The sequence below is a fragment of the Leptodactylus fuscus genome, unplaced genomic scaffold, assembly GCF_031893055.1.
Source record: "Leptodactylus fuscus isolate aLepFus1 unplaced genomic scaffold, aLepFus1.hap2 HAP2_SCAFFOLD_177, whole genome shotgun sequence".
In the NCBI taxonomy this organism is placed as follows: domain Eukaryota; kingdom Metazoa; phylum Chordata; class Amphibia; order Anura; family Leptodactylidae; genus Leptodactylus; species Leptodactylus fuscus.
In genome coordinates, this window is record NW_027440199.1 from 52,418 (window position 1) to 169,931 (window position 117,514).

The window sequence follows — 117,514 nt, forward strand, 5'->3', positions numbered from 1 at the left end:
ATGACACTGTCAGGGCTCCTAGGACTATATATATATATCTATAATACATAGTGTATGACACTGTCAGGGCTCCTAGGACTATATATATCTATAATATACTGTATAGTATATGACACTGTCAGGGCTCCTAGGACTATATATTTCTATCCTACTAATATTATAAGGGCTCGTTCACATGGTGTAACGTGCCGCGTGATGTGGCACGTGTACGCCGCGGGACCCTTTGCGTGCCGTACACGCTCCCATTGATTTCAATGGGAGCGGGGATCGTATGCGCCACGCCAGTTTGCAGCCGTGCATTTATTCACGGCCGCAAACTAGCGCGGCGCATACGATCCCCGCTCTCATTGAAATCAATGGGAGCGTGTACGGCACGCAAAGGGTCCCGCGGCGTACACGTGCCACATCACGCGGCACGTTACACCGTGTGAACGAGCCCTAAATGTGAAAGTATGTGCATTTGGATGTTTAGATGTTTGGATGTTTGTTCCTCAATCACGCAATAACCGCTCAACCGATTTGGCTCAAATTTTCAACAAATATAGTTCCTTTGGCAGGATTGAACAATCGGCTACTTTTCGTCACAATCGCAGACATACGTTTTTGCCAGGACCCCCACAAAACCACAACTCATACCACCAGCTCTGCAATCCCACACACTTGTTAGCATAGCATACCACAAACTCCCTATTGCCTTCTCGGGCCTAGCTCCTAACCCCAGGCAGGGGAGGAGGTCGAGGCCGGGGTTGCGGGGGTATTTGCAAAGGGGTCGAGGGGGGGGGGAAGGGGGGTTGGAAAAGAGACGCAATGACACCTAGACGGGCGAACGGATTTGGCTGAAATTGCGCACATACATACCTTGGGTCCCAGATTGAACGATAGGCTACATGGAATTCCCTTACACCACCACAATTCACTCCCGTGACTGATGCTTTTCACTTTTGAATTCGCTGCAGGACCTGGGACGCTGTAGGACCTGGGATGACGTCATCCCAGCCCCATCAGCAGCTCACCTGGATGGGTGCGGCTTCTCTATGTGGGCAGAGCAATCGGCCAGCGTCCACAAGAACATGGCGGCTCTCAAAGGTCCAGAGCATCCTGAACCAGCGCCTGTACTCTGGGGCAGCGAGAAGTGCGTACACTGCCCCACCTGTGTGGGCTTACCACAGGACCGCAGTGCTCTGCCGTGGCCGGAGACGGGGTCACCTGTGCCGCGGTCTGGAACACCGGTTCGGCCTGCTGTCCCGTGGCGGCTGCGGTCTCTGGACTCTGCATGTCCGTCGGGGATGTCGCCGATGTCTGCTCAGGGCTATCTACAGTGTCATTCGGCCACAGGAGAAGGGTTATGACAACAGGCGAGTTAGGGGACTTTGAGAAGGGAGAGGGGTGGGGTGTTGGGAGTGAGGAGGTTGCCAGTCCAGTGGGGGACGCGGTAATAGGGGGGCCTGGGCAGGTAAACGGGGACAGGGCCGCCACAGCGACCACAGATGGAATGGGGGCACATGGCTTGCCGCGGGAGGGGAGCCCTCATAACCCAGGGTTTGGTGAGGCCATGGGCACAGGTTGGTGGGGGGAAAGGTGACACAGGGTCTGGCGGGGAAGGGGTCACTGGGTATGTAAGACAGGGAAGGGGGCATGGGGTGGTGGGAAAAGGGGACACGGGGATTATTATTATTATTGTTTATTTATATAGCACCATTAATTCCATGGTGCTTTACATTTGGGGGTTACATACAATTCACAAAATATACAGGTACATATCATACTAACAGTGATCGGCTGGCACAGTGGGGTAGAGGGCCCTGCCCGCGAGGGCTTACAATCTATGAGCTTTTGCGGGCCGTATACGCTCCCATTGTTTTCAATGGGAGTCGGTACCGTATACACGTCGCTATTTTGCAGCCGCTGCAAAATAGCGCCGCATATACGGTACCGGCTCCCATTGAAAACAAAAGCTCCCGCGCCATCTACGTACCACATTACGTGCCAAAATACTAATGTGAACCCGGCCTAAGGCTGAACAGCTGAAGTTAAAGTGAAATGAGATATATGTCTATACAAACCGTACACTGTGCTGACACTCGCTTTTGTGCATTTTCAGATATTGTCTAATGTTTGATAATGACCATGTCCTAGGTTGGATTAGAGATGAGAAAACCTCTCAAGACCTGCTTCATTTTGGGTTCCGATGGCTGAGGTTCCTGTTTCGTTAATGGCCGAACAAGTTTAGATAGTGTATAATAGAGGAAGGCTGAAGAAAAGAAAATATATAGGATGGCACTGCTGGATATATGGATACGAGTCCTTGATAAATCGGAAGTGGATATGAGGAAACAACTTTATATATTAAGAGCCGTGGGGGTGCTCAGCAACCGGAAAAAAGCTTATCAGCAATGGAAAAAGTATAGAAAAAATGGAAGGGCACTCACCCACACTGAGGCGCATCTTCATAAAAGACTCCTTTTATTGAGGTAATACATCTTTAAGAACAATTCGTGCAGGGAGGGAAGAACAGCATAAAGTGGCAGGAAGGCAACAGCCGTTTCGCGCAGCTATGTGCGCTTTCTCAAGCCTCAAATGCCTATTGTATAATAGAGGAAGGCCCAGGAGAGGAGTAAGAAAAAATAAAAAACAATTATACTCGCCTTCCTTCTCTTCTTCTAGGCCTCCTTGCATCATCCATGGCTCTTTCCTGGTCCTCTTCCAGTCTTCTGGGTGATATCATGCATCCAGAGTCACTGCTAATGGCGGTGTTTGGACCTTAGTGGTCACATGCGCTGTGTTGAGTTATGAAGAGGCCCATAAGAGGCCTAATGATTATGACGATGACTATGAAGTCTTCCTTCTTTCTTCTTCCGTTCCTTAGCTGCTATGGACTCCTAGTATATCTTCTCTTCTCAGCATATATGTGTCTACGTCTGTATTATATTACTGTGTATTATCCTATATCTGTATTACTAGGCTGCTGTAACATACTGAAATTTTCCCACTGTGGGACTAGTAAAGGATTATCTTATCTTATCTTGTAAGAGGTGAGGGAAAGTGAGTATAATAGTTATTTTTTTACACTTGCCCTTCCCCTGTTATACTCTGGGGTCTAAAAAAAAATCCCATAATATAATCATTTCACTTCTGATTTAAAGGTGGCAAACCAGAAAATTTTGGAACATTTGGGTTAGACTCGGTCTGTTCTGAATCAGTTCACCCATCTCTAGGTTAGATGTGGCCTGATTGCAAAAGCAATCATGGGAAGAAGGAATAGAACGGTCTGGCTCACTTGGTGCCACTGCCAATTCCATTTTACTTAATGAACTGATGACGCCATTTCATGTGAGTACTGAGAAGCGTAATTCCTATATATGTGCCTGCACGCCCATGACTAATTATCTACTTGCAGATCTTCGATTTGTCATTTGAGAATGTACAAAAAAATTCCCATACAGCAGGTGACCGCATGTAGTCGCAACTGCTATAACCAACAGCAGTGGAAATGTTTCTGCCAGTGTCACCACCACTCGAACTACTCCAGGTAGGCCTTCCGGATGTTGAGGTTGCACGTTGGGTGAAATTCTTACTATTGCCGCTGCCACCAACCTTTTTCTACAATGTCATCCTGAACTAGCTTCCATATCTTATATGTAATAATAAAATAATTATTGAATTCAGTAAAGTCATCATTTATTCATCATCTTTTCCACTTTTTGTGACTAATCATGGCAATGGGATTCCTTTATGCCCTCACAATTCTTAACAGATTTTCCCCTAGTTCCCCTACTAGCATTACCACCAGAAGTGGTACTACCTCCACCAACACCCATGCCTTTCACCCCTACTCCAAAAAACCCTGGCAGTTCTCATTCAATTCATCAAAAAGACCAAAAACAGGAAGACTTGGTCTAGGGGAATTTTTCTCTCAGCAGATGTCACATGATTAGGGTTGATCCAATCTTGAAATTTCAGGATCATTTTTAAAATTCGATTTCCTATCATTTTCCATTCGAACCCGATCCCAATGCAAGTCAATGGGATTTTTTTTAATAATCAAAGATCGGATTTTAAAAACAATCCTATTCACTGCACAGCATGGAGTCCAAAAATTGTTCGGACTCCATGTTTCAATTTTTGGACTTCACGCTGTGTAGTGATTAAAAAAACCAAATCCCCTGGCTACTTAGTCCCCCCCTAGTGTCCACTTACCTGCACAGATCGCTGCTGCTCCCCGTTCTTCTCGGTCCGATCCTGTCAGGATACGGAGTCGCCGTGGTCTCCTTGCTGCACGGCGACTCCCCGGGAGACGTGTTAAGAGTTCTATTGGTTGTGCTTAGGTGATTAAGGGTTAATCTTTTCCTTGCTCTCAGTTCTCCATGCCATTAGCCATCACAGGTGTTGTGGGTTGTTTTCTCTGCTGCTATTTAAACCCCACCCAGGCATGGATCCTTGCCAGCCATTCACTTAGTGTTTCCTGGTCTCCTCCAGATATCCAGTCTTTGTGTCTTTCTGTCTGTTTATTGGTTACTGTATACCCGGCTTGTATTTGACTATTCCTTGTCTTCTGATTTGGTACTTTATTCTGATCTCCTGGCTTGACCTCTTGCTCGTCCGACCCGCCTTCTCTTCTGTGTTTTTGCTGGGACTTGTTGTCCTCCCTTGTTCTATGCTATTTTGTCTTTGGTTTTGCATTGCATTTTACACTGTGCTTTCTGCCAAGGTGTCACCCGTGTTACTAAAGCCCCTAGCACTTTCAGGGCCTCCTCTTCCCTGACCCTAGCCACCTGGACAGTAGCGTAGGAGTCGTGGCAGGCGCACTTCAATTAGGAAGTGCATTGGTCTGCCTCATCTCAGATCTACAGCATAGTTATAGCTGCAGGGCCTACGACCCCTTTTGTCATTAGTTGCACAGTGTTGCTTTCCCAGCTGTGTCACTCTGCACTGCCTGACCCTGACTCCAATCCTTACAGGTCCTCTCTCATTGACATGCCTTCAGAACGCCATGTGCGCCCCCACCTCCCTAGGCTAGTGTTAGAGATGATGGGAGTAGGCGGGGCTTGTAGTGGCTTAGGAGAGTGTGGGCGGGGAGACGTGAGTGCATCACTCACGTCTCCCCTCCCAGTACCTGCCCACACTCTCCTAAGCCACAAGCCCCGCCTTCTCCCATCATCTCTAACAGAAGAGGAGCAAGAAGAACAGAACCGGCAGCGATAGCACTTCTGTGCAGGTAAGTTGAGCGAGGTTTGCGAGTATATAGATACTATCTACTTTTCTGCTTTGTCCCTGCTTTACTGTATACTCAGCATTCCTACATCTCAGATGTAGCAGAGTTGAGTATACGGTAAAACAGGGACGAAGCAGAAGAGTGGCAGGCTGTGGTAAATCCATAGGAATGAGTGTATGCAGCCGGCATGCAGGGGTTTAAGCGGCCAGACGCCGGCAAAGTCTACGCGCCGGCCGCTTCCATTCATTTCTATGGGTGCGTGCTATTCAAAACGGGAGATTTGAATAGTACTCGCTCATCTGGTACTATAGCTGATCGGAGTCCGTACATTTCCGATCCCAATTGCTCAACCCTACACATAACTACTAAAGAATGGGATCCTTGTCAGTGAAGAAGTCATCATTGAATGTATAGAAAGACAACATGGTAAATTATGTGTTGAGAAGAAACACCTAACTCAACTTTTGTAATTCACTGCTTTCAAAAACATCTTTACTCTCAGGACTCTCAAGACCAGAAGTAGTGCTGTTGCCATCCACATTCTTATTGCTAGTACTTGCACACATGTTTCTTTCTCACACACTGCCTAATAACAATTTTGACACTGAGTATTTTTTCCTTCACTATTTACAAGAAAAATAGCAAAGCATTCAAAGGGTCATCTAGTCATTGAGTATTAATAAACTAGAATGCCATCAGTCAGCTGATAATTAGAGGCATTTGTATGTATATTAGGTAACCAGAGATTTTTTTAGGGTTAGCAGGCAGCATCACACTATTAATTGGCTGAGAAGTAACCCTTAAATGACAGATCTTATTTTGTAAATTAGCACAGGTTGCACTACTGTATATATGAGCAATAATAATAATAATAAAAAAATACTTAAGAAAAAAATATTTTTCCAGATTAACACTGTCACACTGTGTACTGGGGGAGCAAAGCAAGAAAAAACATTATATAATAAGAGAGTTTTTTTTCTTACATTAGCACAGGCTGTTAGATCGTATACTTGGAGAACCACAAAAAGTTGCAGAGATATTTTTTAAAATTGCACAGGTTGCAATATTGTATATATTTAACAAAAGATTTTTCATTAGCAAGTCTGACTGTATGTAAAGAGTCTGTTATAACACTCAGTATACCGAAGCGCAGATCTGCTCCCTCTCTCCTGTCTACGATTTCTATTACTAATCTGCCTGTAAATCCTTAAATGTGACTAAATTCTCCTATTCCTAACTATTGTTTGTATGGTTTCAGGCACTGAGTGTATATGATATCAGACCTGCTCTGTACGATGCAACAAGCGGCTGACAGCTGACGTCAGAATGTCACAAAGTGACTCACAGACTTGCGTCTCTTCTATATTACTCAATACAGGGGGTAGTGGCCAGTTCTTCCATCTAAGACAAATCAGTAAAACTGTACAAATGGGAATATTTGGTTTCACCCCGGTTTGTGACAAATCGGTTTGGCGAATTGTAGTTTTGGCATATTTGGTTATTCCTGACTATGTTTCTTGCACTGCTTACCTGATGCTGACCCTTGGTATCAGTCCTGTTCCTGTAATTACATTCCACTGCTGAACCACACAGGGTGCTTGGCACGCCACTGGCACAGGCTTAGTCCAAAGCAGGTAATCGTATTTTGTCTAAAAGTAACAGAAGAAAATAATAATTATTAGAGATAAGCAAACAGGAAAATATTCAATGTTCGTTGTTCGTTCCGAATAGCATCTCAATATTCGACTATTGGAAGGAATCTGGAACCCCATTATAGTGTATGGGAGAAAATGCTTCGTTTCAGGGGATCCCACCATTCACCTCAGGAGAGTCACCAAGTCCACTATGAGACCCCAGGAAATGATGCAACACCTCTGCAATGTAACTGGGCCAGAAGGGGGCGCATGTCTGGGGGCATCTAACACCCCAAAGCCCCTCTATTACCCCACTATCACAGCCTAACAACTACACACTATACACACTCACTACAACCTCTATCAAAGGGGGGAAAATACCTGGAAACCTTCTTTACTCCCCAAATGGAGGGACACAAACCCCAATGTAAGCTCAACAAACAGTAACAAGCCCCCCTTTATATCACGTTGCCCATGACAACCATAGATGGAATAGACAATGGGAAATCCTTCAGTCCCCCCCTGACCTGTCATTGTGGATGTGTGTGATGTGGGGAGACCTTCCAAAATTCCCTTTTCTAGCCCTTAACACGAGCCCTTCCAAATGAAGTTCCAGGCCCTTAAGCTGAGCTCCAGCAGAGATTGGGGCCCTTCTGGTGACTTCAGCCTCTACCTGCAGAGTTTTAGGCCCTTTAACTTAGTTCAGCCTTGTACCAGCAGAGATTTGTTGGCCCTTTGGGTGAGTTGAGCCTTTAAAAAGCAGTCTTTTTTGCCCTTGGCATGAGTAGAGCCTTTAGAAAGCAGTGTTTTTGGCCCTTGGAGTGAGTGGAGCCTTTCAACTACAGTGCTTTTGGCCCTTGGAGTGGGTACAGCCTGGCTGGGGTTGTAGGAGGAGGAGTATGAGGAGGAAGAGTAAATTGTTTGCTGACTGAATCTCTCCAGTACTTGGGCTCTGGAGTGGATACCCTGCTGGTTATCCACGTCCTCACCCATGTCCCCTGCTGCTGCTGGCAGCCCCTCTCCAGTACCTGGACTGTGGAGTGGATATACAGCTGAGTATCCAGAACCTAGCCCACATTCCCTGCTCATGATGATGAAGGACATTCGTGGCATCCCCTCTCCAGTACCTGCTGGGTATGCACGTCCTCGCCCACGTCCCCTGCTGCTACGCTGTATGATTTGCTAGCTAGCGATTATTGAGCTCTGAGCTGTTGTTATTCAGAATTCCTGCCTCACCACAGCCCTGTATCGCACTGACAGTCTGACACCGTACTCTCCCTATCACTCCAAAACTGAAATGACACGAATAGGGCGGCGGCCGTTCTTATGAATTGGGAGGTCACATATTTTCGGCGGCCAATGGGTCTTTTCAATTTTTTTCACTGCCTCTGTTGTCGTAGTTCCTGTCTCACCTCCTCTGCACAGTTATTGGTGGAAAAAACGCGCCAGGGAAGGTGGGAGGGGACACAAATTTTTACTGCGTATGCGGCTTTGTATTCGATTGTGAACGAATACATGTCTAATAATTATCCTAAAACTTAACCTTTATTAATAAAGAAAACATTGTCCCTATTGCTAAAAGAAATATGGATTGTACAATTTAGCAAGTCCTCCAGTCTAAAGGCACAGAACTCTGTTACACTGGACAAGTGCCATCAGCCTCCTACAAAGACCACACGTCCTCACGTCACCAGTTCACTCTGCTGTAGGATAAATAACTAATGGTCTTCCAACATAAAATGACAATAAACTGATACATTGACAACATGTTGATTATCTGCGCAGGAACCAGGTAGTTCATTTATTAAGTCTGTTACTTATTTTAAATTTGGTTCTCCAGCGTCAAAAAATGATCTGTAAATTTAGCTAAATCCTCGTTGCTCCCTTGTGCAGTCTTTGCTTGGCTTTGTTTTACTTGCTGCTCCTTGTACCTGTTAGGAGTGGAGCCAGGACCTCTATAGTTGTGCTGTGAGGTTGCCGCTCCTTTTCTAACAAATGCCGGTTTTAGTGCTTAATTGTTTTGTTTTTATCCCAAACCTATATCTGTGCACTTTTGCTGCTTTAGCACCTCTGGCTATTCAGTTCTCTGAATTTGCAGCTCGTGTGTTTGGTGTCTGTTTACTTGCTCCCGCTTCCTGAGTTTGTTTTTCCAGAATCTAGACCCCCCTACACACAATGGTAAAAGCAGCGCTGAACAACCGGCGCCCTCCAAACCAACTCAAAACTATCCTTCAAAGGTTTTCACCAGAGATCCTGATGGTGGAGATGGACTGAGTGGCTTCTTTTGGCCAGAGCAGCAGTAGCCCAGTAGCGTAAATATGATAAAGTGCCCTCCATCCCCTTTCCTGGAGTCACTGGAGCCTGTACAGGGAAAGTTTAAAGTAACAGATAAAGAGATAACTAAAATCTAGAATGACAGTTCTGTGTCAGCACATAGCCAGGTTTTAGGAATTACTATACTATTTTATCCGGACTGTCTGGTGACCGCCGTATATCTCTCCCCCTTCCTCCTCACCCTCCCCTCTCCATGGGCAGAATTGGGTCTGGGATAGAATCAATTAGATAAGAAGTTAAGACAGAAATAATAGTTAAACACCACGGCACTTTCTTTAGTAAAAGATATCGCCATGTTTGTTCCTTCACCGGCAATATTCATTAATGAAAACAAGTTTCTTTTGGGTTAGGGCTAGTTCACACGTGAACTGCCCGCGCGGGTTTTGACACAGAGAGAGACGCGGCGAGCCGCGTCTCTCTCTTGTCAAAACCCGCTCGCCGCGACCATCGCTGTCGCGGCTTAACCCTCTGCTGTCGGCTCAAATGAATGAGCCGACATAGGAGGGAGCTGCGGGGGGCGGAAGCCGCGCGACTGAGACAGCGCGGCTTCCGCCTGAAGAAAGGACATGTCCTTTCTTTTCTCCGCTAGCAGCAGCTCGCCGCTAGCGGAGAACAGAAGCCCGGCGGTCTCCATAGACCACCATTATAAGGGGAGGTTTTGGACGCGAATTCCGCTGTCAAAAACCTCCCCTTATACTCACGTGTGAACTAGCCCTTAGAGTTGAGATCATAGATCGGTTTATTATAGAATTAGGGTTAGAGATCTAAGGCCATAGCAAACATTTCTGCAACAATTGTTCCACATTTAAAGGGAAGCATGATTTTGATTCTTGCCTTGTTAACCCCTTTACACAACAGTAAATTTTTGATTTTCATTTTTGACGCCTTTCAAGTGCCACAACGTTTATATTTTTTCCATTCAATGAGCCATATGAGGGTTTGATGTTTGTGGGACAAATTGTAATTCATAATGTGATGGATCACGCCTCGCCAATACCACTTTGGCACAAAAACCGCGATCACCTTATCTATACCATCCAATCTCAAAGCCAGAGAGAGGACCGGGCCTTATAGGATAATACGAGAAGAGCCTTCTAAAGTTTTATTAACCCAAGATGGTCGATACCAGTCAGCCAGAATATATACATAAAGATATACGCTGGAGGTTACAAGCTTATACGGTTACAGAATGTATGTTATAGTGCAGTAAGATAAAAAGAATAAAAGATTAGAAACAGGGATATAATACCAGATTCGGTCTCCGGAATTCCACTCATGAAATCCAGGGCACATAGCTTTAGAGTCCTTTTAAGTAGTCCACAGATGGAAAGGGGTTGATGACCCCATTACCAGAATAGTCCAGGGTGCATGGTATTTCCCTAGGCATTAGTCAATAGTCCAAGGGAGCAGTTTCCACAGCATCGCAGCACCTAGTGACACATGCCAGCAGACCAGGAAGAACAAAGAACACCAGGGCCCTGGCATGGGTGACAATATATCTACCCTCAGCCCCCTTCCAAAATCAGGTCAGCAAGGTGGGCAACTCAGCCTCCTCACCTTATACCAGAATAACTATAAACAGCCATAACTCTTTGCCAGGTGAACCCACTCTTTGGCTAGGGGCATGATGGGGTTCCTCACGAAGTCCCCATCAGGGAGAGACCAAGGACAATTCCCCAATTCCCTATGGGTAACGAGTTCAGTGCTGGAACCCCTCCTAGGCCTCTGATCGGGTAGTGCTTGGGCTCGAAACGTGCGGCCTGGTCCTGTGCACAGGAGGAAGTTATTGTCATGACTGTATCATATTTTCCTGTGACAATAACTTCATAAATCCCATAACTGATTGAAGTTTCTGTGGAGTCAGGCAGTCTACTACAAGGTGTTAGGAGAACTCTCAGTGCACTGAGCCAAGATGGCCCCCTGTTAGGGATAAGGGATGATCAAAGCCACTTCCAATTGAGTAATTAGGCTCGGGCATGTGGACACTATCTCTCACATCCTGCTAATCAGTTAGAGGGAGTCCATCTGAGGCAAAGGGCAATTACAGACCAGATACAGTTGAGGGTCAATTAACACAATACATAGATGGTTATACATATAGCTGAGAATCATGATTGGGGTCCGATTCATCACATATAGTAAGACCATTTAATATTCCATCAAAACTGTATTGAGAAGCTGGGGAAAAAAATCTGAATGGGGGAACGGGAGAAAAAACTGCATTTGTGCGACTTTCTTACAAGCTTTGTTCTCATGGCATTCACAGCCCACGTGACAATTCACCTGGATTTTGTGGGTCGCTATGTTTTCAGGGATACCAAGTTTTAATTATTTTTTTAAGTTATAACTAGAGATGAGCGAACACCGTTCGATCGAGTAGCTATTCGATCGAATATCAGGACGTTCGAGGTGTTTAATTCCAATCGAATACCAGGCTACATACGCAGTAAAAATTTGTGTCCCTTCCCACCTTCCCTGGTGCTTTTTTTGCACCAATAAGTGAGCTGGAGAGGTGGGACAGGAACTACGACAACGGAGGCAGTTAAAAAAAATGAAAAAACCCTTTGGCTGTCGAAAACATGTGACCTCCCATTTATAAGAATGGCCGCCGGGATATTCGCCGTTTATGTGGTCAGAGATAGGGAGAGAGAAATGGCTGCAGAGGGCTAGATAGCAATTAGCTTGTAGTAGACAGGGAAAAACCGAACAAAAACAACTGCTCTTTTCAGAGCTATATACTAAAGGGAGAGGCGTATAGAGTTCTTGCTATATACTGTCAAACTTTTTTTGGGGGGTGTCCGCACACCAAATTGCAGGCATCCCCAGCAGTTACTTGTTGCTCATACACCTGTCAAACAGCTTTTATTAGGGGTGAATAGACCATAAAAAGAGAATTAGTATACATCCAAAATGTGCAAGGCTAGTGCACAGGGATGAGGACAGGGGCGTAGAAGTGCAGATGTGGAGCAAGGTTGCGCTCAACCAACAGTGTCTACTGCGCCTACAGCTCTGCGGCAGCAAGCATTACACTTCTCCACAGTCCCTGGCTTGATGGCCATATTAAGTAGGGTGCAGGGTACAACCGTAACTAGGCCGAGCACCAGGAAGAGGTGTTACAATGGCTGGCGGACAATGCTTCCAGCACATTCTCCACCAGCCAGTCAGCCTCTACCTCAACTCCTCCTCCTACCCAACAGTCTGCTCCTCCTTCCTCACAACATGCCCAATCTTCCCAGTAAACTAATCCCACCTTTCCCGCCTCCCAGGAGCTGTTTTCGGCTCCATTCACTGTCTCTCTCTCTGTCCCACCACGTCCTGAATCACCAGAGGTAACAGATGAGTTCCCTGATGCACAAACACTGGAGCATCCGTTATCTCCTGTTGTTGTTGTTGACCAGCAATTGGCCCTCAGTGACGACGATGATGAGACACAGTTGCCATCAGGGCAGCCTGTTGCCGTTGGTGCGCAAGAGAAGGAGGAGGAGCCGTCTGAGGATTTGGAAGTGGAGGTGATGGGCGATGAGGCCACTGACTCAACTTGTACAGGGCGGATGTCAAGCAGGGAGAGCAGTGGAGATGTGGAGGGAAGTGCAGCACCAAAGAGGGTGGCTAGAGGCAGAGGCATGTCCAGAGGCAGAGGACAGCTGCTTCACCGAAGCCAGGCCACAGCCAGCAGGGCCCAATATGTCCCCTCTTGTAGCCAGCCTAGAAAAACTCCCCCATCGAGGCCATGGTCTTCGGTGGTGTGGAATTTTTTTTATGTATGTGCTGCGGACAAATATAGTGCCGTTTTGCAACTGCAAACTGAGTAGGGGCTCTGAAAAGAGCAACCTCACAACCACTAGCATGCGCCGTCATTTGGAAGGCAAGCACTGGGCTCAGTGGCAGAGAGCAAACGCAGGACAATCGTCGTCCGGCGTTGCCGCCACTGCCTCTCTCACTGTTGCCAGTGCTGGCGCTGCAGTCCAGACCATCAGCCAGGAAACCTCCACATCTGCCTCCACCACTTTGGGGACTTCTCCCTCATCCTCCCCTTTTACTGCCTCAGCTCCTTCTCCTGCCTTACGTCCTTCTCCTGACTTAGCTCCTTCTCCTGCCTCAGCTCCTTCTCCTGCCTTAGCTCCTTCTCCTGTACCATCATGTGCCTCCTCAAAACAACCCACCATTTCCCAGAATTTTGAGTGCAGGCAAAAATACAGTGCTACCCAACCCCATGCACAAGCCTTAAACGCGCACATCTCCAAACTGCTGGCCCAGGAAATGTTGCCGTTCCGGCTTGTGGAAACTTAGGCCTTCCGTGACCTGATGGCAAGTGCGGCACCTCGCTATGCCGTCCCTAGCCGTCACTACTTCTCCCGCTGTGCCGTCCCCGCCTTGCACCAGCACGTGTCACGCAACATCTGGCGGGCCCTAAGTTCCGCGATTTGCACAAAGGTCCACTTGACCACCGATGCGTGGACAAGTGCATGCGGACAGGGACTGACGGCATTTCACATTTCTAATTTCACTGACAGCACACTGGGTGAATGTAGTTGAGGCTGGTTCGGTAGGTCTACCTCATTTCCCCGCCCAACATTCCTGGCAGGGGCTCTGAACCACCACCCTCCTCCTCCTCCACCTTCTCTGCTATCACATCGACCCCAGCTACCAGCTGGAAACGCTGCAGCACTGGTGTGGGGAGACGTCAGCAGGCCGTGCTGAAGCTCATAAACTTGGGGGACAGACAGCACACTGCCTCCGAGGTCAGGGATGCCCTCATCAATGAGACGGCATCATAGTTTTCGCGGCTGCACCTGGGCCCAGGCATGGTCGTGTGTGATAACAGCCGCAACCTGGTAGCGGCTCTGGAGCTTGCCAACCTCTGACACGTTCCATGCCTGGCCCACGTGTTTAATTTAGTGGTGCAATGGTTTTTGAAAACATATCCCAATTTAGCCGAGCTACTGGTGAAAGTGTAGCGCTTGTGTGCCCGCTTTCGCAAGTCCACAGTAGCCGCTGCTAGCCTCCGAAGCCTCCAGCAATGCCTCCATCTACCAGAACACCGGCTGATGTGCGACATCCCCACACGCTGGAACTCGACGTACCACATGTTGAGTAGAGTGTGTGAGCAGAAGAGACCCTTGATGGAGTAACATCTCCAAAACCCAAGGGTTCCTCAGAGTCAGCTCCCACAGTTTCTGCCCCATGAGTGGCCATGGATGGCAGACTTATGTGAGATCTTGCGTGTCTTTGAGGAGTCCACCATGAGGGTCAGTTGTGATGACGCAATTGTGAGCGTAACAATCCTGCTCCTGTGTGTGATGCGAGAATCCCTCATCGCAATCAGGGATAACGCATTGTACACTGAGGAGTCGGGCATAGGAGCAGAAACATCCCAGCAGGATAGTCAGGGAACACTCCTGTCCGCTTCACAGCGTATACTGAGGGAGGAAGACGAAGTGGCAGATCTCATTGTCACACAGGAGAGGAAAAAGGGGACCAAAGGTCCATTGAGGGAGAACCGCGCACACTGGTATGTTTAGGGAGATGGTAAACCAGTGTTAGTAGTACTAAGGAATAGCCAAGCTAAGCTAGTTGTGTTAGTACAGGAGGAGTAGCTGGAGGGATGGTTGGGTGTAGTGCAGAGCTCTTTCATCTGTCCGGAGTAGCCGGGCTAACCGCACGGCCAGCTCTGCTATATCTTGCTATAGAAATGCATTGACCAGCGTTGATTGGCCAGTCTATGGCATTCGGCCAATCAACGCTGGTTCTGCCTGAGGAGGTGGAGTCTAAAATTGGACCAGAATGGAAACTGCTGTGGAACAATTTTAGACTCTGCCTCCTCAGGCAGAACCAGCATTGATTGGCCGAATCCCGTAGACTGGCCAATCAACGCTGGTCAATGCATTCCTATGTGAAAAAGTCCGCTCCGGCATATCGCAAGCTGACAGGGATCCCGACATAATAAAGGTACTTGATGTCCCCAGACATGCGCCCCCTGCTGTCCCAGTTACATTGCAGAGGTGTTGGCATCATTTCCTGGGGTGTCATAGTGGACTTGGTGACTCTCCTGAGTCAAATGGTGGGATCCCCTGAAACGAAGCATTTTCTCCCATAGACTATAATGGGGTTCGATATTCGATCGAATAGTCGAATATTGAGCGGCTAATCGAAACGAATATCGAACATTTTACTGTTCGCTCATCTCTAATTATTATTATTAACTCCTTGGTGCTTTACATTTGAGATTCTTTATCTATGTAAAAAATAGAGACACTCACAACAAACCGTACAAAAACAGCAGCCAAATAAATAGGAGCTGAGAAAGAAGGATCAATCAGCATATTACAGTGGGAGATCACACAACGACAGACCGATAGAGAACATGTACAGACCATGCATAGAACATGTACAGAACATGCATAGGACATGTACAGAATACAGGCATAACCAGAGGGAGAGAAGAAGAAGGAAGGAAAGGAGAGAACCAATTGAAGAAGGTATTAAAAGGTAGGAAAGGGCCGGGCGCAGAGGCAGAGGATCCATGGTGTCCAGGCAGTAATGAAGGACATCCTCCACCTTACAGATCCAATGTAGATAGATAGATAGGAGAAAGATAGATAGATAGATAGATAGATAGATAGATAGATAGATAGATGATAGATACAGTGGCGTAACTACCACCATAGCAGCGGTAGCAGCTGCCACAGGGCCCGGGACATTAGGGGCCCGGTGACAGCTGCTACCGCTGCTATCATTATACTCGGAGGTCTTTTCGGACCCCCGAGTATAATGATCGGGGCCCCCTGTTGGTGGAATACTTTCCACCAACAGGGGGCCCCGAAGCTGCAGCAGCGGCTGAGACACAGGAGCTGCAGCTCGGGCTCCTCTCAGCGCTGCAGGACGCTCCCTCCCCCTCTCTCCCTCTCCCCCTCCCTTTCTCTGCTGTCCTCTGCCCACCAATGAGAGGAGGAGGCGGGGCTTATCCCTGCCGTCCTGCACAGAAGAGAAGAGGAAGAAGCTGCTCCAGGAAAATGAAACTGAAGCTACACAGGTACGTACTGGGGTTACTTATTACTATCAGGCATATGGGGGGATTACTTGTGTTTTAGTAACTCCATGTGCCTCATAGTAATAGCAGTTAACCCCATCATCTCCCTCATATTAACCCCTGTGTGCCTCACCATAAGAGTTACTGATATGTGAGACATATGGGGGTAATAATAATGAAGATACTTTATTATTACCTCCATGTCTCTCACATATCAGTAACTCTTATGTGAGGTACACAGGGGTTAATTGAGGGACATGATGGGGTTAACTGCTATTAATATGAGGCACATGGAGTTACTAAATTGTAATGCACAGGACCAGATTTTTTTTATCCACAATTTGTCCTGGTATAGCGGTCAGCGGTGACATGACAGTATTTAGTCCTGTAGTGGCCACTAAGGGATATAATACTGTGTGCAGGGGCCACTATTGGTCATAATACTGTGTGCAGGGGCCACTAAGGGACATAATACTGTGTGCAGGGGCCACTATGGGACATAATAGAGCGCGCAGGAATGCATAGGAGGGACTCGGTCGAGATCTTTGGTATCGGGGGGGCCCCATGTCAAAAGTTCGCCACGGGGCCCCGCCATTCCTAGTTACGCCACTGGATAGATAGATAGATAGATAGATAGATAGATAGATAGATAGATAGATAGGAGATAGATAGATAGATAGATAGATAGGAGATAGATAGATAGATAGATAGATAGATAGATAGATAGAAGATAGATAGATAGATAGATAGATAGATAGGAGATAGATAGATAGGAGATAGATAGATAGATAGATAGATAGATAGATAGATAGGAGATAGATAGATAGATAGATAGATAGATAGTAGATAGATAGATAGGAGATAGATAGATAGATAGATAGATAGATAGATAGATAGATAGATTAGATAGATAGGAGATAGATAGATAGATAGATAGATAGGAGATAGATAGATAGATAGATAAGAGATAGATAGATAGATAGATAGATAGGAGATAGATAGATAGATAGATAGATAGATAGATAGATAGGAGATAGATAGATAGATAGATGGATAGATAGATAAGAGATAGATAGATAGATAGATAGGAGATAGATAGATAGATAGATAGATAGATAAGAGATAGATAGATAGATAGATAGATAGATAGATAGGAGATAGATAGATAGATAGATAGATAGATAAGAGATAGATAGATAGATAGATGATAGATAGATAGATAGATAGATAGATAGATAGATAGGAGATAGATAGATAGATAGATAGATAGATAGATAGATAGATAGGAGATAGATAGATAGATAGATAGATAGATGATAGATAGATAGATAGAATCTCACCTCTCATACAGCAGAATCCAGGTCAGCCCTGCAGGATTTCCTCAGCCTTCTGCGCTCAGAGCATCAGTGAAAGTCTCTGATTTATAAGGTGTCGGGGTGGGGTCTTAGGTGTGTCTCAGCTGGGTGACAACAATCTTCCACCACTGTCTTGTTCCTTCTAGTCCTGTTGGGACATTTCTGCAGGAGATAATTGTTGCTGCCTGACACAAGCTCATTTCATGGAGTTATTGCTCTTCTCATCATTGCTTTACAGTCAGATTAAAGTCTGCATTGTCCATAATTACCTCTCGCACTTTATGAGGCAATTTAAATGTTTCTTTCATTTCCAGCAATGCTACTAAATTGAGGGGTGATGAGGGGGCGGGTGTTTTATGGTGGAGGAACCACCACCCACTGTTTCCCATATGTCCTCAGTCCATGTTCTGCACAAAACAGTCCTGGTTACTAACAGACTAAGGGTTGGTTCACATCACACCGCATGGGGACCCCCATCCCAAAGGAATATCAAACAAAATTGCAAGCGCTGTGCAGTGAAATGATTCATGCGGGCAGCGTTATAGTCTATGGGGTCCATGTGCTTTCACTGCACAATTGTGTTTGGTATTCCGTACAGGACGGTCCCCATGTGAACGAAGGGTAAAGCTGCAGTGTAGGAACATGGCCCCAAACCTGGAAGTAGTCTTAGGCCGGGTTTACGCAGAGTATTGTGGCTCGTCATTTGGTACGTACACGCCGCGGGATCATTTGCGGGCCATATACGCTCCCATTGTTTTCAATGGGAGCCGGTACCGTACACGCGGCACTATTTTGCGGCCATGATTTTGCGGCGGCTGCAAAATAGCGCCGCGTATACGGTACCGGCTCCCATTGAAAACAATGGGAGCGTATACGGCCCGCAAAAGATCCCGCGGCGTGTACATACCAAATGACGAGCCACAATACTCTGTGTGAACTCGGCCTTAGGGTGCCTTCACACGGCATAGCGCGCCGCTCCTTTAGACACTTATTCACGTATCCAAGCGCGGCGCTTCAAAACAGAGCCCATTGATTTCAATGGGTGCCGTAATACGCGCGCTACCCATTGAAATCAATAGGTAAAAAATCCTCCGATTGATTTCAATGGGGAGTGCACGTATGCCAGCTCCCTTTCCCCCTACGCCCAACCAGCAGCACAACTGGGGTATTTCTGCCCCTGTGAGCTGTTAGGACAGGTGGAACTTTTAATTAATTAACAGCTTTAACCCCCTATAAGAGGCCGACAGACCTCCTCCCCCCTGTGTTTTTTTCTGTCCTGTGCAGGACAGGACAGGTGGAGGGGGGAGAGGTGTATCGTCCTCTTAGAGGGGGTCCCTCTCCCCCATACTTTCCAGAGTTTGTCCGTGCCCACGCCACCAGAGCAGTGGCGACGTCCTGGGCTGAAAGACGTTCCCTTTCCATGGAACAGATATGTGCCGCTGCCTCCTGGAGTTCGCAGCTGATCTTCGCCAGGCACTACAGGCTGGACTGGCGTCCGGCGGATTCCACAGCATTTGGACATTCTGTATTAGCATCGGTCTACCAAGATCACCCATCCTAGGGTAAAGCTATACTTGCTAAATCCCCAGTTGTGCTGCTGGTTGGGCGTAGGGGGAATGGAAGATTATGAATGATAATCTGTTTTCCCTTAGCCCAAACAGCAGCACAAGTCTCCCTCCCAGTCGTATCTATTGTAAAATTCTGTTTTGTAAATCATACTTTGGTACTAACACAGGGGGGAGGAGGTCTGTCGGCCTCTTATAGGGGGTTAAAGCTGTTAGTTAATTAAAAGTTCCACCTGTCTTAACAGCTCACAGGGGCAGAAATACCCCAGTTGTGCTGCTGTTTGGGCTAAGGGAAAACAGATTAACATTCATAATCTTCCATTCACGTCAATGGGAGCTGCTTTTTGCATGCTCATTTTGAACGTGTTTTTACGATCAGAATGAGCGCAGCGTTACATCATGTGAATGCAGCCTTAGATGCTGAGCTCATTCCCTGCGATGGCCGGTGATATCAGCCTCATGTCATGTGACGACACTGTATTTATCTATGCAGAAGATGTGGACCCTTTAAGTGCTCTCCTGGTATTAATCCTTTAACCCCTATACAGGGAGGGATCCGTACTCCACAGCAGGCGTTCATCAGGTCGCTACCTCTTGGAGTAGTCCCAATGTTAGTGACAGCTGATCCAGGTGTGTGTGGTAAATTGTGAAATAGGACAAGGTAGGTGGTACAGGGTCAATACAGAATTTAGGAAGAGGTCAAGACTAGTAGAAGAGCATCAGAGTCAGGTAACTGCAAGAGGTCGAACAGAGGTTTTCAGCAAAACAGCGACAGATACAACTTTTTTAGGTACTAACAAGCTTGTCTTTGTGCTCAGGCAACGTAGCAGAATGGCCGGACAAAGAACAGCAGTTTCACATCCAGCCTTTCACTGGGGATCTCTGGCAAGTGCATCTGTGCCCTATTGGCTTGCATATTAGACGAGGAGGCAACGAGCATTCAAGGACTATGAGTATTCTGACTACTAGATGTAATAAGTTGCTGGCAGTAATGGTCTACCTACATTAAAGAATCCCCCTTATACTCCATCATTTAGAATGAAGATGGAATTTTCCGAGGAGAAGTTTCACATTAATAATAATAATAATAAATGTTATTTCTATAGCGCCAACACATTCCGCAGCGCTGTACAATCTGTAGCGTTCAAATACAGACAGAAAGAGACATTACAGAGAAAGTCATTTCACACAATGGGACTGAGGGCCCTGCTCACAAGTAGAGATGAGCGAACACTAAAATGTTCGAGGTTCGAAATTCGATTCGAACAGCCGCTCACTGTTCGAGTGTTCGAATGGGTTTCGAACCCCATTATAGTCTATGGGGAAACCCAAATTCGTGTCTGGAGGGTCACCAAGTCCACTATGACACCCCAGGAAATGATACCAACACCCTGGAATGACACTGGGACAGCAGGGGAAGCATGTCTGGGGGCATAAAAGTCACTTTATTTCATGGAAATCCCTGTCAGTTTGCGATTCTCGCAAGCTAACTTTTCACCATAGAAATGCATTGGCCAGTGCTGATTGGCCAGAGTACGGAACTCGACCAATCAGCGCTGGCTCTGCTGGAGGAGGCGGAGTCTAAGATCGCTCCACACCAGTCTCCATTCAGGTCTGACCTTAGACTCCGCCTCCTCCAGCAGAGCCAGCGCTGATTGGCCGAAGGCTGGCCAATGCATTCCTAGTCAGTTTTGCTCAACTACACATCTGATGCACACTCGGCACTGCTACATCAGATGTAGCAATCTGATGTAGCAGAGCCGAGGGTGCACTAGAACCCCTGTGCAAACTCAGTTCACGCTAATAGAATGCATTGGCCAGCGCTGATTGGCCAATGCATTCTATTAGCCCGATGAAGTAGAGCTGAATGTGTGTGTTAAGCACACACATTCAGCACTGCTTCATCACGCCAATACAATGCATTAGCCAGTGCTGATTGGCCAGAGTACGGAATTCGGCCAATCAGCGCTGGCTCTGCTGGAGGAGGCGGAGTCTAAGGTCGGACCTGAATGGAGACTGGTGTGGAGCGGTCTTAGACTCCGCCTCCTCCAGCAGAGCCAGCGCTGATTGGCCGAATTCCGTACTCTGGCCAATCAGCGCTGGCCAATGCATTCTGTTAGCCCGATGAAGTAGAGCTGAATGTGTGTGCTTAGCACACACATTCAGCTCTACTTCATCGGGCTAATAGAATGCATTGGCCAATCAGCGCTGGCCAATGCAATCTATTAGCTTGATGAAGCAGAGTGTGCACAAGGGTTCAAGCGCACCCTCGGCTATGATGTAGCAGAGCCGAGGGTGCACAAGGGTTCAAGTGCACCCTCGGCTCTCCTACATCAGAGCCGAGGGTGCGCTTGAACCCTTGTGCACACTCTGCTTCATCAAGCTAATAGATTGCATTGGCCAGAGTACGGAATTCGGCCAATCAGCGCTGGCCAATGCATCCCTATGGGAAAAAGTTTATCTCACAAAAATCACAATTACACACCCGATAGAGCCCCAAAAAGTTATTTTTAATAACATTCCCCCCTAAATAAAGGTTATCCCTAGCTACCCCTGCCTGTACAGCTATCCCTGTCTCATAGTCACAAAGTTCACATTCTCATATGACCCGGATTTGAAATCCACTATTCGTCTAAAATGGAGGTCACCTGATTTCGGCAGCCAATGACTTTTTCCAATTTTTTTCAATGCCCCCGGTGTCGTAGTTCCTGTCCCACCTCCCCTGCGCTGTTATTGGTGCAAAAAAGGCGCCAGGGAAGGTGGGAGGGGAATCGAATTTTGGCGCACTTTACCATGCGGTGTTCGATTCGATTCGAACATGGCGAACACTCTGATATCCGATCGAACATGTGTTCGATAGAACACTGTTCGCTCATCTCTACTCACAAGAGCTTACAATCTATGAGGTAGAGGGGGTGACACAGGAGGTAGCAGGGGCGGCATTACTTATACAGGGGTCAGACACTTCTGTAATAGAGGTGACTGTCATTACACAGACATAAGACTTTATGAGCCGTCACCAGTCGTGTCCTGTAACATGTGGATGGAGCTCGGACCTATAAAGTTATCCTGAGATGACATCATATCATGTGGGGGCGGGGACAGAGGAGGGGGAAGGGTTTACGTTAGACATTGTGATCGGCCGCTCTGATAAGATGCGTCTTTAGTTTGTGTTTGAAACTGTAGAAATTGGGAGTTCCTCTGATTGTCCGGGGTAGAGCATTCCAGAGAAGTGGTGCAGCTCGGGAGAAGTCTTGTATACGAGCGGGGGAGGTTCTGATAATACAGGATGGAAGTGGGGTAAGGGGTTGTCCCATCTCTAGGATCTAATCTATACTGGTAGTTTATGGAGATTAAAGTCTTTTCCTAAATAGATTCCTTATGCAATGCTACTTTGTTTTCCTGCTATGTGAAATTATTCCCCCCATTGTTTACACTGCGTTTCCATAGCACTGACCTGTGTGATAAGACCAGTGATGTCATTCAGAGTCATACTGGGATGTTTAGGGCCCACCAGTGTAATCGTTTCTAGGGGCCACTGCCAGGACCCTGCTGTACCAAGACAGTACGACTACAGCTAATAAGGGTTTGGGGACACTCGTCCACATCAGGGAGAGTGTGTGCCTACATAGGCAGTACAGAGACTTACAAGTCATTCCTGCTCCGCTAGGGATTATAGTCTCTCACTCTGCCAAATCAGTATCCCTACGCTATGCTGAGGAGGCCCAATAGGCCGAAACAGCGCTGTCCATAGCTGGGAATCTGTTCCTTTTGGGACAGAAATACTGATTTGGCAATTAAATCCACATTATGATTAAAAGACTTTATAACTGAGTCGTTCATGATGTTAAGGGTGCTGCCCTCTATAGGGTGGTGTACAGAGTGCACTCTGCTCTCCTAATTCCATCCAGGAGAATAGATTTGCATATTATTTAAAGCTAATACCAATGCCATGCTGCTCACCCACCATACTATAGGCAATACCTAAACCAACTTCTATACCCTGTATGGCAAGTGAAGAGCCCTGGAGATGTTACCAGTACCTGCAGCCGCTCCGTCCTCTTCTGGCTGTTGTACCCTCAGATGGAATATTAGCCGACTATCCTCAGGACAGGCCATCAATATTAGAAACATGGATGACTCTATTAAGGGGTTGTCCAGGGATTGAAGCAACGCATGTGGCGAGCAGGAGGTGTAAACTAAAAAAACTAAGTAAGAAGCCTAGTCACCTGTCTGCGGCGCCGCGCTGTCCACCAGTGTCCATTCATTCTGGTGCCGGCGCCTTCTTGCTGGGAGTCCTGCACCTCATGCCACCGCTGACACCAATTACATAGAGGATTTTGTAGAGAAACAAGGCATCGCTATGAGACCAGACTGACACAGGCAGAGAAAGGTGAGTCTGCTTTACACAACCTCTGCAAAGGAGCTGTCTGGGGAACAGTGATGGGGTCATTATATTGTGTCGGGGCAGTGATGGGGGCTAAAAACCTGGGGGGAAGGGGGACATTAAATATATTAAAGGGGATGTCCAGGCTTGATTATTTTGATGGCGTATCTTCAGGATAGGCCATAAATACCTGATCGCTAGGGGGCTGATACGCGGCCCCATCAGCTGTACGCAATCACTTCCGGTGCCCGTTTTGTACACAATACAGGACTGGAAGCAGAAAGCTGCACCCGCTGTTTAGTTGCCTGGCAGATTCACGGCGGCTCAGCTCCCACTGACTTCAATAAGTGCCGAGATGCAGAGAAGGTGTCGGCTGATATACAGTGGACAGAGCTTTCTGCTTCTGGCCCTGTATTGTGTACAGGACTGGTGCTCCATACAGCTGATCGGTCTGAGGGCTGGGTGTCAGCCCCCTACAGATCAGCTATTTATACCCTATGCTGACGATAAACCATAACAAATTATGCCTGGACAGCCCCTTTAATATACCCCCAAATGCCCCACACTTTAAAGAGGTTGTCCAGTCCAAGGAGGTGAAAAACAAAGTAAACAAAAAACCCAAAAAACACCCCACATTCATCTGTCCCCAGTGCTCCGATGTCTTCCGAGCGCGGTCCGGTCCTGCAGTTCTGCTGGTACTTACATGCTGGACTGGACTGTGCTGGGAGACGCTGGGGACAGGAGAGTTTGCTTGTGTGCTTTAAAAATAAAAAAAAAACAGTGTTTTTTGATATGTTTCGCTCTGTTAGGCCTAATCCTTAAAGGGGTTGTCCAGGAATTATAGGTTTCTACAAGGAAGACATCAGCCAGAACAAGGCCCCAGGAGCCATTGGACCAGACGGACGTGGGAGACACCGGGGACAGGAGAGTATGGGGTGTAACATCTCAATATACTGAACATCGCACTATAAAATCCAATTCTAGTATGAATAATGGTGGGCATGTACAGAAGAAAACACAGAAAGACACCGATATGCTGCAGGATATACTTAGGCACAGTTCACACCTGCGTTCAGTATTCAGTTTGGGGAGTCTGCTTGGGGACCCCTGGAACTGCAACCTATACGCATTAAAAAGCGGTGAGCAATGAAACCACATGGACCCCATAGACTATAATGGGGTCCATGTGTTTTCCGTGCAGTATCCTCATGAATCATGTGGTGAGAAAAATACTTCAAGCACTCCTTTTCTCTCCGCGTGATTCGTGCGGACATGAAGAGGCTCCTGTGCAGCTCTGTCCTGTCTGGCAGTGGTGAAAGCTCTGGTTCATTGCAGCAGCCGGCAGACTTCCCCCTGCACACTCCGATCTGTATGGGGGAGGGGCAGCACAGGTCCTGCTACATGACCGCAGTGTACAGTGCAGGGAGCAGAAGACCGTACGCCTGCTAATGGTCTCATACACTCCCAGCGATTGGTATAGAGGCCCATCTTTAGACGGTCAGGAGCCAGATCGGAACCCTGAACATCCCGATCGAGCCCCTGATAAGTGCATTTAGATAGGCTAAATGAAAACTAATGGTCAGGCTCGGGGCCCACTGGGGGATTCACCAGTTCCCCGATGGGCCAGTCCGACCCTCATGTCATTCAATGCTCTCATTCACTGCTGTCACTGCATATGCTCTCACTCCCTATTCTTACTCACTACTCTCACTGCATATGCTCTCACTCCCTATGCTCACTCACTGCTCTCACTGCATATGCTCTCACTCCCTATGCTCACTGTTCTCACTCCCTGCCTCTTATACACTTCCCCAGTGTATAATGATCGCAGTGTATGTGTAAGGGGCTTATGGAATAACTGTGTCATTTGTCTGATCTTTTGCTGCCATCTACTGCCGAAAGACTAAATTGCAGGGCAAAACTATTCACAAGAGAACCCCCCTACAGCTCAGAGAAAAATGGTATGTTCCAGGGAGGAAAAGCAGGTGACTACAGGAAGCTGCAGGCAGAAGGAGACACATGCCATGCAGAGAGGACCTGCTGCAGGCTGCTGTGCCCATTAACCCCATAGAGACACAGCTCAAAAGTGACTTAAAGGAGCTCTATCAGCAAAATCATACTGATAGAGCCCCACATATGCGTGAAGCCTTTATAAAGGCTATTCAGGCACCGTAAATGTTATATTAACCTACCCCCCAGTTTTAAAATAAAACCCTAAAAAAGAATGTTATCTACTTACGCATCGTGCACGTTGGGTGGGCATTCAGGGTGCGCCGTCTTCTTCATCCACTCCTCTTCTTCCTCTGATGTCCTCCGGTCCCATCCTCCTTCGTCGCTCGCGAACTGACACTGATAAAAAAAAATGGCCTGGGCGCCTGCGCAGTAGCCGTAGTAGAAGCCGCATGCTACTGCGCATGCGCCCAGGCCATTTTTTTATATCAGTGTCCGCGAGTACCGGAGGAGGACGGGACCTGAAGACATTGCAGGAAGAAGAGGCGTGGATGAAGAAGAAGACACACCCTGAATGCCCGCCCAGCGTGCACGATGCGTAAGTAGAGCACATTCTTTTTTAGGGTTTTATTTTAAAACTGGGGGGTAGTGTAATATAACATTAGCAATGCCTGAATGGCCTTTGTAAAGACTTCACACATATGTGGGGCTCATCTGCAGGATTTTGCTGATAAAGCCCCTTTAAGGACCAGGCCTCTTTTTTCAAAACTGACATGTATCACTTTAAATAGCAATAACTTTGAGACGCTTTAACTTACACAAGTGATTCTGAGATTGTTTTTTCGTAACACATTGTACTTCGTCAGTAAATTTTCGTCGATATGTTTTGTCTTTAATTATGAAAAAATAGAAAATTTGGTGAAAATTTTTTAAAAAATGCAGTTTTCAAACTTTGAAATTGCAAGCTTTTCAAATAGAAAGTCATACTACCCAAATTTTTTCATAAATATAATTAACCATGTCTCTGATTTATGAAGCAATCACATGTTAATCACCTTTCATTTTTTTTCGATATTATAAGGCTTACAAGTCAAGCAGTAATTTTCCAAATTTTCAAGAAAATTTCCAAAACACGTTTCAAGGGACCAGTTCAATTCTGAAGGGAACTTGAAAGTCCTCTCTAATAAACCCCCCGAAAGTCATCCCATTCTAAAAACTGCACTCCTGAAAGAATCCAAAACAGTAGTTAGAAAGTTTCTTAACCCTTTCAGCATTTCACAGCAATTAAAACAAAATGGAGGTCAAATTTACATTTTTCAATTTCTGTCACTAATATATTCATTTAGCCCTAGAGTTTACACATTTACTAAGGGTTAAAGGAGAAACTGCACCCCACATTTTGTTACACAATTTCTCCCGAACACGACAATACCCCATATGTGCTGGTACCCTAATGTATGGGCACACGATCGCTCTCAGAGCGGATGGAGCGCTAATTGGATTTTGTAGGCCAGATTTTGCTAGAATACTTTTCAGGCACCATGTCCCATTTGCAGAGCCCCCAAGGTGCCAAAACAGTGGAAATCCCCAAAATGTGACCCCATTTTGGAAACTAGACCCCTCAAGGAATTTACCAAGGGGTATAGTGAGCCCTTTGACCTTACAGGAGTGTCATGGAATTGGCCCAACAAAAGGAAAAGTGACATTTTTTGCTATAAAATGTTGCTTTAACCCCAAATTTTGCATTTCCAAAAGGGGATAAAAGAGAAAATGCACCCCACAAATTGTCAAGCATTTTCTCCCAACTACAGAAATGCCCCTTATGTGGATGTAAAGTGATGTATGGGCACACTGTAAGGTCCAGAGCTGAAGGATCGCTATTGGGATTTTGGAGGGCAAATTTAGCTGAAATCTGTTTCAGGCACCATGTTGCATTTGGAGAGCCCCTGAAGTGCTAGAACAGTGGAACCCCCCCAAAATGACCCCATTTTGAAAACTAGACCCCTCAAGGAATTTATCAAGGGGTTTAGTGAGCACTTGGACCCTACAGGTGTTTCACAGATTTTTTTACCATTGAGATGTGAAAATGAAAAATTACTTTTTTTCCAAGAAATCGTCCATTTAGCGCCATATTTTTAATTTTTGCAAGTAGTTAGAGAATTAAAAGCCCCCCCAGTTTGTTACACAATTTCTCCTGAACATGGCAATACCCCATATGTGGCCATAATCTGCTGTATGGGTACATGGTGGGGCTCAGAATGGAAAGAGGGCTATTTGGCTTTTGAGGGCAGTTTTCTGGTGCCATGTCGCATTTGCAGAGCCCCTAAAGTACCAATACAGTGGAAACCCCTCAAAAGTGACCCCATTTTAGAAACTACACCCGTCAAGGAATGAATCAAGGCGTATTATCATTTGGAGCCTAAAAATGTTTCCCAAAAATTAATGTACAAAATTAAAAATTTTATTTTTAAAGAAATATGTCATTTCGGTGCCCAATACATTGCACCCACTTTGTGTTGTCAGAGACCTGCACTCCTAAAACTATTAAGGGGCCATCCCGAGGGGCAAGAAATTATATATGTGGGTGTAAACTGCTGCTTGGGCACACAGCAGGGCTCAGAAGGGAAGGAGCACTGCGCTTTTTAGCTTTTGGGGTACAGATTTAGAGGGACTTTCTGGGTGCCATGTTGTTTTTGCAGAGCCCTGGAGGTGACAGTGAACTGGAATTCCCCAAGAAGTGACCCCATTTTGTAAGGGCAATTTTAGGGTCTCTGCAAAAGTGTCATGGCATCCAAAAAAAAACCCCCAAACCATCTAAGTCTGTGCTACAAAAACCCAATAACCCTTCTTCCCTTCTGTGTCCGGCTGTGCCGTAATATCAGTTTATACCCACATATGACATTACGTGCATTATCCGGGGTACACCAGTATCATACATGTGTCATACATGTGGCATAAAATGCAGTTTGGGCACACAGCAGGGCACAGAAGGGAAGGAGCACTATGTCGCTATGTGGATTCAGATGTTTGGTATCTGGACGCCATGTCATGTTTGTAGAGCCTGTAAGGTACCGGAAAAGTGGATTCCCCAAAGGAGTGACCCCAGTTTGAAAACTGCACCCCTCAAAGAATTTCTCAGGGGGTGTAGTGAGTATTAGTATCCCAGACGTGACTGCACAGCGGAGGGGGAATGTATAAGCTGTGCGGAGGACATTGGGAACACCAAATTCCTTACTATGTCCCAGGAGCTCCTATGATTGGGGGAGTTGCTCTGGGGGTCACTCTGGGGGTCACTTCTGGTGTCTTTTCCCTCATAAGCTGTAAATATGGGGGTGTCCCCTGATATCCGCTTGCACAGCTTATATATTCCCTACCTGACGCAGCCAGTTGAGTTCTAATAAATTGGCGATTTTTGCGGGTTTTTGTTCTTGCATTGCTAGATGTTATATTTTCTTTATTTTTCTGGTGACGCGGCCATATAAGGGCTTGTTGTTTGCGGGATGTGATGTATTTTGTAATGACACCATCTTGGGGTGCCTATAACTTATTGAATACATTTTATTAACTCTTTTTTGCTGGATTTAAAAAAAAAATAAAAAATCAATTGCGGTATTGTGTTTTACCTTTTAAATTTTTCGCCATGCAGCGTACAGTATCAGTAACATGTGACCTTTATTCTGCAGGTCAGTACGGTTACGGAGTGCAGCGTACAGTATAAGTAACATGTGACCTTTATTCTGCGGGTCGGTACGGTTACGGCGATACCTCATTTATATTATTTTTTTATGCGATACTAATTCTGCAGAACAAAAACACATTTGGGGACATAAATCAATGTTTTTTGCATCGCCATCTTCTGAGAGGCGTAACATTATTTTTTGGTTGACAGTGTTGGTTGGGGGCTTATTTTTTGCGGGACAACCTGCGCTTTTTATTGGCACTGTTGTGAGGAGCATTTGACTTTTTGATCACTTTTTATAGCACATTCGCACTTCTGGCGGGTTTTTTTCCGGGTTTTTTTTTTCCCGTCATTCACTGTGTACATTAAATATTGTTTCAGTTTTATTGTACAGATTGTTACGGACGCGGCGATACCAAATATGTATTGTTTTTATTAATTTTTAGGTTTTTTTTTTTATATAATTCATTTTCTATAGAAAAAAAGGGTTTTTGGAGCTTTAGAACTTTATTAATTGTTTCAAAACACTTTTTTTTTTTTACTTTTTCATGTGTCCCTATGGGACACTTGGATTAGTGATGATTTCATCCTCTATTCAATTCTATTTCAATCCTCTATTATAGAGTGAGACACAGCCTGCACGTCTCTCACTCTACAAACAGGAAGGGAGCTGTGCGGACGGCAGAAGATCCCGGCCAGGATAACAAGGTAAGTGGGGGCTCAGGGCTGCCTGGGGTCACTGACCAGACCCCAGGCTACATAGTAGGGGTACCATCACCCCCCGATCTCACCACAGGGGGTGCTGGGGACCCCCACACGATCGGGCAACCCCTTGTTTGCCACGATCATGTTTGATCACGGCAATCAACGGGTTAAAACCCAAAATCGGCACTCATGTCCGATGGAGGGTGATGGAGCAGGGTGTTAGTTGTCAGATACAACTAACACCCGCTCCTAGAACGCCCGCACTGCGCTGCGGGGATTGTTTACATCCATGAGGAAACTATTACCTCATTGGTCCTTAAGCATCAGACATCCATGAGGTAATAGTACCTCATGGGTCACCAAGGGGTTAAGGACGTTCCTGTGATAAACAAGGACCTGAGAGACTTCACTATTCCTGCCTTGTGTCAGCCTGTAAACAGAGGTACATGGGAGTGTGAGGAGAGTGAGGGGCCATACAGCTCGGCCAAGCTTTAAAGCAGCTTTGTGTGCTGGAAGACAAAGCAGGCCCCTACCTGGAAGATAAAGCAGGCCCCCGCCTGGAAGATAAAGCAGGCCCCTGCCTGGAAGATAAAGCAGGCCCCCGCCTGGAAGATAAAGCAGGCCCCTGCCTGGAAGATAAAGCAGGACCCTGCCTGGAAGATAAGGCAGGCTTCTGCCTGAAAGACAAAGCAGGCCCCTACCTGGAAGATAAAGCAGGCCCCTACCTGGAAGACTGATATGGTGCACCGTGGTACTGACTTACTTTAAGAGAGGCCTCTCCTAGCCAATGCCTGCAGGTTCTAACTAAGGACACTGAGGGGTAACTCCCACAATCTGTGCGCGCTGTCATATTGCAGTTATACGTTGTGCTTAGCTACTGTATACTTCTTTCTTACCTGCTTTACCGCTCTCATTCCCTTCCCCTCTTTTCTTTATTAAACTGCTTTATATCGTTGTTCCGGGGCTCCGTTACTGCGGATATCATCACCTGCACCCCATTACATATGTAGGGTTCTGCTCACAGTCGCATCCGCAGAAGGGGAAGCGCAGGCAGCTGTGAGCAGGAGTCCGGATCGGTAGGGCCTGCTACCTGAAGGGGTTACTTCAGCAGGTAACGGACTATTAAAAAACCAAACCCTCAGAGGTCTGCCGGGCCCCCTAATGTCCCGGGCCCTGTGGCAGCCGCTACCCTGGTAGTTATGCCACTGGCTAACACCCTACTATAGGTACCCCAGAATGGCGCCCTTACAAACTGCATCTCATCTCACAATAAGCCCTCATACGGCCAGATAAAGATTAGAAAATAGAGTCTGTGCAAACAGCAAAACATAAATCAAATGTGAGACCTGTGCGAGTGTATAGCGGAGATGACAATGGAAATATTAGGGACATCAAGGCGTCTCCCTCCAAGTATTTTGTAGACTTCCAAATGAAAGGTCAAAGATTAGGCCTGAGGTCACACACAGCTGACGGTGGATCAAGTGAGGTCTCATTTATTGGCGGGAAAAAGATAGATTAAGTAAAGTACAGACAAAGAACAGCTTGGACTCGTAGAATGAACATAACATGATTGGTTATAAGGCATAATAGGAGCTACATATATATATATATATATATATATATATATATATATATATACTGTATATAGGAGCTACATAGCCTTCTGACTGCCAGGAGGGGGGATGGGCTAGGGACAAAGAGGGATACAGAATGCAGAATACACAAGCTGACGGCCTCCACACACTATATATATATATATATATATATATATATATATATATATATATATATAGCTACATAGCCTTCTGACTGCCAGGAGGGGGGATGGGCTAGGGACAAAGAGGGATACAGAATGCAGAATACACAAGCTGACGGCCTCCACACACTATATATATATATATATATATATATATATATATATATATATATGAGCTACATAGCCTTCTGACTGCCAGGAGGGGGGGATGGGCTAGGGACAAAGAGGGATACAGAATGCAGAATACACAAGCTGACGGCCTCCACACACTATATATATATATATATATATATATATATATATATATGAGCTACATAGCCTTCTGACTGCCAGGGGGGGGGATGGGCTAGGGACAAAGAGGGATACAGAATGCAGAATACACAAGCTGACGGCCTCCACACACTATATATATATATATATATATATATATATATATATATATATATATATATATAGCTACATAGCCTTCTGACTGCCAGGAGGGGGGATGGGCTAGGGACAAAGAGGGATACAGAATACACAAGCTGACGGCCTGCACACTATATATATATATATATATATATATATATATATATATATATATATACTGTATATATATCATAGATAGAGAGGGAAGGAGACATGCCAGGTGCCAGACAACTTCTGGAATGCAGCCTTTGTGGTTAGAAACAATGGCTTACACACCAGAATATATTATCTACACGTGTACTTACCCAAGGGGCCACCGCAGAGAGTTACATACTCATGTACACAACATGGATGATAGATACAAAATGGAGAATTATACTCTAATAGAAAAGACACCAGACCTGACCTCCAGAATGTTATCCAAGGAGCTGCTGATGAAATGGTGGGGATTTGGGGGGTAGCCAATGTACTCACACAGCTTACATTGCTTACTTCTATATCACCATCCAGTGGCGTAACTAGGAATGGCGGGGCCCCGTGGCGAACTTTTGACATGGGGCCCCCTCCAAGAGGGGTACGTGGGCGTGCAGGCTGTTTGTGAATAAGAGGGTGACGTGGGGTGCAGGGTGTGTATAAGCAAGAGGGGAAGTGGGGGTGCAAACTGTGTGAGCAAGAGGGTGATCTGGAGGGGGAACCCCCCATTCCACCACATTCTTGCTCACCCACAGCCTGTACACCCATGTACCCCTCTTGCTCACACACAGCCTGCACGCCCATGTACCCCTCTTCCTCACAGCCTAAAACCCATTCCCCCCATTGTACACTGACCTGTACAATCCAGGAAGCTCCGCCTACAAAAGACACTGAGTCTATGTTAGTAGATTAAAGGACCTTTGATGACGTCATGTCTGAGGTCCTTCAATCTACTAGTATAGATTATGGCACAGGGCCTGGCGACTGCGGGTAGGAGATAGGAGTTTATCCTGTGCTGTCACTATGCAAGTGCAGGGGCCCGGACAGCAGGGGCCCCTGCTTGGGTGCAGTAGTGAAGGCAGCAATTGCTGACTTTACTACTGTTAAAAGAAGGACTATGGAGGAGGCAGCTGCTCTCCATCTTCAGGCAGTCCCCGGCGCGGAGTTACTCCAACAGGTAACGGCCTATTTAAAAAAAATAATAATAATAATCCACAGTGGTAGTGGCTGTCACCGGGCCCCCTAGTATCCCGTGCCCTGGGGCAGCTGCCTCCGCTGCTACCACGGTAGTTACGCCCCTGTCACCATCATATTCCGCAGCATGTTACATATTGTCATCCCTCACTGTCCCATTTAGGGACAGAGAAAGACCACGCAAAAACAAGGAAAATATGCAAATTGCACACAGATGTTCTCCTTGGCCTGGGATTCCAACTTCTGCACCACCGGACTGCCATATTCACATTTCACCATCTGCTGTGTATTCACAACTAGAAGAACTATGCTTACTGCAGTTTTAACAATGGGGTTACGTCCTGGGGGATTCCACTTTATGGGTAGCTGAGATGTAACACTCAGGAGGGCCAGGGCTGGTATCACGGGTAATATATCAGATGTGGCCGGCTCTTAGGGGGTCCCAAATGTGCACAAAATCTCCTTTTTGATGTCCCCGACTACCCACCCCCACGTGGTACCTGAAAATGACAACAGACAACCAGGTCTCGGGGGTAGCCGTTGCTCTTTTACTAGCAGGACAAGGTAATACAAATGTACATATGGAGGAATTATTCACATACAATACAGCGATCTTTGTAGGCAGTGTCCAATTAAGCATGTGATGGAGCTTGGAGCAGGAATGCTTTGGATAGTTTAATTAGTAGTTGCTTGGGTAGTTAAACTTGTATATACTTGTAAAGATGGCCTGTATCCAGGGGGTTAGTCCTCAACAACTGGGTACATGTATGTAGAAGAGGAAATACAGTTGTCGACAGCGGGAGACCCTCAAATTCTGCCAGACTAGCTATGGGTTTCTTAAATACAGAGAGATATGTGTAGAGGTCCAAGATGTATGGATAAACAGGTCCGTATCCTTTAGTAATTGTAGACTCGCTGTAGTGACCGGCACAGACCGGAGGCCTCGCTGTAGTGACCGGCACAGACCGGAGGCCTCGCTGTAGTGACCGGCACAGACCGGAGGCCTCGCTGTAGTGACCGGCACAGACCGGAGGCCTCGCTGTAGTGACCGGCACAGACCGGAGGCCTCGCTGTAGCGTCTAGCCTGATAGATGAGCCGCTGCATTCAGAGTAGATTGTAGAGGGGAGAGTTTAGTGAGGGGAATACGGATTAGTAAGGAGTTACAGTAGTCAAGGCGAGAATGAATCAGAGAGACAATAAGTGTCTTTAGTGTATCTCTGGTAAGGAAAGGGTGTATTCTGGAGATGTTTTTAAGGTGGAGGTGACAGCTCTACTCACTCTAAGGGCCAAAAACTAAATCTCTGCTTTTTAAAGGCTCAACTCACCCAAAGAACCAACAAAACTCTGCAGGTAGAGGCTGAAGTCACCTGAAGGGCCCCAATCTCTGCTGGAGCTCAGCTTAAGGGCCTGGAACTTAATTTGGAAGGGCTTATGTTAAGGGCTAGAAAAGTGAATTTTGGAAGGTCTCACCACATCACACATACACATATACATATATACACATCACACACATCCACAATGACAGGTCAGGGGGGGACTGAAGGATTTCCCATTGTCTATTCCATCTGTGGTTGTTATGGGCAACGTGATATAAAGGGGTGCTTGTTACTGTTTGTTGAGCTTAAATTTGGGTTTGTGTCCATCCATTTGGGGAGGAAAGAAGGTTTCCAGGTATTTCCCCCCACTGTGATAGAGGTTGTAGTGAGTGTGTATAGTGTGTAGTTGTTAGGCTGTGATAGTGGGGTAATAGAGGGACTTTGGTGTGTTAGATGCCCCCAGACATGCGCCCCCTGCTGTCTCAGTTACATTGCAGAGGTGTTGGCATCATTTGCTGGGGTGTCATAGTGGACTTGGTGACTCTCCTGAGGTGAATGGTGGGATCCCCTGAAACGCAGCATCTTCTCCCATAGACTATAATAGGGTTTGATAGTCGTTTGAATAGTCGAATATTGAGCGGATATTCGAAACGAATACCGAACATCGAATATTTTACTGTTCGCTCATCTCTAATTATTAACTATTACAAAGGTTCAGACACTTTGCATCTTGGTGTCGGAATAAACAATAAATTTTAGATCAGAATCTGAACCTGTGTGGGGGGCTAATAATATCTTATGAAAAATTGTGTATAGAGGTGGGGGCTGAGATGGTTCTATCTGTCCAAAGATGAGCAATTTGGAAACTTGCCAGACTGGTTATGTAAATACTATGCTCTGTGTATTGGGTGATGCTATCTTACAAAGGACGGACACAGATCGTCTGGGACCAGGAGCATTGTTAGGAAAGGATAAGACCCTTTTAAAGATAAAGGGACAAGAGAAGGGTAATTAAGCTAATTGTCTCCAACAAGGATGTCTATTGTCTTTAGAATACCATGAGATAGACATCTAGGGTGTGTATTTGAGACATGTGCTGATGGCTGCCATTTTGTGAGACCATGCGGTCACTGACTCCATTTTAGAGTAGAGCTAGCCCTCAGGGGGGTGTGACCTCTCTCCAGTTTCTTATCCAATAGATATGCATCAGGGCTATTGTTACAAACTTCTCCACCAATGGATGTTATGCTAATTATACTAGCCAATCCTGTTCTGTCTATGCCATGTGATGCTGTGTCTATACTGTTGTTCTAGCCACCATTAAACAGAATCCATTTTGATACACGACCACCATCTGTGTCTTCATGATTCTCCAGGTCAAAGATGGCTGTAGCCGATCTTGGCCTGTTATTTAATTTGAAACTACAACAACATAAGCTCTGGGGCTATTATGACCCCAACAAAAATTGTCGCCCAACGTGAGGGCGTTGATGATCGTTTGATGTGCAGCCGATAGTGTACTGATCCACTCACCAACCGATTTGGAGACGGGCCCGGAGGACCTCAGATGAATAAATCAGCGCTGAAAGAAAGGTAAGCGTTTGCTTTACCAAATAATTAATCTGAGTTCCTACGTGTCCCGGATCCTGTGTGTTGATAAGTTAGGTTAGTGCTGCATATAGTATAAAATCAACGCCATTTTTATATAGCTCGGAAGAACCAATTTTATGTTGTTGTAGTGGGGTGGGAAATGTTATACCTCATTCTTTGTATACTGTCCATGCTGTCATTTGATTGATACATCTGTTATAAAGTGCATAGGGAGGCACAGAAGGGAGAGTCAGTCTCCATCCTTAGTCCCAGAGAAAAAGGGAGGTCTGTGTGGCCCTAAAGGGGGGTCTTTTTGGCCCTAAAGGGGGGTCTGTGTGGCCCTAGAGGGACAGAGATTAGTTCAGTGAAAACAGTAGTGACTGTTTGGGAGTTCCCACCAAGAGAGGTCGGTATGACCCCCAGAGCGATCTGTGTGACCCTGGGGAGAAATATGTATGACCCTCGAGTAGTCAAGAGTGACCCTCTATTGTCTTAATTGCCCTAGAGGGGTGGGAAGCTCATAGCTGACTGGCCATCAGCGAAAATGGGGATAAATCTGTGTGGTTCTGGGGAGTAATCTGTGTGATCCCCCATATAAATCTGTGTGGTTTTGGGGAGAAATCTGTGTGACCCCCAGAGAAATATACCCCATATGAACTAATAGAGAGAGAGAGAGAGCAGAAGTTGCCGCCCGAGAAAAATAAAAAAGAAAAAAATAAATAAATAAAAATCCTTAAGAGAGCAGGGGTTCCTAACATCAGGATTGTTTGATAGTAAATTTTGGGAACCAATGGAGATTAGATCATGCAGGACAGATACAGGAGCATAAGTTACAAAGGGTTATGTTCTCTAATTGAAGAACAGAATGGGGGGAGTGCAGAGTCAGCCGGTATGGAAATCAGCCCAAGAGATAGTTTAAGGAAAGAGCAGTTAGAAAAGGAGGTGATAAACTGCTGATAAGATGTTGGATAGTTGGATAAAAATTAAGTAAGGAATGGTTACAGAAATAAGGTATTAAGTGTTTGTATATTTTTCTCAGTGTAAGGGAATGTATAGTGAGCACCCACTCACAGTCCAGATAAAGGGTTAATGTCTGCACATAACATTGTGTTGTTAGTGCCATGTGAGTGATGATGAAGGTCAGGCCCCTCCCCCCCCAGTGTGACTCGTATATCTGGACACCAGAGGTATACAGGATACAGGTTTTGCTAGAATTCAACAGAAGTGGGGAGGGGAGACACGGCAGGTAGCTAAGATTTCAGCTCTAAGTGATACAATGTAACATCATTGGTATAATATATGGAGAATTAGGAATATATGGCTTAATAATTTGTAACTGTATAGTGTAAGCTGTTTTTAGCAATACCAGTATTTGACATCAACTATAAGTGATAAATGAGTGGGGTTTGCCATGGAAATATTCAAAAACTGCACAGAAATATTTATATGTAATGTTGGTATCAGTATTGGCTGTTTAAATCATATTTAATGTCTTTAGAATTGGATTAATGGCATAAATTTTAGATAATCATTATTATGTTTATTTTTCAGTGATAAGATAAGATAATCCTTTAATAGTCCCACCTTGGGGAAATTTCAGCGTGTTACAGCAGCATAGTAATACAGATACAGGATAATACAGAGTAATATATTACAGACGTAGACACATATAAGCTGAGAAGAGAAGATATACTAGGAGTCCATGGCAGCTAAGGAAAAACAGAAGAGAAAGAGGAAGACCTCATGGTCATCCTCATAATCATTAGTTCTCTGTGCGGAGAGCTCTTCGTTTGGTCTGATGTAGATTATACAGCCTGCTCGCGCTTGGAAGGAAGGACCTGCGATAGCTCCTTCTCACACTTGGGGTGAAGCAGACGGTCGCTTACAGTGCTGCCAAGTCCCATCAGGGTCCCATACATGGGGTGGGATTTGTTCTCCCGCATGGAGGTCACCACAGACAGTATCCTTCTGTCACCCACCACCTGTACTGGGTCCAAGGGGCTCCCCAGGACAGAGCTGGCCCTCCTGATCAGCCTGTCAAGTCTATTTCTGTCCCTGGTTGATATACTGCTCCCCCAGCAGGCCACACCGAAAAAGATGGCTGAGGCAACCACAGAGTTGAAGAAGGCCCTAAGAAGTGTCCCCTGGACTCCGAAGGCCCTCAGCCTCCTGAGCAGGTAGAGTCTGCTGTGGCCCTTTCTGTGCAGCGCCTCCAGGTGATCAGCCCAGTCTAGTTTATTATTGAGGAGCACGCCCAGGTACTTATAGGTCCTGACTATCTCAATACATGTTCCTTGGATCTCCACCGGGGTCGGAGCACCTCTCCGTTTACTAAAGTCCACCACCATCTCCTTGGTCTTCCCAGCATTAATCCTGAGCTGGTTCTGCTGGCACCATTCAACAAAATCCCGGTTTAAGTCTCTGTATTCCCTATCATCGCCATCAGTGATAAGGCCGACTATAGCAGAGTCATCGGAGTACTTCTGTAAGTAACAGCTGGATGAGTTGTGCCTGAAGTCAGCAGTGTACAGTGTGAAGAGGAATGGGGCAAGAACTGTACCTTGAGGTGCCCCCGTACTACAGATCACAGTGTCAGACACACAGTCCTGGGCTCTCACATACTGAGGGCGGTTTGTCAGGTAGTCTAGGATCCAGTTGGACAGGTGATGGTCCACACCACCAAGGTTCAGCTTCTCCCTCAGTAGCCCTGGCTGAATGGTGTTGAACGCACTGGAGAAATCAAAGAACATTATTCTCACAGTGTTCCCGGGTTTCTCCAGGTGAGAGAGAGCTCTGTGAAGAAGGTGGATGATGGCGGCATCTACCCCAATGCCCGGCCGATAGGCAAACTGGAGGGGGTCCAGAGCGGAGCTCACTAGGGGGCGTAGGTGTGTCAGGACCAGTCTCTCTAGGACCTTCATCAGGTGTGATGTCAGTGCTACAGGTCGGTAGTCATTGTAGCCCATCGGGTTGGGTTTCTTTGGGACTGGTACCACGCAAGATGTTTTCCACAGTTGAGGTACCACCCCCAGCTTCAGGCTCATATTGTACATGTGCGTTATAATACCACACAGCTGGTCACTGCACATTTTAAGAACTCTTGCGCTTATACCATCAGGTCCCCCTGCTTTGTTCGCTCTAATGTTCTTCATTTCCTTACACACTTGAGACTCCTGCAGGATCAGATAGTCAGATTGCAGTTGACCGCAGTTCGGTGGGGGTTGGGTCTTGGAGTGTGAGGAGAGGGCGGTTGGCTGACATGCTGGTGGAGGGAGCATTTGCTTGGAGTCGAATCTATTGAAGAATAGATTAAGCTCGTTAAGCCACTTCCTGTCCCCTACTGTTCGGTGCCTTGTCTTTTCCTTGTGTCCTGAAATTGCCTTAAGGCTGTCCCACACCTCAGAGATTCTACCCTCCCCCATCTGTAGCTCCATCTTCCGTCTGTAGTTGGCTTTCCCTTCTCTGATCAATTGTCTCAGCTGTTTCTGAACCGCCCCCAGGCCATCTTTGTCCCCAGACCTAAAAATTCTCTTTTTTTGCTTGAGGAGAGTTTTAATCTCAGAGTTAATCCATGGTTTGTTATTGGAGAAACACCTCACCTTCCTAGTTGGTACCGTGCTGTCCACACAGAAATTAATGTAGTCCGTTATGCAATGTGTGAGTCCCTCAATGTCCTCTGGAAATGAGTCTTGAAACACTTCCCATAAATATACACATTGATGAGAAGACGAAGCCATCTAATTACTTGTTTTGTTAATTTTTCCTCAATATTCAGCTGTGCAGGAATTATAACTAACTCTGTGATTATTTGTAGGAAAAGAATAAGATCTGGCCATCCTGAGACAATAAGTGATCACTGTACAAAATATATGAAAATTTGATAAGTTCTTTATGATTCAATGGATGTGTGTGTGTCTGGAGCTCCAGTGTGAAGGTTGCATGTATGTATGGAAGTGAATGGGCCCATATGTGTTACATGTGTTTGCTATATGTACATGCTCTGTTTGTCCATGTCTGTATTGTTACATTTACAGGAGGCGGGTGCAGTTTGGGTCTTGGCTTAAAGTTTTTGGTCGCACTGTGTGAACTCAGCTCTAGTTCTGTGATTGCACCACACCCGTCTTCTGCCCTTGTTGCCTCTGTCCATTTAGTGGTTAATTTTGTCTTGCCGGTGATTGACAGCCTGCCTTCCTGTCAATTCCATGGGCGGGTTCTTCTTCCCTATATAGCCTTGGCTTCCATTCACACCAGTGCTTGCTATTACCATGTGCATACTTGCTCTTTACTGTCCCTGTTTGCTTACACTATTATCCTTGACCTCTGGCTTTCCCTACTGACAATTCTTTGGACTCCAATTTGGTACTGCATCGCTCGACTGTTACTGACCCTTGGCTAGCTGACATCCCGTTGTTGTTGTTCGTCTTGTTTGTGTTTCACGTATTCAGGGAGGGAACTTCTTCGTGGTTGTCGCCTACTACCTAGGATAGGGTCTGGCAATAGGAAGGGAAAGTTGGGGGCTTCAGCTTAGGGCTCACTGTCTCTTGTGCCCCGTCCCAGGGTTTAAACAGTTACTGGGAATTGCTGTCCTAGCAATTCCCTTACATAATAGCAAGCCTAAAAACCTACATCCATTGCTTCCCTACAGATAGCATGGATCCTATTCAGTGCATTGCAGCCAAGGGATTGACAGGCCTGGTGGCTGAGCTAGCTAAACATGTTCAGACCCTAACTGAGGTTGCTGCATCATCCACAGCTGTTTCTTCCCTTCCTAGGGTTAAGATGCTACTCCCGGATCGTTTTTCAGGGGACCGTGAAAAATTTGAGACGTTCAGGGAGTCTTGTCGCTTGTACTTCCGTGTTAATCCACATGCAACTCAGGCCCAAATGGTGGGAGTGATTATATCTCTGCTACAGGGGGATCCTCAAGCTTGGGCCCTAAAACTCCCTCCTGAGGCTGATGAGAGGTCTGATTTGGAAAAAATTTTAAGACCCGGGGCTCTATTTATGCTGAGCCAGACCACATTGCGCTTGCGGAATCGCAACTCCTCACCATGCGGCAGGGAAAACGCTTTGCAGATGAGTATTGTGCAGAGTTCCGTAAGTACAGTGTAACCGCAGGTTGGTGTGAGTCAGCGCTAAAAGCTCACTTTAAAAAAGGTTTGTGTGACCGTGTGAAGGAGCTCTGGGTTGGTCACCCAGATCCCCCGACTCTTGAGCAGGCCATGACTTTGGCGGTCCGTATTGACCGTAAGATCCGAGAAAATTTGAAAGAGAGAGTAGGGCCTATTGCCTCCAAGTTTTCTGTCTCTTCCTCTCTCTCCTGAAAAACTCACCTTTCCTCCCATCACTTCTGGTGAGGAACCCATGCAACTGGGAGCTGTGGACGCCAGAACACGACGAGAGCATCGTCTCAGGAATAACCTGTGCCTGTACTGTGGTTCCTCTGGTCATGTCATCCGAGACTGCTCGATCAGACCCCTGACACCAGCGAAAAAACTTCAGTGCCTGAGTGGTAATCAGAAGAACCACTCAGGCAACCAGGTATTTGGGGGGAATAAGATGTTGTTATCTGTGTCTCTGTCCTCTGGGGACAGATCTGTTTCTGGCAAGGCCCTAGTTGACTCTGGGTCTGCAGCTAATTTTATTAAATATTCGGTTGTTGAATCTTTGGGCATTGAGCTTTTGCCACTGGACTCGCCTATGTCTGTTACTGGAGCGGATTCTACTCCACTGGCCAGGGGTAAAGTCTGTTTTAAAAACCCCTTAATCTCTTTGCAAGTGGGTTCTACACATTCAGAGGTCATAAGCCTTTTTGTTATGGAGCATCTGTCTGCTGATGTTATTTTGGGGTTCCCCTGGCTGAACCTCCATAACCCTATCTTTGATTGGGGTAAAAAGGAGTTGGTAAAGTGGGGAGATCAGTGCTCATCTCACTGTATTGCGTTGCATTCCTTAGATTGTGTCAGTGTAGAGAAGGTCGCAACTAGAAAAAGTTGGGAACGCCCCTCGGTATTAAAACCCAACAGTATAAAAAACTTCAGGTTAATAAACATTTGCCTGGTCCGCAGGTGTCCGTTGTTCAAACAGATGTTAAATACAAGGCAGAGAAAATTCTGAATTCCTCCAGAACTGGTTTATCTAGTGAGGGTCCGGTGGCCCCTCATTAAAGGGGGGGGGGGGTACTGTAACGTTTCTGCCTGCTCGGATCACTGCACCACCCTCTGCTCACGTGCTGCGGCGCAGGAGGCAGGTGCAGTTTGGGTCTTGGCTTAAAGTTTTTGGTCGCACTGTGTGAACTCAGCTCTAGTTCTGTGATTGCACCACACCCGTCTTCTGCCCTTGTTGCCTCTGTCCATTTAGTGGTTAATTTTGTCTTGCCGGTGATTGACAGCCTGCCTTCCTGTCAATTCCATGGGTGGGTTCTTCCTCCCTATTTAGTCTTGGCTCCCATTCACACCAGTGCTTGCTATTGCCGTGTGCATACTTGCTCTTTACTGTCCCTGTTTGCTTACACTATTATCCTTGACCTCTGGCTTTCCCTACTGACAATTCTTTGGACTCCGATTTGGCACTGCATCGCTCGACTGTTACTGACCCTTGGCTAGCTGACATCCCGTTGTTGTTGTTTGTCTTGTCTGCGTTTTGTGTTTCACGTATTCAGGGAGGGAACGTCTTCGTAGTTGTCGCCTATTACCTAGGATAGGGTCTGGCAATAGGAAGGGAAAGTTGGGGGCTTCAGCTTAGCGCTCACTGTCTCTTGTGCCCCGTCCCAGGGTTTAAACAGTTACTGGGAATTGCTGTCCTAGCAATTCCCTTACAGTAGGTTACCACTTCTTAGACCTGTTCTTCTCTTCCTTTCCTATAGCGCAAGTGTGACATAAAGGTCATCAGAGTCGGACTGGCCCACCAGGGCACCAGTGAATCCCCTGGTGTGCCCCGAGCCTGACCATTAGTTTTCATTTAGCCTATCCAAATACACTTATCAGGGGCTCGATCAGGATGTTCAGGGTCCCGATCAGGCTCCTAACCATCCCAAACGGGCCTCTGTACCAATCACTGGGAGGGTGTGAGACCATTAGCAGGCGCGGGGTCTTCTGCTCCCTGCTCTGTACACTGCAGTCATGTAGCAGGACCCTCCCCCACCCAGATCGGAGTGTGCAGGGGGAAGTCTGCCGGCTGCTGCAATGAAGCAGAGCTTTCACCACTGCCAGACAGGACAGAGCTGCACAGGAGCCTCCTCCATACCCAGTGCACCCAGCCATATGTATATTTAATGTGTGAATATTTGTGTAAAGTGTCTGATGTACTGTGTGAGTCCTGTATGTTTGTGGATAGGTGTGTGTGTGTGTATGTATGTGTGTAAATATATGTTATATGTATTAGGTGCAGTTCACACCTGCGTTCAGTATTCCGTTTGGGGAGTCTGCTTGGGGTTCCCCTGAACAGAAACCTATACGCATTAAAAAGCGGTGAGCAATGAAACCACACGGACCCCATAGACTATAATGGGGTCTGTGTGTTTTCCGCGCGGTGTCCACATGAATCACGCGGAGAGAAAAGGAGTGCTTGCAGTATTTTTCTCACCACATGATTCATGAGGACACTGCACGGAAAACACATGGACCCCATTATAGTCTATGGGGTCCGTGTGCTTTCATTGCTCACCGCTTTTTAATGCGTATAGGTTGCAGTTCCAGGGGTCCCCAAGCAGACTCCCCAAACTGAATACTGAACGCAGGTGTGAACTGTGCCTAAGTATATCCTGCAGCATATCAGTGTCTTTCTGTGTTTTCTTCTGTACATGCCCACCATTATTCATACTAGAATTGGATTTTATAGTGCGATGTTCAGTATATTGAGATGTTACACCCCATACTCTCCTGTCCCCGGTGTCTCCCATGTCCGTCTGGTCCAACGGCTCCTGGGGCCTTGTTCTGGCTGATGTCTTCCTTGTAGAAACCTATAATTCCTGGACAACCCCTTTAAGGATTAGGCCTAACAGAGCGAAACATAGCAAAAAACACTGTTTTTTTTATTTTTAAAGCACACAAGCAAACTCTCCTGTCCCCAGCGTCTCCCAGCACAGTCCAGTCCAGCATGTAAGTACCAGCAGAACTGCAGGACCGGACCGCGCTCAGAAGACATCGGAGCACTGGGGACAGATGAATGTGGGTGTTTTTTGTTTTTTTTTGGTTACTTTGTTTTTTACCTCCTTGGACTAATTATAAACAAAAAAAAATTACGCTGGACAACCACTTTAAAGTGTGGGACATTTGGGGGTATATTAAAGGGGTTGTCCAGGCATAATTTGTTATGGTTTATCGTCAGCATAGGCTATAAATAGCTGATCTGTAGGGGGCTGACACCCAACCTTCAGACCACGAAATCACGGGCGCAAAATAACGTGGCGTATACGCTCCTAATTCTCATTGAAATGAATGGGAGCATTTTGAGCACGTCATCTGCTGGCACGTGTATCACGCTCAACGTTACATCGTGTGAACTTACCCTGAGTCCGGTGACACTATATTGCTCCTGTTGTGTTGGTGTGGCTGATAGGAAGCCCCATGTATAGTTAGGTTATCTGTTTTGTTTAGTTAATGGCTCAGACGAGCAGGGAATTATTTTGTTTTGCTCATTTTGTGCCTGAAGTGAAGGTTTATTTCTTTTCCTGTTTTTCTATATAAACCAGTTTGCTGCACATTTTGTGTCCCTGCCTTTGACTGTTTGGGTCGCACCTCTGCTTCTACGCAGCTCCCTCCCCCACAGTGTGTATTGTAGGAACATACAAGTCTAACAAGAGAAATGGGAAGAAGCAGTTGTTAATTTGTGTAACGCTTTGGTAGCAGAATATTGTGAGTGTGGATCAATTCCGAGGTGAACAAAACCAGTAAAAAAAAAATACAGGAGGTGCCTTATGGGCTGCAGGTGTGAACTAGAGCTAAAAATATCTTGTCAAGCAGCTCCCAGTCCTAGCAGAAAATTAAAATAAAAGGGATGGCCCAGATTTACTATTGTTTTTACGATTAGATATTTTAGGCAGATCTCAGGGCATCTAAGGAGCATATTAGTACAACATGGCACATCTTTGTGCATCTAGTTAGAATGAAACTTTTTACAACTTGCTAGGCATATGGGTGTGGCCTCACCAAAAATGTGCCAAAATGGTGCAATAAAATTCTGTGTAAAAGACAACTAAAGGTGTTATAAACATGGACTAGATAGTGAAAAGATACATCGGATTATCCGTCCAGCCATTGGGATAAATCTGGAGCAGATTCACACTGCTGGTCTGGGGTTACACCAATGATTAGAAACTCTGGGCCATTGAACTCAGACACCCCAAACTTACACCTTCGCGCACACCGCTAGCAGATTTTGTAAGATTCCCTGAAATTCTTCACACAAATATTGAGATTAAAAGAAATGAAAAGCAAAGTCAGGGGGCATTCACACGGAGTAACGCCGGGCGTGTATCACAGCCGTACACGCCGGCGTTACGGTAGACTGCTGAACACTTCCCATTCACTTCAATGGGAGCACCCATAACAGCGGCGTTTACGAGCGCTGCCATTGAAGTGAATGGGAAGTGTTCGGCAGTCTGCTGTACCGCCAGCGTGTACGGCTGTGATACACGCCCGGCGTTACTCCGTGTGAATGCCCCCTCAGAGTCTGCGGACAGAATGGAGAACCTTCAGGAAAAGTGCTGCAGAGAGATTTCCTAATGGTTTCCATTTGTCTTTCTTTTCAGAAATCCTTCTGTGGTTCAGAGAGTGGCCCTCCAGTGTTAGGACTGGTAATACTGCCATACCGTCATCTGATCCAGAGAAGTCGCTTCCCACAAGGGTATTCGGACGATATCTTATCACCTGCTTGTAGTTTTTATTTTGTTTCTCCACTGCAGATTTCTTCATACAGACACCATATTGGAGGATGGAAATGGCAATGTTCCAATGATTGGATTGTTCTATTGCATGTTTGGTATGTGAATAGCATTTGAGGACAAAATATGGGTACATGTATTGCAATTTTACTGTTGCACCGAAAATTGATGATAAAATTACACAGGCGATGACGAAAGGGCCATTCTGAACAGGAGATTGCACGTTTGGTTGCTGTTTGTATGCATGGAGAGGCAATTCCAGGAGTACAACAGCAGCGTGCACCTCATGGTCACACACAGGAAAATTGTTCTGATCTCCAACCCATATTTCAAAACAGCAGCTAAAGAAATTCCCGGATTTCCCTCTTCTTGCAAAAAAACAGCCACCAACCAGGGGCGGATCCAGGGCCGGGCGAGCCGGACAACCGCCCGCTTAGCGGGGCCCCGCGGCCCGGCCCTAACAAAATGGTACCGGTCAGCTCGGCATAGTCGGGCAAGTGCCGGGGCCCACACAGCCTCTGGGGGCCCCCCGGCAATTGCCTGTCACGATTTCAGCTCATCGGCGTCCGTCCGCCGATGAGCTGAATCGCGATTAAAGCAGGAGCTGTGAGCTCAGCTCCTGCTTTAAAGCTCCGGCCCAGCTTGCGTGTGTAGGCGCGATGACGTCATCACATCACGCTTACACACGCAAGCCGGGCCGGAGCTAAGCAGGAGCTGAGGTCACAGCTCCTGCATCGCGTATGTGACTGGAGTGAGAGAGAGGAGCGTCGGGGGAACGATGGAAGGTGAGTGATAGAAGGTGAGTGTAAGTGTTTGTTTTGTATTAAATATTAAGGTGGAACATAATGAAGGGGGCCCATGAAACTGGGGGGCAAATGAAGTGGAGGGGGGGAACGGCATGACACTGGGGAAGATGAAGGGGGTGGGGAGAGAACGGCATGAAACTGGGGACAGAGATGGAGGGGGCCCAAAGAAACTGGGGGGCAAATGAAGGGGAGGGGGGGAACAGCATGACACTGGGGCAGATGGAGGGGGGGAGAACAGCATGACACTGGGGCAGATGAAGGGGGGAGAACGGCATGACACTGGGGCAGATGGAGGGGGGGAGAACAGCATGACACTGGGGCAGATGGAGGGGGGGGGAGAACGGCATGACACTGGGGCAGATGGAGGGGGGGAGAACAGCATGACACTGGGGCAGATGGAGGGGGGGAGAACGGCATGACACTGGGGCAGATGGAGGGGGGGAGAACAGCATGACACTGTGGCAAATGAAGAGGGGGGAGAACGGCATGACACTGAGGCAGATGAAGGGGGGAGAATAGCATGACACTGGGGTGGATGGAGGGGTGAGAACAGTATGACACTGGGGCAGATGAAGGGGGAGAGAACGGCATGACACTGGGGCAAATGAAGGGGGGAGAACGGCATGACACTGGCGCAGATGAAGGGGGAGAATGGCATGATACTGGGGCAGATGAAGGGGGGAGAATGGCATGACACTGGGGCAGATGAAGGGGGGGAGAATGGCATGACATTGGGTCAGATGAAGGGGGGAGAACGGCATGACACTGGGGACAGAGATAGAGGGGGGGACATGAAATTAGGGGTAGATGAAGGGTGTATATGAAAATGGGGAGAAATGGAGGGGGGACATATAATTTACGGGTGACTGTAGGAGGATTATACTGTGTTGAATCACATGAAAAATGAATGAGAATGGGCGGAGTCAACATAAAAGTGGGGGGGGCCTAATTTGCTGTGGCGCGCTGCGCGTAGGGCCCCGCCGAAGTCAATTGCCCAGGGCCCCGCAAACCCTGGATCCGCCACTGCCACCAACCTTAAGGAAACTCTCGCTCAGAAGTGTCCTCCCCGGTTTATGTCAATGATGGTTCTCTCATTGGTAACATCTTCTAAACATTTTGCGTTCCATATGAAGGTCTTGTGTTTTTAGCCATCATTTTCTTACCTTACAAGTAACTGGGAGTTTTTATAAGTGGATTTGAAATCTAAGTGATCTACTAGATTTTGTGTTATAGAAACAGTGCTGGGGCCTGTAATCCATCACTTTCTAATCCTCAGATATTGGGATCCTTGTATGGCCCTCAGTTGTTGCTTATCCCTTCCCCTACAGCCCACCAAACATCTTAGTTCTCTTGCCTCCATGGATACCCCAGTGGCAAACTTCCCTGCAGAGTTGGATGAGGAGACACATCTGGTTCAAGGAACTGACTTGGTGTCCTTGAGGCGCCTAATGCCACTCTTGTCCACTTCTTGGCTTCTCCCACAGTTCCTTCTCCTGACCTGACTTTGGAGAACCCTCTGTCACCAATATGTGCCCTTCAATATCTTTCCTCTAGTCTGGACATGTTCAGATATCTGTTTCACAGGATGGTTGGCTTTTCAGGACAATACTGTTTTGCAATGTTATATAACAAACCAGTGTCAGACTGGGGTGTCTAGGGCCCACCAGTGGAATTGTTTCTAGGGGCCACTGCCAGGACCCTGCAGACCAGTGATACAGAGACAGGGTGACTAAAAGTAATAACATGTCCGGAGCCCCGCTGTTCACCCTTCATACAATGTGCACCACTTCACTACCTAAACCCACTGCTACACCTTGTATGGCAAATGATCAGCACAGCTCCTAGAAATGTTTCCATTACCTGTAGCCACACTGTTCTGGAAGAGCTGATCTGTAGAAGTCCTGGCTGTTGTATCATCACAGATCCTAAGGACAGACCATCAATATTCAAATGATGGATAAATCCTTTAAAGATTTGTCCAGGAATTGGAACAACCCATGTGCGGGGCGGGAGGTGTAAAATAAAAATAAATAAATAAGAAGCGCACTCATCTGTCCTTGGCGCTCCGTTGTCTGCCGCCAGTGTCCACTCAGTCTCGTGCTGCCGCCTCCTTGATGGGAGTCTTGCACATCATGTGACTGCTAAGACCAATTAGGTGCAGGATTTCCAGAAATGAAGCACTTCCAGGAGACTGAATAGACTCAGGCGGGGAACAATGGGGTGCTGGGGACTGGTGAGAAGGCTTTTTTTTTTAAAAAAAAAAAATGTATTTTTACACCTAAAATCCCAAAGTCTTTTTCATTGGCAGTCTTACCCAGTAATTTACTATTTAGTACATAGTCAGACATTTTATTACGTCGCCCAAAGTGCATTACTTTACATTTGTCAACATTAAACTTCATTTGCCAAGTCTCCGCCCATGCTTCCAGTTTCCTTAGATCCCCCTGTAATATTCTACTATCCTCCTCATTATTAATTACCCTACAAAGTTTAGTATCATCTGCAAATATAGACACCCTGCTTTGTAAACCCTCTACCAGGTCATTAATAAAGATATTAAACAAGAGAGGACCTAATACTGACCCCTGCAGCCCCCCACTGGTGACTGTGGCCCAGCCTGAATATTTAACATTAACAAGTCCCCTCTGTTTCCTATCAGTGAGCCAGTTGTCAACCCAAATGCAGATGTTTTCCCCCAGTCCCAACAATCTCATTTTGCATACCAACCGTTTATGTGCAACAGTATCAAAAGCCTTTGAAAAGTCCAGGTACACCATGTCTACTGCATTACCCATGTCCAGATACACCACATCTACTGCATCACCCATGTCCAGATACACCACGTCTACTGCATCACCCATGTCCGGATACACCACATCTACTGCATTACCCATGTTCAGATACACCACGTCCACTGCATCACCCATGTCCAGATACACCACGTCCACTGCATCACCCATGTCCGGATACACCACGTCCACTGCATCACCCATGTCCAGATACACCACGTCTACTGCATCACCCATGTCCAGATACACCACGTCTACTGCATCACCCATGTCCAGATACACCACGTCTACTGCATCACCCATGTCCAGATACACCACGTCTACTGCATCACCCATGTCCGGATACACCACATCTACTGCATTACCCATGTTCAGATACACCACGTCCACTGCATCACCCATGTCCAGGTACACCACGTCCACTGCATCACCCATGTCCGGATACACCACGTCCACTGCATCACCCATGTCCGGATACACCACGTCCACTGCATCACCCATGTCCAGATACACCACGTCCACTGCATCACCCATGTCCAGATACACCACGTCCACTGCATCACCCATGTCCGGGTACACCACGTCCACTGCATCACCCATGTCCGGGTACACCACGTCCACTGCATCACCCATGTCCAGATACACCACGTCCACTGCATCACCCATGTCCAGATACACCACGTCCACTGCATCACCCATGTCCGGGTACACCACGTCCACTGCATCACCCATGTCCGGGTACACCACGTCCACTGCATCACCCATGTCCGGGTACACCACGTCCACTGCATCACCCATGTCCGGGTACACCACGTCCACTGCATCACCCATGTCCGGGTACACCACGTCCACTGCATCACCCATGTCCGGGTACACCACGTCCACTGCATCACCCATGTCCGGGTACACCACGTCCACTGCATCACCCATGTCCGGGTACACCACGTCCACTGCATCACCCATGTCCAGATACACCACGTCTACTGCATTACCCATGTCCAGATACACCACATCCACTGCATTACCCATGTCCAGATACACCACGTCTACTGCATTACCCATGTCCAGGTACACCACGTCCACTGCATCACCCATGTCCAGATACACCACGTCTACTGCATTACCCATGTCCAGATACACCACATCCACTGCATTACCCATGTCCAGGTACACCACGTCTACTGCATTACCCATGTCCAGGTACAACACGTCTACTGCATTACCCATGTCCAGGTACAACACGTCTACTGCATCACCCATGTCCAGATACACCACGTCCACTGCATCACCCATGTCCGGATACACCACGTCTACTGCATCACCCATGTCTGGATACACCACGTCCACTGCATTACCCAGGTCCAAGTACACCACGTCTACTGCATTACCCAGGTCCAGATACACCACGTCTACTGCATTACCCATGTCCAGATACACCACGTCTACTGCATTACCCATGTCCAGATACACCACGTCTACTGCATTACCCATGTCCAGGTACACCACGTCCACTGCATTACCCATGTCCAGGTACACCACGTCCACTGCATCACCCATGTCCAGATACACCACATCCACTGCATTACCCATGTCCAGGTACACCACGTCTACTGCATCACCCATGTCCAGGTACAACACGTCTACTGCATTACCCATGTCCAGGTACAACACGTCTACTGCATTACCCATGTCCAGGTACAACACGTCTACTGCATTACCCATGTCCAGATACACCACGTCCACTGCATCACCCATGTCCAGATACACCACGTCTACTGCATCACCCATGTCCGGATACACCACGTCCACTGCATTACCCAGGTCCAAGTACACCACGTCTACTGCATCACCCATGTCCAGATACACCACGTCTACTGCATTACCCATGTCCAGATACACCACGTCCACTGCATCACCCATGTCCAGATACACCACATCCACTGCATTACCCATGTCCCGATACACCACATCTACTGCATTACCCATGTCCAGATACACCACGTCTACTGCATCACCCATGTCCGGATACACCACGTCCACTGCATTACCCAGGTCCAAGTACACCACGTCTACTGCATTACCCAGGTCCAGATACACCACGTCTACTGCATTACCCATGTCCAGATACACCACGTCTACTGCATTACCCATGTCCAGATACACCACGTCTACTGCATTACCCATGTCCAGGTACACCACGTCCACTGCATCACCCATGTCCAGGTACACCACGTCCACTGCATCACCCATGTCCAGATACACCACATCCACTGCATTACCCATGTCCAGGTACACCACGTCTACTGCATCACCCATGTCCAGGTACAACACGTCTACTGCATCACCCATGTCCAGATACACCACGTCCACTGCATTACCCAGGTCCAAGTACACCACGTCTACTGCATTACCCAGGTCCAGATACACCACGTCTACTGCATTACCCATGTCCAGTCTTGAACTTACCTCCTCATAGAAGCTGATCAGATTAGTCTGACAGGACCGATTCCTCATAAACCCATGCTGATTGAGTGTTATAAGATTATTTACATTGAGATACTCCAGGATAGCATCTCTTAGAAAGCCCTCAAATATCTTTCCCACCACAGAAGTTAAACTTACTGGCCTATAGTTTCCAGGTTGGCACCACATTTGCTATTCGCCAATCCTGTGGAACAGACCCAGTCATTACTGAATCCTTAAATATTATATACAAGGGTCTATCTATGACCATGCTTAATTCCCTCAGAACTCGGGGGTGTATTCCATCTGGACCAGGCGATTTCTCTATTTTAGTGTTTTGCAGGCGGCGCCGCACTTCTTCCTGGGTTAAGCAGGTGACATTTAATTGAGAGTTAACATTCCCCCTAATCATGTTGCCGGCCAATGGATTTTCTTGTGTAAACACTGTAGAGAAGAAGGCATTTAATACTTGTGCTTTTTCCTCATCCTCCTCCACCATTACACCCAGATTATGTGAATGAATGAAAGTGAATGAAATGTAATCAGATTGACCTTATGCGCACATTGCAGGAAAAAAAAAAGATGTGGAAGATGCTGCAAACTCTAAAATGCGTCTTCTAAAAACATGGCTGGTTACTTTCAGCTGCACAATCAGGAGAAAGTGCCGGGAAAATGCATCAAAAGCTCAATGAAATACACTGTGGAAAAAATACATTGTGCTTCACCGCTATGTTTTTCAGCAGTGTTTTTTTTAGCTGTGTTTCGCTGTCGGGCCTCATCCTTATTATCTCAATACATTGTGTACTCCACTATAAGGCTAAGGCCCCATATAGCAAGCCGTAGCAAAAAAGCACTGCGGGAACCCCCCCCCCCCCCCCCCGGCTGCAACCCATCAGAATTTCCTGCAGCGCTTTTTTCAGAAACTCCAGAGGTTTCCTGTGAGGACTTTCTGCTTCCATTATACCTATAGGGACTCTGTACGTGATTCTGTAGCTATAACTAACATGCTGCGATTTCGAAAACCGCAACAGTTTTGGAAATTGCAGCATTTCCGCTTTGTGTATTTTTCTGCAATGTGTGAATGGGATTGCACACACTATATACCTAGACACTGATATACATTCATATACCATATGTAAGCCATATATATACTTATATGAATGTATGAATACTACATATACACATACACTCACACATACACATTATTATAGCATACTGTATATACTCACATACTTGTATACAAACATACAATACTCACACAGTATACAAGACAAATACTTTAACCCTTAAGTATTATCATGGAGTCTATCATAGTGATATGTGTATGGTAGTGGTGTATGATAGACACCATGGTAGGACTTAAGGGTTAAACAAATGTACACATAAACATATTAAATATTACATTTTACTAAAAAAAAGAAAAATATATTCTCTCATTTGTGAAGCAGAAAGTGCAGCATCGCAGTAGCAGACTCCTCTCTGTCCCCACACAGTACGATGTAAGAGATGACTCCCTGCTGGGAGGGGGAGGAAGTCCGGGCAGCAGAGAAATCTCTTCATAGGATGGCAGGGGTAGGTGCAGCTGCTGTCCCTGGTGTCCTCAGTCCTCCGGATGTATACTTTCCATATATTAATAGGGTAAGTATACCACTGGCAGGGGGGGACCCTGTGTGTGTGTCAGGGCCCTGGGAAACCGACGCCATCCGGCCATCTTTAAGCATTACAGTGCTGCCGGCAGCCTGGGTCCCCGAACTGATAGTCAAGGCTCGGGGCCCACCGGGGGATTCACTGGTTCCCCGGTGGGCTAGTCCAACCCTGTAACAAACTGTGCATGTCTATATGTGTAAATGTGTGTAAGGTTAACCAATCTAGAGCAAGGTTGGACGTATCTGTACTTTCCTCAAGGACTGTGTGATACAAGTCCATTACTAGGAAGGCATTAAAGAGGTTTTACAATACTGGAAAATTGACACGAATGTTACAATCTAAAAATAAACCAGTTCTCACCTTGTTGATCCCCAGCTGGTCCAGCTCCGATGCTTCACTGCCTCCTGGTGATCTCCTGCCATCTTGTGACCACTGCTGCCAATCGTTGGCCTTAGTGGTCACAAGTCACACACCCAGCATTGCTGCTCTATGAGCTATTCGGCTTTCCGCTTTGTTACATTTAGAATGAAGCAATGATATAGATTTGAGTTTCCCATTTTTATTGGAACTGACAGGTGGTAATACATTTGTATGGACATATCACACACATGACTGAGGTTGGTGTGGCAGCATGTTCGGGTTACGACAATGCCCTTTAGCTCTGCCACGTTCCAGATGTTTGTCCAATGTGGTACATGAGTTCATCATAAATTCTGTAACTTACTGAAGGCTTTTCCATCCCAGTGGCCGCTTCTGGTGAAAAGGGGAATATTCATATCCAAACTCTGTAGACTTGCGGATAAGATCTTTATTCTTATAGCATGGGAAATATGGGGTGCAACAATCATCGGGGCCTTGTCCCAGCTCATTATTCTCAGGATAAGTCTCAGGGGAACCGTTATGTCTGGAAATCCAGGTGTCAAAAATCCTGTGTACAATATGGGAGAACAAAATTCATAAATTATGGGGTTCATGTACAGACAAAATCAATTTATGCAATAGGAGTGAGGGTCCTGCTTCCAATCTATCTGATGGAAGGGGGGACAAGAGGTAGCGGGAAAGGGGGGATAGGAGGTAGCAGGGGGTGACATAGGAGGTAGCAGGGGGTGATATAGGAGGTAGTAGGGGGGATATAGGAGGTAGAGGGGGTGATATAGGAGGTAGCAGGGGGTGATATAGGAGGTAGCAGGGGGTGATATAGGAGGTAGCGGGGGGTGATATAGGAGGTAGCAGGGGGTGATATAGGAGGTAGCGGGGGGTGACATAGGAGGTAGCGGGGGGTGATATAGGAGGTAGCAGGGGGTGATATAGGAGGTAGCGGGGGGTGATATAGGAGGTAGCGGGGGGAGATATAGGAGGTAGCGGGGGGTGATATAGGAGGTAGCAGGGGGTGATATAGGAGGTAGCAGGGGGTGATATAGGAGGTAGCAGGGGGTGATATAGGGGGTGGCAGGGGGTGATATAGGAGGTAGCAGGGGGTGATATAGGAGGTAGCGGGGGTGACATAGGAGGTAGAGGGGGGTGATATAGGAGGTAGCGGGGGGTGATATAGGAGGTAGCGGGGGGTGATATAGGAGGTAGCAGGGGGTGATATAGGAGGTAGCGGGGGGAGATATAGGAGGTAGCGGGGGGTGATATAGGAGGTAGCAGGGGGTGATATAGGAGGTAGCGGGGGTGACATAGGAGGTAGCGGGGGTGACATAGGAGGTAGAAGGGGGTGATATAGGAGGTAGCGGGGGGTGATATAGGAGGTAGCGGGGGGTGATATAGGAGGTAGCGGGGGGTGATATAGGAGGTAGCGGGGGGTGATATAGGAGGTAGCGGGGGGTGATATAGGAGGTAGCAGGGGGGGATATAGGAGGTAGCGGGGGGTGATATAGGAGGTAGCGGGGGGTGACATAGGAGGTAGCGGGGGGTGATATAGGAGGTAGCGGGGGGTGATATAGGAGGTAGCGGGGGGTGATATAGGAGGTAGCGGGGGGTGACATAGGAGGTAGCGGGGGGTGATATAGGAGGTAGCGGGGGGTGATATAGGAGGTAGCGGGGGGTGATATAGGAGGTAGCAGGGGGGGATATAGGAGGGTATCTGTACTAGTGTCAGTCTTTTGCTCCTCACTGATTTTATGGCTGTTTCTTGGCTCCGCACTGCCGCTCTCCTCATGTGTCACAGTTTGTAGATTAATTAGTTAACAAATTAAATTAGTGCTAGTTCTGTAGCTCTGATTTCCTACATAAGTAGATACAGCTTATGGGAAGCATTTCATGCAGGGGCATTTCATTTGCAGCATGCATCTTAACCAAAGTGCAGATTAACCAAAGTGCAGATTAACCATAACCGTAACTTATACATGGCACGGAACCGGCTAACCATGGCAGAACACCAGGTAAATTGCCACCTAAAACAACAAGTTTTACCTCATGGTATGCTATAGCTACACTGCCTCTTAGTATCTTAGCCATTGTCTTCCTGCAGACCTCTCCTCCATCTCTACCACCAGTACACACTATACATATCAGACCTCTCCTCCATCTCTACCACCAGTACACTATACATATCAGACCTCTCCTCCATCTACCACCAGTATACACTATACATATCAGTCCTCTCCTCCATCTCTACCACCAGTATACACTATACATGTCAGTCCTCTCCTCCATCTCTACCACCAGTATACACTATACATATCAGTCCTCTCCTCCATCTCTACCACCAGTACACTATACATATCAGTCCTCTCCTCCATCCCTACCACCAGTACACTATACATATCAGTCCTCTCCTCCATCTCTACCACCAGTATACACTATACATATCAGTCCTCTCCTCCATCTCTACCACCAGTATACACTATACATATCAGACCTCTCCTCCATCTACCACCAGTATACACTATACATATCAGTCCTCTCCTCCATCTCTACCACCAGTACACTCCATCCATGTCAGTCCTCTCCTCCATCTCTACCACCAGTACACTCCATCCATGTCAGTCCTCTCCTCCATCTCTACCACCAGTTCACTCCATCCATGTCAGACCTCTCCTCCATCTCTACCACCAGTATACACTATACATATCAGTCCTCTCCTCCATCTCTACCACCAGTATACACTATACATATCAGTCCTCTCCTCCATCTCTACCACCAGTACACTCCATCCATATCAGTCCCTCTCTTCTTCCTTCTCCCATGTACAGCTCTCACACACTTTTCAGTCTCTTTAATCTCCCCTTTACTTCTTTTAGCAGTGATACCACATATAAGCGCCCCCATAAATCACTGAACCCCCTTCTGTCTCTGTCCATGTTACTCCTCCTCGCTGCTGGGGACATCTCTCCTAACCCCGGCCCTCCTTCCTTCACTAACTCTTCTCCCTGCACACATAGAAGGCCTACAAGCCTCATCAGTATTCACCACGTTCATTCCCCTCATCTCCCCCTGTCTCTTACCTGCTCTCTCTGGAACGCTCGCTCAGTGTGTAACAAACTAGAATATATTAATAACTTATTCCTTAGTAAATCCCTCGGCCTGCTCGCCCTTACTGAGCCCTGGATCCAGCAGGCAGATACGGCCTCCCCTGCTGCTCTGTCTCATGGTGGCCTACAATTCTCACACACCTCTAGGCCTGACAACAGGCAGGGTGGTGGGGTAGGATTACTTCTGTCACCACAGTGCATTTTTCAGGCCATTCCACCGGTACCCTCACTCACATTCTCCTCATTTGCAGTCCATGCTATCAGACTTTTCCGCCCACTCTCCTTACGTGTAGCTGTGATCTACCGCCCACCTGGCTCACCCTACCAATTCTTGGACCACTTTGCTTCTTGGCTTCCCCACTTTTTATCCAGTGACATTCCTACCCTCATCATGGGTGACTGTAACATCCCTATTGCCCCCCTCACTCCCCAGCTGCCTCACAGTTTCTCTCATTAACCACTTCTCTTTCACAATGTTCTTCTTCTGCCACACATGTGGGTGGAAACACGATTGATCTGGTCTTCCATCGATTCCACACAGTTTCTAAATTTACTAACTCTTCTCTGCCCCTCTCTGATCATAATCTTCTGTCTCTCACCATCAGTGTCCTCTCCTCTTCACAAGATACACCTACCCATCACACATATAGGAACTTGCGTGCTATTGACACCCAGCACCTCTCAGATACTCTACCATCCTCTCTGTCCCCCATCTCCTCAATCTCCTGTTCCCAATCTGGCCACCAGTCACTATAATGAAACCCTTAAAAATGCATTGGATGAGATGGCTCCCCCCTCCACTCGTAAAGTCCCACATAGGAGGCAGCAGCCCTGGCACACGCCACAGACACGATTTCTTCAGCGGCGCTCTAGGTGTGCCAAACGTCTCTGGAGAAAATCACGCTCGCCTGCAGATTTCCTCCACTTCAAGTTTATGCTTAAACCATATAGTTCTGCCCTTCACCTCTCCAAACAAGACTATTTCACTGCCCTCATCTCTTCTTTCTCCAGCAACCCTAAAAGGCTTTTTGAAACTTTTCACTCCTTACTCACACCCAAGGTGCAGACGCCATTCACAGACCTCAGTGCTGATGACCTGGCCACTTATTTCCATGATAAAATTGATAAGATCCGTTAGGAAATTACTGCCCAAGCCCCAGGTGGCATTGACTCCCACACCTACGATAGTACTGATCCCCTCACCAACCGCACTTCAGACTGTCCATTCTCATCTTTTGAACCTGTTACAGAAGAGGAAGTCTCCCAACTACTTTCTTCATCTCGCCCCACAACCTGCAGCAGTGACCCCTTCCCCTCGCACCTTCCCCAATCTCTGTCGCCTGCTGTCACGACTTACCTTACTAAAATATTTAACCTCTCTCTCTCTCTTCTGGAATCTTCCCATCCTCCTTCAAGCATGCTGTTATAACTCCGCTATTGAAAAAACCCTCCCTGGACCCATCCTGTGCTGCTAACTATCGACCCGTCTCTAACCTCTCCTTCATCTCTAAACTCTTGGAACGCCTGGTCTATTCTCGTGTAATCCACTATCTCTCTGCTAACTCTCTGCTTGACCCCTTACAATCTGGTTTTCGCGCTCTGCACTCTACTGAAACGGCTCTCACAAAAGTCTCCAATGATCCCCTAATGCCTAAATCCAATTGTTACTTCTCTCTTCTTATTCTTCTGGACCTCTCTGCAGCTTTTGACACTGTTGACCATCATCTCCTCCTCACTCTGCTCCGCTCAGTCGGCCTCATGGACACTGCACTCTCCTGGTTCTCCTCTTATCTCTCAGACCGCACTTTCAGTCTATCATTCGCGGGCTCTGTTTCCTCCCCTCTTTCCCTTGCTGTTGGGGTTCCTCAGGGCTCGGTCCTCGGCCCCCTGCTCTTTTCTCTCTACACAGCCCCCATTGGACAAACCATTGCCAGATTTGGCTTCAGGTACCATCTTTATGCTGATGACACCCAATTATACACATCTTCCCGTGACATCACCCCTGCACTCATACAGAACACCAGTGACTGTCTCTCTGCTGTCTCTAATATCATGTCCTCGCTCTGACACTAAATCTCTCTAAGGCTGCATTCACACGGAGTAAACGCTGGCGTTTTTTGTGTGTTTTTTGCACATAGCGCCGCGTTTACGCCGCGTAGCGCCGCGTTAACGCCGCGTATACGCCGCGTATACGCCGGGCAACGCCACCGCTAAATAGCGCGGCGTTAACGCGGCGTATACGCGGCGTTAACGCGACGCTACGCGGCGTAAACGCGGCGCTATGTGCAAAAAACACACAAAAAACGCCAGCGTTTACTCCGTGTGAATGCAGCCTTAGACTGAACTACTACTGTTTCCACCATCTAACAGATCTGTCCCTGATATATCCATTGCAGTCTCAGGCCTTACTATAACTCCTAGGCAGTAGGCCCGCTGCCTCGGGCTCATGTGTGACGCAGACCTTTCCTTCACCCCTCATATTGAATCACTTGCACGTTCATGTCACCTCCACCTCAAAAACATCTCCAGAATACACCCTTTCCTCACCAGAGATACACTAAAGACACTTATTGTCTCTCTGATTCATTCTCGCCTTGACTACTGTAACTCCTTACTAATCCGTCTTCCCCTCACTAAACTCTCCCCTCTACAATCTACTCTGAATGCAGCAGCTCATCTATCAGGCTAGACGCTACAGCGAGGCCTCCGGTCTGTGCCGGTCACTACAGCGAGGCCTCCGGTCTGTGCCGGTCACTACAGCGAGGCCTCCGGTCTGTGCCGGTCACTACAGCGAGGCCTCCGGTCTGTGCCGGTCACTACAGCGAGGCCTCCGGTCTGTGCCGGTCACTACAGCGAGGCCTCCGGTCTGTGCCGGTCACTACAGCGAGGCCTCCGGTCTGTCCCGGTCACTACAGCGAGGCCTCCGGTCTGTGCCGGTCACTACAGCGAGGCCTCCGGTCTGTGCCAGTCGCTACATTGGCTGCCTATTCATCATAGAATAAAATATAAAGTTCTCCCCCTCCCCCACAAGGCTCTCCATAATGCTGCACCTCCATACATCTCCTCCCTCATCTCTGTCTACCGCCCAACCCGTGCTCTCCGCTCACTCAATGACCTAACACTTCCATCCTCTATTATCAGAACCTCCCCCGCTCGTATACAAGACTTCTCCCAAGCTGCACCACTTCTCTGGAATGCTCTACCCCGGACAATCAGATTAACTCCCAATTTCTACAGTTTCAAACGCAAACTAAAGACGCATCTTATCAGACCGGCCGATCACAATGTCTAACGTAAACCCTTCCCCCTCCTCTGTCCCCGCCCCCACATTACCCCACATGATATGATGTCATCTCAGGATAACTTTATAGGTCCGAGCTCCATCCACATGTTACAGGACACGACTGGTGACGGCTCATAAAGTCTTATGTTTGTGTAATGACAGTCACCTCTATTACAGAAGTGTCTGACCCCTGTATAAGTAATGCCGCCCCTGCTACCTCCTGTGTCCCCCCCTCTACCTCATAGATTGTAAGCTCTTGTGAGCAGGGCCCTCAGTCCCATTGTGTGAAATGATTTTCTTTGTAATATATCTTTCTGTCTGTATTTGAACCCTACAAATTGTACAGTGCTGCAGAATATGTTTGTGCTATATAAATAACATTTATTATTATTATTCCTATTGCACAGTCCCCGGTGAGTATTAGAGTTCCTGGTGCACAGTCCCTGATCAGTATTAGTGTTTCTGGTGCACAGTCCCTGGTGAGTATTAGTGTTTCTGGTGCACAGTCCCTGGTGAGTATTAGTGTTTCTGGTGCACAGTCCTTGGTGAGTATTAGTGTTCCTGCTGCACAGTCCCTGGTGAGTATTAGAGTTCCTGGTGCACAGTCCCTGGTGAGTATTAGTGTTTCTGGTGCACAGTCCCTGGTGAGTATTAGAGTTCCTGGTGCACAGTCCCCGGTGAGTATTAGTGTTTCTGGTGCACAGTCCCCGGTGAGTATTAGTGTTCCAGGTGCACAGTCCCTGATCAGTATTAGTGTTTCTGGTGCACAGTCCCCGGTGAGTATTAGTGTTTCTGGTGCACAGTCCCCGGTGAGTATTAGTGTTCCAGGTGCACAGTCCCTGATCAGTATTAGTGTTTCTGGTGCACAGTCCCCGGTGAGTATTAGTGTTTCTGGTGCACAGTCCCCGGTGAGTATTAGTGTTTCTGGTGCACAGTCCCTGGTGAGTATTAGTGTTTCTGGTGCACAGTCCCTGGTGAGTATTAGAGTTCCTGGTGCACAGTCCCTGATCAGTATTAGTGTTTCTGGTGCACAGTCCCTGGTGAGTATTAGTGTTTCTGGTGCACAGTCCCTGGTGAGTATTAGTGTTCCAGGTGCACAGTCCCTGATCAGTATTAGTGTTTCTGGTGCACAGTCCCTGGTGAGTATTAGTGTTTCTGGTGCACAGTCCCTGATCAGTATTAGTGTTCCTGGTGCACAGTCCCTGGTGAGTATTAGTGTTCCTGGTGCACAGTCCCTGGTGAGTATTAGTGTTCCTGGTGCACAGTCCCTGGTGAGTATTAGTGTTCACAGGACACGACTGGTGACGGCTCATAAAGTCTTATGTTTGTGTAATGACAGTCACCTCTATTACAGAAGTGTCTGACCCCTGTATAAGCAATGCCGCCCCTGCTACCTCCTGTGTCACCCCCTCTACCTCATAGATTGTAAGCTCTTGTGAGCAGGGCCCTCAGTCCCATTGTGTGAAATGATTTTCTTTGTAATATATCTTTCTGTCTGTATTTGAACCCTACATATTCTGTATTAGTGTTTCTGGTGCACAGTCCCTGGTGAGTATTAGTGTTTCTGGTGCACAGTCCCTGATCAGTATTAGTGTTTCTGGTGCACAGTCCCTGATCAGTATTAGTGTTTCTGGTGCACAGTCCCTGGTGAGTATTAGTGTTCCTGGTGCACAGTCCCTGGTGAGTATTAGTGTTTCTGGTGCACAGTCCCCGGTGAGTATTAGTGTTCCAGGTGCACAGTCCCTGATCAGTATTAGAGTTTCTGGTGCACAGTCCCTGGTGAGTATTAGTGTTCTTATTGCACAGTCCCTGATCAGTATTAGAGTTTCTGGTGCACAGTCCCTGGTGAGTATTAGAGTTCCTGGTGCACAGTCCCTGATCAGTATTAGAGTTCCTGGTGCACAGTCCCTGGTGAGTATTAGTGTTCTTATTGCACAGTCCCTGATCAGTATTAGAGTTTCTGGTGCACAGTCCCTGGTGAGTATTAGAGTTCCTGGTGCACAGTCCCTGATCAGTATTAGAGTTCCTGGTGCACAGTCCCTGGTGAGTATTAGTGTTCTTATTGCACAGTCCCTGATCAGTATTAGAGTTCCTGGTGCACAGTCCCTGGTGAGTATTAGTGTTCTTATTGCACAGTCCCTGATCAGTATTAGAGTTTCTGGTGCACAGTCCCTGGTGAGTATTAGAGTTCCTGGTGCACAGTCCCTGATCAGTATTAGAGTTCCTGGTGCACAGTCCCTGGTGAGTATTAGTGTTCTTATTGCACAGTCCCTGATCAGTATTAGAGTTTCTGGTGCACAGTCCCTGGTGAGTATTAGAGTTCCTGGTGCACAGTCCCTGATCAGTATTAGTGTTTCTGGTGCACAGTCCCTGGTGAGTATTAGAGTTCCTGGTGCACAGTCCCTGATCAGTATTAGTGTTTCTGGTGCACAGTCCCTGGTGAGTATTAGAGTTCCTGGTGCACAGTCCCTGATCAGTATTGGTGTATATGTTGTGTCGTCCCTGTTGTGTATTGGTGTTTCTAGTTCTCGGGCAGTATTAATGTTTCTGTCATGCAATTTCTGGTGAATATTAGTGTTTCTAGTGCACAACCCCTGTTTCTTGTGCTCCGTTCCAGTTTGATGCAATTCATACTCACCCCCTTTGAAAAGTGGCTAAAACACAAACTACAGGGGCAATGTTTGGTACATAGTAAGCAAATTTTCTGCTGCTTTCAGTTTCGTGAATCTGCCCGGCGAGTTTGATGTTGATATAACATGATAAAGGTTTTATTCTGACACTCACTTGTCAATGAAGCCGTGATGCAAGATGAATATTGGGTCATTGCCAGAAATTGGTATCTGGGACATGGTGCCCCCCAAGTATATATGGACCAGGTTGTGTAAACTCCTCTTTAGAGTGATCCCATCTGGTGCCAAAAAGCCTAGAAAAAGATTAGAAAATAAAGGACGTTCTTTTGGTGCCATAATCACAGAAATGTAAAACATCAGATCCTTACAATAGACTGAAGATCAGTGAGGGGTCTTATCACATGAAGTATATAATAACATCCAAAGTCTCCTAACGAATCCGAACAAGTGTGTGTGACTCAGACTCGGACTTTAGCATCACCTGACATCAGATAACAGCCAATAGACAGTGGAAAGGGGACACCTTACAATGCTGATGTCATAAACAGTATATAAGCTAGTTACAGTAATGGAGGAGATAGTGATAGGTCTGTGATACATCTCACTACATCATACAGAGTACAGGGCTGATGTCATATACACTATATAAGGTGACATTACAGTAATGGTGGAGATAGTGATAGTTATAGGTCTGTGATACAGTTTAACTGTATTTCTCTCTACCTGTTATTATCAATCAAGCATTCTGTTGGTTTGTCTCTAAGCATTTTGTAGCCATTATATCAGTTGTGATACCTGTCTGTACACCCTGCCGGGCTCCCCCTGTCTGTACACCCTGCCGGGCTCCCCCTGTCTGTACACCCTGCCGTGCTCCCCCTGTCTGTACACCCTGCCGGGCTCCCCCTGTCTGTACACCCTGCCGGGCTCCCCCTGTCTGTACACCCTGCCGCGCTCCCCCTGTCTGTACACCCTGCCGCGCTCCCCCTGTCTGTACACCCTGCCGGGCTCCCCCTGTCTGTACACCCTGCCGGGCTCCCCCTGTCTGTACACCCTGCCGGGCTCCCCCTGTCTGTACACCCTGCCGGGCTCCCCCTGTCTGTACACCCTGCCGGGCTCCCCCTGTCTGTACACCCTGCCGGGCTCCCCCTGTCTGTACAACCTGCCGGGCTCCCCCTGTCTGTACACCCTGCCGTGCTCCCCCTGTCTGTACACCCTGCCGGGCTCCCCCTGTCTGTACACCCTGCCGCGCTCCCCCTGTCTGTACACCCTGCCGCGCTCCCCCTGTCTGTACACCCTGCCGGGCTCCCCCTGTCTGTACACCCTGCCGGGCTCCCCCTGTCTGTACACCCTGCAGGGCTCCCCCTGTCTGTACACCCTGCCGCGCTCCCCCTGTCTGTACACCCTGCCGCGCTCCCCCTGTCTGTACACCCTGCCGCGCTCCCCCTGTCTGTACACCCTGCCGCGCTCCCCCTGTCTGTACACCCTGCCGGGCTCCCCCTGTCTGTACACCCTGCCGGGCTCCCCCTGTCTGTACACCCTGCCGGGCTCCCCCTGTCTGTACACCCTGCCGGGCTCCCCCTGTCTGTACACCCTGCCGGGCTCCCCCTGTCTGTACACCCTGCCGGGCTCCCCCTGTCTGTACACCCTGCCGGGCTCCCCCTGTCTGTACACCCTGCCGGGCTCCCCCTGTCTGTACACCCTGCCGGGCTCCCCCTGTCTGTACACCCTGCTGCGCTCTCCCTGTCTGTACACCCTGCCGCGCTCCCCCTGTCTGTACACCCTGCCGGGCTCCCCCTGTCTGTACACCCTGCCGGGCTCCCCCTGTCTGTACACCCTGCCGGGCTCCCCCTGTCTGTACACCCTGCCGGGCTCCCCCTGTCTGTACACCCTGCCGCGCTCCCCCTGTCTGTACACCCTGCCGGGCTCCCCCTGTCTGTACACCCTGCCGGGCTCCCCCTGTCTGTACACCCTGCCGGGCTCTCCCTGTCTGTACACCCTGCCGTGCTCCCCCTGTCTGTACACCCTGCCGGGCTCCCCCTGTCTGTACACCCTGCCGGGCTCCCCCTGTCTGTACACCCTGCCGGGCTCCCCCTGTCTGTACACCCTGCTGCGCTCCCGCTGTCTGTACACCCTGCTGCGCTCCCCCTGTCTGTACACCCTGCCGGGCTCCCCCTGTCTGTACACCCTGCCGTGCTCCCCCTGTCTGTACACCCTGCCGGGCTCTCCCTGTCTGTACACCCTGCCGGGCTCCCCCTGTCTGTACACCCTGCCGGGCTCCCCCTGTCTGTACACCCTGCCGCGCTCCCCCTGTCTGTACACCCTGCCGGGCTCCCCCTGTCTGTACACCCTGCCGTGCTCCCCCTGTCTGTACACCCTGCTGGGCTCCCCCTGGTCTCATTTCCTTTACTTTGATTCTGGCCTGAATGTGTCTGCTTATATGCACAGCCCACTTACACCTGATAGACATCTGACAAACTTTGGCTTGTATAAATGTAAGACCTCTGGTCATTTGGCAATCCTGTGTGCATCTAAGTGTAGCTTCAGAATTGAACCAGAAGGTAACACAATCCAACTGCTGTAACAGAAATGCTTCTCACTTTAATCACTGTTGTTCTCCCAATCCTTGTAAAAACCACTTTTCCACCCCAAACCAGCCTGGTCAGTAATTACCTCCTCATCTCTCCCTCTCTCCTACCCCACCATATCACTTTCTCTGCTCCTCACAAACCTGCAGGCTTTCTGCCCCAGACACATACAACCCCCCCGCAGCCTCTCCTACCATCACCTGCTGTCACTCTCCCTGCTCCTCCTTACTTCTGGTGACATATCTCCTAACCCTGGACCTCCCCAGCGAATCCCCACACCTGGCGCTAGCACACGGAACCTCCGAAATCTCCTACCAATCACACTCACCCCTACCCCTCCCCCCGCCCTCCCTGGTGCACTATGGAATGCCCGCTCCGTATGTAATAAACTTACCTACATCCACAACCTTTTTATTCTTAATAAACTTACATTTCTCTGTCTCACAGAAACATGGCTGACCCCCTCAGACACCGCTTCCCCCGCCGCCCTCTCCTATGGAGGTCTGCACTTCTCACATACCCCCCCCCCCCGCCCCAACAACAAACCTGGTGGAGGTGTAGGCGTCCTCCTGACAGACAAGTGCTCATTTGCCCCTATCCAGGCGCTACCTGCCCTCACCCTTTGAAGTGCACGCTGTTCGTATCTACTCACCCTCCAACCGGCCGTCATATATCGACCGCCGGGACCTACCGCTGCCTTCATCGACCACTTCACCACCTGGCTCACACACTTCCTATCCACAGACACCCCCACCATCATCATGGGCGACTTCAACATCCCCATTAACACAGACCCCCCCCCACCTCCAGTCTCCTGTCCCTCACCGCCTCCTTTGGTCTCTCCCAATGGTCCTCCTCTGCCACCCACATAAAGGGGGCACACTAGACCTAATATTCACCTGCCTCTGCTCCATATGCAACCTCTCTAACTCTCCATCCACGCTCTCTGACCACAACCTGCTGACATTCTCTGCCCTCTCCTCTCCAATAGACACCCCAACCTCTAAACCAACACGCCCCCGCAGGAACCTCCACCGCCTTGACACCTGCACCCTCTCAGACTCTCTCCTACCACTCGCTGACATCTCCTCACTCCAGGACACAGATGCCGCTGCTGCCTTCTATAATACCACCATTACCTCAGCCCTTGATTCTGTAGCCCCCTACACATACACCAGAGCTCAACCGATCAATAGACAACCCTGGCACACTGACCTGACTAAAAAACTGAGACGTGCCTCGCGGGTTGCAGAACGCCTCTGGAAGAAAAGCCACTCCCAGGAGGATTTCCTCAGGTACAAAGAAGCTGTGCTCTCATTTAAGAACACACTCACCTCTGCAAAGCAGGTCTACTTCACCACACTCATATCTTCACTCTCTCGCAACCCCAAACAGCTCTTCTCCACCTTCAACTCCCTCCTCCGTCCTCCCGCCCCCCCTCCGACATCACTTATCTCAGCTGACGACTTCGCCTCTTACTTTAAAACTAAAATTGACACCATCAGAGACAGCCTCACCCTACTCCCCCGACAACCCCTCTACCCAACTACTCGCTGCTCCCCATCCCTGACCTGTTTCTCCTCCATAACTGACGAAAAACTCTCCTCCCTAATCTCCAAATCCCACCTCACCTCCTGCGTGCTTGACCCGATCCAGTCACATTTCATCCCCAAACTCGCTGAAGTCATTACTCCAGCTCTAACCCATCTCTTCAATCTATCCTAACCAATGGATCCTTCCCCTCAGCCTTCAAACACGCCACTGTCACACCTATACTTAAGAAACCGTCCCTCGCCCCGTCCTCTCCTGCCAACTATCGTCCCATCTCACTGCTCCCGTACGCCTCAAAACTTCTTGAGCAGCATGTCCACTCCGAACTCTCCTCCTATCTCTCATCCAACCTGCTCTTTGACAGACTTCAGTCAGGCTTCAGACCCCGGCACTCCACTGAAACTGCCCTAACAAAAGTCACTAACGACCTGCTAACCGCCAAAGCCAAGCGCCATTACTCTGTCCTCCTCCTCCTCGACCTCTCCTCTGCCTTTGACACAGTTGACCACTCCCTCCTGTTAGAAATTCTCTCATACTTTGGTATCTCAGACCTGGCCCATTCCTGGATCTCCTCATACCTCACCGACCGCACATTCAGCGTCTCCCACTCGCACACCACCTCATCACCTCGCCCTCTCTCTGTAGGTGTCCCCCCAAGGCTCCGTCCTAGGACCCCTCCTGTTCTCCATCTACACCCTTGGCCTGGGCCAACTCATTGAATCTCATGGCTTTCAGTACCACTGCTATGCCGATGACACCCAAATCTACATCTCTGGACCAGACATGACCTCCCTGCTGGCCAGAATTCCAGATTGTTTAGCGGCCGTAGCCTCCTTCCTCTCCTCCCGCTTTCTCAAACTCAACATGGAGAAAACAGAGTTTATCATCTTCAGCCCATCCTGTATGGCCCCTCCATCTGACCCATCCATCAAAGTTAATGGAACCACAATTACCCCTGTCCCACAGGCCCGATGCCTTGGGGTAACCCTGGACTCTGACCTATCCTTCAAGCCACATATTCAAGCCCTCAACACCTCCTGCCGCCTCCAGCTCAAGAACATCCACCGAATTCGCCCCTTCCTCACCCAGGAAACTACCAAGATGCTCGTCCAGGCCCTCATAATCTCCCGCCTAGACTACTGCAACACCCTTCTCCATGGACTCCCAGCAAACACCCTCGCCCCCCTCCAGTCCACCCTAAACTGCGCTGCTCGCTTAATCCACCTCACCCCCCGATCTTCATCAGCTGCTCCCCTCTGCCAGTCCCTCCACTGGCTACCTATAGCCCAGCGAATGGAGGTCCAGCTACTAACGCTAACATACAAAGCCATCCACAACCTGTCCCCTCCATATATCTCTGACCTCGTCCTCAACCTGTCCCCTCCATATATCTCTGACCTCATCCTCACCTGTCCCCTCCATATATCTCTGACCTCATCCTCACCTGTCCCCTCCATATATCTCTGACCTCACCTGTCCCCTCCATATATCTCTGACCTCATCCTCACCTGTCCCCTCCATATATCTCTGACCTCATCCTCACCTGTCCCCTCCATATATCTCTGACCTCACCTGTCCCTTCCATATATCTCTGACCTCATCCTCACCTGTCCCCTCCATATATCTCTGACCTCACCTGTCCCCTCCATATATCTCTGACCTCATCCTCACCTGTCCCCTCCATATATCTCTGACCTCATCCTCACCTGTCCCCTCCATATATCTCTGACCTCATCCTCACCTGTCCCCTCCATATATCTCTGACCTCATCCTCACCTGTCCCCTCCATATATCTCTGACCTCACCTGTCCCCTCCATATATCTCTGACCTCATCCTCACCTGTCCCCTCCATATATCTCTGACCTCATCCTCACCTGTCCCCTCCATATATCTCTGACCTCACCTCTCACCTGTCCCCTCCATATATCTCTGACCTCACCCTCACCTGTCCCCTCCATATATCTCTGACCTCATCCTCACCTGTCCCCTCCATATATCTCTGACCTCACCTGTCCCCTCCATATATCTCTGACCTCATCCTCACCTGTCCTCTCCATATATCTCTGAACTATTCTTCCACTACCTGCCCACACGTAACCTCAGATCCTCCAATGACCTCCTACTCCGCTCTGCCCTCATCCGCTCCTCACACAACCGTCTCCAAGATTTCTCCCGTGCATCCCCCATACTCTGGAACTCCTTACCACGACACATAAGACTGATCCCCACAATCACAGGATTCAAGAAGGCCCTGAAGACTCCCCTATTCAGGAAGGCCTACACCCCCCAATAACACTATCACCGCACCGCCATCTGTACAGTCTCCCCCTCTCCTTCTGTCTCTACCCCCTTCCCTCATAGACTGTAAGCCCTCGCGGGCAGGGCCCTCTACCCCACTGTGCCAGGCGGTCATTGTTAGTATGATATCTACCTGTATATTCTGTGTATTGTATGTAACCCCCAAATGTAAAGCACCATGGAATTAATATAATAATAATAATAATAAAAATCTCACTACATCACACAGAGCACAGGTCTGATGTCATATACACTATATAAGGAGACATTACAGTAATGGTGGAGATAGTGATAGGTCTGTGATACATCTCACTACATCATACAGAGCACAATGAAACCACACGGATCCCACAGACTATAATGGGGTCCATGTGTTTTCCGTGCAGTGTCCTCATGAATCATGTGGTGAGAAAAATACTTCAAGCACTCCTTTTCTCTCCGCGTGATTCGTGCGGACATGAAGAGGCTCCTGTGCAGCTCTGTCCTGTCTATCAGGCCGGTGACAGTGACAAGGAGAGGTCCTCTACACCCAGACCAGTGACAAGGGGACGTCCTCTACACCCAGACCAGTGACAAGGGGACGTCCTCTACACCCAGACCAGTGACAGTGACAAGGGGATGTCCTCTACACCTAGACCGGTGACAGTGACAAGGGGACTTCCTCTACACCTAGACCAGTGACAGTGACAAGGGGACGTCCTCTACACCTAGACCAGTGACAAGGAGAGGTCCTCTACACCCAGACCAGTGACAGTGACAAGGGGACGTCCTCTACACCTAGACCAGTGACAGTGACAAGGGGACGTCCTCTACACCTAGACCAGTGACAAGGGGACGTCCTCTACACCCAGACCAGTGACAGTGACAAGGGGACGTCCTCTACACCTAGACCAGTGACAAGGGGACGTCCTCTACACCCAGACCAGTGACAGTGACAAGGGGACAGTCTCTACACCTAGACCAGTGACAAGGAGAGGTCCTCTACACCCAGACCAGTGACAGTGACAAGGGGACGTCCTCTACACCTAGACCAGTGACAGTGACAAGGGGACGTCCTCTACACCTAGACCAGTGACAAGGGGACGTCCTCTACACCCAGACCAGTGACAGTGACAAGGGGACGTCCTCTACACCTAGACCAGTGACAGTGACAAGGGGACGTCCTCTACACCTAGACCAGTGACAAGGGGACGTCCTCTACACCCAGACCAGTGACAGTGACAAGGGGACGTCCTCTACACCTAGACCGGTGACAGTGACAAGGGGATGTTCTCTACACCTAGACCAGTGACTATGACAAGAGGACATCCTCTACACCTAGACCGGAGACAGTGACAAAGGCGCGTCCTCGACACCTGTGACAGTGACAAGGGGACGTCCTCTACACTTAGACCAGTGACAAGGGGACGTCCTCTACACCTAGACCGGTGACAGTGACAAGAGGACGTCCTCTACACCTAGACCGGTGACAGTGACAAGGGGACGTCCTCTACACCTAGACCAGTGACAGTGACAAGGGGACGTCCTCTACACCTAGACCAGTGACAAGGGGACGTCCTCTACACCCAGACCAGTGACAGTGACAAGGGGACGTCCTCTACACCTAGACCAGTGACAGTGACAAGGGGACGTCCTCTACACCTAGACCAGTGACAAGGGGACGTCCTCTACACCTAGACCAGTGACAGTGACAAGGAGACGTCCTCTACACCTAGTCCAGTGACAAGGGGACGTCCTCTACACCTAGACCGGTGACAGTGACAAGGGGACGTCCTCTACACCCAGACCAGTGACAGTGACAAGAGGACGTCCTCTACACCTAGTCCAGTGACAAGGGGACGTCCTCTACACCCAGACCAGTGACAGTGACAAGAGGACGTCCTCTACACCTAGACCGGTGACAGTGACAAGGGGATGTTCTCTACACCTAGACCAGTGACTATGACAAGAGGACATCCTCTACACCTAGACCGGAGACAGTGACAAAGGCGCGTCCTCGACACCTGTGACAGTGACAAGGGGACGTCCTCTACACTTAGACCAGTGACAAGGGGACGTCCTCTACACCTAGACCGGTGACAGTGACAAGAGGACGTCCTCTACACCTAGTCCAGTGACAAGGGGACGTCCTCTACACCCAGACCAGTGACAGTGACAAGGGGACGTCCTCTACACCTAGACCGGTGACAGTGACAAGGGGATGTTCTCTACACCTAGACCAGTGACTATGACAAGAGGACATCCTCTACACCTAGACCGGAGACAGTGACAAAGGCGCGTCCTCGACACCTGTGACAGTGACAAGGGGACGTCCTCTACACTTAGACCAGTGACAAGGGGACGTCCTCTACACCTAGACCGGTGACAGTGACAAGAGGACGTCCTCTACACCTAGACCGGTGACAGTGACAAGGGGACGTCCTCTACACCTAGACCAGTGACAGTGACAAGGGGACGTCCTCTACACCTAGACCAGTGACAAGGGGACGTCCTCTACACCCAGACCAGTGACAGTGACAAGGGGACGTCCTCTACACCTAGACCAGTGACAGTGACAAGGGGACGTCCTCTACACCTAGACCAGTGACAAGGGGACGTCCTCTACACCTAGACCAGTGACAGTGACAAGGAGACGTCCTCTACACCTAGTCCAGTGACAAGGGGACGTCCTCTACACCTAGACCGGTGACAGTGACAAGGGGACGTCCTCTACACCCAGACCAGTGACAGTGACAAGAGGACGTCCTCTACACCTAGTCCAGTGACAAGGGGACGTCCTCTACACCCAGACCAGTGACAGTGACAAGAGGACGTCCTCTACACCTAGACCAGTGACAGTGACAAGGGGACGTCCTCTACACCCAGACCAGTGACAGTGACAAGGGGACGTCCTCTACACCTAGTCCAGTGACAAGGGGACGTCCTCTACACCCAGACCACTGACAGTGACAAGGGGACGTCCTCTACACCTAGTCCAGTGACAAGGGGACGTCCTCTACACCTAGACCGGTGAAAGTGACAAGGGGACGTCCTCTACACCTAGACCGGTGACAGTGACAAGGGGACGTCCTCTACACCTAGACCGGTGACAGTGACAAGGGGACGTCCTCTACACCTAGACCAGTGACAAGAGGACGTCCTCTACACCTAGACCGGTGACAAGGGGACGTCCTCTACACCTAGACCGGTGACAAGGGGACGTCCTCTACACCCAGACCAGTGACAGTGACAAGGGGACGTCCTCTACACCTAGACCGGTGACAGTGACAAGGGGATGTTCTCTACACCTAGACCAGTGACTATGACAAGAGGACATCCTCTACACCTAGACCGGAGACAGTGACAAAGGCGCGTCCTCGACACCTGTGACAGTGACAAGGGGACGTCCTCTACACCTAGACCAGTGACAAGGGGACGTCCTCTACACCTAGACCGGTGACAGTGACAAGGGGACGTCCTCTACACCTAGACCGGTGACAGTGACAAGGGGACGTCCTCTACACCTACACTGGTGAAAGTGACAAGAGGACGTCCTCTACACCTACACCGGTGAAAGTGACAAGGGGACGTCCTCTACACCTACACCGGTGACAGTGACAAGAGGACGTCCTCTACACCTAGACCGGTGACAGTGACAAGAGGACGTCCTCTACACCTAGACCGGTGAAAGTGACAAGAGGACGTCCTCTACACCTAGACCGGTGACAGTGACAAGGGGACGTCCTCTACACCTACACTGGTGAAAGTGACAAGAGGACGTCCTCTACACCTACACCGGTGAAAGTGACAAGGGGACGTCCTCTACACCTAGACCAGTGACAAGGGGACGTCCTCTACACCTACACCGGTGAAAGTGACAAGGGGACGTCCTCTACACCTAGACCAGTGACAAGGGGACGTCCTCTACACCTAGACCGGTGACAGTGACAAGGGGACGTCCTCTACACCTAGACCGGTGACAGTGACAAGGGGACGTCCTCTACACCTAGACCGGTGACAAGGGGACGTCCTCTACACCTACACCGGTGAAAGTGACAAGGGGACGTCCTCTACACCTAGACCAGTGACAAGGGGACGTCCTCTACACCTAGACCGGTGACAGTGACAAGAGGACGTCCTCTACACCTAGACCAGTGACAAGGGGACGTCCTCTACACCTAGACCAGTGACAAGGGGACGTCCTCTACACCTAGACCGGAGACAGTGACAAAGGCGCGTCCTCTACACCTGTGACAGTGAACAGAGAAATATTCCAGGATATAGGTTTTAGATATTGGTAAAAACACATTGATCCAGGGTTTTATACTGCTGGTCAGATTTGGAGTCTGGAAGGAGTTTTTTTTTTCCCCCTGAAATGGGGCAAGTGACATTAGCCTCATAGGGATTTGAAGAGGTCAGTGTAGGGTTATAGGTTGGACTTGATGGACCTATGTATTCATCCAACCTTTTCCAGTATGTAACTATGTAAACCAGGCTCAAGGTGTGATAAATTGGTAGAGTCAGCAGATATTTGTGGGCCTACAGGCTTCTGGGATGTTTATCTGCTACCGATGACCTGACAGAGTTATCCTCTGAACGTTTTTCCTATTTCACCCTCACTTCTGAGTTTTCATAGCACGCACCTTCTAGAGAATTCCGGAAACTACGTAGAGATGTTTCGTTGAACGGGGGAGTATCAAAATCTTTCAGCTTCAGTGCGTTTTCAACATCTTCAAAAGTGGGCAAATTGGGAGCATAGGGTGTGGTGCCCGGTCTCCTGTGTAGCCTTTCCATCTTGTATTCAGCATCTGCCAAAGGGCAGTATTCATCTGGAAAATTGAAACCGCTGCATATGGCCTGGAGAAAAGAGAAGAAGAGAAACATGATTTTTTTTTTTTTTTTTTTCTCACCATTTCACAAATAGTACAGATAAAGGTAACGTGCTTTGTGAAATACTTTAGTGACGTGCAGGGGTTCCCCAAAGATTATCTGCAACCCCCCCAGTGAATCTTTGGACAAACTACATTTCCCATGATTCATCTGCATGCTCTCACTTGCTGTGTTTGCTGCTCACAGGGGGGAGCTAGACGAAGCGTCACAGCAGCATCATGTGATCTCCGATGTTACAGGGATATCATACCTGTGATTTAAAGGGGTATTCCCACGTCACATACTCACCAGTCTTCACTGCTGTAAAATCTTCTTTCTTCCTGGTTTCTTGCATCATTTTGTGGGTGGGGTTTCACATGCAACCTGCCGTTTAGTTCTGCCCCCAAATTAGCATGTAGTTCCGTCCACCCATATTGGACTATGAAGTACAGGCAGCAGCAACTCCATTCTGTGTTACATACAGACACTGCCTGTCTCTGCCATAATGAACACAATTGTATTAGCTAGCCTGATAACTGGGAGAACAGAAGAAATGAAAGCAGCTCCTCTCCCCTATCTGATAGCAGGACCTAGGTCATGTGGTGCAGACACAGGAATAGCTAGATACACAGGCTCGCTCCCTGCACTTAGCCCCTCCTCCCTCCCCCTGAGAGCAGCAGATACATCACTGGACTCATGAGCAGCTAAGTCAGGGGCTGTGGCCACAATGAATTGAATAAAGTAAGATGGTGGACAAACAAAGCCGTTGTGCTGAAGCAGTGTATTTAGGAAAAGTCTTACATCCACACTAACAAGCAGTATAGATAGGAGCCTTGTGATGGGACAACCCCTTTAAGAAGCAGTATAGATAGGATCCTTGTGATGGGACAACCCCTTTAATTGCAGGGGGGAGAGGCATTCAGAGAGTGAGAGCAGGCAGATGCATCATGGGAAATGTAGTTTGTCCGCAGATTCATTACATGTAAATAACAGGGGTACAAGTAAAATAACGCCACGCAAAGGCTATTGACGGTAACGGTGAGGGTGTAGAACTGCTGTGGATGGATTTGCAGATAATATTTAGAAGTTGGAGAACCCCATTGATTTTTTTTTTCTTGCTCTTCTCACTCTCTGCATTCACTGCTCATTCACATACATAGAAGGATCTCTCATATCTCTTTGTTTTCTCTGCCTTTAGGAGATGTCCTGCTCCTACCACTCCTATACTCCACCATGAATTATCATCTTTACAGACCTCCACCATATATCATCATCTAAGTAGGCCCCCACCATATATTCTCAACTATACAGACCTCCAACATGTATTACCATACAGACAGCGGCGATACTAAAGTCTTGTGGGCCCTGGTGCAATCTTTTGTCTGGGGCCCCTACCTCATCCATACAGTGAATTCTTGATAGTGATGGTGCTAATGCCCCTTAGTGGGGTTTGGGTAATCTGGGGGTCTCTTTGGTTTATGGGCCAGATGGAAGCTGCAATCTCAATACTGATGCCACTGCTTATGGGCCCCCTAAGGCTCCTGGGCCCTGGTGCGACTGCATCCTCTGCCACCCTTCAAGATACACCCCTGCATACAGACCTCTGCTATACTTATCATCCAAAAAGCCTCCACTACATATTATCATCTATCCAGACCTCCAATATGTATTGTCATTAATGCAGACTGCTGGAGTGGTGGGGGGGGGGAGGGGTATTTGGAATGAACGGGGTTAATTCCTTGTATCCTGATGTGTGTATGTAAGGGCAGACATAATGTATCTGGCTCTCTGCTCCTGTGTTGTTTGGCAAGCAGTGTAGTAGCCCCGATCTCTATAGTCATATGCTTGTGTTGTAGGTGGTGGGCATAGGTGGTGGCCAGACGGCTAGGAGTGTATGTGGTGGCCAGACGGCTAGGAGTGTATGTGGTGGCCAGACGGCTAGGATTGTATGTGGTCTTCTGATCCATATAGAGCCCATATGATATTCCCATCTTTACCAATGTCTTCTTCAGATAAAATTCTTCCCTGCTTGCCGTAGTAAATCCAGACGACCGTGTTACTGTTATTGCCCTTATTCTTATTCTTTCATGAGATCTTTAAAGGGATTCTATCATTAAAACCCTTGTTCTTTTCTTCTCCCTAACACGTCAGAATAGCCTTAAGAAATGACAGTATTGTAAGCGGCATTTTCTTGTGGCCGGCGGGCATGCGCAGTTGGCTTTGCCCTAGGCCCGAGGCCTAGAAGTTTGAAGCCAACCCCCAGAAAAAGATGTGTGAAGACCCTGTTCCTGAAGAAGATGGAGGCGGCGCTGGAGAGTTCTCTCGCAGCATTGGGGACGCCCCCAGTGCTGTTTGAGCGCTGGGGCCTGCCCCCAGTGCTGCAAGAGAACTCATTTGCATACCGTCAAAAAACGGGATTTTAACCGAACAGCATGGCGGAGAAGACCTCTAAAGGTAGGAGAAGAATATGCTTTCTTAAGGCTATTCCGTCGTGTTAATGAGAAAAAAAAGGTTTTTAATAGTAGAATCCCTTTAAAGCCAATAACATTTCCTCCCTTCTCTTATCTGCTCCCTTGTTATAAAGATCTCCGCCTGTCTCCTCCTGTCTCCACGGACCAATATTCAGAAATGTGGATAATAATAAAATATATATGTATTAAAATTAGTGTCATTTAGTCTTACCTTCCAAAAAGAAAAGTGGGAGTAGGGATTAAGAACCCCTTGGGCATCATTAGATCCCATCAGTTCGTCAGTGCAGATAGAGCAATTCTTCTCCCCCCTCCAGTCATAGTATGGAATGGCAAAATCTTCATCTCCGGTCATAAGTTGCATTTGTCTTTCCAAGAACAGAAGACCTAGACGATGCCATCCAGGAAATGCGGGCCCTTGATGGGCATAATTCTTATTAGGGTCAAATGTGCTATTGATCATGACGGGTTTCATGGAGTAATAGTGCATCCATGCAAAGACATCATAGAGAGAGGCATCTACAAAGCGGTAAGTCTCACGGTGATGTCGGTCTCCTGTGCTCAGGACAACAAAATCTTGACTTTTTGTGGTCTTCGCCAAGGCCAAGTAACTGAATAATCTTTTCTGTTCCACAACTGACAGTTCTCGAATTTCTCTCCTTATGATCATCTTCTTTCTGTCACATTTCTCACCATGATAGCCAAATTTGCAGTCGCCACAATCAAAACCACTATAATTTCCGTAGCACTCGCAGGTATAGTCATAATAATGTCGTGGCCAGTCTAGTCGATCATCGTCATGTTGGGGAATCTTTTGTTTTGTGATCCAGCTTCGGCATCTACCACGACCTGACAGTGAACCACATGGACTTTTGTCCTTCCAAAGTGGACAACAACTCTTGGTGCGAAAAGAAGCTTCAGTTGTGCAGACTCTGGGGAACTGACTCTCCACACAGCAAAGGCAAATAGTGAGGAAGATGATGATGCCAACCACAACTTTTTGAAGATGTTGAATTCCTAGTTAGAAAAAACGTGAAACAATGTTACTACTATTAAGTTTAGTGTTACCCATTTTACTATTAGACAATGAGTAAAGGGGATAAAAAGTCAGTGTTTTTTAGAGATTTTCTAAATAGGAGCAGTAAAAAACATTTACCTTATTGGAATAAGTGGCCAGAAATCCTAGAAAGCCAGTATGGCAACTAAAACAGTAAGGAGTGCAATGAGGGATAAAAGGAAGCATTTACAGTCAGTGCCGGCGTCAGGGGGGAGGGCTACATCCTTAGGGGCCCCCATTTCCTTAGGGGCCCCCATTTCCTTAGGGGCCGCCACATCCTTAGGGGCCCCCACATCCTTAGGGGCCCCCACATCCTTAGGGGCCCCATACTTTCACTACCATTAGGACTAGATCAGCAGCAGAGAAATCAATGCCAGTTGCAGGGGCTGCCAATCACTGCTTGTAAAAGTTTCCCCGCACTTAGCAGTATCCTGTGCCTCTCCTCCTCCTCCTCCTCCTCCTCCTCCCCTCACACTCAGATGCTGGTGAGGAGGAGGAGGAGGAGAAGTCCTGTCAGATATTACAGCTTTCTCTACTGCCATACAGAGCTTCACCTGAGTCTCCTCCCATGACCTCTGCACCCAGACATTCAGCCAAATGTAATTGTATATTTTTGGGTAAAATATGTATAGATGTTTATATTTGTTTACAGGCCTACAACTTACTGAATACGTATTATTAACTCTTTCTTGCTGGATTTAAAAAAAAAAATCAATTCTGGCATTGCGTTTCACCTTTTAATTTTTTTGCCATGCAGTGTACAGTATAAGTAACATGTGACTGTTATTCTGCAGGTCGGTACGGTTACGGCGTGCAGTGTACAGTATAAGTAACATGTGACCGTTATTCTGGGGGTCGGTACGGCTACAGCATGCAGTGTACAGTATAAGTAACATGTGACTGTTATTCTGGGGGTCGGTACGGTTACGGCGTGCAGTGTACAGTATAAGTAACATGTGACTGTTATTCTGGGGGTCGGTACGGTTACGGCGTGCAGTGTACAGTATAAGTAACATGTGACTGTTATTCTGTGGGTCGGTACGGTTACGGCGTGCAGTGTACAGTATAAGTAACATGTGACCTTTATTCTGCGGGTCGGTATGGTTACGGTGTGCAGTGTACAGTATAAGTAACATGTGACCTTTATTCTGTGGGTCGGTATAGTTACGGCGTGCAGTGTACAGTATAAGTAACATGTGACTGTTATTCTGTGGGTCGGTACGGTTACGGTGTGCAGTGTACAGTATAAGTAACATGTGACCGTTATTCTGCAGGTCGGTACGGTTACGGCGTGCAGTGTACAATATAAGTAACATGTGACTGTTATTCTGGGGGTCGGTACGGTTACGGCGTGCAGTGTACAGTATAAGTAACATGTGACTGTTATTCTGTGGGTCGGTATGGTTACGGCGTGCAGTGTACAGTATAAGTAACATGTGACTGTTATTCTGTGGGTCGGTACGGTTACGGCGTGCAGTGTACAGTATAAGTAACATGTGACTGTTATTCTGCGGGTCGGTACGGTTACGGTGTGCAGTGTACAGTATAAGTAACATGTGACCGTTATTCTGTGGGTCGGTACGGTTACGGTGTGCCGTGTACAGTATAAGAAACATGTGACCTTTATTCTGTGGGTCGGTACGGTTACGGCGTGCAGTGTACAGTATAAGTAACATGACTGTTATTCTGCGGGTCGGTACGGTTACGGTGTGCAGCGTACAGTATAAGTAACATGTGACCGTTATTCTGGGGGTCGGTACGGTTACGGCGTGCAGTGTACAGTATAAGTAACATGTGACCTTTATTCTGTGGGTCGGTACGGTTACGGCGTGTAGTGTGCAATATAAGTAACATGTGACCGTTATTCTGTGGGTCGGTACGGTTACGGCGTGCAGTGTACAGTATAAGTAACATGTGACTGTTATTCTGTGGGTCGGTACGGTTACGGAGTGCAGTGTACAGTATAAGTAACATGTGACTGTTATTCTGCGGGTCGGTACGGTTACGGCGTGCAGTGTACAGTATAAGTAACATGTGACTGTTATTCTGCGGGTCGGTACAGTTACGGCGTGCAGTGTACAGTATAAGTAACATGTGACTGTTATTCTGCGGGTCGGTACGGTTGCGGCATGCAGTGTACAGTATAAGTAACATGTGACCTTTATTCTGTGGGTCGGTACGGTTACGGTGTGCCGTGTACAGTATAAGTAACATGTGACCTTTATTCTGGGGGTCGGTACGGTTACGGCGTGCAGTGTACAGTATAAGTAACATGACTGTTATTCTGCGGGTTGGTACGGTTACGGCGTGCAGTGTACAGTATAAGTAACATGTGACCGTTATTCTGGGGGTCGGTACGGTTACGGCGTGTAGTGTGCAATATAAGTAACATGTGACCGTTATTCTGTGGGTCGGTACGGTTACGGCGTGCAGTGTACAGTATAAGTAACATGTGACTATTATTCTGTGGGTCGGTACGGTTACGGTGTGCAGTGTACAGTATAAGTAACATGTGACTGTTATTCTGCGGGTCGGTACGGTTACGGCGTGCAGTGTACAGTATAAGTAACATGTGACCTTTATTCTGCGGGTCGGTATGGTTACGGTGTGCAGTGTACAGTATACGTAACATGTGACTGTTATTCTGCGGGTCGGTATGGTTACGGCGTGCAGTGTACAGTATAAGTAACATGTGACCTTTATTCTGCGGGTCGGTATGGTTACGGTGTGCAGTGTACAGTATAAGTAACATGTGACTGTTATTCTGTGGGTCGGTATGGTTACGGCATGCAGTGTACAGTATAAGTAACATGTGACTGTTATTCTGTGGGTCGGTACGGTTACGGTGTGCAGTGTACAGTATAAGTAACATGACTGTTATTCTGCGGGTCGGTACGGTTACGGCGTGCAGTGTACAGTATAAGTAACATGTGACCGTTATTCTGGGGGTCGGTACGGTTACGGCGTGCAGTGTACAGTATAAGTAACATGTGACCGTTATTCTGTGGCTCGGTGCGGTTACGGTGTGCAGTGTACAGTATAAGTAACATGTGACTGTTATTCTGCGGGTCGGTACGGTTACGGCGTGCAGTGTACAGTATAAGTAACATGTGACCTTTATTCTGCGGGTCGGTATGGTTACGGTGTGCAGTGTACAGTATACGTAACATGTGACTGTTATTCTGCGGGTCGGTACGGTTACGGCGTGCAGTGTACAGTATAAGTAACATGTGACCTTTATTCTGCGGGTCGGTATGGTTACGGTGTGCAGTGTACAGTATAAGTAACATGTGACCGTTATTCTGTGGGTCGGTACGGTTACGGCGTGCAGTGTACAGTATAAGTAACATGTGACTGTTATTCTGGGGGTCGGTACGGTTACGGCGTGCAGTGTACAGTATAAGTAACATGTGACTGTTATTCTGCGGGTCGGTACGGTTACGGCGTGCAGTGTACAGTATAAGTAACATGTGACTGTTATTCTGCGGGTCGGTACGGTTACGGCATGCAGTGTACAGTATAAGTAACATGTGACCTTTATTCTGTGGGTCGGTACGGTTACGGTGTGCCGTGTACAGTATAAGTAACATGTGACCTTTATTCTGTGGGTCGGTACGGTTACGGCGTGCAGTGTACAGTATAAGTAACATGTGACCTTTATTCTGCGGGTCGGTACGGTTACGGTGTGCAGTGTACAGTATAAGTAACATGACTGTTATTCTGCGGGTCGGTACGGTTACGGCGTGCAGTGTACAGTATAAGTAACATGTGACCGTTATTCTGGGGGTCGGTACGGTTACGGCGTGCAGTGTACAGTATAAGTAACATGTGACCGTTATTCTGTGGCTCGGTGCGGTTACGGTGTGCAGTGTACAGTATAAGTAACATGTGACTGTTATTCTGCGGGTCGGTACGGTTACGGCGTGCAGTGTACAGTATAAGTAACATGTGACCTTTATTCTGCGGGTCGGTATGGTTACGGTGTGCAGTGTACAGTATACGTAACATGTGACTGTTATTCTGCGGGTCGGTACGGTTACGGCGTGCAGTGTACAGTATAAGTAACATGTGACCTTTATTCTGCGGGTCGGTATGGTTACGGTGTGCAGTGTACAGTATACGTAACATGTGACTGTTATTCTGCGGGTCGGTATGGTTACGGCGTGCAGTGTACAGTATAAGTAACATGTGACTGTTATTCTGTGGGTCGGTACGGTTACGGCGTGCAGTGTACAGTATACGTAACATGTGACTGTTATTCTGCGGGTCGGTACGGTTACGGCGTGCAGTGTACAGTATAAGTAACATGTGACCTTTATTCTGCGGGTCGGTATGGTTACGGCGTGCAGTGTACAGTATAAGTAACATGTGACTGTTATTCTGCGGGTCGGTATGGTTACGGTGTGCAGTGTACAGTATAAGTAACATGTGACCGTTATTCTGCGGGTCGGTATGGTTACGGTGTGCAGTGTACAGTATAAGTAACATGTGACTGTTATTCTGGGGGTCGGTACGGTTACGGCATGCAGTGTACAGTATAAGTAACATGTGACTGTTATTCTGCGGGTCGGTACGGTTACGGCGTGCAGTGTACAGTATAAGTAACATGTGACTGTTATTCTGTGGGTCAGTACGGTGACGGCGTGCAGTGTACAGTATAAGTAACATGTGGCCTTTATTCTGCGGGTCGGTATGGTTACGGTGTGCAGTGTACAGTATACGTAACATGTGACTGTTATTCTGTGGGCCGGTATGGTTACGGCGTGCAGTGTACAGTATAAGTAACATGTGACCTTTATTCTGTGGGTCGGTATGGTTACAGCATGCAGTGTACAGTATAAGTAACATGTGACTGTTATTCTGCGGGTCGGTACGGTTACGGCGTGTAGTGTACAGTATAAGTAACATGTGACTGTTATTCTGTGGGTCGGTATGGTTACGGCGTGCAGTGTACAGTATAAATAACATGTGACCGTTATTCTGTGGGTCAGTACGGTTACGGCGTGCAGTGTACAGTATAAGTAACATGTGACTGTTATTCTGTGGGTCAGTACGGTTACGGCGTGCAATGTACAGTATAAGTAACATGTGACTGTTATTCTGTGGGTCAGTACGGTTACGGCGTGCAGTGTACAGTATAAGTAACATGTGACTGTTATTCTGTGGGTCAGTACGGTTACGGCGTGCAATGTACAGTATAAGTAACATGTGACTGTTATTCTGTGGGTCAGTACGGTTACGGCGTGCAGTGTACAGTATAAGTAACATGTGACCTTTATTCTGCGGGTCGGTACAGTTACGGCGTGTAGTGTGCAATATAAGTAACATGTGACCTTTATTCTGCGGGTCGGTACGGTTACGGCGTGTAGTGTACAGTATAAGTAACATGTGACTGTTATTTTGTGGGTCGGTATGGTTACGGCGTGCAGTGTACAGTATAAGTAACATGTGACTGTTATTCTGTGGGTCGGTACAGTTACGGCAATTCCTCATTTATATTTTTTGTGTTACTATTTCTGCATAACAAAAACCCATTTGGGGACATAAATCAGTGATTTCCTGGGAGGTGTGACATTTATATTTTTCGGTTGACAGTGTTGGTTGGGGGCTTATATTTTGCGGGGCGGCCTGTGCTTTGTATTGTTACTGTTGCGGGGTACATAAGACTTTTTGATCGCTTTTTATAGCATATTTTGTAAGGTGAGATGGCGAATAATCACTACTTCTGGCGTGTTTTTTTCAGTTTTTTTTTTTTCCGACATTCACCGTGTACATTAAATATTGTTTCTGTTTTATTGTACAGGTTGTTACAGACGCAACAATACCAAATTTGCATTGTTTTTATAAATTTTTAGTTTATATATATATATATATATATATATATATATATATATATATATAATTCATTTTTTATAGAAAAAGGGAATTTGGGGTCGCTGCAGGGGTTGCTAGGGAGGTGGTAACATGGCAGAACCCCCCGAATGCCATGGTCATGTTTGAGTCTACTAGACTGCCTGATTTTGTAGCCATCCTGCACCCATATGAATGTTGGGATCGTGTGGTTTATGCAGAACCTTTGGTGTAGCCGCAGAAACATCTGGCATTGGACAATACACACAAGTGCCAGAAAACTACAACGTCAGCGGAGGATGGGGGACGGAGGGCTGGGTCTACTCAGACTCCTCTTGAACAAGCAGACGTGGAGAGAGTAGATAGATCTGTCAGTTATCCAAGGGAGCCAGATCTTTACAAAGTGGCCCTGACTCCGCTCCCCATTGGCAGGTGGAGGGGGGTATTTTTGCAGCCAATAACTGAAAATGAACATCTTTGCATCTATGATCAGAGAAATGGCGCATCTGCAAAGGAGCAAAGGAGCATCTGCCTGATGGAAAGGGTTAATATTCATAAATGTCACTTGCAGACCACACACACTATTAAGATTTATTTTAGATCTCTCCTTCCTAAAGAGGGTGATTTAAATACACCAACAGATATGGGAAACGAGCCCCTTCCTGCGACTTTGTGTTGTTGGCGTCAATGATCCGCCTATATTCAGCAAACTGCCATCGATGATCCGCCTGCTCCAGCTTTTCGGCAGTTGTCAAGCTGTCCAGCCGTTGAACTCATTCCTCGCACCATGCCCGTGATTGTTCTGGCATCTCAGCAGCTCGCTGGGAAGCTATATAATGAGTGTGTTGTTGGCATTGATGATCCCCCTGCTCTGGCGTTTCGGCAGCTGTCAAGCTCGCCTACGGCTGAGCTTGTTTCTCGCACTGTGATTGTTCCGGCATCTCAGCAACTCACCGGGACGCCATATAATGAGCCTGTTGTTCATGTGAAAGATCCACCTGCTCCGGCATTTTAGTTGCTCTAAGTGCCACTTGACACCCAGCTTGCTCAATCCCCCTGAGCTCCGCTAGAGGAGAACTCTGTGACTTCTGGCTTCCTTCACAGCTCTCCTTGTTTTAGAATTTTGCGACAAATTAGATTTTCTTTTCCCTGACATGTTTAATATTAGCAAACTGCCAATTTGGATTAAAGGTGTTTTCCCATCCAGTGTGTCAGCACTGCCTGGAGCAGATCAGATAATATGCAGATGCTTGTACACAATGGACTGAGGGTTAGCTGAGTGTTACATAGAGAGATAACAGACCTGGGATCTGAGATAAGCGGCTGCAGGAGCAGTGTAATATAGTATGTGACCATAAATCCAGAACAGTAGTGAAGCCATGTCATGTACCCAGATACAAAGTAGCCGATGTGTTACTCCAGGTTACAGAGTATCTATGGGACATGTAATATAGTATGTGACCATAAATCCAGAACAGTAGTGAAGCCATGTCATTTACCGGGATACAAAGTAGCCGATGTGTTACTCCAGGTTACAGAGTATCTATGGGACAAATCTCATCCAAATTCAGCTGTTTTTGCATGACTGAGTAACAAACATCCAAACTGTCACATGTATAATATTAGTAGGATATTGGCTGCTACCTGACCACACGGCCATTATGTGTCTGACACAGCAAGACCACACTTGAGTAGAATAGAGGGTGTCTTATACCATCCCACTATACAGAAGGAGACCTATCCAACCAACTTCTACAGAAGTATCAAATGGATAAAAGGATCCGCGCTTACCAACCCTAGTTCTTGTTTCATTTGTTTGTTAAAGCCTCACACACAACGCGTTTCGGAACTGAAAGCTGGTCCTTTGTACACCTGAAGAAGAAACCAGCTTTCAGTTTCGAAACGCGTTGTGTGAGGCTTTAATAAACGAATGAAACAAGAACTAGGGTTGGTAAGCGCAGATCCTTTTATCCATTTGATACTTCTGTAGAAGTTGGTTGGATAGGTCCCCTTCTGTATAGTACCATGCATACGTGCTTTGACGGTTAGGATCTGCCAGCTACTAGCCATTTTGTCTATGAAGTGATATCTGAGCGCTGAGACCATTTCACAGCACTTAAAGGTGATTATATGTTGAGTAATACTTTGTGGAATGGCTTTAAAAGGGTAATGCACAAGGTGCCGCGCGGTGCTCTCTCTTGTGTTTTCTTATACCATCCCATGACTGTCTTATAAGACCTTTCATGACTACATATACACCTTGAGAAACCATGAGAGCTCTCCAGGAGCTGACTGTGCTCTTGATTGGTAAAAGATTGGGTTACTTCCTTTTCCCAGGCATCTACATGGCACGGCTTGAGCCAGGCGGGTGGGGGTGGGGGGGCTCCGTTTGCCACTGTAAAATCAGGGTGGTGAGGGGGGAGGGAATGTTTTTGATGAGGCACACCTCCTTTCCTGTTCCTCCCCTAGATAAGGCCACGCCTGTGGGTGTAGAGATGACTTGTCTCTCTTTGAGTTTGGCCTCAGTACTTGGCATTGTGACTTGCTGTGTGAGCGTTCAGCTGGCAGGTTTGTTATACTTGGCTACTTCTGCATGCCTAAGATAATGGCGCTCTTTCCTCTGGCGAGTAGTATCAATGGCTTGTTCTGACTTTCCTTGTCCTTCTTTTTGCTTTCTCAGATGTTCTCCTCTGCTTCAGGTGGTGGCGGCAACTCTAGGAAGAGATCCTTTAAACGCAAGCACCTTGCTCATTTAGAATGTAACATCCCCTTGCCTGACGGGTACGACTCTACCCATTGTTATCAGTGCTGCGGGACCCCTTCAGAAGACCCATCAGTTCGTGATGTGATAGAATCTTCTTTATAAGATAAGATAAGATATTCCTTTAATAGTCCCACAATGGGGAAATTTCAGAAATCTCTAGCCTCCCCGTCGGGGAATCGAACCCCGGTCTCCCGCATGACAGGCGGGGATACTTACCACTATACTAACGAGGAATACAAAGTCCTCCATATATACACTCTTTCAACTCTCAAAAAGACCCCGTGTGGAGAAGAGTCTGCGTCCGGTGCCTTTGGAAGAAGAGTTCCAGGTGCTCAACGAGGTACATTCATCTGAGGAGGTGGCCTCAGAGTATTTCGGCAGGCCGCTGTTTCCCCTGGAAAACATGAACCATCTGCTGAAGTCCGTCAGGTCAAGGGACCGCAACATTGAGATTGAGGAAGCCTCTAGTACCACCAGTAGGGGGGCCAGGGCCTTCCAGGTGGATGAGTCGCTGGATAGAGCCATGGAGTTGGAGTGGAAATATCTGGAGAAGACTCCTATTATTTCTAAGAGGTTCAAGACCTTGTTCCCTATGGCCGAGTCCCAGCAGAGTTGTTGGGGAACCCCCTCAAAAGGTGGATATGTTTGTGGCCAGATTGTCCTGCGGCCAATACTGTGGATCCAGCAGATGACGGATCAAATCTTCAGGATCAGATAAATAGGTGTAAGTAGTGTACGCTTAGGAGAGCCCACTCTGCAGCTTCGGCCCAAGCCTCTTTATCCATCGCCTCTAGTGAGGTTGCTAACAGTCTGCGTGTGGACCTCTCACACATGGAGAAGGACATCGACTCTGGTGTGTCAAGTGATGTTGTTGTCTTTCTTGGTTTCGTCCTCCATGGCTGTGGATTTTTTGATGGAGGCCTCCCTGCATTAAGTGAGGATGGCTTCTAAGTCCATGGCCCTTTAAACTGTGGTAAGAAGGCCCTTGTGGCTGAGACCCTGGAGGGTAGATAATTCTATGCTCCTTTCCGTTTGTACTGGGTAAATTGTTTGGTAAGGGCCTGTACGATATCCTGGAGGGTCTCTCTGACTAGAATGGTAGGAGTCTGCCTCAGTCCTTCAGGGGAAGGTCAGGTCCTTCTACTCGGTCTAGGAATTGCCAACAATTGGGCCAGCCTAGATCCCAATACCAGAGGCTGGCTAGATATCAGGTTAGAGGGGCAAGGTGCAAGTTCCCCAGGGATGGGGACAAAACGAGGCCCAACTTTTGACACCAGTTTTCCTCCTCCTGTGGCCATGAGCACTCCTATCGGGGGACGCCTTTCTCCTTTTTTCACCAGTTGGCAAGAGAAAATTCAAGACCCTTAGGTGTTATATGTAATACAGCGTGGGTATGCGGTCAATTTTCTTTTCCCACCACAGGACTGGTTCATTCTTACCCCTCCTTTGCCTGCAATAAGGCAGGCTGTACTGGAAAAGGCCATCCAAGAATACCTGAGCAAAGTACCTCTGGTGGATGGTCCTACGTCAGAAGCGGGCCAGAGGGTGTACGCCCCAGAATGGTTATAGATCTCAGGTATCTAAACTGCTTCATCAGGAAGAAGCCCATTCAGATGGTGAAATCAGTTACCTTTTTTCCTGGACCAAGGCAACATCATGGTTACCCTAGAACTTAAAGGACGCCTACCTGCATGTTCCAGTATATCCGCCTCACAGGAAATTTCTGAGGATTGCTGTTTCGGTGTCCAGCCACAGGAGGTATTTTCAGTTCACAGCCTTGCCGTTCGGCATCACTTTGGCTAACAACACCTTTTCTAAGGTTAGTGGGCGCTGATTAAAAGATCCACCTATCCCGTCAGCACACAGGGGCAGAAGACCCCACATTGTGCTGCTGTTAGGACTAAGCGAAAACAGATTAACATTCTAAACAACGATTAGTACCCTCACATAATATAAAGCCCCAAAGTGCTCCCAAAACAATATGGTACCACATTAGTTTCACCACAGAGTATAATACCTTCTTAATGCCCCCACACACGACCTTATGGGCCTACACATGGTATATTGCCCCATTGGTGCCCTACCACAGTATAACACCCCATTCATGCCCACAGACAGTATAATGCCACTTTGGTGCTCCAAACAGAATAATTGTTCCATAGCGCCCCAAACAGTACAATGGCCCCACAGTGACGCCTCTGCAAGGCATGTGCCACAGAAAAGGTATGGGTGGTCTGCAGAAAATGCCCCTCCTTGCTACAGCATAATGGCAGCAGTTGGGAGAAAAACTCTTATCACTTTATGTGTATTTAGCAAGATAAAATATTATTGGCCAAAAAAAACCAAACCCTAAAGGGGTAATCCACCCTCAAGGATCATATTCAGATTTGAAGTTGAAGCTAATGGCAGTGTCTTCAGCAATACATTGCCTTATCTATCTACCCGATACAGCCACATTTCCCATCTGATTTTTTTTACAGTTGGTTGCCTAGGTTCCAGTCTTGCTCAATGTTGAGGTGATAACTCTTATATATCTGTATTCTCTTCTCTCACTGTATACAGCAAGAGCTGCGAGCTGGAATGAGCAGAAAACGTGTAGGGGAGAGGAGAAAGGGTTAAAGAGACCCCTTTAACAAAAGATTTTACATTAACAGGACTAACTTTGTCAGTAAATAATGGAAAACACTGATTGTGGAGAGTCACAGATCAGACTGCAGCAACATTCAGTAATCGTCACAGGAATCTGCAAATCTGACACGAATACAAAAAAAATATAACCAAATTACATTTATTGCAGTGAAAGGATGAACAGTCCAGTGTATGAAGTCACTGCAGTCACAGGATCGCAGAGCAGAAATATTCCCTCCTGCCTCTCCTATAACCTTTCATGGTGTGGGGCACAGGCAGTTCTATATACTGCTGGAAAGCTGACAGTGCGCTGAATTCACTGCACAGAATTCACTGCACAGAATTCACAGAATTCACTGCACTGTCGGCTTTCCCGATCTGTGCCCCAGGTAAAGCGCTATTGGTCCCAGTACCGTAGCGCCTTACAGTCAGAAGGGCGTTCCTGACAGTTAGCCAGGGACGCCCTTCTGCCCAGCAGCGCCTATCGCGCTGTAGAGTGTGAGCGGGGAGGAACGCCCCCTCCCTCTGCTCGCACAGCTCGTCCATAGACCAGTATTATCAGGAGGGGAGGGGGCGTTCCTCCCCGCTCACACTCTACAGCGCGATAGGCACTGCTGTGGAGAAGGACATTCCTGGCTGACTGTCAGGAACGCCCTTCTGACTGTAAGGCGCTACGGTACTGGGACCAATAGCGCTTTACACCGGGCACAGATCGGGAAAGCCGACAGTGCGCTGAATTCAGCAGTATATAGAACTGCCTGTGCCCAATCTGATGACAGGTCCTCTTTAAATCTAACTAAACTTTACTCCACTACTCATCTCCTATAATTCTATATACTGTGCTGCAGACTAGTCCTCTCCTATAATACTATATACTGTGCTCCAGATTAATCCTCTCCTATAATTCTATATACTGTGCTCCAGACTAATCCTCTCCTATAATTCTATATACTGTGCTCCAGACTATTCCTCTCCTATAATACTATATACTGTGCTCCAGACTACTCCTCTCCTATAATACTATATACTGTGCTCCAGACTAGTCCTCTCCTATAATTCTATATACTGTGCTCCAAACAAGTCCTCTCCTATAATACTATATACTGTGCTCCAGACTAATCCTCTCCTATAATTCTATATACTGTGCTCCAGACTATTCCTCTCCTATAATACTATATACTGTGCTCCAGACTACTCCTCTCCTATAATACTATATACTGTGCTCCAGACTACTCCTCTCCTATAATTCTATATACTGTGCTCCAAACAAGTCCTCTCCTATAATACTATATACTGTGCTCCAGACTAATCCTCTCCTATAATTCTATATACTGTGCTCCAGACTAGTCCACTCCTATAATTCTATATACTGTGCTCCAGACTAATCCTCTCCTATAATTCTATATACTGTGCTCCAGACTAATCCTCTCCTATAATTCTATATACTGTGCTCCAGACTAGCCCTCTCCTATAATTCTATATACTGTGCTCCAGACTAGTCCTCTCCTATAATTCTATATACTGTGCTCCAGACTACTTCTCTCCTATAATACTATATACTGTGCTCCAGACTACTCATCTCCTATAATTCTATATACTGTGCTGCAGACTAGTCCTCTCCTATAATACTATATACTGTGCTCCAGATTAATCCTCTCCTATAATTCTATATACTGTGCTCCAGACTAATCCTCTCCTATAATTCTATATACTGTGCTCCAGACTAGTCCTCTCCTATAATTCTATATACTGTGCTCCAGACTATTCCTCTCCTATAATACTATATACTGTGCTCCAGACTACTCCTCTCCTATAATACTATATACTGTGCTCCAGACTAGTCCTCTCCTATAATTCTATATACTGTGCTCCAAACAAGTCCTCTCCTATAATACTATATACTGTGCTCCAGACTAATCCTCTCCTATAATTCTATATACTGTGCTCCAGACTAGTCCACTCCTATAATTCTATATACTGTGCTCCAGACTAATCCTCTCCTATAATTCTATATACTGTGCTCCAGACTAATCCTCTCCTATAATTCTATATACTGTGCTCCAGACTAGCCCTCTCCTATAATTCTATATACTGTGCTCCAGACTAGTCCTCTCCTATAATTCTATATACTGTGCTCCAGACTACTTCTCTCCTATAATACTATATACTGTGCTCCAGACTACTCATCTCCTATAATTCTATATACTGTGCTGCAGACTAGTCCTCTCCTATAATACTATATACTGTGCTCCAGATTAATCCTCTCCTATAATTCTATATACTGTGCTCCAGACTAATCCTCTCCTATAATTCTATATACTGTGCTCCAGACTAGTCCTCTCCTATAATTCTATATACTGTGCTCCAGACTATTCCTCTCCTATAATACTATATACTGTGCTCCAGACTACTCCTCTCCTATAATACTATATACTGTGCTCCAGACTAGTCCTCTCCTATAATTCTATATACTGTGCTCCAAACAAGTCCTCTCCTATAATACTATATACTGTGCTCCAGACTAATCCTCTCCTATAATTCTATATACTGTGCTCCAGACTAGTCCACTCCTATAATTCTATATACTGTGCTCCAGACTAATCCTCTCCTATAATTCTATATACTGTGCTCCAGACTAATCCTCTCCTATAATTCTATATACTGTGCTCCAGACTAGCCCTCTCCTATAATTCTATATACTGTGCTCCAGACTAGTCCTCTCCTATAATTCTATATACTGTGCTCCAGACTACTTCTCTCCTATAATACTATATACTGTGCTCCAGACTACTCATCTCCTATAATTCTATATACTGTGCTGCAGACTAGTCCTCTCCTATAATACTATATACTGTGCTCCAGATTAATCCTCTCCTATAATTCTATATACTGTGCTCCAGACTAGTCCTCTCCTATAATTCTATATACTGTGCTCCAGACTAATCCTCTCCTATAATTCTATATACTGTGCTCCAGACTACTCCTCTCCTATAATTCTATATACTGTGCTCCAGACTAATCCTCTCCTATAATTCTATATACTGTGCTCCAGACTAGCCCTCTCCTATAATACTATATACTGTGCTCCAGACTAATCCTCTCCTATAATACTATATACTGTGCTCCAGACTAGTCCTCTCCTATAATTCTACATACTGTGCTCCAGACTAGTCCTCTCCTATAATTCTATATACTGTGCTCCAGACTAGTCCTCTCCTATAATTCTATATACTGTGCTCCAGACTAATCCTCTCCTATAATTCTATATACTGTGCTCCAGACTAATCCTCTCCTATAATACTATATACTGTGCTCCAGAATAGTCCTCTCCTATAATTCTATATACTGTGCTCCAGACTAGTCCTCTCCAATAATTCTATATACTGTGCCCCAGACTAATCCTCTCCTATAATTCTATATACTGTGCTCCAGACTAATCCTCTCCTATAATTCTATATACTGTGCTCCAGACTAGTCCTCTCCTATAAATCTATATACCGTGCTCCAGACTAGTCCTCTCCTATAATTCTATATACTGTGCTCCAGACTAGTCCTCTCCAATAATTCTATATACTGTGCCCCAGACTAGTCCTCCTCCTATAATTCTATATACTGTGCTCCAGACTAGCCCTCTCCTATAATTCTATATACTGTACTCCAGACTAGTCCTCCCCTATAAATCTATATACCGTGCTCCAGACTAGTCCTCTCCTATAATTCTATATACTGTGCTCCAGACTACTCCTCTCCTATAATTCTATATACTGTGCTCCAGACTACTCCTCTCCTATAATTCTATATACTGTGCTTCAGACTAGCCCTCTCCAATAATTCTATATACTGTGCTCCAGACTACTCCTCTCCTATAATTCTATATACTGTGCTCCAGACTAGTCCTCTCCAATAATTCTATATACTGTGCTCCAGACTACTCATCTCCTATAATTCTATATACTGTGCCCCAGACTAATCCTCTCCTATAATTCTATATACTGTGCTCCAGACTACTCCTCCCCTATAATTCTATATACAGTGCTCCAAACTAGTCCTCTCCAATAATTCTATATACTGTGCTCCAGACTAGTACTCTCCTATAATTCTATATACTGTGCTCCAGACTAGTCCTCTCCTATAATTCTATATACTGTGCTCCAGACTAGTCCTCTCCTATAATTCTATATACTGTGCTCCAGACTAGTCCTCTCCTATAATTCTATATACTGTGCTCCAGACTACTCCTCCCCTATAATTCTATATACAGTGCTCCAAACTAGTCCTCTCCAATAATTCTATATACTGTGCTCCAGACTAATCCTCTCCTATAATTCTATATACTGTGCTCCAGACTACTCCTCCCCTATAATTCTATATACAGTGCTCCAAACTAGTCCTCTCCAATAATTCTATATACTGTGCTCCAGACTAGTACTCTCCTATAATTCTATATACTGTGCTCCAGACTAGTCCTCTCCTATAATTCTATATACTGTGCTCCAGACTAGTCCTCTCCTATAATTCTATATACTGTGCTCCAGACTAATCCTCCACTATAATTCTATATACAGTGCTCCAAACTAGTCCTCTCCTATAATTCTATATACTGTGCTCCAGACTAGTCCTCTCCTATAATTCTATATACTGTGCTCCAGACTAGCCCTCTCCTATAATTCTATATACTGTGCTCCAGACTAGTCCTCCCCTATAATTCTATATACTGTGCTCCGGACTAGTTTTCTCCTATAATTCTATATACTGTGCTCCGGACTAGTCCTCTCCTATAATTCTATATACTGTGCTCCGGACTAGTCCTCCCCTATAATTCTATATACTGTACTCCAGACTAGTCCTCCCCTATAAATCTATATACCGTGCTCCAGACTAGTCCTCTCCTAAAAATCTATATACCGTGCTCCAGACTAGTCCTCTCCTATAATTCTATATACTGTGCTCCAGACTAGTCCTCTCCAATAATTCTATATACTGTGCTACAGACTAGCCCTCTCCTATAATTCTATATACTGTACTCCAGACTAGTCCTCCCCTATAAATCTATATACCGTGCTCCAGACTAGTCCTCTCCTAAAAATCTATATACCGTGCTCCAGACTAGTCCTCTCCTATAATTCTATATACTGTGCTCCAGACTAGTCCTCTCCAATAATTCTATATACTGTGCTCCAGACTAGTCCTCTCCAATAATTCTATATACTGTGCTCCAGACTAGTCCTCTCCAATAATTCTATATACTGTGCTACAGACTAGACCTCCCCTATAATTCTATATACTGTGCTCCAGACTAGTCCTCTCCTATAATACTATATACTGTGCTCCAGACTAGTCCTCACCTATAATACTATATACTGTGCTTTAGACTAGCCCTCTCCTATAATTCTATATACTGTGCTCCAGACTAGTCCTCTCCTATAATTCTATATACTGTGCTTTAGACTAGCCCTCTCCAATAATTCTATATACTGTGCTCCAGACTAGTCCTCTCCTATAATTCTATATACTGTGCTCCAGACTAGTCCTCTCCTATAATACTATATACTGTGCTCCAGACTAATCCTCTCCTATAATTCTATATACTGTGCTCCAGACTACTCCTCTCCTATAATTCTATATACTGTGCTCCAGACTAATCCTCTCCTATAATTCTATTTACTGTGCTCCAGACTAATCCTCTCCTATAATTCTATATACTGCGCTCCAGACTAATCCTCTCCTATAATACTATATACTTTGCTCCAGACTAGTCCTCTCCTATAATTCTATATACTGTGCTCCAGACTAATCCTCTCCTATAATTCTATATACTGTGCTCCAGACTACTCCTCTCCTATAATTCTATATACTGTGCTCCAGATTAATCCTCTCCTATAATTCTATATACTGTGCTCCAGACTAGTCCTCTCCTATAATTCTATATACTGTGCTCCAGACTAATCCTCTCCTATAATACTATATACTGTGCTCCAGACTAGTCCTCTCCTATAATTCTATATACTGTGCTCCAGACTAGTCCTCTCCTATAATTCTATATACTGTGCTCCAGACTAATCCTCTCCTATAATTCTATATACTGTGCTCCAGACTAATCCTCTCCTATAATTCTATATACTGTGCTCCAGACTAGTCCTCTCCTATAATTCTATATACCGTGCTCCAGACTAGTCCTCTCCTATAATTCTATATACTGTGCTCCAGACTAGTCCTCTCCAATAATTCTATATACTGTGCAACAGACTAGTCCTCCTCCTATAATTCTATATACTGTGCTCCAGACTAATCCTCTCCTATAATTCTATATACTGTGCTCCAGACTAGTCCTCCCCTATAAATCTATATACCGTGCTCCAGACTAGTCCTCTCCTATAATTCTATATACCGTGCTCCAGACTAGTCCTCTCCTATAATTCTATATACTGTGCTCCAGACTAGTCCTCTCCAATAATTCTATATACTGTGCAACAGACTAGTCCTCCTCCTATAATTCTATATACTGTGCTCCAGACTAATCCTCTCCTATAATTCTATATACTGTACTCCAGACTAGTCCTCCCCTATAAATCTATATACCGTGCTCCAGACTAGTCCTCTCCTATAATTCTATATACTGTGCTACAGACTAGACCTCCCCTATAATTCTATATACTGTGCTCCAGACTAGTCCTCTCCTATAATTCTATATACTGTGCTTCAGACTAGCCCTCTCCAATAATTCTATATACTGTGCTCCAGACTACTCCTCTCCTATAATTCTATATACTGTGCTCCAGACTAGTCCTCTCCTATAATACTATATACTGTGCTCCAGACTACTCCTCTACTATAATACTATATACTGTGCTCCAGACTAGTCCTCTCCTATAATTCTATATACTGTGCTCCAGACTAGTCCTCTCCTATAATACTATATACTGTGCTCCAGACTAGTCCTCTCCTATAATTCTATATACTGTGCTCCAGACTAATCCTCTCCTATAATACTATATACTGTGCTCCAGACTAATCCTCTCCTATAATTCTATATACTGTGCTCCAGACTAGTCCACTCCTATAATTCTATATACTGTGCTCCAGACTAATCCTCTCCTATAATTCTATATACTGTGCTCCAGACTAGTCCTCTCCTATAATTCTATATACTGTGCTCCAGACTAATCCTCTCCTATAATTCTATATATTGTGCTCCAGACTACTCCTCTCCTATAATTCTATATACTGTGCTCCAGACTAATCCTCTCCTATAATTCTATATACTGTGCTAGTCCTCTCCTATAATTCTATATACTGTGCTCCAGACTAATCCTCTCCTATAATATTATATACTGTGCTCCAGACTAGTCCTCTCCTATAATTCTATATACTGTGCTCCAGACTAGTCCTCTCCTATAATTCTATATACTGTGCTCCAGACTAATCCTCTCCTATAATTCTATATACTGTGCTCCAGACTAGTCCTCTCCTATAATTCTATATACTGTGCTCCAGACTAATCCTCTCCTATAATACTATATACTGTGCTCCAGACTAGTCCTCTCCTATAATTCTATATACTGTGCTCCAGACTAATCCTCTCCTATAATTCTATATACTGTGCTCCAGACTACTCCTCTCCTATAATTCTATATACTGTGCTCCAGACTAATCCTCTCCTATAATTCTATATACTGTGCTCCAGACTACTCCTCTCCTATAATTCTATATACTGTGCTCCAGACTAATCCTCTCCTATAATTCTATATACTGTGCTCCAGACTAATCCTCTCCTATAATACTATATACTGTGCTCCAGACTAGTCCTCTCCTATAATTCTATATACTGTGCTCCAGACTAGTCCTCTCCTATAATTCTATATACTGTGCTCCAGACTAGTCCTCTCCTATAATTCTATATACTGTGCTCCAGACTAGTCCTCTCCTATAATTCTATATACTGTGCTCCAGACTACTCCTCTCCTATAATTCTATTTACTGTGCCCCAGACTAGTCCTCTCCTATAATACTATATACTGTGCCCCAGACTAGTCCTCCTCCTATAATTCTATATACTGTGCTCCAGACTAATCCTCCCCTATATTTCTATATACAGTGCTCCAAACTAGTCCTCTCCTATAATTCTATATACTGTGCTCCAGACTACTCCTCTCCTATAATTCTATTTACTGTGCCCCAGACTAATCCTCTCCTATAATTCTATATACTGTGCTCCAGACTAGTCCTCTCCTATAATTCTATATACTGTGCTCCAGACTAGTCCTCTCCTATAATTCTATATACTGTGCTCCAGACTAGTCCTCTCCTATAATTCTATATACTGTGCTCCAGACTACTCCTCTCCTATAATTCTATTTACTGTGCCCCAGACTACTCCTCTCCTATAATACTATATACTGTGCTCCAGACTAGTCCTCTCCTATAATTCTATATACTGTGCTCCAAACTAGTCCTCTCCTATAATACTATATACTGTGCTACAGACTAATCCTCTCCTATAATTCTATATACTGTGCTCCAGACTACTCCTCTCCTATAATACTATATACTGTGCTCCAGACTAGTCCTCTCCTATAATTCTATATACTGTGCTCCAAACTAGTCCTCTCCTATAATTCTATATACTGTGCTCCAGACTAATCCTCTCCTATAATTCTATATACCGTGCTCCAGACTAGTCCTCTCCTATAATACTATATACTGTGCCCCAGACTAGTCCTCCTCCTATAATTCTATATACTGTGCTCCGGACTAGTCCTCCCCTATAATTCTATATACTGTACTCCAGACTAGTCCTCCCCTATAAATCTATATACCGTGCTCCAGACTACTCCTCTCCTATAATTCTATTTACTGTGCCCCAGACTAGTCCTCTCCTATATTACTATATACTGTGCCCCAGACTAGTCCTCCTCCTATAATTCTATATAATGTGCTCCGGACTAGTCCTCCCCTATAATTCTATATACTGTGCTCCAGACTAGTCCTCTCCAATAATTCTATATACTGTGCTCCAGACTAGTCCTCTCCTATAATTCTATATACTGTGCTCCAGACTAGTCCTCTCCAATAATTCTATATACTGTGCTACAGACTAGCCCTCTCCTATAATTCTATATACTGTACTCCAGACTAGTCCTCCCCTATAAATCTATATACCGTGCTCCAGACTAGTCCTCTCCTAAAAATCTATATACCGTGCTCCAGACTAGTCTTCTCCTATAATTCTATATACTGTGCTCCAGACTAGTCCTCTCCAATAATTCTATATACTGTGCTCCAGACTAGTCCTCTCCAATAATTCTATATACTGTGCTACAGACTAGACCTCCCCTATAATTCTATATACTGTGCTCTAGACTAGCCCTCTCCTATAATTCTATATACTGTGCTCCAGACTAGTCCTCTCCTATAATTCTATATACTGTGCTCCAGACTAGTCCTCTCCTATAATTCTATATACTGTGCTCCAGACTACTCCTTTCCTATAATTCTATATACTGTACTCTAGACTAATCCTCTCCTATAATTCTATATACTGTGCTCCAGACTAATCCTCTCCTATAATTCTATATACTGCGCTCCAGACGAATCCTCTTTTATAATACTATATACTTTGCTCCAGACTAGTCCTCTCCTATAATTCTATATACTGTGCTCCAGACTAATCCTCTCCTATAATTCTATATACTGTGCTCCAGACTACTCCTCTCCTATAATTCTATATACTGTGCTCCAGACTAATCCTCTCCTATAATTCTATATACTGTGCTCCAGACTAGTCCTCTCCTATAATTCTATATACTGTGCTCCAGACTAATCCTCTCCTATAATACTATATACTGTGCTCCAGACTAGTCCTCTCCTATAATTCTATATACTGTGCTCCAGACTAGCCCTCTCCTATAATTCTATATACTGTGCTCCAGACTAATCCTCTCCTATAATTCTATATACTGTGCTCCAGACTAGTCCTCTCCTATAATTCTATATACTGTGCTCCAGACTAATCCTCTCCTATAATACTATATACTGTGCTCCAGACTAGTCCTCTCCTATAATACTATATACTGTGCTCCAGACTAGTCCTCTCCTATAATTCTATATACTGTGCTCCAGACTAGTCCTCTCCTATAATTCTATATACTGTGCTTCAGACTAGCCCTCTCCAATAATTCTATATACTGTGCTCCAGACTACTCCTCTCCTATAATTCTATATACTGTGCTCCAGACTAGTCCTCTCCAATAATTCTATATACTGTGCTCCAGACTACTCATCTCCTATTATTCTATATACTGTGCCCCAGACTAATCCTCTCCTATAATTCTATATACTGTGCTCCAGACTACTCCTCCCCTATAATTCTATATACAGTGCTCCAAACTAGTCCTCTCCAATAATTCTATATACTGTGCTCCAGACTAGTACTCTCCTATAATTCTATATACTGTGCTCCAGACTAGTCCTCTCCTATAATTCTATATACTGTGCTCCAGACTAGTCCTCTCCTATAATTCTATATACTGTGCTCCAGACTAGTCCTCTCCTATAATTCTATATACTGCGCTCCAGACTACTCCTCCCCTATAATTCTATATACAGTGCTCCAAACTAGTCCTCTCCAATAATTCTATATACTGTGCTCCAGACTAATCCTCTCCTATAATTCTATATACTGTGCTCCAGACTACTCCTCCCCTATAATTCTATATACAGTGCTCCAAACTAGTCCTCTCCAATAATTCTATATACTGTGCTCCAGACTAGTACTCTCCTATAATTCTATATACTGTGCTCCAGACTAGTCCTCTCCTATAATTCTATATACTGTGCTCCAGACTAGTCCTCTCCTATAATTCTATATACTGTGCTCCAGACTAATCCTCCACTATAATTCTATATACAGTGCTCCAAACTAGTCCTCTCCTATAATTCTATATACTGTGCTCCAGACTAGTCCTCTCCTATAATTCTATATACTGTGCTCCAGACTAGCCCTCTCCTATAATTCTATATACTGTGCTCCGGACTAGTCCTCCCCTATAATTCTATATACTGTGCTCCGGACTAGTTCTCTCCTATAATTCTATATACTGTGCTCCGGACTAGTCCTCTCCTATAATTCTATATACTGTGCTCCGGACTAGTCCTCCCCTATAATTCTATATACTGTACTCCAGACTAGTCCTCCCCTATAAATCTATATACCGTGCTCCAGACTAGTCCTCTCCTAAAAATCTATATACCGTGCTCCAGACTAGTCCTCTCCTATAATTCTATATACTGTGCTCCAGACTAGTCCTCTCCAATAATTCTATATACTGTGCTACAGACTAGCCCTCTCCTATAATTCTATATACTGTACTCCAGACTAGTCCTCCCCTATAAATCTATATACCGTGCTTCAGACTAGTCCTCTCCTAAAAATCTATATACCGTGCTCCAGACTAGTCCTCTCCTATAATTCTATATACTGTGCTCCAGACTAGTCCTCTCCAATAATTCTATATACTGTGCTCCAGACTAGTCCTCTCCAATAATTCTATATACTGTTCTCCAGACTAGTCCTCTCCAATAATTCTATATACTGTGCTACAGACTAGACCTCCCCTATAATTCTATATACTGTGCTCCAGACTAGTCCTCTCCTATAATACTATATACTGTGCTCCAGACTAGTCCTCACCTATAATACTATATACTGTGCTTTAGACTAGCCCTCTCCTATAATTCTATATACTGTGCTCCAGACTAGTCCTCTCCTATAATTCTATATACTGTGCTTTAGACTAGCCCTCTCCAATAATTCTATATACTGTGCTCCAGACTAGTCCTCTCCTATAATTCTATATACTGTGCTCCAGACTAGTCCTCTCCTATAATACTATATACTGTGCTCCAGACTAATCCTCTCCTATAATTCTATATACTGTGCTCCAGACTACTCCTCTCCTATAATTCTATATACTGTGCTCCAGACTAATCCTCTCCTATAATTCTATTTACTGTGCTCCAGACTAATCCTCTCCTATAATTCTATATACTGCGCTCCAGACTAATCCTCTCCTATAATACTATATACTTTGCTCCAGACTAGTCCTCTCCTATAATTCTATATACTGTGCTCCAGACTAATCCTCTCCTATAATTCTATATACTGTGCTCCAGACTACTCCTCTCCTATAATTCTATATACTGTGCTCCAGATTAATCCTCTCCTATAATTCTATATACTGTGCTCCAGACTAGTCCTCTCCTATAATTCTATATACTGTGCTCCAGACTAATCCTCTCCTATAATACTATATACTGTGCTCCAGACTAGTCCTCTCCTATAATTCTATATACTGTGCTCCAGACTAGTCCTCTCCTATAATTCTATATACTGTGCTCCAGACTAATCCTCTCCTATAATTCTATATACTGTGCTCCAGACTAATCCTCTCCTATAATTCTATATACTGTGCTCCAGACTAGTCCTCTCCTATAATTCTATATACCGTGCTCCAGACTAGTCCTCTCCTATAATTCTATATACTGTGCTCCAGACTAGTCCTCTCCAATAATTCTATATACTGTGCAACAGACTAGTCCTCCTCCTATAATTCTATATACTGTGCTCCAGACTAATCCTCTCCTATAATTCTATATACTGTGCTCCAGACTAGCCCTCTCCTATAATTCTATATACTGTACTCCAGACTAGTCCTCCCCTATAAATCTATATACCGTGCTCCAGACTAGTCCTCTCCTATAATTCTATATACTGTGCTACAGACTAGACCTCCCCTATAATTCTATATACTGTGCTCCAGACTAGTCCTCTCCTATAATTCTATATACTGTGCTTCAGACTAGCCCTCTCCAATAATTCTATATACTGTGCTCCAGACTACTCCTCTCCTATAATTCTATATACTGTGCTCCAGACTAGTCCTCTCCTATAATACTATATACTGTGCTCCAGACTACTCCTCTACTATAATACTATATACTGTGCTCCAGACTAGTCCTCTCCTATAATTCTATATACTGTGCTCCAGACTAGTCCTCTCCTATAATACTATATACTGTGCTCCAGACTAGTCCTCTCCTATAATTCTATATACTGTGCTCCAGACTAATCCTCTCCTATAATACTATATACTGTGCTCCAGACTAATCCTCTCCTATAATTCTATATACTGTGCTCCAGACTAGTCCACTCCTATAATTCTATATACTGTGCTCCAGACTAATCCTCTCCTATAATTCTATATACTGTGCTCCAGACTAGTCCTCTCCTATAATTCTATATACTGTGCTCCAGACTAATCCTCTCCTATAATTCTATATATTGTGCTCCAGACTACTCCTCTCCTATAATTCTATATACTGTGCTCCAGACTAATCCTCTCCTATAATTCTATATACTGTGCTAGTCCTCTCCTATAATTCTATATACTGTGCTCCAGACTAATCCTCTCCTATAATATTATATACTGTGCTCCAGACTAGTCCTCTCCTATAATTCTATATACTGTGCTCCAGACTAGTCCTCTCCTATAATTCCTTATACTGTGCTCCAGACTAATCCTCTCCTATAATTCTATATACTGTGCTCCAGACTAGTCCTCTCCTATAATTCTATATACTGTGCTCCAGACTAATCCTCTCCTATAATACTATATACTGTGCTCCAGACTACTCCTCTCCTATAATTCTATATACTGTGCTCCAGACTAATCCTCTCCTATAATTCTATATACTGTGCTCCAGACTACTCCTCTCCTATAATTCTATATACTGTGCTCCAGACTAATCCTCTCCTATAATTCTATTTACTGTGCTCCAGACTAATCCTCTCCTATAATTCTATATACTGCGCTCCAGACTAATCCTCTCCTATAATACTATATACTTTGCTCCAGACTAGTCCTCTCCTATAATTCTATATACTGTGCTCCAGACTAATCCTCTCCTATAATTCTATATACTGTGCTCCAGACTAGTCCTCTCCTATAATTCTATATACTGTGCTCCAGACTAGTCCTCTCCTATAATTCTATATACTGTGCTCCAGACTAATCCTCTCCTATAATTCTATATACTGTGCTCCAGACTACTCCTCTCCTATAATTCTATATACTGTGCTCCAGACTAATCCTCTCCTATAATTCTATATACTGTGCTCCAGACTACTCCTCTCCTATAATTCTATATACTGTGCTCCAGACTAATCCTCTCCTATAATTCTATATACTGTGCTCCAGACTACTCCTCTCCTATAATTCTATATACTGTGCTCCAGACTAATCCTCTCCTATAATTCTATATACTGTGCTCCAGACTAATCCTCTCCTATAATTCTATATACTGTGCTCCAGACTAATCCTCTCCTATAATACTATATACTGTGCTCCAGTCTAGTCCTCTCCTATAATTCTATATACTGTGTTCCAGACTAGTCCTCTCCTATAATTCTATATACTGTGCTCCAGACTAGTCCTCTCCTATAATTCTATATACTGTGCTCCAGACTAATCCTCCCCTATAATTCTATATACAGTGCTCCAAACTAGTCCTCTCCTATAATTCTATATACTGTGCTCCGGACTAGTCCTCCCCTATAATTCTATATACTGTGCTCCAGACTAGTCCTCTCCTATAATTCTATATACTGTGCTCCGGACTAGTCCTCCCCTATAATTCTATATACTGTGCTCCGGACTAGTACTCTCCTATAATTCTATATACTGTGCTCCAGACTAGTCCTCTCCTATAATTCTATATATTGTGCTCCAGACTAGTCCTCTCACATAATTCTATATACTGTGCTCCAGACTAATCCTCCCCTATAATTCTATATACTGTGCTCCAGACTAATCCTCTCCAATAATTCTATATACTGTGCTCCAGACTAGTCCTCTCCTATAATTCTATATACTGTGCTCCAGACTAGTCCTCTCCTATAATTCTATATACTGTGCTCCAGACTAGTCCTCTCCTATAATACTATATACTGCGCTCCAGACTAATCCTCTCCTATAATACTATATACTGCGCTCCAGACTAATCCTCTCCTATAATTCTATATACTGTGCTCCAGACTAGTCCTCTCACATAATTCTATATACTGTGCTCCAGACTAATCCTCTCCAATAATTCTATATACCGTGCTCCAGACTACTCCTCTCCTATAATTCTATTTACTATACATTACTATAAACGGTTTAATGGGTAGCTTTGTCACTGTCACTGGTCTGGGTGTAGAGGACGTCCCCTTTTCACGGTCACCGGTCTGGGTGTAGACGTCCCCTTGTCACTGGCCTAGGTGTAGAGGACGTCCCCTTGTCACTGTCACCAGCCTAAGTGTAGAGGACGTCCCCTTGTCACTGTCACTGGACTAGGTGTAGAGGACGTCCTCTTGTCACTGTCACCGGTCTAGGTGTAGAGAATGTCCCCGTTTCACTGTCACTGGTCTAGGTGTAGAGGACGTCCCCTTGTCACTGGTCTGGGTGTAGAGAACGTCCCCTTGTCACTGTCACCGGTCTAGGTGTAGAGGACGTCCCCTTTTCACTGTCACTGGTCTAGGTGTAGAGGACGTCCCCTTGTCACTGGTCTGGGTGTAGAGAACGTCCCCTTGTCACTGTCACTGGTCTAGGTGTAGAGGACGTCTCCTTGTCACTGTCATCGATCTGGGTGTAGACGTCCCCTTGTCACTGGCCTAGGTGTAGAGGACGTCCCCTTGTCACTGTCACCGGTCTAGGTGTAGAGGACATCCCCCTGTCACTGGTCTAGGTGTAGAGGACGTCCCCCTGTCACTGTCACCGGCCTAAGTGTAGAGGACGTCCCCTTGTCACTGTCACTGGTCTAGGTGTAGAGGACGTCCCCCTGTCACTAGTCTAGGTGTAGAGGACGTCCCCTTGTCACTGTCACTGGTCTAGGTGTAGAGGACGTCCCCTTGTCACTGTCACTGGTCTAGGTGTAGAGGACGTCCCCTTGTCACTGGTCTAGGTGTAGAGGACGTCCCCGTGTCACTGTCACCGGCCTGGCTGTAGAGGATGTCCCCTTGATACTGTCACCGGTCTAGGTGTAGAGGACGTCCCCTTGTCACTGTCACCGGCCTGGCTGTAGAGGACGTCCCCTTGTCACTGTCACCGGTCTAGGTGTAGAGGACGTCACTGTCACCGGTCTAGGTGTAGAGGATGTTCCCTTGATACTGTCACCGGTCTAGGTGTAGAGGACGTCCCCTTGTCACTGGTCTAGGTGTAGAGGACGTTCTCTTGTCACTGTCACTGGTCTAGGTGTAGAGGACGTCCCCGTGTCACTGTCACCGGTCTAGGTGTAGAGGACGTCCCCGTGTCACTGTCACCGTTCTAGGTGTAGAGGACGTCTCTGTGTCACTGTCACCGGTCTAGGTGTAGAGGACGTCCCCTTGTCACTGTCACCGGTCTAGGTGTAGAGGACGTCCCCGTGTCACTGTCATCGCTCTAGGTGTAAAGGATGTCCCCTTGTCACTGTCACCGGCCTGGGTGTAGAGGACGTCCCCTTGTCACTGGTCTGGGTGTAGAGGACGTCCCCTTGTCACTGTCACTGGCCTAGGTGTAGAGGACGTCCCTGTGTCACTGTCACCGGTCTAGGTGTAGAGAACGTCCCCTTGATACTGTCACCGGTGTAGAGGATGTCCCCTTGTCACTGTCACCGGCCTGGTTGTAGAGGACGTCCCCATGTCACTGTCACTGGTCTAGGTGTAGAGGATGTCCCCGTGTCACTGTCACTGGTCTAGGTGTAGAGGACGTCACTGTCACCGGTCTAGGTGTATAGGACGTCCCCTTGATACTGTCACCGGTCTAGGTGTAGAGGACGTCCCCTTGTCACTGTCACCGGCCTGGCTGTAGAGGACGTCCCCTTGTCACTGGTCTAGGTGTAGAGGACGTCCCCGTGTCACTGTCACCGGTCTAGGTGTAGAGGACGTCCCCGTGTCACTGTCACCGGTGTAGGTGTAGAGGACGTCCCCATGTCACTGTCACCGGTCTAGGTGTAGAGGACGTCACTGTCACCGGTCTAGGTGTAGAGGATGTCCCCTTGATACTGTCACCGGTCTAGGTGTAGAGAACGTCCCCTTGTCACTGGTCTAGGTGTAGAGGACGTTCTCTTGTCACTGTCACTGGTCTAGGTGTAGAGGACGTCCCCTTGTCACTGTCACCGGTCTAGGTGTAGAGGACGTCCCCTTGTCACTGTCACCGGTCTAGGTGTAGAGGACGTCCCCTTGTCACTGTCACCGTTCTAGGTGTAGAGGACGTCCCCGTGTCACTGTCACCGGTCTAGGTGTAGAGGACGTCCCCGTGTCACTGTCACCGGTCTAGGTGTAGAGGACGTCCCCATGTCACTGTCACCGGTCTAGGTGTAGAGGACGTCACTGTCACCGGTCTAGGTGTAGAGGATGTCCCCTTGATACTGTCACCGGTCTAGGTGTAGAGGATGTCCCCGTGTCACTGTCACCGGTCAAGGTGTAGAGGACGTCCCCGTGTCACTGTCACCGGTCTAGGTGTAGAGGACGTCCCCATGTCACTGTCACCGGTCTAGGTGTAGAGGATGTCCCCTTGATACTGTCACCGGTCTAGGTGTAGAGGACGTCCCCTTGTCACTGTCTCCGGTCTAGGTGTAGAGGACGTCCCCTTGTCACTGGTCTAGGTGTAGAGGACGTTCTCTTGTCACTGTCACTGGTCTAGGTGTAGAGGACGTCCCCTTGTCACTGTCTCCGGTCTAGGTGTAGAGGACGTCTCCTTGTCACTGTCTCCGGTCTAGGTGTAGAGGACGTCCCCTTGTCACTGGTCTAGGTGTAGAGGACGTCTCCTTGTCACTGTCACTGGCCTAGGTGTAGAGGACGTCCCCTTGTCACTGTCACCGGTCTAGGTGTAGAGGACGTCCCCTTGTCACTGTCACCGGTCTAGGTGTAGAGGACGTCCCCTTGTCACTGTCACCGGTCTAGGTGTAGAGGACGTCTCCTTGTCACTGTCTCCGGTCTAGGTGTAGAGGACGTCCCCTTGTCACTGTCACCGGTCTAGGTGTAGAGGACGTCCCCTTGTCACTGTCACCGGTCTAGGTGTAGAGGACGTCTCCTTGTCACTGTCTCCGGTCTAGGTGTAGAGGACGTCCCCTTGTCACTGTCACTGGTCTAGGTGTAGAGGATGTCCCCTTGTCACTGTCACCGGTCTAGGTGTAGAGGACGTCCCCTTGTCACTGTCACCGTTCTAGGTGTAGAGGACGTCCCCGTGTCACTGTCACCGGTCTAGGTGTAGAGGACGTCCCCTTGTCACTGTCACCGTTCTAGGTGTAGAGGACGTCCCCTTGTCACTGTCACTGGTCTAGGTGTAGAGGACGTCCCCTTGTCACTGTCACCGTTCTAGGTGTAGAGGACGTCCCCCTGTCACTGGTCTAGGTGTAGAGGACGTCCCCTTGTCACTGTCACCGTTCTAGGTGTAGAGGATGTCCCCTTGTCACAGGTCTAGGTGTTGAGGACGTCCCCGTGTCACTGTCACCGGTCTAGGTGTAAACAGACCATTAGAAAGTTCTTTGTATTGTCTCTTCATGTATTTGTACATTGTTATTAGATCTCCCCATAGACGTTGTTTCTCTAATCTGAGTAACCCCCAGTCTGTTAATCTCTGTCCTCCAATCTGCCCATTTCTCCATTACTCGCCCTTGTGGCACCCAACTGGTGACTGATCCAATGTGAGATTTTCCTATAAATGGTAATACTTGCTGCTCCTCCAATAACCCCTTTAATTAACCTGTTCACATATGGAAGCAATCAGGCGGTACAGTTAGTAGAATATGGAGCAGAATGAACCCGGGGAAGCAAAATGGCTTTAATTGTATAACAAAATAATGGACCTGAATCTCAGACGCCCCTTATCAGAATCTTGGCTCTCCGTACAGAGATATTGAATAATAAGATAATCCTCTATATAAGACAGCCATGTAATATTAGGATTAAGGTGATATTTACGTCTCGTTCCCAATAAGCAGAATCCATTGTTTGCCACTGGCAATGCCTGAAAAAGGCTCAAGCCGAAATATTAGGGTAGTCGGGGTAAATAAAGAAGCCCACGGATCTTCAATGCTACTTCTGATCTACTGCTTGAATTTATCGCTTTCATGTTATTAGGGATATTATACATTGGGGCGGAAGACCAGAAACTATTATTGGACCAACTGGGCACCCAAATGATTACAAGCAATATCCCGTCTAAAACACAACCTTTACTCCCAATCCATAATATACAGGTACTAATCCCTGCCTAAACGGTGCCGGTGCACATTACTAGAGATACGTAGGGGCCCTTCTCTGTAGGATATGCACACAATAGTCAATCACATATCTTCCACCCGTATCTCTAAACCCCAACACTTAGAAGATAACCACATCCAATCTCAATGTTCATACTGCTCAAGCTTAGGGAAAGCGTGATGTAGATCCACCTTCAGGTCAAAAGGGTCTGGTGACCACCCTAATGTGAGGATTGTACGCCCCCAGGGTAACGTAGGGTTAATCCATACAGCGCCTTCCCCAAGGAATATAATAGGTCGCAGATTCCTAAGTAAAGACGCACTCAGGGCTAAAGCCCCTTATATAAGCAGCATACCACATGCCCCATATTTAAGAATAGCCCCCAAAACCAGACCCGTACAAGAGCCGGAAATACAGAAGTATTAAGAGATGTATAAGCCGGCCATGTAATATTAGGGTGAGTCCTAGCCCTTTATTTCAGACTGGCTCCCAATACATAGAGGTAAATGAAATAGCCAGATACTGTATAAGGATACGGTGTCGTCCTCTATATAAGACTAGTCACTAATCCAGGTATATATAAGCCGGCCATGTAATATTAGGGTGAGTCCTAGCCCTTTAGTTCAGACTGGCTCCCAATACACAGAGGTAAATGAAATAGCCAGATACTGTATAAGGATACGGTGTCGTCCTCTATATAAGACTAGTCACTAATCCAGGTATATATAAGACTAGTCACTAATACAGGTGTATATATAAGACTAGTCACTAATCCAGGTATATATAAGCCGGCCATGTAATATTAGGGTGAGTCCTAGCCCTTTATTTCAGACTGGCTCCCAATACATAGAGGTAAATGAAATAGCCAGATACTGTATAAGGATACGGTGTCGTCCTCTATATAAGACTAGTTACTAATCCAGGTATATATAAGCCTAGTCACTAATACAGGTGTATATATAAGCCGGCCATGTAATATTAGGGTGAGTCCTAGCCCTTTAGTTCAGACTGGCTCCCAATACATAGAGGTAAATGAAATAGCCAGATACTGTATAAGGATACGGTGTCGTCCTCTATATAAGACTAGTTACTAATACAGGTATATATAAGACTAGTCACTAATACAGGTATATATAAGCCGGCCATGTAATATTAGGGTGAGTCCTAGCCCTTTAGTTCAGACTGGCTCCCAATACACAGAGGTAAATGAAATAGCCAGATACTGTATAAGGATACGGTGTCGTCCTCTATATAAGACTAGTTACTAATCCAGGTATATATAAGCCTAGTCACTAATACAGGTGTATATATAAGCCGGCCATGTAATATTAGGGTGAGTCCTAGCCCTTTAGTTCAGACTGGCTCCCAATACATAGAGGTAAATGAAATAGCCAGATACTGTATAAGGATACGGTGTCGTCCTCTATATAAGACTAGTTACTAATCCAGGTATATATAAGACTAGTCACTAATACAGGTATATATAAGCCGGCCATGTAATATTAGGGTGAGTCCTAGCCCTTTATTTCAGACTGGCTCCCAATACACAGAGGTAAATGAAATAGCCAGATACTGTATAAGGATACGGTGTCGTCCTCTATATAAGACTAGTTACTAATACAGGTATATATAAGCCTAGTCACTAATACAGGTGTATATATAAGCCGGCCATGTAATATTAGGGTGAGTCCTAGCCCTTTAGTTCAGACTGGCTCCCAATACATAGAGGTAAATGAAATAGCCAGATACTGTATAAGGATACGGTGTCGTCCTCTATATAAGACTAGTCACTAATCCAGGTATATATAAGACTAGTCACTAATACAGGTGTATATATAAGACTAGTCACTAATCCAGGTATATATAAGCCGGCCATGTAATATTAGGGTGAGTCCTAGCCCTTTATTTCAGACTGGCTCCCAATACATAGAGGTAAATGAAATAGCCAGATACTGTATAAGGATACGGTGTCGTCCTCTATATAAGACTAGTTACTAATCCAGGTATATATAAGCCTAGTCACTAATACAGGTGTATATATAAGCCGGCCATGTAATATTAGGGTGAGTCCTAGCCCTTTAGTTCAGACTGGCTCCCAATACATAGAGGTAAATGAAATAGCCAGATACTGTATAAGGATACGGTGTCGTCCTCTATATAAGACTAGTTACTAATACAGGTATATATAAGACTAGTCACTAATACAGGTATATATAAGCCGGCCATGTAATATTAGGGTGAGTCCTAGCCCTTTAGTTCAGACTGGCTCCCAATACACAGAGGTAAATGAAATAGCCAGATACTGTATAAGGATACGGTGTCGTCCTCTATATAAGACTAGTTACTAATCCAGGTATATATAAGCCTAGTCACTAATACAGGTGTATATATAAGCCGGCCATGTAATATTAGGGTGAGTCCTAGCCCTTTAGTTCAGACTGGCTCCCAATACATAGAGGTAAATGAAATAGCCAGATACTGTATAAGGATACGGTGTCGTCCTCTATATAAGACTAGTTACTAATCCAGGTATATATAAGACTAGTCACTAATACAGGTATATATAAGCCGGCCATGTAATATTAGGGTGAGTCCTAGCCCTTTATTTCAGACTGGCTCCCAATACACAGAGGTAAATGAAATAGCCAGATACTGTATAAGGATACGGTGTCGTCCTCTATATAAGACTAGTCACTAATCCAGGTATATATAAGCCTAGTCACTAATACAGGTGTATATATAAGCCGGCCATGTAATATTAGGGTGAGTCCTAGCCCTTTAGTTCAGACTGGCTCCCAATACACAGAGGTAAATGAAATAGCCAGATACTGTATAAGGATACGGTGTCGTCCTCTATATAAGACTAGTTACTAATCCAGGTATATATAAGCCGGCCATGTAATATTAGGGTGAGTCCTAGCCCTTTAGTTCAGACTGACTCCCAATACACAGAGGTAAATGAAATAGCCAGATACTGTATAAGGATACGGTGTCGTCCTCTATATAAGACTAGTTACTAATACAGGTATATATAAGCCCTAGTCACTAATACAGGTATATATAAGCCCTAGTCACTAATACAGGTATATATAAGCCCTAGTCACTAATACAGGTATATATAAGCCGGCCGTGTAATATAGGATAAGACGGCTATGAGCCAGGTAATATTTGGATCTTGTGCCCCGCTCGCTTCCCCATCTACAAGCTTGAAGTACCTGTCATGGTGCTGGGTGTCTGCTCGCCTCTAGTCACGGCTTCTGAACATTTGGGTGAGGGCTGCGGAGTTTATAGGTTTCTGGGCTGGGAGGGGACAGGTGTGTCTTCAGATACACAACAGCCCTGAAGTGACTAGAATTTTTTGCATCTTATAATTGGCGAGCTGAGTCACTGTCATTAATGGCTCATTAGCAGCAACAGCCCAAGACGTGAGCGCAGCTCCTGAGAACTCAAATCCAGCAAAGACCTTGTGACTTTCATGCACTGGCAGGTCCTGGGGACCGCACTGATTGGAATTCTCATCACTTACTGCAGTAGTCATGCATGATGTTAAGGGGGCTGCCCCTAGAGGGCGCCATACACAGGCACTGCTCTCCTAATTACATCCTGGAGAAGAGATTTGCATATTTTTTACCCAGAATCCCTAGCGGAGCAGGAATGACTTGTACACACTCTCCCTAATGTGTATGACTATCCCCTGACCCTAGTTACTGCTAGTAAAAGGTTTTCTCGCTATTTTTTAATTTATTATTAGTATTACAGTACGCAAATTCAGAAAAAAAAAATACCACACCCAGATGGGAACGTAGGATGGCAGGTCTGTCTCGGGCAAGATATAAATGATTCCAGGTGGGATCTGACAGAGAGAGAGCATAGAAAAGCTTTCCTTACTGCCCTATAAAAAGGGTCTTAGAGGCTACTTTTGGGTAGTGTACCTCTTAGTGACAAAATGTTGACTGCTAGACATGGCTTTAGGATGTACTCACGGAACATGAACAGACTGAGAGGGGGCAGAAAGAACAGGAAGGTCATTGTCATCAAGTTAACATCTTGGCCATTCTGTCCTATCTACTAGCTGTTGGTTATGTCGGGACACACACGATGAACAGGCTTTGGATGTCCAAGGTAGACGACCAGGTGAGAGCTTCGCCCATCAGGAATAGTTCTTAATAGAGATGAACAGTGAAATGTTCAAAGTTCGATTCAAGTAGCTGCTCAATACTCGACTGTTCGATCAAACACCGAACCCCATTATAGTCTATGGGGAATAAATACTCGTTTAGGGGAACCACTATTCACCTCAGGAGGGTCACCAAGTCCACTATGACACCCCAGGAAATGATGCCAACACCCTGCAATGTAACTGGGCCAGCAGGGGGTGCATGTCTGGGGGCATCTAACAAGCCCAAGTCACTGGATTACATTGGGATCCCTGGCAGCTTGCGCTTTGCCAGAGGCTCGTCTCTGAGGAGGCGGAGTCTAAGATCGGACCAGAATGGAGACAGATGTGGACCAATCTTAGACTCTGCCTCCTCCGGCAGAACCAGCGTTGATTGGCCGAATGCTGTACTCTGTATGGCATTCGGCCAATCAACGCTGGTCAATGCATTCCTATGCCGAGATGTAGCAGTGCTGGCCGTGCACTCAGCTCGACTACTCCGGAGATGAGCCAATCTGAACGCATGGCCAGCACTGCTACAACGGAGAACCGCTGAACCCTGCTGCACACTCAGCTCTGCTGCATCAGAGATGCGATGAACCCTGCTGCACCAGAGATGAAGCAGAGCTGAGTGTGCGCTGAACCCAGCTTGTCTCTGGTAACAAGCCAAAGACCGCACGTGCAGAGAGATAACCAAATATAAATAAATATACAAGTAGGACCCCCATGAGGTTATACCCCCCCCCTACACCATATCTCATACACAGGCCCTTATGGGGAGCATTACTGAGATCTTTTACATGTTCTCTCGGACAGGTCAACCCAAGGAGATCCCGACTGACCAAGGGAATCCATTTATGTTCAAGGTAATGAAAGACGTGTAAGATCCTGAACATTATACCCCTGCGACTCTGTATCTCCCCCCCCCCCCCCGTCAGATGGCCTCTACACTGTATACCCCTCAAGACAGATGGCGTCTACACTGTGCGACCACCCCGGGAGAACCGTGCAGGAGGCTGAACTGTCACGGTGACCTTATAGGCACCAGAACTCCCAGGAGAGGTGCACAGGGAAATAGGCAGAGTCAGTTAGATGTGACGCCAGTTGGAGTAATGAGACACCCTCTGGTCCCTGGGCTGGAGATGGTGATGTGGGTGCCAGTGCTCCCCTCCAACAAGGAGCTGGAGCCCAGGGCTTAGCTGTAAGGAAGGCAATGTCCAGGCCAGGATCAGTAGAAGTCCTCACTGCTTTATTGTAACAGGCATCTGCTGGTCACTTGTCCTGTAGCAGTGAGCTGTGGCACAGGGGCTTGTAGCTGGCTGACATCTTCCCATATATTAGCAGAGAGTCTAAGATGTCTCCAGGTCCGGCTTCTGGTCCCTGCAGGGGTTCAGTTACCTTGTAGAGGTCGGTGCAGGCTGCCAGGGTTATAGCTCTGCTTAGCCTGATGTAATCCTGTCCTCTTACTGATAGTTATGGGGGCGCTGTCACAGCTTCTGGTCCCTGCAGGGGTTCAGTTACCTTGTAGAGGTCGGTGCAGGCTGCCAGGGTTATAGCTCTGCTTAGCCTGATGTAATCCTGTCCTCTTACTGATGGTGATGGGGGCGCTGTCACAGCTTCTGGTTTACTGCAGGGGTTCAGTTACCTTGTAGAGGTCGGTGCAGGCTGCCAGGGTTATAGCTCTGCTTAGCCTGATGTAATCCTGTCCTCTTAGGGGGCGTTCACACTACCGTCAGTGTCTGACAGGTAATGTCCGCTCCTAGTGTCTGTTCAAAATCTGGCATGGACATTAGGAGCGGACACTGGCTGTGTCCATGACACTTGTCATTCATTTAAATGGCGGCCGGGTGCGTTCTTTTGCACTCCGTGCCCTTCCTTCACTGTCCGCTTTTAAAGATGTCCGACTTTTCAAGCGAACAGAAAAAACCTACATGTCGAGTTTTTCTGTCCGCTTGAAAAGTCGGATATCTTTACAAACGGACACTTAAAGACAGGAACGGAGTGCAAAAGAACGCACCCGATTGCCATTTAAATGAATGAAAGGTGTCACGGTCACAGCTAGTGTCCGCTGCTAATGTCCGCGCAAGATTTTGAACGGATACTAGGAGTGGACACTACCTGTCAGGCACTGACGGTAGTGTGAACGCTCCCTTACTGATAGTGATGGGGGCGCTATCACAGATTCTCTGCCCTGCTGCTGCTGTGGCAATCCTCACAGCACCCAGTGTCTGACACACAAGATGGCCACTGCCACACTCCTCCTTCCCTGGCTGCTTACAGAATACTACTTCCTTTCTCTGCCCTGATACTGCTGTGGCATCTCCTCACAGCACCCAGTGTCTGACACACAAGATGGCCACTGCCACACTTCTCCTTCCTCCTCCTTCCCTGGCTGCTTACAGAATACTACTTCCTCTCTCTGCCCTGCTGCTGCTGTGGCAATCCTCACAGCACCCAGTGTCTGACACACAAGATGGCCACTGCCACACTTCTCCTTCCTCCTCCTTCCCTGGCTGCTTACAGAATACTACTTCCTCTCTCTGCCCTGCTGCTGCTGTGGCATCTCCTCACAGCACCCAGTGTCTGACACACAAGATGGCCACTGCCACACTCCTCCTTCCTCCTCCTTCCCTGGCTGCTTACAGAATACTACTTCCTCTCTCTGCCCTGCTGCTGCTGTGGCATCTCCTCACAGCACCCAGTGTCTGACACACTAGATGGCCACTGCAACACTTCTCCTTGCTTCTCCTTCCCTGGCTCTTACAGAATACTACTTCCTCTCTCTGCCCTGATACTGCTGTGGCATCTCCTCACAGCACCCAGTGTCTGACACACAAGATGGCCACTGCCACACTTCTCCTTCCCTGGCTGCTTACAGAATACTACTTCCTCTCTCTGCCCTGCTGCTGCTGTGGCATCTCCTCACAGCACCCAGTGTCTGACACACAAGATGGCCACTGCCACACTCCTCCTTCCTCCTCCTTCCCTGGCTGCTTACAGAATACTACTTCCTCTCTCTGCCCTGCTGCTGCTGTGGCATCTCCTCACAGCACCCAGTGTCTGACACACAAGATGGCCACTGCCACACTCCTCCTTCCTCCTCCTTCCCTGGCTGCTTACAGAATACTACTTCCTCTCCCTGCCCTGCTGCTGCTGTGGCATCTCCTCACAGCACCCAGTGTCTGACACACAAGATGGCCACTGCCACACTTCTCCTTCCCTGGCTGCTTACAGAATACTACTTCCTCTCTCTGCCCTGCTGCTGCTGTGGCATCTCCTCACAGCACCCAGTGTCTGACACACAAGATGGCCACTGCCACACTTCTCCTTCCCTGGCTGCTTACAGAATACTACTTCCTCTCTCTGCCCTGCTGCTGCTGTGGCATCTCCTCACAGCACCCAGTGTCTGACACACAAGATGGCCACTGCCACACTCCTCCTTCCTCCTCCTTCCCTGGCTGCTTACAGAATACTACTTCCTCTCTCTGCCCTGCTGCTGCTGTGGCATCTCCTCACAGCACCCAGTGTCTGACACACAAGATGGCCACTGCCACACTCCTCCTTCCTCCTCCTTCCCTGGCTGCTTACAGAATACTACTTCCTCTCCCTGCCCTGCTGCTGCTGTGGCATCTCCTCACAGCACCCAGTGTCTGACACACAAGATGGCCACTGCCACACTTCTCCTTCCCTGGCTGCTTACAGAATACTACTTCCTCTCTCTGCCCTGCTGCTGCTGTGGCATCTCCTCACAGCACCCAGTGTCTGACACACAAGATGGCCACTGCCACACTTCTCCTTCCCTGGCTGCTTACAGAATACTACTTCCTCTCTCTGCCCTGCTGCTGCTGTGGCATCTCCTCACAGCACCCAGTGTCTGACACACAAGATGGCCACTGCCACACTCCTCCTTCCTCCTCCTTCCCTGGCTGCTTACAGAATACTACTTCCTCTCTCTGCCCTGCTGCTGCTGTGGCATCTCCTCACAGCACCCAGTGTCTGACACACAAGATGGCCACTGCCACACTCCTCCTTCCCTGGCTGCTTACAGAATACTACTTCCTCTCTCTGCCCTGATACTGCTGTGGCATCTCCTCACAGCACCCAGTGTCTGACACACAAGATGGCCACTGCCACACTTCTCCTTCCCTGGCTCTTACAGAATACTACTTCCTCTCTCTGCCCTGATACTGCTGTGGCATCTCCTCACAGCACCCAGTGTCTGACACACAAGATGGCCACTGCCACACTCCTCCCTCCTCCTCCTTCCCTGGCTGCTTACACAATACTACTTCCTCTCTCTGCCCTGCTGCTGCTGTGGCATCTCCTCACAGCACCCAGTGTCTGACACACAAGATGGCCACTGCCACACTTCTCCTTCCCTGGCTCTTACAGAATACTACTTCCTCTCTCTGCCCTGATACTGCTGTGGCATCTCCTCACAGCACCCAGTGTCTGACACACAAGATGGCCACTGCCACACTCCTCCTTCCTCCTCCTTCCCTGGCTGCTTACAGAATACTACTTCCTCTCTCTGCCCTGCTGCTGCTGTGGCATCTCCTCACAGCACCCAGTGTCTGACACACAAGATGGCCACTGCCACACTCCTCCCTCCTTCTCCTTCCCTGGCTCTTACAGAATACCACTTCCTCTCTCTGCCCTGATACTGCTGTGGCATCTCCTCACAGCACCCAGTGTCTGACACACAAGATGGCCACTGCCACACTCCTCCTTCCTCCTCCTTCCCTGGCTCTTACAGAATACTACTTCCTCTCTCTGCCCTGATACTGCTGTGGCATCTCCTCACAGCACCCAGTGTCTGACACACAAGATGGCCACTGCCACACTCCTCCTTCCCTGGCTGCTTACAGAATACTACTTCCTCTCTCTGCCCTGCTGCTGCTGTGGCATCTCCTCACAGCACCCAGTGTCTGACACACAAGATGGCCACTGCCACACTCCTCCT

General features: G+C 46.9%; 1 protein-coding gene and 1 non-coding gene across 2 annotated transcripts; both read right to left on the reverse strand.

Annotated features, from left to right (window-relative positions):
- Window positions 1–54,397: 54,397 nt before the first annotated feature.
- LOC142187300 (tyrosinase-like) lies at window positions 54,398–111,635 on the reverse strand. The gene is made up of 5 exons (XM_075261524.1): window positions 111,611–111,635; window positions 77,032–77,834; window positions 74,124–74,337; window positions 63,221–63,359; window positions 54,398–54,605 (listed from the first exon to the last, which is right to left on the reverse strand). Exons 1-5 carry the CDS (start codon window positions 111,615–111,617, stop codon window positions 54,398–54,400), a joined length of 1,371 nt encoding a protein of 456 aa, XP_075117625.1. The 5' UTR covers window positions 111,618–111,635.
- On the reverse strand, window positions 86,650–86,721 carry TRNAD-GUC (transfer RNA aspartic acid (anticodon GUC)). The gene has a single exon. It is a non-coding gene; the product is annotated as a tRNA-Asp (tRNA).
- Window positions 111,636–117,514: the final 5,879 nt, after the last annotated feature.

Bases quoted from the DNA above. Each gene is read 5' to 3' on its own strand.
- LOC142187300 (XM_075261524.1), bottom strand. The intron at 74,338-77,031 runs GTAAGACTAAAT...TCTTTTCTCCAG, and splicing joins CCCACTTTTCTTTTTGGAAG to GCCATATGCAGCGGTTTCAA. The intron at 63,360-74,123 runs GTGCGTGCTATG...ATCTTTTTCTAG, and splicing joins TTTCCGGAATTCTCTAGAAG to GCTTTTTGGCACCAGATGGG.